A 116,557-nucleotide genomic window follows, 5' to 3' on the forward strand; every position below is an offset into this window, starting at 1 on the left:
AAGGGATTTCCTCCTCTTCTTCCGAAGAGGAGAGGCGAAAAGGATCAGAGGACCAATATGCGGCGTGGTAAGTGTCCATGGTTCTTTTAATACGATATAGTACACATGAACAACTGAATACAAAAACAATAAACGTGGAATGAACGAAACCCAAAACAGTACCGTGTGGTGAAAAACACAGACACGGAAACAAACACCCACAAACAAACAGTGAAACCCAGGCTACTTAAGTATGATTCTTAATCAGAGACAACTAATGACACCTGCCTCTGATTGAGAACCATACTAGGCCGAAACATAGAAATACCCAAATCATAGAAAAACAAACATAGACTGCCCACCCCAACTCACGCCCTGACCATACTAAATAATGACAAAACAAAGGAAATAAAGGTCAGAACGTGACAGTGGCATGACTGTAAACATCTTTAATATTAAGCATCTCAATCACATCGAGTGAAGGGGAAGGAGTTCCCAAAGGCCGTTTGGTGACCTATACTCCACTCAGAGAACCAAGGTTACATACGTTATACTGAAGGGCACTGATAAGTTTTGACGTAGTAGGAAGCCCACTGTGAGCAGTTCATCCTGCACTATCAGCTCAAATATAAACACCACTGTCATGTCTACCTCTGATAAGCCTCCAAGTAAATCAACAAAAACAATCAAGCAACCCATAAAAGCACAATAATAGCAGTGGGTCAGAAGTTTACACACACTAAATTGACTGTGCCTTTAAACAGCTTGGAAAATTCCAGAAAATGATGTCATGGCTTTAGAAGCTTCTGAAAGGCGAATTGACATCATTTGAGTCAATTGGAGGTATACCTGTGGATGTATTTCAAGGCCTACCTTCAAACTCAGTGCCACTTTGCTTGACATCATGAGAAAATCAAAAGAAATCAGCCAAGACCTCCACAAGTCTGGTTCAACATTGGGAGCAATTTTCCAAATGCCTGAAGGTACCACATTCATCTGTACAAACAATAGTACGCAGGTATAAACACCATGGGACCACGCAGCCGTCATACCGCTCAGGAAGGAGACGTATTGTGTATCCTAGAGAGGAATTTACATTGGTGAAAATCAATCCCAGAACAACAGCAAAGGACCTTGTGAAGATGCTGGAGGAAACAGGTACAAAAGTATCTATATCTACAGTAAAACGAGTCCTATATCGACATAACCTGAAAGGCCAGTCAGCAAGGAAGAAGCCACCATAAAAAAGCCAGACTACAGTTTGCAACTGCACATGGGGACAAAGAACATACTTTTGGAGAAATGCCCTCTGGTCTGATGAAACAAAAATATAACTGTTTGGCCATATTGACCATTGTTATGTTTGGAGGAAAAAGGTGGAGGCTTGCAAGCCGAAGAACACTATCCCAACCGTGAAGCATGGGGGTGGCAGCATCATTTTATGGGGGTGCTTTGCTGTAGGAGGGACTGGTGCACTTCACAAAATAGATGGCATCATGAGGAAAGAAAATTATGTGGATATATAGAAGCAATTTCTCAAGACATCAGTCAGGAAGTTAAAGCTTGGTCGCAAATGGGTCTTCCAAATGGACAATGACCCCAAGCATACTTCCAAAGTAAAGGTATTGGAGTGGCCATCACAAAGCCCTGACCTCAATCCCATAGAACATTTGTGGGCTGAACTGAAAAAGTGTGTGCAAGCAAGGTGGCCTACAAACCTGACTCAGTTACACCAGCTCTGTCAGGAGGAATGGTCCAAAATGCATCCAACTTATTGTGGGAAGCTTGTGGAAGGCTACCCAAAACGTTTGACCCAAGTTAATTAAACAATTTAAAGGCAATGCTACCAAATACTAATTGAGTGTATGTAGCAAGGTGGCCTCTGACCCACTGGGAATGTGATGAAAGAAATAAAAGCTGAAATAAATCATTCTCTCTACTATTATTCTGATATTTCACATTCTTAAAATAAAGTGGTGATCCTAACTGAACTAAGACAGGGAATGGATTAAATGTCAGGAATTGTGAAAAACTGAGTTTAAATGTATTTGGCTAAGGTGTATGTAAGCCTCCGACTTCAACTGTATGAAGCATAAAATCGATAACTTGCTAGCAACAGAAAGCATTCATATACCGGCTATCTCTGAAACTCACTTAGATAATTCCTTTGATGATACAGTGCTAGCAATATATGGTTATAACATCTACAGAAAACACAGGATTGCCAATGGAGGAGGTATTGCTGTTTATAATCAGAGTCATATTCCTGTAAGGCTTAGAGAGAAGCTCATGTCAAATGCTGCTGAAGTACTATGGCTACAGGTTCCCCTGACTCACCTAAAGCTTATTTTTGTGGGAAGTTGCTATATTCAGTATATGGATAATATGTGTGAAATGCTTGATAATGTATGTGATATCAACAGAGAGGTATATTTTCTGGTTGACCTAAATGTTGGCTTTCATCAAGCCACTCAAGAAAAAGCTTCAACTTGCAACCTGGTTCAGGTTGTCAGTCAACCAGGGTTTGATTTAGGAAAATGTGATGCCAAAACAACGTGACCCGGAAGATTTTAATTTAGGCCTACCCGGAAATTTCAGAAATTTACCGGACCCATATGCATTAGGGCATCCATCCACAGTGGTCAGAATGATAGAAATTGCATTTAGATTACGGTACTTAATCTTAACAGAACATGCAACTCCTATTACTGAAGCAGCTAATAAAATGTCACTCTCAAACATTTGCCAAAACGCAATTCGAGGGAAAACACCATTCTAAACAGTGCACCTGATGAGAGAGGTTCCATATGTGACAAAGATGAAAATCTCCATTAAAAACTTAGAAAGAGGGGGAATCTAAAGATACAACAACTAAGATGGGATGCTAATATGACTAGGATTGTGCCTTTGGCTTCTGGACAATGAAAGATAGTATGAACCAATAGAACATAAATTGCATCATGGTGGGTCCAATAGTAAATTGAAATACATTTTCCAAAATTATATAATTATTCTTGTCTATACAAAATACACCATAAAGCATGTCTTAGCCACATAGGAATCGAGGATCAATAGCTTCCAAAAAAAAGAGCTGTGGATTGTTTCAAATCACAAACTTGTTGGCCTATGCCTATTTTGGGAAGTACGCAATTTGGGGCAGCGCAAGTGGCAATAGGTCTAGCTGATTATTGACCTGCGGATGTCAGTGAAAAGCATCAAAATATGTATGAAGATAATGTGTCATGAGTATAATTTTAAATGTTGAGATAAGAAGGGGAGGGTGTGTGTCAAAGATATAGGCTAGTCTCTTTCCAGAATGGCTCAGCAGTCTTCAGTCAGTTATGCACATTCATTGTTTCATTGTGTGAATTGTTTCCCCTTTGATTATTTATATTGATTCCCCATTACATATGTCACCAGTAGTAAATGTACCTTTAATCTCCATCATTTAGTTACAGTAATTACTGTTACTGCATGTATTAAAGGTCGATGTCATTGACCCCACAGAAATCGAATTAGCATAATAAAAAATCCCCTTAAAAATCTGTCAGTTTAAGATAGAGATCTGTTTTTTAGCATTGGATGTGTCTCAATCGGCCACTTCCGCGTCTGCAGTGAAAGGTGACAGAGCTAGATCAGTGTTTGTCAGACCATGAGACATCCCAAAATGTCAGTCATCTCACAAAATCGTCTGTATCGTCCGAATGGTTTGGCCTACAAACTATTATTATACTGCTCTATGGAATGTTGTGACTCTCACGAACACAATGGTGTTCTCCGTTTTGCTCTACGACCCCCACAAGCATATTGGGACTTGTCTGAACTCGGTACAGCTGATCTGCCTGTAGCTTCTGAACAGTTTGGGCCTATTCTTTCCCTCTGTGGAAAGGTGAGAATCTCACGAACACGTGCATGTCGATTGCTTTCCTCTAGGACGCCCACATGCCTCACAAGACTCGTCTAAAGGTCCCCCTTACCAGTTTAAAAAATGAATGGAAGTATGTATGGAGACTGTTTAGTGCCAATAAGGGGTTATATACATGTAAAAAAAAAAATTTGAATTAAAAAAGATGTAGGTATAGGACAGACACTTCAGAACCAACTTTCTTTAGATTTTTTTTGGGGGGGACTTCCTGTTGTTCTATGTTGTGAATCTGTTATTCAATGCGTTTGTATTGGCTAATGGCAGTAAGGGCCCCCCAAAAAACATTTTTGTTTGTTAACTGTTTTAAATATTTTTTATATTTTAATACTTCAAGGGGTCTTAAAATTCCAAATCAAATAGCAAAATTATCCTTGGTATGGTCTTCTTAAATCAATTCCATATAGCTTAGTAGAATCCCCCAACCCGGGCTTAGACGGGGCTTAGAATCTTATAGATTAATTAGGCCTACAGTCATTCTCAATCACAACAACCTGCTACACTTGTGAGAAACACATTTTGGTTTATTTCATAACCATCATTTACAAGTGTTTTTATTTTCTTTGGTTAGAGTGCTCCATGTGAGCAATGAGGATGTGTCTGGTTTCTCTGTCCTGTTAATGTTAAGTGATTGCGCGTGCCGGAGCACGCATAGAAGGACCTGGCCTGCTGCAAGGAAATGTAGGGAAGTCAACAGTCAGTTTGTCGGTGATACAGCCTGACAGGATGATCTCGGTTGTGCATTTGTAACAGTTTGTGAGTGCTTTAGGTGACGAGCCAAATTTCTTCACCCTCATGAGGTTGAAGAAGCACTATTCCGATTGCGCCTTCTTCACCAGACTCTGTCTGTGTCGGTGGACCATTTCAGTTTGTCCGTGATGTGTACGCTGTACGCTTTCCACCTTCTCCACTACTGTTCTGTCGATGTGGATGGGGTGTGCTCCCTCTGCTGTTTCCTGAAGTCCACGATCATCTCCTTTGTTTTGTTGACGTTGAGTAAGAGGTTAATTTCCTGACACCACACTCCGAGGGCCCTCACCTCCTCCCTGTATGCCGTCTCGTCGTTGTTGGTAATCAAGCCTACCACTGTAGTGTCGTCTGCAAACTTGATGATTGAGTTGGAGGCGTGCATGGCCAGGCAGTCATGGACGATGCTCTGAGGACGCGGCTAGGGATGCTGTCTGGGCAGGACAGCCTTGCAAGGGTTAACACATTTAAATGTTTTACTCACGTTGGCCACGGAGAAGGAGAGCCCACAGGCTTTGGTAGCGGGTCATGTTAATGGCACTGTATTGTCCTCAAAGCAAGCAAAGAAGTTGTTTAATTTGTCTGGGAGCAAGACAAGTTTTATTTTTGTAATCTGTGATTGACTGAAGACCCTGCCACACACATCTCGTGTTTGAGCCATTGCATTGCGACTCTACTTTGTCTCTATACTGACGCTTTGCTTGTTTGTTTGCCTTACGGAGGGAATAGCTGCACTGTTTGTATTCTGTCATGTTTCCAGTCGCCTTGTCATGATTAAAAGCGGTGGTTCGCGCTTTCAGTGCAAGATGGCGCCGACAGAGATGGTCACCTCCTTCAGGTCCTTAGGAAACTATGCAGTTATTTGTTTTTTACGTATTATTTCTTACATTGTTAGCCCAGAAAATCTCAAGTGTTATTACAGAGAGCCAGGAAGAACTATTGGATAAAAAAGTGATGTCAACTTACCAACATTACGACCAGGAATACGTCTTTCCCGAAGCTGATCCTTTGTTCGGACCTCCACCCTGGACATGGGACCTTATCCCAGAGGCCGACCCAAAACAAAGCGGCCTACTGGTCAGACTCAAAAGGCGAGCACACCATCCACCGCTTCCGTGCATATTACTCGCCAATGTCCAATTTCTAGATAAGGTGTACGAAAATAGGGCACGAGTTGCGTTCCAGAGAAACATCAGATATTGTAACATTCTCTGTTTCACGGAAACATGGCTCACTCGGGATATGTTGTCAGAGGCGGTACAGCCACCCAGTTTCTTCATGCATCGCGCCGACAGAAATAAACATCTCTCTGGTAAGAAGAAGGCGGGGGTGTATGATTATGATTAACGGCTCATGGTGTAATCACAACAACATACAGAAACTCAAGTTCCACCCCCCAAGCAGATACTTCTGAAAGAACTTCACTGGACTCTATGTAAACTGGAAACCATACATCCTGAGGCTGCATTTATTGTAGCTGGGGATTTTAACAAAGCTAACCTGAGAACAAGACTTCCTAAATTCTATCAGCATATCGAATGCGCGACACAAGCTGGTAGCATTCTGGATCATTGCTCCTCTAACTTCCGTGATGCTGACAAAGCCCTCCCCCGCCCTGCCTTCGGCAAATCTGACCATGACTCCATTTTGTTGCTCCCAGCCTATAGACAGAAACTAAAACAGGAAACGCCCATGCTCCATCCAATGCTGGTCTGACCAATTGGATTCCATGCTTCAAGATTGCTTCGATCACGTGGACTGGGATATGTTCCGGATAGCCTCAGACAATAACATTGATGTATATGCTGACTCGTGAGTGAGTTTATTAGCAAGTGCATCGGAGATGTCGTACCCACTGTGACTAAAACCTTTCCTAACCAGAAATCGTGGATCGATGGTAGCATCCACGCAATTATGGGGTTTTCTCGCCTGGCTATCTAGAGATGAATGCACTAGCTATGGGTAGCTCTGGATGGGAGCATCTGCCAAATGACTAAATTGTAATGTAAATATAGTGCTATGTATATTTACTTTGTTTTCAAAAAGCAATCAAAACCCTTTGACTTCTTTCCCCCCAAAAACGTGTTACAGCCTGAATTCAAAATTTATTAAATTGATACTTTTCTCACCCATCTACACACAATACCCCATAATGGCAAAGTGAGAAAAAAAACACAGAAATATTTGCAAATATATTGAAAATTAAATACAGTAATACCTCATTGACAAGTACTCACTTCCAGGAGTCAATACTTTGTTGAAGTACCTTTGGCAGTGATTATGGCTGTTAGTCTTTCTGGGTAAGTCTCTGGATTGTGCAACATTTGCCCATAATTGTCAAAATTCTTCAAGCTCTGTCAAATTGGTTGATGATCATTGCTAAACAATCATTTTCATGTCTTGCCATCGATTTTCAAGTAGCCTCAAGTCAAAACTGTAACTAGGCCACTGTCTTCTTGGTATAAGCAATTCTAGTGTAGATTTGGCCTTGTGTTTTAGGTCATTGTCCCTGTCCCACTGAAAGGTGAATTAATCTCCCAGTGTCTGGTGGAAAGAAGACTGAACCAGGTTTTCCTGTAGGATTTTGCCTGTGCTTAGCTCCATTACGTTTATTTTTTATCCTGAAAAACTCCCCAGTCCTAAATGATGACAAGCATACCATAATATGATGCAGCCCCCACTTTGCTTGAAAATATGGAGTGGTACTCAGTGATGTATTTTACTGGATTTGCGTGTTTTGGAATATTTTTATTCAGTAGAGGATTAAAGTCATCATTGGCCTCATGATGAAATCCATGAGCGGTTTCCTTCCTCTCTGGCAACTGAGTTAGGAAGGGTGCCTGTAACTTTGTAGGGACTGAGTGCATTGATACACCATCAAAAGGGTAATTAATAACTTCACCATGCTCAAAGGGTTATTCAATGTCTGTTTTTTCTACCCATCTAACAACAGGTGACCTTATTTATGAGGCATTGGAAAACCTCTCTGGTCTTTGTGGTTGAATCTGTGTTTGAAATTCACAGCTTTTTATTTTTCCTTTATTTAACTAGGCAAGTCAGTTAAAGAACAAATTCTTATTTTCAATGACGGCCTAGGAACAGTGGGTTAACTGCCTTGTTCAGGGGTAGAACAACAGATTTTTACCTTGTCAGCTCAGGAATTTGATCTAGCAACCTTTCGATTAATAGTACAACGCTCTAACCACTAGGCTACCTGCCGCCCCAGGTAGCCTAGGTACCTTACAGATACTTGTATGCGTGGGGTACAGAGATGAGATAGTCATTCAAAAATCATGTTAAACACTATTATTGCACACAGAGTCCATGCAACCTATGTGACTCAAGCTCATTTTTACTTCTGAACTTATTTGGCTTGCCATAACAAAGGGGTTGAATACTTATTAACTAAAGACAATTCAGATTTAAATTTTTTATTAATTTGTAAAAATAATTCCACTTTGATATTATGTGGTATTGTGTGTAGGCCAGTGACAAAAACCTTTATTGTATTCTTTTTAAATTCAGGGTGTAACAAAAAAAGTGTAAAAAGTGAGAGGGTGTGAATACTTTCTGCAAGTATTGTGTATATATTATGCATTTTATTTGAGTTGTTTCCTGTTTGGACCCCAGGAAGAGCAGCCACTGCCTCAACAGCAGCTAAGTGGGGGTCCAAATAAATACTAAATAATTATGTTCTGGCACCCTGACAAAGGTTTCCTACCTTTGCCCTAAACTAAGCTGCATTTGGGGTTTTGACATCAAGGAAATAAGCCTTTCCAGAGGTAACACTACCCTCTATTGGCCTATCAGAGCTACTTCAAGCAGAAAGCAGTTCACCAAAGTGCTGCACTCTGACCATAGACTGTAGTCTTTGACCCTATATAATCAAAATGTAAGATGAACTTGTAAGAATAACTTGAAACAAAGGACCATTTCACAGAGGTTGACATCATTCTAATGATAGAAAGCTGATGACTAATGGATCTCATTAAGAGAGATTAGCTTTAAGATCCAGTTTTTATTAATAATATATATCCTTATTTGGCTGATGACAGTTGATAAAAACAATATACAAAGAAAAATATTGAATATCCATTTGACACATTTTCACACTCTTCATGCCCCCTAATAAATTAATGAATTCCTTTTAACTTAGAAAGTTCATAGTGTACAAATTAAGAATCAACACAGAAAGGAATCCATGCAAAATGTCTATTCTGGGAACTTCCACTCTAGAGTCCTCTTGGGTCCTCCTTGGCTTGGTCCCAGATCAGTTTGTGCTCTTGCCATACTCCATTACTGTCATTGTCAAGCCAAACATGACAAGTCCACAAGGAGTTAGCAGGACAGCAGAAACCGACTGGCACCTAGGCTAGGTCCTCTTATGATGCTGGTTCCTCTGATGGTGGCTATCCTATCTGTCCTATCTGTTGACCGAGGGAGGTCCTCTATCTGTCCCCTGTGGTGGAGTTGACGTAGTCAGGGGCATTGTCGTCCGTCGTGGGGAACACCCAGGTGTTGCCATTGGTGGGGTCGCAACAGGTGGAGCTGCATGTGGGATTACAAGTGGCTGTGAGTCGGCGCAGGTACTCTGCGTGGACAGGCTTGTGGCTCTGCAGCACCCGGATAGCCTCGTCGATATTGAACCACTTCCGTTTCCTACCTGAAAGAGGTACAGCAGAGAGAAAAGGTCAGAGGGCAGTATTAACCTCTTAAACTGCCGCCGTTTAAACTTTCTAAACGACACATTATTGTATACTACCCTCAAAGTACATGTCAGTATAAAAAACAACCTACAAATACATGCTTAGTGCTCTGTGTGTGTGTGTGTGTGTGTGTGTGTGTGTGTGGGGGGGGGGGGGGGGGGGGGGGGGGTAAGCAAACAAAAATGGCATTTTACCCATAAAGACAGCCATTTTAAAAGCGCCGGGCTTGTGCAATGTGCCATGCTTTAATTTTCCGTGAATGATTATCAGTGCCTTCAGAAAGTAATCACACCCCTACACTTTAAACACATTTTGTTGTGTGTTAGAAAGTGGGATTCAAATGTATGTCATTTTCTGTCAACAATCTACACAAAATGTGACATTTTATTTATGGAAAATAAAATACTAATATATCTTGTTTAGATAAGTATGCAACCCCGAGTCAATACATGATCGAATCACATTGGGCAGTGATTACAGCGGAGAGTCTTCCTTGGTAAGTCTAAGAGCTTTGCACATCTGGATTTTACAATATTTGACAAATATTATTTTAAAGAAACTCAAGTTCTGTCAAGTTGGTTGTTGATCATTGATAGACAGTCATTTTTAAGTCTTGCCATAGTTTATCCAGCCCATTTAAGCCAAAACTGTAACTTGGCCACTCAGGAACCCTAATGGTAGTCTTGGTAAGCAACTCCAGTGTATATTTGGCCTAGAGTTTTAGGTTATTGTTCTGCTGAAAGGTGAATTTGTCTCCCAGTGTCTGTGGGGAAGCAGATTGAACCAAGTTTTCCTCTAGGATTTTGCCTTTACTTAGCTCTGTTCCATTTATTTTCTTCCTAAAAAAACTCCCTAGTCCTTGAAGATGACAAGTATACCCATAACATCATGCTGCCACCACCATGCTTGAAAATATGAAGATGTGTTGTATTGGATTTGCACAGAGTGAGCAAATGTTAACTCATCACTTAAGCACATTTTTACTCCTGAGCTTAGACTTGCCATAACAAAAGGGTTGAATACTTATTGACTCAAGACATTTCCGCTTATAATTTATTCATTTGTAAACATTTCTAAAAACACAATTCCACATTATGTTTAGATCAGTGACGCAACATCTCAATTGAATCACTTTTATATTCAGGCTTTAGCACAACAAAATGTGGATAGTCAAGGGTTGTGAATACTTTCTGAAGGCATATGAGGAGAAAGCTCAAGTCTCTATCTATTGATGTAAATATATCCCCTGTCTGATTCCCAGTTCATCCACTAGATAGCAATAGGAGATCACATGGCATCTCTTGGCCACCAGTTGCGTCTGGTTTGGGTCGTGAGTCACTGTGCCAAAATGGCTGAACGGATTTTCAAGCCTGACATCTTAAAATTACCTTAGCAATCAGGGCTTTCAAGTTATGGAGTTTGCTTTTTAAATGTTTTATATAAGACCCAGACAGGTGAGGAAACTTCAAACTTCTTTTCCCATTCACTTTTCCTATTGTAAACTATGTGCTAGATCAATGACGCATGTGGAGGATGTATACAAGGATATTCTTATGACATTGCCAGCAGTAAGATTTGAGTTAAATTTCCAAAAAGGACTGCAGCATTCAAATGTCATCGCCGGACCCTGTACCGGGTCCAAAACAACCACGCAGAGTTTAGCAGGTTAACAGAGTAATAGGATCTAAAAACTGATTCTCATCAGATTTATACAACGATTCTCAGTTTTTGTAATAAGCCAACAATGATTACTGTTTGTTTTTCCCTGACTGCCTGAATGTACATTACAATGTATTAGGAACTAATCAAAACTTTCCTTAAAGTAGGTCTTTGTTACTTTAACGGATGCATGTGACATTCAGAAAGTGTTATTACTTTTCTGCTTTTGTTGGACTTCCCAATTAGCATATCAACATGAACACTGGCTAAACCTCTGTAAGCACAGCTACACATTTTCCCCACCCCTTCACACCAACCAGCGCTGAAATACTGAAAAATGTAACACCACTGAACGTTGAGAACTTTACCCATAGTACAACTGGACATTTCTGTATTTTATCCTGTGGTGTTGATGAAGCTTCCCACCTAAGCCTCAGTATAAAGATTTCCCATAAAAAAACATTGTCTGGTTAATTGTCAGTTAACATTATTTATACATCTCTTCAAAACCACTTTCTCCTGGCTTCCAAATGCTACCCATATTTTATCATTCAAGTATTTTGTAAAAGGCATTCAAAAGTGCCCTCTGACATTAAAATGGGTTACTGAGGGGGGTGTAGCGGTGTGTATGGGGGAGGGAAGGGGGGGTGGGGGGGTACTGAGGTACTCCACTTGTAAGACAAGCCCACAAATGTAGAGCCTGGCCAGGCACAGTCATGGGACTTGTAAAAGGCAAGAGAGGACAGAGGGAGGGAGGGGGAGACAGTGCGGGTAGTGACGAAGACTGGAAAACAACTGTGCACAGCAAACATGCATGCACCTTGTGAACAGGCCTGAATTCTATTTATATGGGTAAAGGAAACGAAAGATCAGCACTTTTTTTTTCAGACCGGCTACAAATAGTTCACGTTTTGAGTTACAGGGTCCCTTGTCAAACGTTATATTTTAAACACCTGCTACCACATCCTAAACCAATTATGGTGATAATTTCTGGGATCTAGTCCACGTCTTAACATGTAGAAAGTGTCTAGTTAGCTAAAACAGTTCGGTGTTTTCTACCGTACAATATTTACTTGACACTAATTTGCACAGATACCACATATTTTAGTTGCAGAACATGGAAAATGTCTTCATGTAAATATTAAACAAACAAATGTACAAGTAACTCATTCAAAACAGAATTTGGCCAGTTTCATCTCATAATTTGATACTTAGTTTGCATAAAGAAAAGTGTGGATCAAAACACAAGTGGACATTGAATACTGTTTTTCCAAACCATTCTTCAAATACAAGCATTTTATTTAGACATCCAGCAATATGCTGACATTACTGAAGATCAACAGGTGTTTGACAGAGGTGATGATGGTGTGAAAACAACTGACAGCATTTTTTCAGTCAATATATCCAGTAGGTCAGAGTTCAGGTGGCTAGGGATGTATTACTGTATACATGGACGTGTCCCTCGGTCAGTATCTCAAATGACAACAGAGACCATCTGTCAGTCTGTCTGCTGGTTCCTCTCTCAGTTTTTACAAGCTGTCTCCTGCCAACTAAACTGGGGTCAGCCTCTATACGAGTCATTTTAACCTCTTAAATGTAATGGCACAATGTAGATTTCTGCCTAAATAGACATACCCAAAAGTAACTGCTATTCATGTGTAATTACATGATTCTGACATGCCGAAACTTGGTATATTTGGAAAGACAACATCTGGGAGATTATGAGGAAATAATCAGAAGATAGGAGTTACATAGTTCAGAATATACAAGATCAAGCACACACACAACATTTTATTTGAAAGTAATCTTTTATTGACAAGCTACACGTGGATTACTGATGCCCAGAGCTGGAAACACTTTCAGATGGCTTCTAAAACATGTGAACAAGATCAGAAAAAAAGGATTGATAGACCTAACAAGTAGAAATAGGCAGACGTTTTAGTAAGTGGTCAGGTGTGGTCGCGGGATGTTTTCAAGTGTCTCTAAACCTCTCCAAAGTGACATATGTCTGTAAATTAGATAATTCCAGTGCTATTACACATTTGCAATCCCTAAATGCAATTTGTTGAGTATAAAAATAAAATTTCTACCATATTAACCTCACTCAAACATTGTGGTGGTGTTATGTGGTATCCAGGGTACATTCAAGTGTCCTTTGAACCTCTCCAAAGTGGTAATTGCAGTTTTTGCACACTGGATGTGCCTAAAAGTTATTGTTCACTATATAAAAACTAAGTTTCTACAACACCAACCTCTCTCAAACATTGTGGTGGTGTCGGGGGACATACAGTGGATATCCAAGTGTTTTTTCAACTTCTCCAAAGTGCCAGAATGTTTAGCCTAGGCATATCCATTGTATTAATCCCACGTACAAATGAACTGTTAACAAAAACAATATAGAAGCAACAGATATACATTAAAAAAATAACATTTCTTATCAAACACAAACTTGGTTACACGTGTCCTTCACTAAAAAAAGGTGCAAAAATAAAAAGAAGCTGAAATATTTACAAATGGCATTCGTATTCGTTTTAAATCCCAGGTGTAGATGATTAGATTTCGCTTTCCCCGTAGCTTGTGCATGTAGTGATAGTCTTTGAAGCAGTCCCTCTCTGCCTGGAAACAAAAAGCGAACTGGCATTTCCCCCTTTTTCCCCCCTGTGTTTTGTGCAATGCTTGCAGTTCTTCCTTTTTGTTTTTTTGGCATGTGTGTTGGATAGTGGTGGGGGGGGGGGTCTTGTGATGATTGTGAGGTTGCTTTGGGCCCCCAATTCAACCATTTCCAACACCAGCTGCTCTCAGAAGGCCAACTGGGAGACGGGGGGTTTGACCTTTTGATTTGGCCATCTGCTTGTGGAGAATGAAAGCATTTACTCTAGCAATATCCACAAAGTGGTAAATAAAAGTCTTATACCACTTCCTGGTCTTGTGGAGAACCTGGTAGTAGTTTATCAGAGCATCAGATAGGTTGACACCCCCATGCTGGCATTATAGTCCTTCACAGAAACAGGAATGGAGACTCTCCCCCCTCCCCCCCCCCCTTTTTTCGCTCTCCTTGTGACATTGTTGTTATTGAATGCCTTATGTTGTGTGGTGAGCATGGTTGTTTCCTTAGTGTCTTTCCATTTCACAAAAAGCTGCTTGTTTGTCCTGATCCAACGTATGGTTCCCCTCTCCGCTGTCTTTGTCATGTTGTTTACCTTGGTCTTAGGGAAACTGATTCTGTTAGGACGAATGGTTCCGAAAGCACCTATTTTCTTTTTAGAAGTCTATGAAAAGTGGATGTCGCATTGAAGACCTTGACTGGCGGGGGCGCTTGCTGTGGAGGGGTGGCTCTCAAACGTCATCAAAATCCTCTGCGGTAAATAAAATAAAGGGATATATTGTTGTATGACACAGAATTACAGTTGACTAAATTTACAAAATGACATTAGTGTAAAGTAAAAACACCAGGCCTAAACTTTATCTGTACAGTGACTCACATAGGTGTGAAGTACACACACAATGCTAACAGTAAGACTTTGGAGGCAAAGGCAGAGGTGAGAACCACAAATAAACAATGACCATGAGTGTAGTAGCCTCTCCAAAGTTACAAGGATGAAACTTAGAACAGCAAACAGTGAACCAATATGAAACATATTGGTATACAATAACTACTTTGGAATTATATAACATATAAATGACTTGTTACATAGGCCTATGTAAACTAAATCCAAAGCATAAAAAGCAGACAACTTACATATAGTAAATGTTCTATATAAAGTCATGAAAATAATTTACTTACAGATAGATCTAAAAGTGGATCCAATCCTTCTAGAAAGCAATATTTGTCGGCCGAGTCGAAATCCTCATTCCTCATCGTTCCTTATACTTTGCTTGAAAAAATGTAGAAATAAACAAATACACTACCATCTATTCTAACAAAATATAATAAAATAAAAAATACCACCCCTACTCCACTATTTAAATCTACTATCAGGCCATCAACCTGAAAGGATGTGACACCACCACTCAACACACCCTGTAACTCTTCTGATGTCAAGTCTCGCACACCCAAATACCTCTCTGCAGCTGCCACCACAACCTCAATTTTCTGCAACTTTACGTTCCATCCCTGCAGTACAGTTGATAACCATTGCTATAAAGGCCAAAAATGAAATCTTACTGAAACATGTGTCACTTGTTGGCCGATCCCCCTGTACTTCACTCACGCCACCAAACTTACCCTAGTAAAACTGACTATCCTACCGATCCTCGACTTCGGCGATGTCATCTACAAAATTGCTTCCAACACTCTACTCAGCAAACTGGATGCAGTTTATCACAGTGCCATCCGTTTTGTCACTAAAGCACCTTATACCACCCACCACTGCGACTTGTACGCTCTAGTCGGCTGGCCCTCGCTACATATTCGTCGCCAGACCCACTGGCTCCAGGTGATCTACAAGTCCATGCTAGGTAAAGCTCCGCCTTATCTCAGTTCACTGGTCACGATGGCAACACCCATCCGTAGCACGCGCTCCAGCAGGTGTATCTCACTGATCATCCCTAAAGCCAACACCTCATTTGGCCGCCTTTCATTCCAGTTCTCTGCTGCCTGTGACTGGAACGAATTGCAAAAATCGCTCAAGTTGGAGACTTTTATCTCCCTCACCAACTTCAAACATCTGCTATCTGAGCAGCTAACCGATCGCTGCAGCTGTACATAGTCTATCGGCAAATAGCCCACCCATTTTTACCTACCTCATCCCCATACTGTTTTTATTTATTTACTTTTCTGCTCTTTTGCACACCAATATCTCTACCTGTACATAACCATCTGATCATTTATCACTCCAGTGTTAATCTGCAAAATTGTAATTATTCGCCTACCTCCTCATGCCTTTTGCACACATTGTATATAGACTCTCTTTTTTTTCTTCCTATTGTGTTATTGACTTGTTAATTGTTTACTCCATGTGTAACTCTGTGTTGTCTGCTCACACTGCTATGCTTTATCTTGGCCAAGTCGCAGTTGCAAATGAGAACTTGTTCTCAACTAGCCTACCTGGTTAAATAAAGGTGAAATTAAAAATTTAAAAAATTCAAACTGGTACAGATCTACTACACGCACCACTCCTCTCAGGATCCCTCCCCCTTGACCCATCTTCCTCTACTTTCTTCACTGTCTCAGCATATGACAACTTCTGCATTACTCTAACCCTGGAAACCTCAACCTGCCTCTCTCGCACAGGACATTTCTGATCCCCAGCTCCATGGGCACCCCTACAGTTAACACATACCACTACTTTCCCCAATGCTACACATTCCTTTTTCTCATACCCTTCTGCACACTTTTCACACCTAGAAACCTCTCTCCTACACACTGCTACCACCTAGGAACCTCCCTCCTACACACTGCTACCACCTAGGAACCTCCCTCCTACACACTGCTACCACATGCCCATAAGCTTGACACCTGTAACATCTTAATGTATTCGGCACAAAAGTTTGTACACAAAGACTCAACATTAAAACAAAAAGAACCAGACAATGACTCTTCTGTTTCACCATTCACGCTACCCTGTCTGCGTCGCACCAAACAACAAGCATCACAAACACCGGGAATCTTCCCCTTTAGTTGGTCAACTTTTACTGCTACCCCAGAAATCACTTCTTTCAATGGCACCCTTTTCTTGAGAGCAAAACCATTCACATCTTGCCCCCATTCGTTTAACTCAGAGCGCCTGTTCCCTCTGACCAGCAGAAACACAAACAATTATCACAAGACCACTTCTGGTTACCCTCACCGATTCCACAGCATCCCAACTCGGTTTTCACCCACCCTGAAACCACAAATGGATCAGCCAAAAGGCAAGGGTCCACTTGTTCCAAAAAACTTCACTCCTACTGTCACAGACTCATCTTTATCCTGACTCTCGGTGCAAGCATAAGGCTCAGAGAACTTCACGACACCTACCACCTCCGATACTTCGACCTCATTCACTTCCATTTCTCCTCCTGTCTTCAGCTCACTCTGCTTAAACTTTCTAGCATTCTTCTCTAACAAACCATCTCAGCTTTTTTCCATAATTTTTAACAGACTCAATCGTAACCTCTTCCTCCCCCTCTCTTAGACCTCCTCTGCCTCTCTTTTCCCCTCCATTCCTCTTCCGTATTTCAAGTATGTCTCCTTATGATAATACTGCACTTCTCCTGCCATACATCTTGTTCTTGCCTTCTCAAGGGACGCCATTAACCGGCTGTTAAAATCTCCATACAATCACCACGAACACCTCGGGATCTTGAAATGAGGTAATCTGCTCAGCCTGCCCTTATACATTCATATGCCCATATATGGTAACAAATCACACCAAAGATTTTAAGGCACAGATAAATAGCCAAGATACTCAGATTTCCGTAGACACCCTGCTTTTGCAGATAGGGCTACCGTTCTCATACCAGACTGAATTGAATAAAAACATCTAATAGGGTCCCTAAATATGGGGACTTTACATTTAAGAGGTTCATTTTAACTCCTTTCAATGCTGAGATTTACAATTTAGACTTTTGATTGATTGGAACATCAGTCAATAGTACAGTCAGTAGATACAAAATCACTGATTATTTGGCACTGATAATTTTTTAAATACATTAAAAGATAACCAAGACACATACATAATTTGGTATGTACAGTAGCCATTTTAGGAACATGGCTCATCTGCTCCACTTTGATGTTCCACAGATCCACCCAGGAGAGAACAGTGATGTACATGTGACCTATGCAAAAAGCTCATAAAATAAATGTATCAAATTCATGATTCAGCAGCTTGAAATGAAAAAGAATAGTGATGACACTGTGAAATTCTTGCTCCCAAGAAGTTTGGTCCATGATGGACGACCAGCCTTGCGAGGGTCAACTGTCAATGAGGCATTGAGACACTGATCTTTGACAAACAGATATCCTGACCTGTATATTGACTTAGAACAACAGTCAGATTCACCGCCTGAAGGCACTGTACAGTTGTAATATAAAAGTGTTACATTTCTTTCCCCTATTAATAACATTGGACAAATTACATAAATGCATTATAACTTATCTAAAGAATTCATTTTTTGATACAACATGAGTACTATGCATGAACCCCCCAAAGAGCCACTTGAACTTACAAACTCCAAGCAGTATTCGTGCTTTTGTCTTTTCATGATACAAATTCTCTTCAAAGGGAATCTTACATGAACCTGACTTTGATACACTCTATGAATGGAATTAGAAAATATCATCTGATGATTTTCGTTAAGTACCCAGGAGTCAAACCAACAGTCCTCAAACCTCATTTCACGGCCCTGACTGCTTAGGAGATCAAAACCTTTTTGTTTTATGAGGCACAAATGTGTTTGTGTGTTCCAATGTTTTGATGTCACAGACTCGGAGAGTGAAAGGGGCCCGGGGTGTGAGAGAGACGTAGTTGCGTAGGTGTAGTAAGAAAAGGTTGTTTGTCTAAATTTCTCAGAAGTTCCCAGTTTCCCACCAATTGTGTCAGAGAGGAAATGCTTAGACAAAAGACATGCATAAAGGTCTAAAGACATGTGGGAAAATAGTGTTCCCTAACCAGATGTCTTCATGTACAGTAGAAGTTCCCTAACCAGATGTCTTCATGTACAGTAGAAGTTCCCTAACCAGATGTCTTCATGTACAGTAGAAGTTCCCTAACCAGATGTCTTTGTGTACAGTAGAAGTTCCCTAACCAGATGTCTTCATGTACAGTAGAAGTTCCCTAACCAGATGTCTTCGTGTACAGTAGAAGTTCCCTAACCAGATGTCTTCGTGTACAGTAGAAGTTCCCTAACCAGATGTCTTCGTGTACAGTAGAGGTTCCCTAACCAGATGTCTTCGTGTACAGTAGAAGTTCCCTAACCAGATGTCTTCATGTACAGTAGAAGTTCCCTAACCAGATGTCTTCATGTACAGTAGAAGTTCCCTAACCAGATGTCTTCATATACAGTAGAAGTTCCCTAACCAGATGTCTTCATGTACAGTAAATGTTCCCTAACCAGATGTCTTCATGTACAGTAGAAGTTCCCTAACCAGATGTCTTCATGTACAGTGGAAGCCTACCGATGTTGACAGAATCCTCCCAGTCCTCCAAGGTCTCTGTCACAGTCAGGACATAGACGTATGTCCTGTGTTTCCTGTCCTGGTTGTGCTACAGGGACAGACAAACAGACAGACAGCTTCATATCATAATAAACCCTTTATACAGTATTGCATGCAGGGCTTAAAAATGTTGTGGTGTGTTGTGTGGTATTTTCAGCTGGGACCCCATTTTTTGGGGTCCCAGCTGAAACCGACCCCACCCCAGTAAATGTTAATTTACATCAACAAATAACCTTGCATTCATTTCATTTGTCTTTCTTATCAAAAGTAACCAATAAATACATTTACTAAATCTGTACTCTTAATTGTTTGTTGCCTAAATATAATTTTTGATGTGGCAACCCCACTGCAGTTCCCACGTGGGGTCGCGACCATGACTTTGAATATCACTGGTCTGAGGTATGAGGAAGTAGGGCTTAATAATAATAATGTTGTAATGAGAGAAATGTTTTGACATGTGTTGCATGATATGTAATATACAGTGCTATGCTACAGTGTGCTATGACATGATGATTGACAGTTTGTGAGGCTTACCTCAAAAACCCCCAGTAGCCTGCCAAGTTTCCCCTTTACACCAGCCTGGACAGTGACACAGACAGGTTAGAACAAAGGACAGTCAAGCTACTGTATAAACACCAGTATAAAATCAATACATTCCCACATCCTACATTACAAGACAGAATCACTTTTAAAAGTTGTTGCAGCCAATATCATATAGAGTTCTACTCTTCTGTTAAATCAACATCAGCAAGACAATTATTTTCAGAAAACAGAATCAAATCTACTAAATGTAAATGTAGCAGATGGAGATCTGTGAAACTGATTCCTCAGCCTGAAGTGTCCCCACATGCGCTGCTTGATAGCTAGCTAGTACAACTTGGTAAGACACTTCAGGAGGGAAGTCACGTGTGTTTGCGAAGCAGAGGTCCTGAGTTCGAACCTTGGTATGAGCTGAATCAGGGGGAAGTGGTACTCGCTAAGCAAGGGGCGTGACATGTTTTACATAAACAAATAGCCTACATTTATTTAATTGATGGTAGGATTACTAACACATCACAGATTATAACAACTAAAAATGAATCCATGTATTGTGGTATTCACAAGCAAGGAATGTGCTCTTAAAGAACGTGCTTGTTTGGTAAGGCAGATATTTTTTACCTCAAACAATGCAACAGGTTTGACAGTACCCTACCCTCACCTGCTGCAAAAGCCAGATGGGAACATCGACTGACTGTGGGATATTTTCATGCCGAGACAGAATTCCAGCAGACTAGCCAAAGGGGCATACCATGTCTCTGCTCCCATAAAACTTAGTCTCAGCATTGACTATGATGAGGACTGCATGTACAGTGCATTCGGAATAGTGTTCAGACCCCTTGACTTTTTCCACATTTTGTTATGTTACAGCCTTATTCTAAAATTAATTAAATCGTTTTTTCTCCTCATCAATCTACACACAATACCCCATAATGACAAAGCATAAACAGTTTTTTAGAAATGTTTGCAAATGTATTAAAAATAAAAACTGAAATATTACATTTACACAAGTATTCAGACCCTTTACTCAGTACTTTGCTGAAGCACCTCTGGCAGCGATTACAGCCTCGAGTCTTCTTGGTTGGGATGCTAAACGCTTGGTAGACCTGTTTTTGGAGAATTTCTCCCCTTCTCCACAGATCCTCTCAAGCTCTGTCAGGTTGGATGGGGAGCGTCGCTGCACAGCTATTTTCAGGTCTCTCCAGATATGTTAGAACGGGTTCAAGTCCGGGCTCTGGCTGCGTTGTTTTGGCTGTGTGCTTAGGGTCATTGTCCTGTTGGAAGGTGAACCTTCACCCCAGTCTGAGGTCCTGAGCGCGCTCTGTACTTTGCTTCATTTATCTTTCCCTCGCTCCTGACTAGTCTCCCAGTCCCTGCCACTGAAAAACATCCCCACAGCATGATGCTGCCACCACATTGGGATGGTGTCAGGTTTCCTCCAGACGTGACGCTTGGCATTCAGGCCAAAGAGTTCAATCTTGGTTTCATCAGACCAGAGAATCTTGTTTCTCATGGTCTGAGAGTCCTTTCAGGTGCCTCTTGGCAAACTCCAAGTGGGCTGTCATGTGCCTTTTACTGAGGAGTGGCTTCTGTCTGGCCACTCTACCACAAAGGCCTGATTGGCGGAGTGCTGCAGAGAAGGTTGTCCTTCTGGAAGGTTCTCCCATCTCCACAGAGAAACTCTGGAGCTCTGTCAGAGTGACCATCGGGTTCTTGGTCACCTCCCTGACCAAGGCCCTTCTCCCCCGATTGCTGAGTTTGGCCGTGCGGCCAGCTCTAGGAAGAGTCTTAGTGGTTCCAAACTTCTTCAGTTTAAGAATGATGGAGGCCATGCACGGTCAACTGTGGGACCATATGTAGACAGGTGTGTGCCTTTCCAAATCATGTACAATCAATTGAATTTACCACAGATGGACTGCAATAAACTTGTAGAAACACCTCAAAGATGATCAATGGAAACAGGATGCACCTGAGCTCAATTTCGAGTCTCATATCAAAGGGTCTGAATACTTCTGTAAATATGTTGTTGTTTTTTTATATAAATTTGCAAACATTTCTGAAAACCTGTTTTCTCTTTGTCATTATGGGGTATTGTGTGTAGATTGATGAGGAAAATGTTTTATTTGATCAATTTTAGAATAAGGCTTAAAGTAACAAAATGTGGAAAAAGTCAAAAGGTCTGAATACTTTCCGAATGCACTGTATACCCACTGATTGGGGTTTGGCCCATCTCAAGAGAAGATCCCCAGGAGGACCTATGCCATCCTAGCATGCCTCATCGACTGAAGCGCTCAGCAGTTTAGTCAGCAATATAAAAACAAGGCCAAGAACTCCTGCTAATGATCATAGCTATAATGTTAGCCTGGTTCCAGATCAGTTTGTGCTGTCTTACCAAATACACTTCTGTCATTGTCATTTGTCACGCCAAACAATGACACACCAGGGATGGAATTGGCAAGCTAACACAAACAGATTGGTGACCAGGCTAATATATAAGCCTAATGTTGCTTGTCAAACCATTTGTGGTAAAAAGCAGGCAACATGAAATGGCTGCTGGGAAGCCGTGGAGCCATTTCACAACTCATCATACTGTTCATGTGGATATCATACTGTCCACTAGGACAGTGGTTCCCAAACTCTTTCACTCGGGGCCTCCCTTCCATTATTGGGAAACGAAATCAATGGGCAAAAAAACCGAACTAAAAAACATTAGCTGATCTAGACATTTCTGACAAGTTATAAATAATTATCTGAGGTCTGCAATGACAAGAGGAAAACTGATGATGCCCTACCCAATTTGTGCATTCACCTATTACAACTTCCAAGAGTAGGTTGAAAGCCTGATTGAGTTCCCCCTCCCCTCCCCCACAGTTTGAGAAGCACTGCACTAGGATATAAAGGTTTGTGATATATGCATGAGAAAAAATATTAAAAGATTATTGTACCCGCCGCTGACTGTATTGGGAGAGCCTGTTAACACCTTGCAACATTCCAGGACTGGAGCCCATGGCTCTGTTCACATGATCCTGGGAGAGAGACGTAATTCAGGTTTAAGTTCCTGCATCTCTCCTAGGTCTGCCTGGCTGGGGCCAGGTTACCAGGACCACATGGTCATGTGACAAACACAAGTCCCTACCAACACACTTCAGCTCTATGATGGGATAATCCCAATATGTTTTTTTTTTTGCATTATAAAACTGATTTATGTGATAAAATCTAAATAATCTGACACTCATGCACATATTAAACCTCAATTAAACTTCCATTACGTGGTTCTTTGGAGGGGATGTGTTGAACTTGACAGAAGGGTATTACAGTGGGAGGACCATTTGAGTTATGAGCTCCTAACAGCCTGTGTTGGGGAGCGACTCATTTAACCCTATTCAGGGAGGAGGAAGACGTGGGTAACTGGACACTGCCTCTAAATGTCACCGCTCAATTCCTCACAGCTGTCAACACGACTCCCTGTGGCAGAACACGGCAGAACATCCACTCCAGTCCAAACTAAAAGTGAACAAGTTGTCACTTCTTTCATTAAACCAGGGATCATCAACTAGATTCAGCCACAGGACAATTTTTTCTTGAGTGGATGGTCGGGGAGTCGGAACATAATAAACAAATATTTGTAGACTGCAAATTGATTGCAAGCCCAAACAGATAAAATTTGTGACAAAAAACATAATAATTTCAAACCTTGCTTACATTTGTATACAATCATGTGTCCCGATTACACATGAAAATACTTGGGAACAGTTGCAAAACTTTATAGTCTTATGTCCACATTTTTATGAAGATTTATATATATCCTCTTTTTCAGCGAGCCCCACAGATATGGATACTTTTTTGTCTGGTATATAATTACCTAGATTATCAGATAGCCAGGTAGAGGACCTGGACTGTACTATAACAGAAGAGGAGGTTAGAGACACCATCTCACTGTATCTATGAAAGCAGGGAAACCACTTGGTCTGAATGGAATTTTTGTAGAATACTATAAAAAGTATATTGACATTCTTGTACCTGTATTGACAGTGGTTTACCAAGAGGCATTTAAAAATGGCTCCCTTCCGGACACCTTTAATGAGGCTTTGATATCACTGATTCCTAAGAAGGATAGAGATACTACAGAACCAGGGAATTTTAGAGCTTTCAGCCTCCTTAATGTGGATTGCAAGATTCTTACTAAGACCCTTGCGATACGCTTAGAGAAGGCACTACCTAATATTATACATAGTGACCAAGTAGGATTTATTAAGAACAGGACCTGAACTGATAATATGAGGAAGCTCTTACATCTCATGTGGTTAAACCACTCAAATATAGTTCCTACCACTGCTGTCTCTTTAGATGCTGAGAAGGTATTTGATAGGGTAGAGTGGGCTTTTCTCTTTTCTCTCCCTGGTTTTGGACCTGACTTGTGTAAATGTATAGGAGTCCTCTATTCCAATCCTAAAGCAACAGTATTTACGAATGGATTTATGTCTCCTTTTTTCTGTCTTTCTAGAGGCACAAGGCAGGAGAGGCACGCACTCTAATTACTTAAAAATTATACAATATGATTTTCTGGATTTTTGTTTTAGATTCCGTCTCTCACAGTTGAACTGTACCTATGATAAAAATTACAGACCCCTAGATGCCTTGTAAGTAGGAAAACCTGCAAAATCGGCAGTGTATCAAATACTTGTTCTCTCCACTGTATATACACACAGTACCAGTCAAAAGACACACTTACTCATTCAAGGGTTTTTCTTTATTTTTAATATTTTCTACATTGTAGAATAATAGTGAAGATATCAACACTATGAAATAACACATATGGAATCATGTAGTAACCAAAAAATGTGTCAAAGAAATCAAAATATACTTTATATTTGAGATTCTTCAAAGTAGACAACCTTTGCCTTGATGACAGCTTTGCACACTCTTGACATTCTCTCAACCAGCTTCATGAGGAATGCTTTTCCAACAGTCTTGAAGGAGTTCCCACATATGCTGAGCACTTGTTGGCTGCTTTTCCGTCACTCTGCGGTCCAACTCATCCCAAACCATCTCAATTGGTTTGAGGTCGGGTGATTGTGGAGGCCAGGTCATCTGATGCAGCACTCCATCACTCTCCTTTTTAGTCAAATAGCCCTTACACAGCCTGGAGGTGTGTTTGGTCATTGTCATGTCAAAAATCACATGATAGTACCACTAAGCCCAAACCAGATGGGATGGCATATTGCTGCAGAATGCTGGTTAAGTGTGCCTTGAATTCTAAATAAATCACTGACAGTGTCAACAGCAAAGCACCCCCACACAGTCACACCTCCTCATCTACGCTTCACGGTGGGAACTACAAATGCAGCGATCATCTGTTCACCTACTTCTCGTCTCACAAAGACACGGTGGTTGGACTTTTTTATTTTTTATTTGGAGTCATCAGACAAAGGACAGATTTCCACCGGTCTAATGTCCATTGCTCGTGTTTCTTGGCTCAAGCAAGTCTCTTCTTATTATTGGTGTCCTTTAGTAGTGGTTTCTTTGCAGCAATTCGAGGCCTGATTCACACTGTCCCATCTAAACAGTTGATGTTGAGATGTGTCTGTTACTTGAACTCTATCAAGCATGTATTTGGGCTGCAATCTGAGGCTGGTAACTCTAATGAAATTATCCTCTGCAGCAGAGGTAACTCTGGGTCTTCCTTTTCTGAGGCGGTCCTCATGAGAGCCAGTTTCATCATAGAGCTTGATGGTTTTTGCGACGGCACTTGAAAAAACTGTCAAAGTTCTTGAAATGTTCTGGATTGACTGACCTTCACGTCTTAAAGTAATGATGGACTGTCATTGCGCTTTGCATATTTGAGCTGTTCTTGCCATAATATGGACTTGGTCTTTCACCAAATAGGGCTATATTCTGTATACCACCCCTACCTTGTCACAACACAACTGATTGGCTCAAATGCATGAATCTTTTGCGTGTAGGGGGCAGTATTTTCATTTTGGCTAAAAACCATACCCATTTGAAACTGCCTATTTCTCAGCCCCAGAAACTAGAATATGCATATAATTGTCAGATTGGAAAGAAAACACTCTAAAGTTTCCAAAACTGTAAAAATATTGTCTGTGAGTATAACAGAACTGATATTGCAGGCGAAAGCCTGAGGAAAATCCAATCAGGAAGTGCCTCTTATTTTGAAACCTTTCTGTTCCTATGCATGCCTATCCTCCATTTAAAGGGATATCAACCAGATTCCTTTTTCTATGGCTTCCCTAAGGTGTCAACAGTCTTTAGACATAGTTTCAGACTTTTATTTTGAAAAATGAGCGTGAAGGATCACATTGCGTAAGTTGATAGGTGGGGGCTCTCAGAGCGAGTTTTGCGCAACTGAGTAAAGCGGCCATTGTTTCTCCCGCTGTTATTGAAAAAGCTACACACTCGGTTGATATATTATCAAATTTATATTTTAAAAACAACTTGAGGATTGATTATGAAAAACATTTGACATGTTTCTGTGGACATTATGGATATTATTTGGAATATACGTCTGTGTTGTCGTGACCGCTCTTTCCTGTGGATTTCTGAACATAACGCGACAAACAAACGTCGGTATTTTGGGTATAAAAATAATCTTTATGGAACAAAAGGAACATTTGTTGTGTAACTGGGAGTCTCGTGAGTGAAAACATCTGAAGATCAAAGGTAAACCATTTTTTTGATTGCTTTTCTGATTTTCGTGACCTAGCTACTTAATGCTTAGTGTACATAATGTTATCTATAAACTTACACAAACGCTTGGATTGCTTTCGCTGTAAAGCATAATTTCAAAATCTGAAATGACAGGTGGATTAACAAAAGGCTAAACTGTGTTTTGCAATATTGCACTTGTGATTTCCTGAATATTAATATTTTTTAGTAATATTATTTGACTGTGGCGCTATGCTATTCAGCGGTTGCTGATGACAATTATCCCGGGACCGGGATGGGTAGCGTCAAGAAGTTTTGGAGGAAAGAAATTCCACAAATGAACTTTTGACAACAAGGCACACCTGTTAATTGAAATGTATTACAGGTGACTACCTCACGAAGCTGGTTGAGAGAATGCCAAGAGTGTGCAAAGCTGTAATTAAGGCAAAGGGTGGATTCTTTGAAGAATCTGAAATATATTTTGATTTGGTGTTTTTTTGGTTACTACATGATTCCATATGTGTTATTTCATAGTTTTGATGTCTTCACTAATATTCTTGTAAAGAATAAAGAAAAACCCTTGAATGAGGAGACGTGTGCAAACTTTTGACTGGTATTTAATAATATTTAATTTAAAAAATTGCTGAGAAAACTTGGAGGGGTAAATAAGAACAGTCGCCAGCTGTGGAACCCTGCACTAAACCATTAGCTAAACTGGATGTCTGTGCAGTGTACATCATGCTCAATCTAGAAAATTTTGAAACTATATCTCCACTTCAAATCTATAAGTGCTACTAATTTATCAAGGAAACTGTCTCTCTAACTTGGTGCATTACAGATAGATGATTAGGATAATAACATTTCTATGGGGGGGGTTCTCACCTCTTCGTACACCTCTCTGACTGCTGCTCCACACGGCTCCTCCTCAGGCTCCATCCCTCCTCCTGGTACAATCCACTGGTCCGGGTGCCGACTGCTGCTCACCAGCAACACCTGGAATGGGTCAAAATAAACCAATGATACTCAAATAGTGGTTTGTGGGAAGAATCCGGCTCGCAAGCCTCTAGTTTCTTGTCCAGGCAGATACTTAACTACACAACCTCTCAGTTCAACAAAAGATGCATGAATTGAGGCATACATTTGATGTGGGGGAGTTTAAACATATTCAGCAGGATATTCAATTGAGGAGTACAGTGAAATTTGGATAGAAAATGCTTCTTTATTATCCTATATTAACCTACACATTGATCAGCAGTACAGCCTTCATCTGGGTATCTGCCCATTGACATAAAGTATATTGTACGTCTGACACCAGCAGCCGCACCTGCCAGGGTGAGGTGGGTCTGTGACAGGAAAAGCTGCCATTGGAAGAACCCCCAGCTCAGCTCTGTGCCAATCACATGGTCACCCAGGTCAGGTTTATAAACATGGGGCAATTCCACGATAACGGAATTATTACTCCGATTTTTCACTTTAAAATGTATGCAAAACAAAAACCATTGATATCAAAGTTGAACAAACCAACTCTATTCACTAGGTCTACTTTGAATACATTTACTGGAATATATGCAGATGCAAAGTTTGGTTAGAGATTTATGTAAAATCTCCCTCCGTTTTTTATGCGACCACATTTTCAAAAACTCTTAAATATATGCTCCGAATTAGGATAAAAAAATGTCTGCAGAAATAATAGGGTGTCAGCTATGATATGACAACTTGAGTTTGAAAAATATACATTTGAGTTATTGAACAACAGTAAATTAAGTGGATTTACACCCCATAACATAATTACATCATGGGTCCCTGATCTGTACTACACAGAAATTACGAATTATGGATATGAATGTCCTTCTCTTCAGATGTATCGTGAATAGGTACACCAAGGTAGAAAAAAAAAATATATTATCCTTTGCATATGGGTATTATTCTACACAATAGCTATTATTCTAATGAGCTCGGCCCCCAAACTAGACTAAATCTGAACCAATCATAGATGTCTATGTTTCACAAGTTTGTAAAACCCCAAAAATGTCCTCTGTGGATGTTAAAATCAAGGCCAGGATGGACTGAAATTTTAACCAAATTTCATCTACTTTTTAAATGTCCATGGATGTCTGGTGTCGGTCAGTGCTCAGTGGTTGCGGATGCTGTTTACAGTAAATGGAAAAAGATGGGGCTCATGGGTAGGTGTTAGTAAGATATAGGTAACATTAACTAGAGAGAAAGAGACAGAGAAGACAGAAAGAGAAAGAAAACAGTTATGAGCTTAACATAACATGTATGCCAGTGGATTGGAGGACATTAGCAGGTGACCCAGCTGTGGTTTGTGACCACTATAATTGTCCATTGTAGCCTATTCAATTGCAGTAATTCCATTTCATTTTTGTATTTTATTTTTTACTAGAACACATTCTCAATTACAGCAACAAACTGGGGAATAGTTACAGGGGCGAGGAGGGGGGATGAATGAGCCAATTGGAAGCTGGGGATGATTAGGTGGCCATGATGGCGTAAGGGACAGATTGGAAATTTAGCCAGGACACCAGGGTTAACACCCCTACTCTTACTCGAGTGCCATGGGATCTTTAATGACCACAGAGAGTCAAGACACCCGTTTAACGTTCCATCCGAAAAACTGAAAAATGTCCCCAATCACTGCCTTGGTGCATTGGGATTCTATTATAATAAAAAATGTGTTACCGATTTGGTAACAGAATTGCGAATTTGAATCACTTAATAATTCATAAAAATAATTCATAGCCTGCGGCTATGGAACCCTGACCTGTTCACCGGACGTGCTACCTGTCCCAGACCTGCTGTTTTCAACTCTCTAGAGACAGCAGGAGCGGTAGAGAAATTCTGAATGATCGGCTATGAAAAGCCAACTGACATTTACTCCTGAGGTGCTGACCTGTTACACCCTCGACAACCAGTGTGATTATTATTATTTGACCATGCCGGTAAATTATGAACGTTTGAACATCTTGGCCATGTTCTGTTATAATCTCCACCCGCCACAGCCAGAAGAGGACTGGCCACCCCTCATAGCCTGGTTCCTCTCTAGGTTTCTTCCTAGGTTTGGCCTTTCTAGGGAGTTTTTCCTAGCCACCGTGCTTCTACACCTGCATTGCTTGCTGTTTGGGGTTTTAGGCTGGGTTTCTGTACAGCACTTTGAGATATCAGCTGATGTAAGATGGGCTATATAAATACAATTGATTTGATAAACAAAAATGTATATTAGTAAAAATACTAACTAATTGGTAGGTCTACCTTAGAAAATATCTTAAAGATGTGAGGTATTCGTAATGGAATTACAAGTACATTTTTCTAAAATTTAAAGAAGGCAAAAAAAAAAAACGAAATAATAATGTTGATATTAGTTGGTAGGGTTCTTTATTTCAACATTATTGTGTTGTGATGTATTCCTAATACCTTTTGAGACTTTTTTCTGGTAGATATTTTCCAAGATCTATTTTCCATTTGTTTGACCAGAAATCAAATCCATTACATATGCCTAATTTTTAAGATGGAAAATTGTTAAAAATGCATCTATGCCCTTCATATCCCCAAAATAAAGACTCTTAGCTTTAATTTGACACCGAATTTGATATGCTCCTATGAATTTCACATGTTGGTGCTCATGTGTCCTTTTACATGGAAATAGCCCAAGGCGTTTAACCAGATTTATTTATTTTACCTTTATTTAACCAGGTAGGCAAGTTGAGAACAAGTTCTCATTTACAATTGCGACCTGGCCAAGATAAAGCAAAGCAGTTCGACAGATAAAACGACACAGAGTTACACATGGAGTAAAAACAAACATACAGTCAATAATGCAGTATAAACAAGTCTATATACAATGTGAGGTGAGAAGGGAGGTAAAGGCAAAAAAGGCCATGATGGCAAAGTAAATACACTATAGCAAGTAAAATACTGGAATGGTAGTTTTGCAATGGAAGAATGTGCAAAGTAGAAATAAAAAATAATGGGGTGCAAAGGAGCAAAATAAATAAATAAATTAAAATTAAATACAGTTGGGAAAGAGGTAGTTGTTTGGGCTAAATTATAGGTGGGCTATGTACAGGTGCAGTAATCTGTGAGCTGCTCTGACAGTTGGTGCTTAAAGCTAGTGAGGGAGATAAGTGTTTCCAGTTTCAGAGATTTTTGTAGTTCGTTCCAGTCATTGGCAGCAGAGAACTGGAAGGAGAGGCGGCCAAAGAAAGAATTGGTTTTGGGGGTGACTAGAGAGATATACCTGCTGGAGCGTGTGCTACAGGTGGGAGATGCTATGGTGACCAGCGAGCTGAGATAAGGGGGGACTTTACCTAGCAGGGTCTTGTAGATGACATGGAGCCAGTGGGTTTGGCGACGAGTATGAAGCGAGGGCCAGCCAACGAGAGCGTACAGGTCGCAATGGTGGGTAGTATATGGGGCTTTGGTGATAAAACGGATTGCACTGTGATAGACTGCATCCAATTTGTTGAGTAGGGTATTGGAGGCTATTTTGTAAATGACATCGCCAAAGTCGAGGATTGGTAGGATGGTCAGTTTTACAAGGGTATGTTTGGCAGCATGAGTGAAGGATGCTTTGTTGCGAAATAGGAAGCCAATTCTTGATTTAACTTTGGATTGGAGATGTTTGATATGGGTCTGGAAGGAGAGTTTACAGTCTAACCAGACACCTAAGTATTTGTAGTTGTCCACGTATTCTAAGTCAGAGCCGTCCAGAGTAGTGATGTTGGACAGGCGGGTAGGTGCAGGTAGCGATCGGTTGAAGAGCATGCATTTAGTTTTACTTGTATTTAAGAGCAATTGGAGGCCACGGAAGGAGAGTTGTATGGCATTGAAGCTTGCCTGGAGGGTTGTTAACACAGTGTCCAAAGAAGGGCCGGAAGTATACAGAATGGTGTCGTCTGCGTAGAGGTGGATCAGGGACTCACCAGCAGCAAGAGCGACCTCATTGATGTATACAGAGAAGAGAGTCGGTCCAAGAATTGAACCCTGTGGCACCCCCATAGAGACTGCCAGAGGTCCGGACAGCAGACCCTCCGATTTGACACACTGAACTCTATCAGAGAAGTAGTTGGTGAACCAGGCGAGGTAATCATTTGAGAAACCAAGGCTGTCGAGTCTGCCGATGAGGATATGGTGATTGACAGAGTCGAAAGCCTTGGCCAGATCAATGAATACGGCTGCACAGTAATGTTTCTTATCGATGGCGGTTAAGATATCGTTTAGGACCTTGAGCGTGGCTGAGGTGCACCCATGACCAGCTCTGAAACCGGATTGCATAGCAGAGAAGGTATGGTGAGATTCGAAATGGTCGGTAATCTGTTTGTTGACTTGGCTTTCGAAGACCTTAGAAAGGCACGGTAGGATAGATATAGGTCTGTAGCAGTTTGGGTCAAGAGTGTCCCCCCCTTTGAAGAGGGGGATGACCGCAGCTGCTTTCCAATCTTTGGGAATCTCAGACGACACGAAAGAGAGGTTGAACAGGCTAGTAATAGGGGTGGCAACAATTTCGGCAGATAATTTTAGGAAGAAAGGGTCCAGATTGTCTAGCCCGGCTGATTTGTAGGGGTCCAGATTTTGCAGCTCTTTCAGAACATCAGCTGAATGGATTTGGGAGAAGGAGAAATGGGGAAGGCTTGGGCGAGTTGCTGTTGGGGGTGCAGTGCTGTTGTCCGGGGTAGGAGTAGCCAGGTGGAAAGCATGGCCAGCCGTAGAAAAATGCTTATTGAAATTCTCAATTATGGTGGATTTATCAGTGGTGACAGTGTTTCCTATCTTCAGTGCAGTGGGCAGCTGGGAGGAGGTGTTCTTATTCTCCATGGACTTTACAGTGTCCCAGAACTTTTTTGAGTTAGTGTTGCAGGAAGCAAATTTCTGCTTGAAAAAGCTAGCCTTGGCTTTTCTAACTGCCTGTGTATAATGATTTCTAGCTTCCCTGAACAGCTGCATATCACGGGGGCTGTTCGATGCTAATGCAGAACGCCATAGGATGTTTTTGTGTTGGTTAAGGGCAGTCAGGTCTGGGGAGAACCAAGGGCTATATCTGTTCCTGGTTCTAAATTTCTTAAATGGGGCATGTTTATTTAAGATGGTTAGGAAGGCATTTTTAAAAAATATCCAGGCATCCTCTACTGACGGGATGAGATCAATATCCTTCCAGGATACCCCGGCCAGGTCGATTAGAAAGGCCTGCTCGCAGAAGTGTTTCAGGGAGCGTTTTACAGTGATGAGTGGAGGTCGTTTGACCGCTGACCCATTACGGATGCAGGCAATGAGGCAGTGATCGCTGAGATCTTGGTTGAAGACAGCAGAGGTGTATTTAGAGGGGAAGTTGGTTAGGATGATATCTATGAGGGTGCCCGTGTTTAAGGTTTTGGGGAGGTACCTGGTAGGTTCATTGATTATTTGTGTGAGATTGAGGGCATCAAGTTTAGATTGTAGGATGGCTGGGGTGTTAAGCATGTTCCAGTTTAGGTCGCCTAGCAGCACGAACTCTGAAGATAGATGGGGGGCAATCAGTTCACATATGGTGTCCAGAGCACAGCTGGGGGCAGAGGGTGGCCTATAGCAGGCGGCAACGGTGAGAGACTTGTTTTTAGAGAGGTGGATTTTTAAAAGTAGAAGTTCGAATTGTTTGGGTACAGACCTGGATAGTAGGACAGAACTCTGCAGGCTATCTTTGCAGTAGATTGCAACACCGCCCCCTTTGGCAGTTCTATCTTGTCTGAAAATGTTGTAGTTTGGAATTAAAATGTCTGAGTTTTTGGTGGTCTTCCTAAGCCAGGATTCAGACACAGCTAGAACATCCGGGTTGGCAGAGTGTGCTAAAGCAGTGAATAGAACAAACTTAGGGAGGAGGCTTCTAATGTTAACATGCATGAAACCAAGGCTATTACGGTTACAGAAGTCGTCAAAAGAGAGCGCCTGGGGAATAGGAGTGGAGCTAGGCACTGCAGGGCCTGGATTCACCTCTACATCGCCAGAGGAACATAGGAGGAGTAGAATAAGGGTACGGCTAAAAGCTATGAGAATTGGTCGTCTAGAACGTCTGGAACATAGAGTAAAAGGAGGTTTCTGGGGGCGATAAAATAGCATCAAGGTATAATGTACAGACAAATGTATGGTAGGATGTGAATACAGTGGAGGTAAACCTAGGTATTGAGTGATGAAGAGAGAGATATTGTCTCTAGAAACATCGTTGAAACCAGGAGATGTCATTGCATGTGTGGGTGGTGGAACTAATAGGTTGGATAAGGTATAGTGAGCAGGACTAGAGGCTCTACAGTGAAATAAGCCAATAAACACTAACCAGAACAGAAATGGACAAGACATATTGACATTAAGGAGAGGCATGCTTAGTCGAGTGATCAAAAGGGTCCGGTGAGTGGAGAGGTTGGTTGGTGATTTAGACAGCTAGCCAGGGCATCGGTAGCAAGCTAGCATAGGATGGAGGTCTGTTGTTAGCCACCTCCTGCGCTCCGTCAGTAGATTAGTGGGGTTCCGTGTGGTAGAGGGGATCAATCCAAATCACACAACAACAACAAAAATAAAAACAATAGATATAGTTATAGAGGCCCAAGAAGAAAACATAATAATAATAATAAAAAAATTAAAAAAAATGTCCGATTGTCTATTCAGATAGCAGCCGGTAAGACAGCTAACGGTTAGCAGGCCGCAGATGGGCGTTCAGGTAACGTCGCGACGGAGGAGCCAGCCGAATAACCCCTTCGGGTAGATAACGTCGGCAGTCCAGTTGTGAAGGCCCGGTGGGGCTCCGCGAAGGCAGCAAAACGGGTCCGGATAGGCGACTGCAGCCCAGGTGCGATTGATGGAACTCAGGAGTGATTGACGGAGCTTGCTAGCTCCGGAACAATTGATGTTTGCTCCGGAATCGACGAAGGCCGATAGTCACACGGATAGCAGCTAGCTAGCTGTGAGATCCGGGCATGAATGTCCAGAGAGCAGTCGAAATCCAGGGACATGGAGAGAAAAATTGGTCCGGTATGCTCCGCTCCGAGCCGCGCTGCGCCGTACAGAACTGGCGATAGACTTTCGAGCCAAAGGATAGCCGATGACCACAAACCGTGGTTAGCTGAACACCAACGACTTACCAGTAAAGGAGCCAACTAGCTTCTGAACTAGCTTCTGGATTAGCTTCTGGCTAGTTTCAGGCTAGCTTCTTGGAGTTTCTGGCTAGCTTCTTGGAGGATTACAGATCTGAGGTAAATAATACTTTTTTATAAATATACATTGGTGAGGCGGGTTGCAGGAGAGTGTTTTGAAGATGAGTTGATGGAAAATAAAAATAAAATGTATGTGAAAAAGTTGTAAATATATATATATATATACAGGACACGACAAGACGAGGACAAAAGACGTCTGAACTGCTATGCCACCTTGGAGAAAAATGGCTGAGAGCCAGATGGCAGAAAGGTACAGGAGATGAGAATCTACCCACTGTCTTTTGCAAAGGGAGGGTATATTTCTGGACACTTTCAGTTTACCAGTAAACTACCAGAATGTTGGCATCTTTCAAGGATTTTATGTTATCACATTTAGTGGCACTTTTGGGTACTTCAGATTGTCACATGTAAAATATATGAAATAATAAAATAAAATGATTTTAAAATGAAAACTGAATGACAAAGCTGTAAAAGATTATCCTAAATATAAGCAATACATTTTGAGAATACCATTGGTGTTTAATTTGAGGGTTTCAGCATGGCGTCAAACTGGTGGAAGTTGTGTAAAAAAGTCAATAGTTGGAAGAGTTGCAGAGTTAATTGAAAATAATGCCACTGTTGATTAGATGCTTTTTTCATTCATTAAGCTATTTTCTCTTGAACCATTTGGTCTATCTACTAGAATCTACCATCTCAGATTGTTCTGAAATTGTTTCTGTAGTTAGTAACAGATACGATTAGCATTCCTTAAACGTTATTTTGTTGAAATATAATTTGATCTCTGAGAAATTAAGTTCATTGATTGCACCCAAATTGACCATTTTAATTGATAGGATTCAAATAATATTAAATAAATATAGTACTCAACATCTGATTTCTTCCTACCAGTAAGAGGAATCAAAAAACATGGGGATTCAAAGCCAACCACAGACAGCAACACTATTTTATCCATGTTGCTTGTCTCTTGTGTTTATTAAATAGATCACAACATTTCCTTTGCAACTTCGGGTAGAAAAACAATAGATTTGTCTCATTAAGAAAATACATTGTGTGGTCATCCTCACAGTTCAAGCCAGTCCTCCATGAAAGCAATTCAGTTTGTCCTTCTCTCTGCAAACTAATGCTTCAGCCCAACTCTCCTTGAATAGTCCAACAAGTGGCTGCTCTCTGCAATTCTCATATCAATACTTTTCCTACAAGCCCAAAACTTTGTTAGAGAAATGGGCTAGGGACAAAAATGTTGTGAAAATCCTAATAAATAATGAATTGCACAGCAGTCTTACCCAACATAACTCAATACTATTACAATTGCAAAACTGTAGTGTGTGTTTGGGACTTTTACCATTGAAGACCATTAGAGACAATAACATTGAAACCATTAGAGAACTGCTGTAGCCTAATAGTTTGGTAGTTCACCAGGAAGAGTGTAACAGTAACTACTAATCCAGACCTTTTTTAAAGGGAATAAACTACACACAAATGTGCCTTGTCCTAGACACAAATTAAGAGTAAAAGAAGGACAAACTGATTTGCTTTCATGGAGGACTGGCTTGAACTGTGAGGATGACCACACAATGTATTTTCATCTCAAGACAAATCTATTGGTTGTCGACCCAAAGCTGCAAAGGAAATGTTATGATCTATTTAATAAACACAAGAGACCAGAATAAATGATGAGTGTGACAGTATAGCTGGACCAGCAGCATCTAGTGGTAAACCAGATTCACAGGGAATACATGACATAGTATGGAGAAGTAAAAGTCCAAGTCACAGCTTCATACTACTTGTCAAACACAAAGAAATGATACTAGCGGTTAACAGTATTGGGCCAGTAAACAAAAGATTGCGGATTTGAATCCCCAAGCTGACCAGGTGAAAAATCTGTCGATGTGCCCTTAGCAGAGCGTCTGCTAAAATGTAAAAGTCAGTCTGTATACTGGTTGTTGGGGTGGGATGGCATGGGGTGTGGAGGGTCCGTGGATGGCTTTTGACCATGTCTTACTCATTAGTAAGAAGAAGTTTGGTCCAAATCTGACGATGGGTACTATATTTATTGAATATTATCTGAATCCTATAAATTAAAATGTCCAATTTGGGAGCAATAAATTAGCTTAATGTTTCAGAAATGCCAACATTACCTGTTTCTAACTACATAAACTATTTTATAACAATCTGAGATGGTGGGTGTCATGGCTTGCTGAAATGACATGGAATGACTCCACCATATGTGAGCTCACAGAGTACATGCATCCTCTGGCTCCTGCATCCCCCCAGCCCCTAGTCAGCTTCTGTCATCAAGAACCGATTTAACATCAGCTTTACTGACCATTGTCCAGAACTAATGAATTACCAACTAAACAATCAAATCAAGCACCCAGGACAGGAGCATTTGCTATAAGTATTGTACTACCTGCACGAATATTTTGCAAAAAGTGGGGCTGGGCATGGGAGATTCTGAAGAGAACTTGCTAATGATAATGCCGGACCTCTAAGATAATGTTGCTGAAAGTCACCCCAGAGTTGCACAAAATTGAGAATGAGTCATTTGGAAAATTACACCATTATCGTATGAAATGCTGTAGATTGGCTATTGATAACTTTACACAGTTTAACATGCCTCGTCATTTCTATCCCTAGATAACCTTAAAATAACCCTCAATTGGAATTACAAGAAGCTATCAGGTGACCAAAATAGACCCGGTGAATTTTGGACAGATGAAATTGTGAATTAGCAAACTATAAAATTACAACCTAAAGGATCATAATGAGTTGCTGTTTATAGGCCGGGATTATTGAAATAAATACTTATCGTGCAACAGGATGTGTGACACTACCTTTCAGAATTGGCCACAGAAACAGAGGTTTCACCCACACTAACTCTGTATAAACCCAGAGCCTAAGGTGTTTGCTGGAACATTGGCGGCAGCACCCTCTCTCACACTCACAAACACACTGCAAAAGTACTGGATCAGCAGTTGCCTTTCTGTATGAAAACCACAACAGCTTAGCAGAGCAGCTGAATGACCAGTCCTGATCCAATCCACACCAGTGTGAAGGCCTTGCTGTCATAAGGTTTCAGAGGTTACGTTTCACAGTTGTTTCACTTGAACTGAAACAATACTGAGTGCAGCATTCAGCCTGGCTTAACCAAGCTACCTACTTATGGTAAAAGAGCTCAATTAAGCGCAGTGATTTCATTGCTTTTCCTCCTGATAGTCAAATGGCATCTTTGATTACAGCAAAACTGTCTCCGTCTTTTAAAGAAGTGTAAAATCCATTCTGTGGGGGAGGCTACACATCTAATGTCCCCATCTCTGAATGAAAATGGCTCCTCAGATGCATGTTCTCAGAGAATAGAGATCTATGCCACTCAGGAGGAATTTCCTGTGTTCACACATCTTCATTGTATTAATGTGAGTAATACATGTATACACTCTGTTACCCTTACAGACACGTTGCAGCTAAGGTCTCCTATAGTTGAAGTGATACTTTGGGATTTTGGCAATGAGGCACTTTATCTACTTCCCCAGATGAACTAGTGGATAGCATTTTTATGTCTCTGTGTCCAGTATGAAGGAAGTTAGAGGTAGTTTCAAGAGCCAACACAAGTGTTAGCGTAATGACTGGGTGAGTTGTGTGTGTGTGTGTATCAGAGAGAGAGGAGGTGGGTAAGGGAATCTGACAGGGGACAGCTAGTGCCTCTGCCGCAGCGTTTCTATAAATTGCAGCTGACAGGTTACTGGGTATTTAGCACAGTGTAACACTCATCCCTTGGCCCCCCTGGCTCTCCCAATCAAATGCAGTCCTGAAAGACAGGGTCTTGTCCCCAGGCAGAGTAGTCATGGTCCAAGATGCTCCCTTTCTTACCACTTCAGTCCCATGTTAAGTCCTAAACAGTGTATGTATGTATGTATGTATGTATGTATGTATGTATGTATGTATGTATGTATGTATGTATGTATGTATGTATGTATGTATGTATGTATGTATGTATGTGTGTGTGTGTGTGTGTGTGTGTACTGCGTACATACAGTACAGTACAGGCTGCCTTTGTGTTTTGTGGTGCCTCAGCATAGAGATCACATTAAGTGGTGTCACTCACATGGTAGCGACCTGCACAATATAACCAAAACAGCTGAAGCCTAGAGGGACCAGTATTAAATAGCCAACACCACCCTGATTGACTGACTGACTGCAAATACATTATTTCATAATGGGCCAGTATTTATAGACAGAGGTAGGCTATCATTAAATATTTTGGAGGCAAGTGATTATAGCTTATTACCAATGCAATGAAACAGGACAAATTGCATACCAGCTTCCGAATGCAATTACAGTAGGTAGGCTTATTTGTTCCTCAATGGTCTAAAAATGTGGTAAAATATATGCCCAAATAACATAACCTAAGTCTGACCCAGTTTCCAAATGGGCACATTTGTTTTTGTTTATTAAAACCATGCCCTGAGTAAGCATAGCTTACACATGTCAATGAAACTTGTGTTTACAAAGAAATGTATAAGTCTAGATGGCATCAAAGCATGCATTACTCACTCTCTCTCCCTCTCTGTATCAATGGAAATAACATGACTCTGATACATGTGGTAAAGAGGCCAATGGAACGCAGACCATGGGGTACAGAAGGAGGAAGCCAGATTGGCGCACATTCAACAAATCTGATTTAACAAAGTGGATATTTGTCGAATCTGTCATGATTGTAACAGGCCCACAATGTGGTTACTAAAGTCCGATTTGGATATATTTGTCTGTTTTCACTGCATAACATTTAGAAGTTGTCCCTTTTCAGATTTAGAAGATGCGACTGCTAAATGCTAACTCCTGTTCATATAAGTTGGTAGCATAGCTAGCATACAGGGATCAGTGGTGGTAGCCAAAGTTGTTTTTAACTGTAATGCAGTGGATTGGCGATGATGATATTAACATGCATTTGGGTTGGCATCCATACAAGCATTATACTCTTTTTTTTTACCTCAACATAGTGTGAAATACACATACAGTGGGGCAAAAAAGTATTTAGTCAGCCACCAATTGTGAAAGTTCTCCCACTTAAAAAGATGAGAGGCCTGTAATTTAGATTCTAGAGCAGTGATGTTTTGGGGCTGTTGCTGGGCAACACGGACTAAATTGAGATTTTTTTTGTCACTTGTCTACACACAATACCCAATAATGTCAAAGTGGAATTATTTTTTTCAAAATGTCTTAGAAATGTATGAAAAATTAGTCAATAAGTATTCAACCCTTTTGTTATGGCAAGCCTAAATAAGTTCAGGAGTAAAAATGTGCTTAACAAGTCACATAATAAGTTGCATGGACTCGCTGTGTGTAATAGTGTTTAGCATGAGTTTTGAATGACTACCTCATCTCTATACCCTACACGTACAATTCTATGTATGGTCCCTCAGTTAAGCAGTGCATTTCAAACACAGATTCAAACACAAAGATCAAGGAGGTTTTCCAATGCCTTATAAAGAAGGGCACCTATTGGTAGATGGGTAAAAAATTTAAAAGCAGACATGGAATACTCCCAGGGGTGTGAATACTTATGTAAATGAGATATTTCTGTATTTCATTTTCAATAAATTTGCAAGAATTTCTAAAAACATGTTTTCACCTTGCCATTGTGGTATTGTGTGTAAATGGGTGTAGATTTTTTTTTTAATCAATTTTGAATTCAGGCTGTAACACAAAATGTGGAATAAATCAAGGGGTATGAATAATTTTTGAAGACACTATAAATGCCTTGCTTCGAGGCAAGCAACACTGAACAATGCATGAGAGCACCAGCTGTTCCTGACGACTGTGATCACTCTCTCTGTAGCCAATGTCAGTAAGGTTTTTAAACAGGTTTGTAAACGGATTTCCAGGATGCTTACTCAGAGCATGCGCTGACCTGACATTTTCAACCTCTCCCTGACCTAGTCTGTAAAACCTACAACAGTGAGACAGCCTATGGGTAGGTGGTCAGAGACCTGGTAGTGTGGTGCCAGGACAACCTCTCCCTCAACGTCAGCAAGACAGAGGAGCTGATCGCGGACTACTGGAAACGCATGGCTGAGCACGCCCCCATTCACATCGAAGGAGCAGGTCGAGAACTTCAAGTTCCTCAGTGTCCACATCACTAAGGACCTATCGTGGTCCAAACAATCCAACAGTCGTGAAAAGAGGGCACGAAAATACCTCTTCCCCCTTGGGAGGCTGCAAAAATTTGGCATGGGCCCACAGATCCTCAAAAAGGTATACAGCTGCACCATTGAGAGCATATTGACTGGCAGCATCACCACTTCGTAAGGCAACTGCTTAGCAGTAAGGTGCTACAGAGCGTACAACCTAGTACATCACTGGGGCCGAGCTCCCTGACATCCAGGACCTCTATACCAGGTGATGTCAAAAGGCCATAAAAAGTGTCAAAGATTCCAGCCACCCAAGCCATAGCTTGTTTTCTCTGCTATCATACGGCAAACGGTACCAGGGCGCCAAGTCTGGGAACAAAAGGCTCCTGTACAGCTTCTACCCCCAAGCCATAAGTCTGCTTAACAGTTAATCAAATGGCTACCCAGACTATTTGCATTGGACCCCCTTTTTTTTGTTGCACTGACTCTATGCACACTCACAGTACTCTACCCACACACACACTCTCCATATATACTGCTGCTACTGTTTATTATCTATCCTTATTGCCTAGTCACTTTTACCCCTATTATCTCAACACTAAACTATCACCTACTGCACATTGACTCGGTACCGGTACTCCTTGCATATAGCCTCGTTTTTTTATTGTGTTACTATTTCCTGCATTTTTGTTGGAAAACGGCTCGTAAGTAAGCATTTCACCGTAGTCTACACCTGTTGTATTCCGCGCATGTGACAAAATATTTGATTTGATTTAGGAATTTGTCACAGAGGTAGACAAAATCTTAAGGAACTTGTCATTTTAACTTGGTTAAATAAGCCGTGTTCTTGTGATGAGTCAGTAATGTGAATACCTAACCAATCATCTCGACTCTCAGCCTGGGACTCCCTAAAGCTACGCCACTTCGAAGTGACTTTTCGTAGCAGGTTTGGAGAGCATTTTCGCAAACTGTAATTTAATGTTCCTATCCTGCTACGTTAATTTTTCTAACCTGCCGCGTAGGTTCTAAAGTGATACGAAAAGTCGTAGCTGTCTCGAAGTGACGTGATTTTAGTGAGTCCCATCCATACCTCGTCCTCTTTTTCATTCTTGAAGCATAAACATGCCGCTCGTCTCTTGAAACCTTCACCATCATAAGTCCTCGTCTGGTTGGGTTTAAACTTCATCATATATTCTGCAATCTCCGTGCTCCAAGGAAATACGAAAGGTGGTGTGAATGGGGGATCTAACCAGATCAAGTCAAGTGCCTTTACTAGGCCAAGAGAGAAACAAGAAACCACGCACACAATATCTCCAAAGAAATCTTCAGGCTATCCAATTTAAACGTTATTCATCTATTCGCATACAAGCATCGCATATCCCGGAGTGTTGCCTGCCGAACATGCTGGTTGCCGTTGTCAACACACATATTCCCTACGCCAAACCACTGTGGTCCGCGAGCACCGCAACCTGCTGACCTCCGTACTGCGCCGTGTCCACCTATCAGCGCCATGCTACGATTAGATGTGGTTAATTCCATCTAACAATTTGATGACTCATATTTGTCCCTTTAAAATGTCAAACAAAAACCAAAGGTTGCAAAGCCGTTATTGTGCATAGAGTTGTATGGTTTGTTTAGCTTTGCAATATTTGGTTGTCTAGAATACATTTTAAAATTACATCTCAGCATCACTGTTACCATGGAATTGTACATTTCAATAACTAGGCATATCTCAATCTAAAATGAAACGCACTCAGTTGTCAGTCTACTTTTCAAGTTAACGGAACTACGGTTAACTGTAAGTCTACTTTAATATCTGGCATAACTGGTTATTCTTGGGCAAGTCAATTTCCCCATTTCGAGGTCCATAAGAAAACACTGCACTCTTGCCCTCGAAGCGCCGAGACTGAATGCAGTGTTCACCACCAATACATTTTACATTGTAGCCAGCTCAGTCAAATCTGCAACACTAACAAAAACTAGTATCAACCTTAACGTTACATTGCTGTCCTCTAGTGGTAAACCGAATAACGAGCCACCTTCTCTGCTACACAATCATTCTAAGTGTCCCTGCTGTTTTGGATGAGGGAATATGCACAGAAAAATATACATATATTTTGAAGGCGTGAGAAAATGTTATTTGTATCACCATGAGGTGGCTGACTTTGACAATATCAATTGAAGAATAGACTAATACATTCAGTAATTGTCAAAATCTAGGACCAGAGTTAAGATTAAGACCGTCTGGCAATAAGCAAGGGTTACTCTTCTTTCCGAATTCACCCAAGGGCAGTCATGATTCAACTTCAATGTTCAGCAGTCATGCTTCACTGTTGAATCTGACCTGTTGACTTCAATGTATTCAATTCAACAACAGAATTGAGGATATACCGTAAGTCCTAGCCTGCCATCCTTACTTCCTCAAAAAACAAAGGCACACATTTTCTTATTAAATCAACAGATTTTATTTACAGAAAAAAAAATGCAGGTGGACTGTTTTCCTACCATTTGGAGAACAGGAAAACGTGCCCCCCCCCCCGACCGCTCCAGTTCAATAGAAATAATGAATTTACAAACAGTGAATTGAATACAGACTTTTCAAACCAAATACCAATATTGACAGTTGAGACAAAAGCCTTCATTGATCTCTTGGAGTTAGTTCCTGCGATTCCCCCATTACCCCTAACCACCTACCCTTACCTCCCCCCACCCTCCTCGAGCAAAATTACCCCTAACACACACTGCAGAACTTACAACTCATTACACTTTTCGGAAATTAATGCCATGGGATTGTAGTAAACCGTTGTGTCTTGTAGCATTAGATTGTGACAAACAGGAAGAACAAGAAGCTAAAAGAGTCATGTAGCCCGATGTCAGGAAAACATCCATATCAAATAAAAAGGAGAGACGAGAAAAACAATATATTCCTAATACAGAAGTTATGGAATTCCTGTCCCGCCACCCCTATCCCACTCCATACTGCCCTCCCTCCGCCACAAGACTACCTTAGGGTCTCTACACGGACAGCGGTTGCAACAGTTAAACGTGATGGTGGCAGGCTCAGATTCATTGTTTAGTCGTTATATCATTACTTTGTATTTCATGTTAAAGTGGTTTAGCAGGCGCTATGTTGATTTTGTTTTGCGGCTTGGCCTTCAACAGGGTAATGAGTCCAACAATAGCCTGTCTCAAAGGGTGTGTCTACTACATGGGGCTAATCAGCGGATTTCAATAAACAACCAGCATCACAAGAGAAAACAAAGTTAAAAGAAAAGTTTTTAAAAGTTTGGCCATCTTGGACAAGAACCCAGACTGTCTCCCTCCAACCCACCCCCTCCGAATAAAACATGGGACAGACAAACCTCGTTTTTTAAATTTTCTATACGAAGCTAGTTAAAAGCAGAGGTTGGCAGTTTCCTCCCAAATCAATGGAAAATAAAGCCAGGTGGTGAGTTAGATCTCAACCCTGGCTGCCCATGCATCTGAACAGTAGTGAGTTAGATCTCAACCCTGGCTGCCCATGCATCTGAACAGTAGTGAGTTAGATCTCAACCCTGGCTGCCCATGCATCTGAACAGTAGTGAGTTAGGACAAAAACGACAAGTTACGTTTTTTTTCTTCTCGTATGTGCATTTAAAATCACCAATTTACTTGTCTTTTTCCTCTTTTTTAATATATTCCTTAAAATGTGTACTTTATTATAATAATACCTTTTTTTCCCTCCAAGACGGTGTCCTTAAAATGCAAATGAAGTAGGAAGAAGAAGAGGTCTTGGCAGAAATAAGGAGTGTGTTCTCACACTGACTTCCCGCTCAGTTTCTTTCCGCTTGTTTTACGTTTTCTACACTTCTATGTTGTTTTGAGCGTAAAGCCTGGTCCATGTCCGGGCTGCAACACAAAATAAGGAAGAGAGATGAGGTCAGAAAGCAAGACTAGGTCCATTATAGTCTGTTCTAAAAAACAACATGCTTTGGTGTCTGGTGAGAGTTAGTTCATTATTAGTCTTCCAATAGAATTGTTGAGGCTTCAAGTTAACTTTGTCACATTTGTACTTGCCCTAACATGATAGGCTACAGAGTGAAAAAGCTACATTATAACAGTTAAATGTTTATCAAAGGAAGTTATGACTTTATTAGAAGTAGCATCTATAGTTACCAGCAAGATAAAGCATCTTCAACAATATGATTCAGTGTTGGATTGGCTGAATGGTAGCCTACATTTATAGACTGAAGTACAATTTTAACAAGGTTGTGTTCATTAGGCACCACACAATAAAACGGACTGAAACAGGGAAGATTACCTGGACTTGTCTAAAAATAATAGTTCATTTTCCCTTTCTGTTGCGAAACATTTTAACGTTTCCATTGCATGCCATAACGAACACGACCCAGGCAAGTGGGGGTGGTGAGGGGGTAGGAGTGCACTGCTCAGAGCTGGAAAAGGCTATACGGATACTCCTGTAAAACTATATTTAATACACCTGGATACACCTGTAAAACTATGTTTAATTTCAGAACTGGTTAAAATTAGGTTATGGTAAGGGTCAGCTTTAGAATTTAGTTAGTCGTTTTACAGGTCATGAGTGTCCTTATAGACTCTCCCCTCAGAGCCGGGCTTCATCTAGACTTACCCGTCTCTATGGCTTGAGCTTCATTGGACTTCCACTGCTCCGCAACATCATTCGCTAGAGGATCATCAGGGTTGGGAGCACTTAGTAATGCCTGGATTGATAGCAGGACAGTACGGATCTGCAAGGCTGGAGACCATTTATCTGTAAAGAGATTTGAGGGATGAAGGAAGGAGGAAAAAGGGGGAGCGAGGGAGGCAGGAGAGAGGTTTGAGCAATGTTTCTATTTTGAGTGATGTGGCAGTGGATAGGCAGTTAGTGGCATGTCACAGCAATGGGGAGATGCAGCTTGAGTGAGAGGTCAAAAGTGTAATCGGAGAGGCTCTTGATCTTTTGAGCGAGATTAAAAAGGCAAATCCCTCATAGTGCTCGCTCTTGATTCTAACGCAGTGGGGATATGGCAGGAAACAATGCCCAGGCCTGTCCCACTAACAAGCCTGAACTTAATGCTGTGTATGACAGACAAACAGAGCAGTTGCAGCAATGTGACAGACAGTTAATGCGGTCTTATATCCCCAGTATCTGTTGTCGGTCACCTGGATGGGTAGGTGGACCTCAGGATACGATATTATCATGATACTTTGGAACTGATGTTCCATGTTTCAGATGTCTGCTGCAGAGGGAGCCATGAGAACACATTTTATCAGTCATAGAAATAAAAGTGCTGAAAACAAATTGGCTCCCTATTTCAAAAGAAGATGGAGAACAAGCTATGAAGGGAAATAATATTTCCAGAAAGGTAGACATCCCTAAATGTCAGACCTAGAATCAGATAACGTTGGTTGCCACTATTTTAAAAAAGGAGGCATTTTTATTTCTCAATCTCAACTCGTAAAGCACGCCTCCCATTCAGATGCATATGCTTTTGCCTGCCTACCATTTACTATCAGCGGATCACCCACCACTTTGCAATGTGAGCTTTAGGCATTAAAATTGTTTGGAACCTGAACGTTTTACTTCACTTCAAATAATGTCTTACCTTGCTTCAAAGTAGCCTTATCAAAATCCATCCATAGAAGATCATTATTTTAGAAAGACTGCCATTAACCAGCCCTTCTCTCCAGTTATATTGGTTTTCATATCAACTTTCTTTCATTGTCCAGAAGCCAAAGGAACAATCCTAGCCATATTTGCAACCCATCATAGTAGTTGCTATTAGAGTCCCCCTCTTTCTAAGTTTATAACAGAGCTGTTAATCTCTGTCACATATGGAACTGCTCACATTAGGTGCGCTGTTTAGAACTGTGTTTTCCGCAAATTACATTTAGCCAAATGTTTGAGAATCACATTTTATTAGCTGCTTCATTACAGGAGTTGTATGTTCAATAATAGGCTATAGCCTTTTGACTGTAAGACTATTGGCTTGCTAACATGCATGTTTCCATTAAACTCTTCTTGAAAAATGTCAGGTCCTTGTATGCATAAGTAACGTTAGTATCAGAGAGGAAGAGTCGAAGTGAGAGGTTTCACTCTCGCAAAATCTGTCTAAAATAAGTCCAATGCAATTCTATGGGATTATTTTGGGCCTAAATTTGTCGTCTGCTTTCCCCGCCTTGGGACGACTCCCATTGTTAGGGTGGAAACATAAGCATCTCGTCATTATATACAGATCTCTGATAGTATTTTCTGTTGGCCACCTCATTTTACTGTTATATATATATATATTTTTTTTTTTTACTGTTTGTTGACCGGTTAATGAGGGTCAGTTAGTCTGCAGCAAAATTGACAGAAATTTGCATCCCTAATCCCTTCCCAAACCTAACCAAAACTATTACGGGTATGAAAGGAATATCTGACCCTGTATCAGCTGCACCTGCAACATCTACCTACTCAACATTTTCAATACTGACATCATTTGCTCCATTATTGCTAACAATCTAGGCCAAAATCTTTGTTTTCAAGCAGCCACGTTGTACTGACAAATAAATCATTTTTTTCAAAACTTGCCATGTTGAAATGCTCCCCATTAACTAATTTAACATGAACTGAAACAACTGTGAAACGTAGAAAAATTACTTTGGATGCCGGGCTACCATGTTGCTGCAAAACAAAGAGTCAAGCGATTCTTACCTTTCAAGATGTCTAGACATATTCTTCCCAGCTTGTCTACGTTGGGGTGGTATATTTTGGTCATAAAGCGTACTTTTGGAGCTGCCATGGGGTATTCCTCGGGGAGAAAGAGTTCAAGTTTAAACGTGCCACCTTCGAAGGGTGAGTCCTGGGGCCCGGCGATGACCACATGGAAGTAGCGGGCGTTCCCTTCGTCAGGCTCCGCCTTAATGCCTGGGACAGGCTCAGCCATCAAGCGCTGAGTCTCCTGACAAACAAAAAACAGACATAGAAACAGGGTATACCTCGATGCAAGTACAGACACAAAATCACAGTGAGGAAAGGTACAGTGGCTGATTCTCCACCCTCCCAAAGTTTGTAATTGCATGCTCCCTTCTAATGAGGAAACTCCCCCCAGCCAATGTCCTCTGTAGCTCAGTTGGTAGAGCATGGCACTTGCAATGCCAGAATAGTGAGTTTGACATCCGGGACAACACGTATGCAAAATATATGCACGACTGTAAATCGCTTAGGATAAAAGCACCTGAGAAATGGCATATATTATTATTCTTATACCAGTCCAATGGTTGGAAATCCATGACAGGGAGAAGGGTAGGGACGGCGGTCCCAATATTCTTGGAACAAATGCCTTGTTTGCTAAGTTCACCTTTTGTACACTACTCTTCATTACTGTTTTGTTTATAAGCTCCAAGACTGCAGCAATTTCAAAAATGAAAAATTTAATTTACTGGCACATTGAACCATGTCGCGTGCCGTAGTTTAAGAACACTGTGGGCAGTGCTAAAAACAATGACCCCATATCTAAATTCTTCCATCTTCATGCACCTTTGCCATTGTGTGATTTTTGAGTATTTGTCTAGACTAGAACAGAGAACCTAAGTTAGACCTAGCCTATGTGAAAAGCAGCCTAAAGGCTCGGACACACCAATAGTGTTTGCCTGCCGAGAGTAATTAGCACCCCTGAAGAGTGCCGGCCGTATGAGAATGTCGGCAGCCAGACATCAACAGTGCGCTGAGCAATCAGTTGACGAACGGGACATCCACTGTCCTTTACACGTCCTCCAAGAGGACAGATTGTCCCATGTCATTCCTGACACATGGCCTAGATAGAGCCTGCCCTGATCCCTCTAGTAGCTCTTGAAAAGCATGCTGTTAACTGTGACAAATACCTCACTTTCACATAGCCTTTGCTTACTTTCAATATTTCAAAGGTTTCATTTTTCAGGAAGCGTACTGTAGTTGTCTTAGCATGTAGGCTACCTGCCACAATGTTCATTCTGTGCTTTCCCATTTGGAATCTATCAATCTAGTGGTGGTAATCATGGTTCAGCAGACAAGTTTATGTTCCCTTGCTAGCTCATCCCTAACAATAGAAGAAAAATGGCACATTTTAGATTGACCCTTTTTTTTATCAGCGTTAGTACTGATCAGTCTTTCAAAGACATCGCCGACAGCCGAAAATATCTAGCCTAACAATTCTCCATCAAATGTATGGGAAAAACACAAGCACCCTGTCCTGGGCCACACCTCCAACTTGGCAGCAACCAGTGACTCACTACGCTTAGCCTAGTTGCTTACAAAGGAGACCTGTTGCCAAGAGGTGCATTGTGGTCTTCTCCTTTCTCTCTCTCACACACACGGGTTGGGCAGTATCCAAATTGTCATACCGTTTCAGTACCATACCGGTATTACCGGTAGTGCACACAAGGGCCGCTATAAAAATATACAAAATAAACTTTTTTTTATTCTACACAAAACAACTTAGGCAACAGGGATCTTGATCCAGGAGGGGATTGAATGTCTCTGCTGTAACCAAGATCTAGAAATCTAGCCACTTAGCAAACCAAGTGCATGTAGCAGGAGCACAGAGCTGGATATAATTTATTTGACATCTTAGATTTCTTTTAGTCCTACTTAACTTATTCAGTGGCCTATCACACACCCAGGAAATACCCCGGTATATAGTATATCACTCAAGCACACACACACACACACACACACACACACACACACACACACACACACACACACACACACACACACACACACACACACACACACACACACACACACACACACACACACCTCTGTAGCTGGCTGCAATAGCACCTGAAGCAGAATATCAGGCAGCTGAGTCAGATTTCTCTCATTCTCTGCAATGTGCTAAGGGCTTTTGGAGGTGACACAGTCATATTTATTATTATTATTATTATTATTATTAAGCACCAATACGGAAGAAAACTGACTGAAACAGGGAATGACGAGCTGTATTTGTCCTAAGGAATACGACCCAGGTGACAACTAGGGTTAACTTTCCCATCAACCACTGCAGCAGCAAGAGTACGTCATCAGACTATAGGCTGACTAGCTCATCGTGGCAGCCAAGTGTCCCAGACTCAGAGCTGTGACCTGTAGAAACTCACACCCATCTCAATGTGATGGAGCAAAAGGAATCTGATACATCCTTATGGTATGCATGAGGCTGACTGGGTTACACACCTGAGCCAGAGAGGTGTACAACAAGGAGCCACTGAAGGAATACTGCAGGTGCAGCAATAACAATGGACTTTTACAGGTCTAGGCCTATTCCCCTTCACCTGCCTATATCTATTTTTCCAACAGCCTAAATGGAAGCCTAAAACATCAATACCAATCTTTAGACATGTTCATTTCATGAGTTTATACTTAATATAAGTGCATAATCCTAACAAGAACTCTTCAGACAATAAATAGCCTCTCTCTATGATGATGATTGATGATGCTACAGGTCAGGCTGAATGACATCCCAGGTCAACAGAGCAATGTAGCTTAATAAATCAACTGTGTTAGCCTAGATCTATACTACAGGCAGCTTTGACAGACATACAACTGATAGAGGGGGGGGGGGGGGGGGGAAAGAGAGAATAGTTGCCTAGCAGCAGCCACTGTTCCTGCTGCTGTTTTTTATTTCCCAAAATGCAACTCGGAGCGAGATTCCTGAAATGTTTCAGATAACCCACAGACAAAAACACACAGTCCAAACACAGACAAGTGAGTGGCTCCAGGACCAGTCGCACACTCATAGGGGCCAAGCTCACTGGGAACAGTTCCCAGAACTTCTCCTTTTCCCACCACATCCAACCAATGTAACCATCATGTGTGTTCCCTCCCTTACTCACACACCCCCCGCCACCACTGCGCGATTGTCCTTCTCTCTGTTAGCACAACAGCACTGATTCAATGACAACTTGCAATGGCACAGGACATGAACTTGGGAAAGGGAACAACAGCTCAACATTCCCTGTGTGGGGGGGACATTGTTTTTGTGGGAGGGGATCAAGATTGAAATGTTGAAAAGAACCGTAGGATATAGGCCAACTAGTAGCAACTTTTAGCCTGCAAATTTGACTAAGAAAGTCTATGTTTCATGGCTACTTTGAAGAATCTCAAATATATTTAGATTAGTTTAACACCTTTTTGGTTACTACATGATTACATGTGTTCTTTCATAGTTTTGATGTCACTCATTATTCTAGAATGTAGGAAATAGTCAAAAATAAAGAAAAACCCTGGAATGAGTAGGTGTCCAAACTTTCGACTGGTACGGCAGGTAGCCTAGTGGTTAGAGCGTTGGGTCAGTAATCGAAAGGTTGCTATATCGAATCCCCGAGCTAACAAGGTATAAATCTGTTGTTCTGCCCCTGAATAAGGCAGTTAACCCACTGTTCCTAGGCCGTCATTGTAAATAAGAACTTGTTCTTAACTGACTTGCCTAGTTAAATAAAGGTAAAATAAAAATAAATAAAACACTGTGTGTATGTATATATATTTCAAATATTTTACCAACATAAGATTTTTAGGCCATATCACCCAGCAATAGTGTAACGGAAACAAAAATGTATTTAATCCATTTTAAATTCAGACTGTAACAACAAAATGTGCAATAAGTCAAGGGATATGAATACTTTCTGAAGGCACTGTACTAGTATACTGGTGTATGTAGGCCTCATCACTTTCTTTAGCGTATTTTTAGTTATGTTTTACCTTTATTTAACTAGGCAAGTCAGTTAAGAACAAATTCTTATTTTCAATTACGGCCTAGGAACAGATTTGTACCTTGTCAGCTCGGGGATCTGAACTTGGAACCTTCCGGTTACTAGTCCAACAAAAATGTATGTCTGCATAGTCGATGTCTGAAATATAATTATAATCCTTGTGTAGCTAGCTAAACAAAAACATTTGTTGAGTCATGGACTATTGCCCTGACTGCTATCAAATGTGTGTCATGACTACCTAGCTTTCTAATCAGAGAAATTGTTGACTGGTAAGTGGAATCGAACTTTCAATGAAGCTCAGTTAAACTGAAATCCTGCTTATGCCCTGGCCCCCAAGTATGTACGCAGTTATCCGTGTCTCCTGCCCATTGCCTATAACTTCTTATGCTAGTTAGCTAACACGGGCCTTGCGGAAAATATCTGCCACAATGGTCATGTTTTGATTAGTAAATAGCCTGCTAAATTATTATATTATAAGTATATTTTTTATTCATGGGCAATTTAGCCCAAAATAAACATTTCAGCCGTTTATATTGTGGCACAATTAAGAGAATAGGCTGTTTAATTGATTGTTTGTTTATTCCTTGCAACACATTTACGGTTAGCTAGCCTATTTGGAATGGGTGGCTGGCTAACGTTTTAGCTAGCTAGTTATAGTGATTGCTAACGCTTTTTTGTCTATATGCTACATTCACGGTGTATTAACGAATAAACAAACACCACATTTATCCGCCATTTTTAACAAGCGTGGACGTATTTAACCCACCCTTAGATACTTATTCGGTTATGGAACAGGGACGAAACGGAAGTAGTTAACTTTGCAGCTAGTGCAAATGCAATCTAACTCATTTGCTAACAGTACAGAGCCTTTTCAGCATTAGCTCGTTTTATGAATTTGTCACACACAACAACAATATTCAGTCAAAATCACTGAATAATTACCTTAATAATCCTGCGGGGCAGTCCTGCCATCTTGTCTTTATTTCGGGGTTTAGCTGTAACCACAGATAGAACAATGAGATAGATATATTACCGGATGTATACATGTGAAGCATCCGCTTGGCGTTTCCACTCACTTCCACATATGGCAGTGAGAGGAAGTCCAGTGGGAAGTTGAACGAGATGGATTTTGGCCGATGAAACATTTGATCTCAATACAGTTTTCTGTTCTTAAAACTAAATTGTGTTATGAACAGAGTGAACTACATTTAGTAGATTTTACTCTTTGCCAAAGTTGTTTTTAAATCGCGTTGTTTAGAAGGACTGCAAAGGAAAATGTAGGTATTGCATAGTATGCGTTCCCTAACGGAAACACGCAAACGTTTACGAGAACGCGCCAATATGATCTCACTAGCTTGTCCTTGGCTCTGCCCACCACCCAGCTTGTTCTGTCAAATATGACTCATTGTTCCGATTGGAAAGGCTGTGGTCTATCTTGGGTTAGTTATAAAACATCTTTGCTGTAGTTCTCTTGCTTCTTTTCTTTCGTTTGCATTGACAGCGAAAGGCGCGCGCACACACTTCTTCTGGTGTTCTGCAGTTCTGCATCATGAAACCATCATTAAAGAAGATGGAAAATGTAGTTTTATTATGGTTAATGGGTATGATAAGTGACAGTGATTGATTGGACAGATCCCCATCTCATTCACATCCTTGTACTATATATAGTACAATCAGAATATTTTTTTCCCCACAAAAGGGCTATATTACAGATTGTAAACACATTTGTGCACAACATTTGAGAGAAATAAGCTTTTTGTGCGAATGGAACATTTCTGGGATCTTTTATTTCAGCTCATGAAACATGGGACCAACACTTTACATGTTGTGTTTATATATTTTTCTATTTAGTTACAAGTATCTAGACAAGCCACATTGAAATGTTAAGATTGCCATTATCTAATACACTTCCAGTGTCATAGTTGACAATGGAATATTTCAGAATTAAATTGTTTAAAAGCATAGTATTGTTATTTGACCTGTCCTAAGCCCCAATATGCCAAATACAGTGCATTCGGAAAGTATTCAGACCCCTTGACTTTTTCCACATTTTGTTACGTTACTGCCTTATTCTAAAATTGATTAAATATTTTTTTCCCTCATCAATATACACACAATACACCATAATGACATAGCAATAACAGGTTTATAGAATTTTAGAAAATGTATTAAAAAATAAATAAAGCATTTACATAAATATTCAGATCCTTTACTCAGTACTTTGTTGAAGCACCTCTGGTAGTGATTACATCCTCAAGTCTTCTTGGGTATGACACTACCCTGATTTTGGGGAGTTTCTCCAATTCTTCTCTGCAGATCCTCTCAAGCTTTGTCAGGTTTGATGGGAAGCGTCGCTGCACGGCTATTTTCAGGTCTCTCCAGAGATGTTCGATCAGGTTCAAGTCCGGGCTCTGGCTGGGCCACTCAAGGTCATTCAGAGACTTGTCCCGAAGCCACTCCTGTGTTGTCTTGGCTGTGTACTTTGGGTCATTGTCCTGCTGAAGATGAACCTTTACTCCAGTCTGAGGTGTGTGTAGATTTATGAGGAAAATTGCTTATTTAACCCTCCTGTTGTGTTCCGGTCAAATTGGACCAATTTACAAGTTCTCTCTGAAAAACGTAGTTCATTATATCTGATTGTAATAAGGATCCATGCCTTTGTCCACACAGGGCATCTGAACACACAAAATACATTTTGATGATTTATTACATTTGAGGTGTTTTAACTTTTGTACACCTGTTGTGTTCCTGGTATATAAAGCTTTTTTGAGGCCTTGCTCACAATTCATTCTGTGGCAGCACAATGACCAAACGATATACTGTATGTGAGGCTCTTGATTATATCTTTGATCATGACACTGGCGAGGAGGAGAGAGTCCTTGTTAAACTTTGACACAAAGTAGTCTGTGGTAAATAACACAATATGTTTCATCAGAGTATTTGTTATAGTCAAAATAATCCATATATGCTTTCTTTTTTTTACTCAAAAACAAGTTGTATGAGCTCAGGTCAATGAGGCCTACAGGCCATAAATAGCAAATAGAAGTTCAAAACTTGTAATGTTCACAAGAAATTAAGTTGATGAAAAGAAAGATCTAACACAATATTAGGGGATAATATATTATGGATTTATAAATCAGCTATAATGGGGCGGTAATTTTAGACCGGGAACACAGAATGAATTAACATAAAACAAACGCAACGGGAGGGTTAATCCATTTTAGACCAGGAACACAGAATGAATTAACATGAAACAAACACAATGGGAGGGTTAATCCATTTTAGACCGGGAACACAGAATGAATTAACATGAAACAAACACAATGGGAGGGTTAATCAATTTTAGACCGGGAACACAGAATGAATTAACATGAAACAAACACAACGGGAGGGTTAATCCATTTTAGACCGGGAACACAGAATGAATTAACATGAAACAAACACAATGGGAGGGTTAATCCATTTTAGACCGGGAACACAGAATGAATTAACATGAAACAAACACAACGGGAGGGTTAATCCATTTTAGACCAGGAACACAGAATGAATTAACATGAAACAAACACAATGGGAGGGTTAATCCATTTTAGACCGGGAACACAGAATGAATTAACATGAAACAAACACAATGGGAGGGTTAATCCATTTTAGAATAATGCTGTAATGTAACAATGTGGGAAAAGTCAAGGGTTCTGAAAACTTTCCAAATGCACTATATATTATGCAACTCTGTCATTTGTGAACTACAACAGTTTCTGTTTTGTACTATATTTAGTCTTTGGACACATGGGGTTACTGTTTTTTTTCCACATTTCATGAATCAAATCCTGTGAATACATGTTCAAATGATCAGATCTTAGTTTTTTTTAAATCGCTTTGGTACTCCATTCACAGGTATGTGGTACGTTTTGACAAATCTTAGTACTAAACTCCAAACTGGTCACACAGACAGTTTTTTCATGAACAACCTGTCATTGTGCATTCTTGAGGATTGTAAACATCTCTCACCACACAACCATTGATTCAAATTAGAAGTTTGTGAAATTTAATGAGAAGATTGTTTAATCACCAAAACATGATATATTTCAATTTAGTCGTTTTAACTACCAGTTAATGCAATAGAAAACAATGCAAGATACGTGTTTCAAATCACCATTAGAAGTGCTGGAAATAATATGCTACAGTACTGTAAATTACAGTTTTCACATTAGGCAATACACTTACATTATTGAACAAAATTTACAGAAAATATATTATTTACATAATATCTATCCAATGTGAAATCAAAGGTGTGCTCAATGAAAACATCCTCTACAATCACTCAATCACTACAATCACTCAAATAATTGCAACATAGCTGTACTGTCTGTAATCAAATGTAAGAAATTAAATGAAACGAATGAAAATAAAACCATTCATTTGGATCAAGCCTATCTTAAGCATTTGGCATAAATTCTCATCCACATCACAATGAATGTCCTCATTTGGGTGACAGGGTAGCCTAGTGGTTAGAGCGTTGGACTAGTAACCGGAAGGTTGCAAGTTCAAACCCTGAACAGGCAGTTAACCCACTGTTCCTAGGCCGTCATTGAAAATAAGAATTTGTTCTTAGCTGACTTGCCTGGATAAAGGTAAAATAAATAAATGTAAAAAATTGTTCATGCAATCATGGGAAAAAGCTTTTGGCATGGTGAATCCAAGCATGACATTGGTCTGCATTGATGTCGTCGCATGCCTCATCCATGGCCAGAAGGGTGGCTCATGGGGATGGGTGGAAGTGTGATCGTACACACTTCCACCTCCATGCTGAAACAAATTCCTCAATAGGGTTGAGGAAAGTAGAGTATGGGGTCACGAATCTGGGATCGGCCGAAACCATGCCTCAACCACCTCTACATGGTGGAACCTGACATTGTCACACACAATGACATACAGTAGGTGACCCCTTCAGCTTGACTGGCCTGCTCAATTTAATTGAGAAACACAATGCGGTGTGCAGCATTGTAGGATCCAAGTAATGGCCTACATCCTACCACACCATCTTCAGAGATAGCTGCGCACATAGAGATGTTTAACCGACATTGTCCAGGGACTAGGACGGTTGCCCGTTGACTGAGTTTTTGGCCAGGTTGAAGCCGCTTCATGAACAAAGATATACTTGTGATGGTTCGCAGCAGCATCAAGCACCATCATCCTCTAAAAATATATTTTGGTCAGTTATTTTTACAGTATAGTTCCAATATGATATTGTGAAGTAGCATATGCATCAAATAGTAACAGTAATACAGTATACAGTATAGTGCTGTATCTGAACACTCGGCCCGCAGTTGTTTTACCTGGTCATTGTTTCTCTTAAAAGGCAGCAGGTAAATGTGTTTCATAGATACCTGGTGCCTCTTCAAAAGGCGGGCGATTGTTGGTAGGCTGATGGATGCCACATTGTCGAAGGTGTCATCGTTCTCCTCAATGGCCTGCTGTATTTAAGACAGCCGTATGTCATTCCCGTCCCTTTACCATTTCCACCACCACAGGGTCTTCTGTCAATTCTGAGGGTAGAACAGTAAGAACGCTGTAACATGTTTTGTGAATTTACATGCATTACAAAATGTAATTTACTGTAAATGTAATGGTAAAGCATAATGCATATCCTGAAGGCCTGCTTGCTGACCTCATCCCATCAGTAGAGGATGCCTGGTTGCTCCTCAAAAGTGCTTTCCTCACCATATTAAATAAGCATGCCCCATTTAAAAAATGTAGAGACTAAGAACAGATATAGCCCTTGGTTCAACCCAGACTTGACTGACCAGCACAAAAATATTCCTGTTGCGTTCTGCATTAGCATCGAATAGCCCCCGCGATATGAAACTTTTCAGGGAAGTCAGGAACCAATATACTCAGTCAGTTAGGAAAGCTAAGGCTAGCTTTTTCAATCAGAAATTTGCTTCCTGTAGCACTAATTCCAGAAAGCTTTGGGATGCTAAAGTCCATAGAGAATAAGAGCACCTCCCCTCAGCTGCCCACTGCACTGAGGATAGGAAACACTGTCAAAACAACATCTTATTGTGTTTGAGCCGATCATTTGTTTTGTGACAAGGTAGTGGTGCTATACAGAAGATAGACCTATTTGGTAAAAGTCCATATTATGTCAAGAACAACTCACATAAGCAAAGAGAAACGACAATCCATCATTACTTACTTCAATACAGAAAATTTCAAGAACTTTGAAAGTTTCTTCTAATGCAGTCGCAAAAACCATCAAGCGCTATGATGAAACTGGCTCTCATGAGGACCGCCACAGGAAAGGAAGACCCATAGTTGTGTCGTGTCTTTGGCTATGCCGGATTAAGTGATATGACATGCTATTCTATAAAATCCTTTCTCCGTAATTAATATTTCCTGATTGAGCTAATCATGTAAATGTAATTAACTAGAGAGTCGGGGCACGACAAAATAATATTTATAGAGCTGTTATCTTCCGAATAAACTGTTAAAGACCTAGTAATATTTTACATCCATAGCAGTCAATATTAATCGTCACCTTAATTCAGTCTCATCTGAAAGTTGTAAATTCTTTGGTTATCTTCACGAACCCTGGCTAACAAGTTGAATCAGCAATACAAAATTGGGTTTCATTATTTATTTACTAAATACCTAACTAATCACACAGAATTACATATACACCGAATTAATCATACCTTGATTACAAATTACGTCATAAAATATATTTTAAAATAAAAAAAAAATATTTTAATTTGTTTGACACTTTTTTGGTTACTACATGATTCCATATGTGTTATTTCATAGTTTTGATGTCTTCACTACTTTTCTACTGTCACGTTTACTCCGCTTCCCCTCTCCTGCACTCAACGTCGCCAGTTGTCTCATCATTACACACACCTGCCACCATCGTTATGCACACCTGCGCGTCATGACACTCACCTGGACTCCATCACCTTCCTGATTACCTCCCCTATATCTGTCACTCCCTTTGTTTTTTTCCCCATGCATTATTGTTTCTGGTTATGTGTTTCATGTCTATACCTTACTCGTGTTTGTTATATTGTTAAAGGTTCCATTTATACGTAACACAGCCCAGTTAAGCTGCAATCCCGTTAACGGGATGATATGACAACCGCCAGTGAAAGTGCAGGGCGCCAAATTCAAAACAGAAATCTCATAATTAAAATTCCTCAAACATACATGTATCTTATACCGTTTTAAAGGTCGTTTTGTTGTTAATCCCACCACAGTGTCCGATTTCAAATAGGCTTTACGGCGAAAACAGCACAAACGATTATGTTAGGTCACCACCAAGCCACAGAAAAACAGTGTTCCCCAGCCAAAGAGAGGAGTCACAAAAAGCACAAAGAGATCAAATTAATCACTAACCTTTGATGATCTTCATCAAATGACACTCATAGAACTTCATGTTACACAATACATATATGTTTTGTTTGATAAAGTTCATAAATTACATTCACTAGTTCCAAAAACATCCAGTGATTTTGCATAGCCACATCGATTCAACAGAAATACTCATCATAAATGTAGATGATAATACAAGTTATACACATGGAATTATAGATATATCAGTCCTTAATGCAACCGCTGTGTCACATTTCAAAAAATCTTTACAGAAAAAGCAAACCATGCAATTATCTGAGACGGCGCTCACAACAATCAAGTCAAGATAGCCGCCATGTTGTAGTCAACATAAACCATAAATTACATGCTAAATAGTCCCTTACCTTTGATGATCTTCATCAGAATGCACTCCTAGGAATCCCAGGTCCACAATAAAAGCTTGATTTGTTCGATAATGTCCGTTATTTATGTCCAATTAACTACTTTTGTTAGCGCGTTTGGTATACATATCCAAACGCTCGTTCTGGTCAGCATTACCTCGGACAAAAACTTCAAAAAGTTATATTACAGGTCGAAGAAACATTTCAAACTAAGTACAGAAAAAATCATTAGGATGTTTTTATCATTAATCTTCAATAAAGTTCCAACCGGAGTATTCCTTTGTGTCTTGAGGAGCCATGGAACGCAGGTCACTATCATGTGAAATGCGCGTGACCAAGAAATGGCTGACTGCCAGACACCTGATTCCTTCTGCTGTCATTCAGTCCCACAACACAGTAGAAGCCTCATTCAAATTTCTATAGACGGTTGACATCTAGTGGAAGCCCTAGGAAGTGCAACTTCATTAATATCTCAAGGGGATTTCAATGGGAACTGTGTTGAATACATACCAACCTCAGAATTCTCACTTCTGGTTTCGATTTCTCCTCAGGGTTTTTCCTGCCATATGAGTTCTGTTATACTCACAGACATCATTCGAACAGTTTTAGAAACGTCAGAGTGTTTTCTATCCAATACTACTAATAATATGCATATATTAGCAACTGAGACTGAGGAGCAGGCCGTTTACTTTACGTTTACTCCAAGCTACTCAATACTGCCCCCCAGCCATAAGAACTTTAAATAAAGGTTAAATTAAATAAAACTTATTAAACTCACCAATTGTGCTTGCTTTTCGACTCCCAGCGTACACGTTACAGAATAACGCCTCACCAAAGGGAAGCAACAGGGATATTTTGTATTATTTTGGTTAAGTCGGGTCCAATTGCCGCTGCCGAAGCAACCGGGGATGCCTCAGCTGGCTCATCAGGCTTCCATGCCTCAACTGGCTCGACAGGTTCTCAAACCTCGGTTGGCTCGGCAGACTCCCCATGCCTCAGCCGGCTCGTCAGGCTACCATTCCTCAGCCGGCTCGTCAGGCTCCCATGCCTCAGCCGGCTCGTCAGGCTCCCATGCCTCAGCCGGCTCATCAGGCCCCCATGCACTTGCTTTTTGACTCCCAGCGTACACGTTACATCTACAATGTAGAAAATAGTAAAAATAAAGAAAAACCCTTGAATGAGTAGGTGTGTCCAAACTTTTGACTGGTACTGTATATTGGTCCAGACAATTATTAAGATCTGAGAAAGAGAGATTAAGCTGTAAAATGACTGTCTCCATTGAATATGCTTATACTGCATATGCTATAGGTGTGTGTGGATTTCTTTAGATATTGTTTTCATGTGTATATATATTGGTCTGGACAATCTACATAGCAAACATTTTTAAGATCTGACAATTTGAACATATATTCACATGAAAATAAAAAACAGTAACCCAATGTGTCCAAAGACTAAATATAGTACAATATCAAAACAAAAACTCCCATTGTAGACAAGTGCTTTGGCCGATTGAAAACATGTCTTCAGATTTGTCCATCAGTAAGCTCAGAGAACATGTGTGCCAACATTAATTATACATTTCCATTATGGACATGAATGAGATAAAGTCAATGATGCTTGTTAAAACATCTGTGATTAATTTTGTTTCATGTTAGTCCTACTGTTGTGAAATAGACATGGTAGGCGTTTGGCTCCATCACACAGGCACCCTGTCCCTTTTGGATCAATTTCAAAGTGTAAGTCATTTCTTGCTGAGGGGCCAATTGAAAGGACTATATGCTTTTATTTTTTATTTGTGGCCTATGACCACTTTATTGTGCTCTACAATTTAAAACCAGCATCATGGTTGTTTTTAAGGATTATAAACTCAACACAATGTGGACTAGATGTTCTGTTCCCGTATGAGACTAAACAAACCAATGTATTTCCTTCCTTCAATGATAAACTACCAGACCAGGATGCAGGGGTCAGCAGTGTAAAATGGCACCCATGGAGCTCCACCTCTTGACTCATCCCAATGGACATATACCATTGCTCAATGGGTTGACGGTGAGGCTTGGGGGGAAGACATTAGCTAAGCAGCACTGTGATAGGGACTTTGGGGAAAGGCTGACGAGAGAGAAGGTAACCAGCTGACTACAGACATGCAGACGTGGCTGACTACAGACATGCACACTCTGTACCAGCACATGAGAACAGGTAGGACCCACACTTGTATTGTTTGTATTTCTCTGTCATTAGCTATGATGTCAATTACATAGACTGTATATATTAAGGTTCCAATACAGAAGTTATGATTTTGTGAGATGGCTTGAGAGATGTAAGAGCTATGGGATTGTTGCTGCTGTATTTCTGTAAGAATCATAACTAAATCTGACCTCTTCAAATAATTTGTAAGAGTTTACTGTTTGATTGAATTGTAATGATATTTGATTTCGACACTGATTTCTTTGGAATTGCCATATCTTAAAATATGTTCTGGGGCGAAATGTTTCCACATCACTAAATAGAAGAACAAAGTTTGTCTTTTGAATATTCTCTTGAAGTAAAAATAAATATCTATATTTTCAGTTCTAGTTTTGGCAGTTGATAAAAATGGCCTCGCTTGTCAACTGTTCTGTTCTTTCAGTATAGGTTTCACAGAGTTCAACTTATTGAAACACACAGATTTCAGTGCCAATGTATATACTATATATACAAAAGTATGTGGACATCCCTTCAAATTAGTACATTTGACTATTTCAGCCACACCGGTTGCTGACAGGTGTATAAAATCGAGCATGCAGCCATGCAATCTCCATAGACAAACATTGGCAATAGAATGGCCTTACTGAAGAGCTCAGTGACTTTCAACGTGGCACCGTCATAGGATGACAACTTTCCAACAAGTCAGTCTGTCAAATTTCTGCCCTCCCAGAGCTGCCCCGGTCCACTGTATGTGCTGTTATTGTGGAAACGTGTTGAAGCAACAATGGTTCAGCCACAAAGTGGTAGGCCTCACAAGCTCACAGAATGGGACTGCCGAGTGCTGAAGCATGTCGGGCTGTTGCAACACTCACTACCGAGTTCCAAACTGCCTCTGGAAGCAACGTCAGCACAATAACTGTTCGTCGGGGGCTTCATGAAATGGGTTTCCATGGCCGGGCAGCCGCACAGAAGCCTAAGGTCACAATGCACAATGCTAACCATTGGCTGGAGTGGTGTAAAGCTCACTGCCATTGAACTCTGAAGCAGTGAAAAATTGTTCTCTGGAGTGATGAATCACACTTCACCATCTGGCAGTCCAACGGACAAATCTGGGTTTAGCGGATGCCAGGAGAATGCGACCTGCACCAATGCATAGTGCCAACTGTAAAGTTTGGTGAAGGATGAATAATGGTCTGGGCTGTTTTTCATGGTTCGGTCTTAGTTAGGCCCCTTAGTTCCAGTGAAGGGAATTCTTAACGCACACAATGACATTCTAGGTGATTCTGTGCTTCCAACTTTGTGGCAACAATTTGGGGGAGGCCCGTTCCTGTTTCAGCATGCCAATGCCTCAGTGCACAAAGCAAGGTCCATACAGCCCTGACCTCAACCCCATCGAACACCTTTGTGATGAATTGGAACGCCGACTGCGAGCCAGGCCTAATCACCCAACATCAGTGCTAGACCTCACTAATGCTCTTGTGGCTGAATGGAAGCAAGTCCCCACAGCAATGTTCCAACATCTAGTGGAAAGCCTTCCCAGAAGAGGGGAGGCTGTTATAGCAGCAAAGAGGGGGCCAACTACATATAAATGCCCATGATTTTGGAATGAGGTGTTCGACAAGCAGGTGACCACATACTTTTGGTAATGAATCTAATCAAGATTAAAAAATATATAAATGTAAAACATAATGATAAAATATTGAGGCTTGTTGTCCTGAAAGCAACCTCATTCCCACATTTGACCCACAACATATCCTTCCCATGGTATCACTGTGATCTTTCGTCCGCCAATTGTCCACCATGTCAAAAGGCTTTATACAACAAAAATATGGTCTCTAACCCACACTACCCTTGGTGCCCTGCCCCACGTTGTTCCCCATCCCAAATTTTCCATTGTCCAGACACACAGGAACAGATGAACCAGGGTCTAATCTAGTCCGTTTTCTCAGTGCACAGAGAGAACAGACAATACCAGCTGAATTAGAGGAGCTGTTGCTTCCACAGGGCATCTGATTTGATGAGCAGGATCTATCCTGACAGGGCTCAACCAGACTTCCTAACCCACTCATATAGTATTTCAGCCGGCCCATCACACATTGACACATTGCGCACTCTTAGCTTGTAATCTTGCCTTTTTTAACAGAATAATAAAATAAAAAAGGTTTACATTTTGAAATGCTGTGCAGGAATGAAACTATTTTTCCCAATTTGACTGTATAAGGTACAACATTTTACAATCCACAAAAAATCTATATTTTCAAAAACTTGAAAGTATGGAGTTAATAAGGTAGACTGCCAAAGAAGAAAACTGTGGCTTGATGTTTCCAAGCCATAACAAAAAAGCTACATTGTTACAATGAAACAGCTGGTTGAAGCAAAATTAGAATAGAATAGCCAGTATAACTGTTGTAAATTGTTTTTGAAGGAAAAGGAAGTATTTTTACTCATTGTTGTTTATCTCTCCAAGTTGAACGGACATCATGGAGCAGTCCTTGGCACCTGGCTTGTTTACTGGGCATACTCAGCTTCCTGGGGTCGGTCACACCCCTCCATGTAGCTCCTGTGACGATGGGCCTCCGCTCCTCCTTCTCGGCCACACGGACCAATAGCATCCTAGGAGGCACCCAGAAGGCTGTGACCTTCAACAGGCTCCTGGTCAATGCAGGAAGTGACTTCAACCCAGATACCGGCCACTTCCGCTGCAGAATCCCTGGGGCTTATTACTTCTCTTTCACAGTGGGGAAATATCCCGAGAAGATGCTATCTGTCATACTGGTGAAGAATGGGCAGGAGGTGCAGGCTATGGCCTACGATGACTACAAAAAGAAAGGGAGGAAGGTCCAGAGTCAAAGTGTCATGATCAGCCTGAGGGCCATGGACACAGTGTGGCTGATGCTGCAGGACAGTCCTCAGCATGCTCTCTACAGCACCGCTGGGCCTTACATTACCTTCACCGGTTACCTGGTGTACCCTGACATCCCCGCACCTGGCTATCTCAACAACCACCTATCCCTGCCAGGGCAGCTTTACCCCTACCCCAACCCCAACTGCCTTCCTCCTGGAGACCACAGGCATGGTTTGAGCGGTAGTGCTAAGGCCCCTGAAGAGCCTCGCTCTGCCTTTTCCGTGGCCAGGACATCCCCGGTCCTGGGGGAGAATGGTGGCGTGCACCAAGAGAAGGAGCCTCTGACCTTCGACGTGGAGTACGTCAACATCGGAGCACACTTCAACAAGACGTCGGGCCGCTTCACCTGCCGCTACCCTGGGGCCTACTACTTTGCCTTCACGGTGGGGAAGCATCCGCACAGGGCAGTGTCAGTCAAGCTGATGACGGGCCATGGCGAGGTGCAGGCCATGGTGTTCGACGAGGACATGTCCAGAAGGAGGGAGATGCAGAGCCAGAGTCTGCTGCTGCCACTGCGTAGAGGGGACACTGTGTGGCTCTACAGCCAGCAGGATGAGCGCTATGCCGTCTACAGCAACCAGGGACGCTACACCACCTTCTCAGGCTTCCTGGTCTACCCAGACGCTGAGCCCACCACCACAGCCAGCCAGGACTAGGACAGAACTCAAGTCTGAGGGCTCTGAGTTCTTCAAAACACACTGGACCCTCCTTCAAATGTACATGGTGCTATGGTTACAAAACCAAAGTTGAGAAAGTGTGAATGCTTTATAGGCTTTGTGTAGAACCGCTGCAGTCACTTTCTGGGTGTGGATTGAACAACAGCAGCAGCTATTGTTGAAAAATAGGGTAAAGATGTACATATCTTATACACAGATTCACATTTGTTTGCTCTTCTATTGATTAAATAGCTATTTTCTTTGAAGTATTATACCATTCCACAAGATGGTGTTGTGAGTCATTTTTTGTTGTTGATACATCGACAAGCTTATGACATTATCACACATAATCATGTAATGTTTCTTATTATAAGCACATTTTCTGTAAAACGATGGAAAATGTTATGTTTTGTGTTTGGCTGCATTAAACCAAAGTTATAGGCAATATGTTAGTATATGATGCTGGACCATCAGGATTCCTTGGATACCTCATGAATCTCATTGACTTTTTTTTTCTCATTCACCAAAGGCTGTGAGTTATAATAAGTAGAGCTTTCCTTTGTAATCTTTATATATACAGACTTTTTTAGTGACAGAATTCTATATCCTTACTGAGCAGATGTTTATGCAAGTCTCAGAACGACTCATAAAACCTTTTAATACTTTAACTTCTGTAGTGATTGCACTGAGTGGAGACTACTGTGTAAATATTGTATAGTTTGCCTGACTGACTGTATGGAATTAGATAACCTGAATGTGATGTAGTTATGAATGTTTGATGTATTCTGGATACATAGTGAAATAATATTGATTAAAGGTCAATTTACAAGATTATCAGGAACTCAACATTCTCTACCAGTGTTAGCGATTCTCAAGCCTTTCTCAAGTTTATCTGAGATTTCTTTCCTGAGCTCAAACAAAAACATTGTTCAGATTTGATGTAAGAATTCAGATGAGTTATCGCTATCCATTTTGTAAATAGCACATCTGCATGACATAAACAATTGTCAATACAGTAATTCAGAGATAAATGCAGTAAGTACCACAGGTAGTAGGTAGTTAACATAGCTTACTTCATATTCAGATATGTGTTCAAAAGAGCGTAACATTGCTGATCCTGTGCAGTTTGCTCAATTTGAACAGGCAGTCCTTGAAGCCTCATAGACTTTAGCAAAGCACTTTCTAACTTTGCTTGACATACAACATGCAGGCAATGTTTGTTCTGAATTCAACAAGCAGTATTTACTCTGTCCTCCTCATCTCAAGTGTGGACATGAGGCTGCAAAAATCTTCTGCCACTGGAGTCTATCTTTGGCTGCAGCTTGCATCCTATCCTATGAGAGGCCCAATGCTTCCAGCTCAGCCACCATTATCCATCACCAACTAGCAGTGGATTCTCCAATATCAGACACTCATTTAAACCTCACACAGTCACTGCTACTGAGCCATGCAACCGGATTCTGAATGCACAGAAACCTGACCCTGTTTGTACAGAAACCTGACCCTGTTTGTCTCTTCTATGAGCATAATCTGTGACGCGTTGAGAGTTCGAGGATAAAGACACACAACTACATATCAAGGATGATATTGCTATGATATGATTTATATAATGATTTTGATGACTTTTCAAAGTCAACAAGATGATCCGAAACAATATTTACTTACTTATTACATTTACCTGCTTCTCATCGACTGAATCCTGCTATGAATGTTTCACAAGTCTTCTCATTGTCTTGGATTCTGTGTCCACAAATGCCACAAAATGAATCCGAGGGTAGATAAAATAATAATTAAATAAAACAAATTGTACAACAATGTAATAGCTGTTTTAGAATGGAAAAATGGGACATACTGTACTGGGAATGGGATTAAAAGTTCATGCTATTAAAGCTAGAATCCTTTGAAACAACAAAAAAGGGGTCACCTTAACTGTGTTTGGGTAAAAAGCTGAGGGATAGACATGGAGAAATGGTATCACTCTCAAATTCATAGACAGAGCTATGGATGCAAACACTGACCATCCATGATATCCAAATTATATTTTTAACCATGTTTTGTTTACATTTACTTTGTTTACAAACATAAAACAAGCTTTTATTTTGGGCTCTGATGGGGTACGACAGTTGAACTATAAACTCATGAGGCATTTATAAGTTATTTTCCTCAAGAATCAGTCATTTATATGTCCAAAAATGGATGTAGCAACCAAGGATTTCAGATTTAAATCAGTGTTAAATTTAAATTAAATCACAGTGTACAATGGAGGGTATTTTGCATTTGAATTGGATGAAAACTAAAGACAGATTTAAAACAAAATGACCTGTGATACACAATGGCAAAGAACTATTGTATATAAAAAGAAAGAGTCAGTGGGATTATTTTTGATAATACATGTGAGTATTTACTCACATAATTGAGTCAAATTGTTAGATTCATGACACAGGTATACAGAAGGGACAATAACAGGAAGCAGATACCAGGAAGCAGGTGCCAGGAAGCAGATACCAGGAAGCAGATACCAGGAAGCAGGTGCCAGGAAGCAGATACCAGGAAGCAGGTGCCAGGAAGCAGATACCAGGAAGCACATACCAGGAAGCAGGTGCCAGAAAGTAGGTGCCATGAAGCAGATACCAGGAAGCAGGTACCAGGAAGCAGGTGCCAGGAAGCAGATACCAGGAAGCAGATACCAGGAAGCACATACCAGGAAGCAGGTGCCAGGAAGCAGATACCAGGAAGCAGATAGCAGGAAGCAGGTGCCAGGAAGCAGGTGCCAGGAAGCAGATACCAGGAAGCAGATACCAGGAAGCAGGTGCCAGGAAGCAGATACCAGGAAGCAGGTGCCAGGAAGCAGATACCAGGAAGCACATACCAGGAAGCAGGTGCCAGAAAGTAGGTGCCATGAAGCAGATACCAGGAAGCAGGTACCAGGAAGCAGGTGCCAGGAAGCAGATACCAGGAAGCAGATACCAGGAAGCACATACCAGGAAGCAGGTGCCAGGAAGCAGATACCAGGAAGCAGATAGCAGGAAGCAGGTGCCAGGAAGCAGGTGCCAGGAAGCAGATACCAGGAAGCAGGTGCCAGGAAGCAGATACCAGGAAGCATATGCCAGGAAGCAGGTGCCATTTGCATGTCAGTCTGATTGTAAACCATTAAAATAATTCCTTAATCTTTCTTAATATAAACGATATCCTGAACGTAAGAATATGTCATATGTGTGCTATCTGAACAATGAACAATCTGAGCAATGGCATTGTTCATGAACAATGGCTTCTCTTTAATGTATTGTATCTGAACATAAGGAGATATGATATCATGCTATCGACAAGCAATCATATTGGGAAAGTCTGAAATATGACCCCATAGGTTCCACATGAGGTTATAGGAGTATTCCAATGTAGTTATGTTGTGAGAAATATTTCAGCAAGTGTAAACATCTGTGGTTCATAACTATGTTATGAGGTGAGCTTAGTTTGACTCCCCAAACTGAAATATTATGGGGCGGTTTCCAAATTAAGCCTGGACTTAAAAGCAATGTCAATGAATATTCTCCACTCAGCGTGCTTATGGGAAACCTGTCCAATGATTATAAACACAATTGAAGGACAATAACATGACTACGGTAAACAAAGTCTATCAGTCAAAATATGTTTAATGAGTGATTAAAACATGAATTGTCAATGCTAGGGATGTTGTCACATTGCTTTCTCCAAAATCTAGCAAATGTGACAAAATAAGTCCATTATCCCGTTGGGAGATCTTTTCTTTAAATAATGTCTCCAAGTTTCTTTGGCAACAGGTGGTCACATTCAAGTAGCCCATCACAAAAGCTCACTGAACACCTGAGCATAGCCTACACAACATTCCTTCACAACATCTCAAAGCAGTGTTAAGTCCGAAGTCAGAACATCGGAAATGGTAAAAGGGTCAGCTTCTGAAAAGGTTGCAGCATCTGAAATGGTTAAAGGAGTCACTAAGGTGAAATGTTTAGTTTTTCCTCTCCTCACCCTCATCCACCCATCCATCCATCCTTCCATCCGTCCGTCCGTCCACACATCCGTCCGTCCACACATCCGTCCATTCGTCCGTCCATCCGTCCATCCATCCGTCCGTCCATCCGTCCACCCATCCGTCCACCCATCCGTCCACCCATCCATCCATCCTTCCATCCGTCCGTCCGTCCGTCCACACATCCGTCCGTCCACACATCCGTCCATTCGTCCGTCCATCCGTCCATCCATCCGTCCGTCCATCCGTCCACCCATCCGTCCACCCATCCGTCCACCCATCCGTCCGTCCATCCATCTGTCCATCTGTCCATCCGTCCACCCATCCGTCCGTCCATCCATCCATCCATCCATCCATGCAGCCTCTGTGTACCATTTACTGTACGTCCCAGATCTCGCAGAGGAGGGGTGTGAACTTGTGGTCGCTCATGCGCCAGGAGGTGAGCATTTCAGCATGGTGGTGGTTGAGTGTCCGCAGCTCAGTCAGACGGCCCAGGAGACGGGCAAAGTGCTGGGGCTCCAGCGGGTGCTGCATTGCACAGAACCTCCTGAGCACCTCCAACATGGGCTCCTGCAGCCTCTCCACCGCCTGCTGGCCCTTCACGTACGGCCGGTCTGTAGAGGAGATGAAAGGGAAGTTCAATATTTTTCAACTAAGCAATAGATCGTTTCTCACCCTGAAAGTAGTTTATGGAGAAGGAGAAACTGTATTTCATGGTTCGGTTTACAAACTTGAAATAACTTTAGCCATTGCTAGCTAAGAAGGAGTGATAGGGGGCATTTGACACATTTAAAAAAAGACCAATCACCTTTCATTAAGGTCAAACCAAATAATCAAGTTGATTTTTGTTGATTTGACCATGACTTTTTAACTTGTGCCACATGCCCAGGTGGCAGCTCACCTGGTGACAGGATGGTAATGGCGGTGAGGAGGGCGTGTTCTTCCTGCATCATCTGGAGTTCCCCAATGCTTTTATAGAAGGTGAACATGGGTGTAATAAACTCCTCTGATATGCCTGGAAAACATGTGGAGGTGCATGATCAATATACAACCACTGGATGGCAGTGTTGTCCATAGATGCAGTATAGATCACAGGGGAATTGGTTCAAACATTGTTCAATATATATATACTGATATCTAGTATAATTTCCATAACGTCCTACTGTAATGAACCAAAATATGTGATATAGAATTAGGGGTAGTATACCATTTGAGGATACCATTGGACTTTTCCCAGATTTCCATTTTAAAAATCCTGAGAGCAGGACAACCCCCACCTCCACCACTACTACCACCAAAACCATTTTAGAAATCCACCCAATCCAGTCAGTCAAATCACAGAGCCATAATCCTTCAGAAATGCCAGGAGCGCACAAAGAGGGAGAGAGGGGCACAATAGAGCTCTGGATGTTTAGATAAAGAACAATAGCCTCTTTAGACATCTCTCTCTTTTCCCTCAGACTGGCCTTTAGCTTGAATGTCTCTCAACTAATCCATTCACTCAGGACCTGCACCAAGGGATGTAATGACGCAGACATAGCAGCCATCTCTACCACTCTATATTCAACTGTCCAACCAGGGGTATCAAAGTGACAGCTCAGATATGACTGCATATTACAGCAATACAGTAGGCTTTAGATATCAAGGCAGCCAGACTGCTGCACTCTTTCAAAAATATATGAAAGTGAGTTTCATAAATAAAGATGCGGAAATACATTTACTTAGGGATTACTATGAAGATTTCCTAACAACAACAAAAGGTCCAATCATCGATTCACAAATACAGGCTTCTCTATTAAAAGTAATTATTATAATATCCCAGTTAGCAAATTGGTTTCAGTGAGAAAACTGGTTTCAATGATGTCATTTCAACCAGCTTTGCCCACTGGGGTAATGTGTTGTCTTGTGTAATGTACACACAAATCAGAATATCAAAGCCAGATCCTCTCGTTTGATGTGTTATGACCAGCACAATTAATTGGATGTTTAGTGAATTATTCATGCCACCTTACACCACACTGCCATCCGATACCCAACACTACCAGCATTTATGGACGATAAATCATGTGCATAGTTCTAACTGATCCAGTCTAGCTAGCACCTGAAGACAGCCCTACCTGGCACATTGCCCATACACGCTCACAATGGAATGAAATGCTATCCGGTAGGCAGGGGTCCGTTTACACGGGTAACCCACACCTGGCCAAGGATCAACAGGTCAGTACACTGCTAGGCTACCAGTCTCCTCGTCAACTAGATCGTCAGATAAAGCAGTCCTATCCATTATTCACACCAGACCTGTGTCTCTGTGTGTGTGTGTGTGTGTGTGTGTGTGTGTGTGTGTGTGTGTGTGTGTGTGTGTGTGTGTGTGTGTGTGTGTGTGTGTGTGTGTGTGTGTGTGTGTGTGTGTGTGTGTGTGTGTGTGTGTGTGTGTGTGTGTGTGTGTGTGTGTGTGTGTGTGTGTGTGTGGTGGATGAAAGGCCAGATGCCTATCAAGGTCATGAATGTTTCATGCAAACCATGAATTGTGGTAAAAGTTTGTTTGACATGTTAAGGTGATGTTCATGTTGATGAAAGAGCTGAAGATGGTTTCGAGGATCATGATACTGATGATAATGATGATAACCTCCATTTAGTTGTAATAGCAGTAGTAGACTTGTGGATGGATATTGAAGTATTATTGTAGCATTTTCACTTGTATGCGCCAGTTTCCCAGTATGAACGCACCACTCTTGCGTATCCTGTCCTCCAACACCTCTGTGTGTCCATGGGGTAGCTTCCTGGTAAACACCTGTGCTGAGCGCAGGAACATGGCCTCCACTGCCGAGCCCTTCAACAGTGCGATCTGATCCTCATGGTCCAGGGCTGAGAAACCTGCACACATGCACCCACCCACACACAAATGCACACAGACACACACATACACAGACACACACACACAGTCAGGGGAGGCTATTGCAGGGAGGAAGGTAAGAATGGACCTCCTCTATGGTTTGTGAGAAATTAAAAATAATGAAATGTAAAAAATCCTCTTTGTAAATAAAACTATGCTAAATAAACTCACTCAGTAGATGCCTCAACAACAGAAAGAGATTAGTTAAGGAAGACCTTCCCATTTCAATGTAATATAACAGAGGTGTTTTGGTGATGAGTTACATTGCCTGAGACCTTCCTTGTCTTGCTAAGATTATTGAGTCCTTGGTAAATGTCCAACTTTGTTATTTGTTTATCTGAGAAATGTATTTTGAATGTAAACTATTCAGGGTTTAGGCCTGGGTACAGCACTATTACAGGAACCACTGTAGTGGTTGCTGTAATGACAGCCTACCCCGACCAAACCCGGGGTAGGCTGCCATATGGGACTCCCAATCACAGCCGGAAGTGATACAGCCTGGAATGGAACAAGGGACTGTAGTGACGCCTCTTGCACTGAGATGCAGTGCCTTAGACCGCTGCTCGGTTGTTAACGCTTTAGACACTAAAACGAAATGCTGCTTTGTTTGTGGACCTGTCAAAAGCTTTTGATACTGTTGATCATGCTATTTTATTGAATAAGTTGTCCTCGATAGTCCTGAGTTCTGACTCCTGTTCATGGTTTCATGATTATCTTAGTGAAAGAACTCAAGCCATCATGATTGATGGGGTTAAGTCTGAATTTCTTGATGTAAGTAAAGGTGTACCACAGGGGTTGATTTTGGGACCATTGGTCTATCTGTTAAAAATGGTAAACTTCATCTATCTGCGGCTGATACTATTTTGTACACTATTGCCCCGGCTGTTGATCTGGCTGTGTCAAAACTACAGTCAGATTTTATAGCTATGCAGGAATCCCTTGCTGATTGAAAACTTAATACGGACAAAAGGAACTACATGTTGTTTTTAAACTCCCGTAAGAATGTTTCAGCTGAACTACATTAGATGGTTCTCCAATTGAACGTGTTCCCGCATATAAATACTTAGGCAATTGGATTGATATGAATTTGACCTTTAAAAAACATATAGATGAGCTCGTTAAGATGCTACCATTTAAAGTTGGCTTTTTCTACAGAAACAGATCGTGCCTTTCTCTAAGCAGTAGGAAGCAGATTATTCAGTCAATCTTTTTATCTGTTCTTGATGATGATGATATTATTTGTCAAAGTGCAGCTGCTGCTACTCTTAAACCTTTGGATGCTATCTACCATAGTGACCTTCGTTTTGTTACAGTTGACAGTTTTGATACTCATCACTGCATCCTGTGTCAGAAGGTTGGCTGGACTTCGCTAAAGACCCGTAGTAGATCTCTACATTACTCCCTTTTCATTGACAAGGCCCTACTTCATAAACTTCTGTCTTATCTAACTTTGCTGTTAAAGTATAGACACCTGAGTTGCCTAACCCGTTCACAGGATTGGTTAACTCTTCAGGTTCCCAGGGTCTCCACCGAGCTAGGTAACTCTGCTTTTATTTAATGCACTGTATTGATGGAACAGCATTCTAAATACATTTCAACTTAATGTTGTGGTGCCGTTCAGGCAGTTTAAAGTATTGATTGGGGACTTATTTGTGGAGGAATGTAACTGTGTTTCTGGTTTCTGGTTTCTGATGTTTTATTTGTGCTTCCCATGACTGTGTTTTGGTATTTTAATGTGTATATGTATATATATTATATATATATATATGTATATTTTGTGTAAAATGTGTATTTTTGTGTTGTATTGTGCAGGGCACATTTGAAAAAGAGAACTAGGTCTCATATGTCTTCCCTGATCAAATAAAGGTAAGTTAAAAATAAGAAAAAATACAGTCTGGAATTACAATGATGACCGATGTCAACACCCGCTCGGTCCTATTACGTTAAGTCATACAAGCTATTTGTTGCTATGATGATGCCAAGGAGCCGATTAGACTATAAGTCTGGAGTACCGAGGTACAAAAGGCCAGAGGTTGACTGATAATCCATGTTGACTGATAATCCATGTTGACTGATAATCCATGTTGACTGATAATCCATGTTGACTGATAATCCATGGGAGTAATCTATTTATATCAACCTCTGTATGTATTGAAAATATTGGCATGATCATCGTAGCCTAATAGATGTCCAGACCTGGAATGTTTTTGGTAAACTCCACCAGCACTTGAACATGACTGGTGGCCATCTCTGTCAAAAGAAGGAAGTTCTCTTCTGCATTGAACTGCTCTTGTAGCTGGAGAAACAACAAGGGCACACAAACGGGAGATGATTACAGAATGTGTGTGGAGTGACACTGCTGGCTGATAAGGAGTTTTATGTCACTTCATCGACGACTTGAGGGAAAAAAACTGTCTGACTTCTACTTGGATAGAGAGCATGTGGTGTAAGTCATATCTATTCTGGGATATGTTACAAGGGTATCTTACTGTCTTCCATGAACTATGAATATGTCTGAGTTGTAAAGCAAACACTATGTCTTGGTGAAAAACATACCCCATTGGGCACATGCTGGTTAAATCAACGTTGTTTCCACATCATTTCACTGATATTACGTTGAATCAACATGGAATAGACATTGGATTGACATCTGTGCCCAGCGGGACAGAATTTGCTAGAATTGTAGGAGATATCACGTACCAGTTTTTTGGCCATGTCTTGAGGAATTTGATGTTTCTGATAAGCTTCTACAATGAAGCTCAAGAGAGCCTGCTGCTCTTGACTGAGTTCAAGATTCTCCTGAAATAAAACCATTAGCTCTCCGTTTTGAATCTCTTCGGTGTAACACTGGGGCTATTTATGGGTCATACTTTGTAAAGTGGCAGTCTTAGCTGTGAGTAACACAATCCCTTGGTGGCAAGGACTTTAGACATGTTTAAATATTCATGGTTTACTTAAACACTGGGCTTTTGGGGATCACAGACAACTGCAGCTGAGGCACCTTTTTTCCCCCACATGTTCATGTAATTCCCATATGCAGTAATCAGTAATCAATCATTTATATTTAGATAACAAGAAGTAGACAATCAAAGAAAAACATGAATAATAACTTATTTTTTCTTACAATTTAAGGTACTCCTAAAGAGTAACAGGGGGAGAGTTTACCTTTGACAGTTTGGTGGTGGAGGTGACCTGTTTGGTGTCTCCGTTGTCTCCCCCCTCTGTCTCGTCCCCGGTGGACTGTCCTGGTGAGACCTTGGGGTTTTTCCTCAGCCTTTTAGATTTACACTGGATCTCTGTCAGCAGACCTGTGGGCGTTGATGACGGGTTCAAACACAAAGTGCTGAAAGAGAATTTCACCCTTACTTCTTCAATAATTATTATCTTTGTGAATGCACTGTAACCACTGTAGTTTGATATTTTATTCAAGTGTCTCCATAGTATAGCTATGGGTTTGAGAAGGTTACTGAGAATGTTTTGAACAATGATTTTCACCTAAGGTAAGCGGTTAGCACAGATGTAAAGTTCAGATAATTAGGGAATTATTTTCGATGACTGGGGATTTCTCCTTTATTACTAATTCTATCAGTGTGATATTATTATAAATGACACAACCCCTGTATTTAATGTAGGGAGTATGTCAATGTTACTCCTTTCAGCAAAGTTCTGACAAACCAGGGAAAAATCTATGATCAGTGTTTCCTTTGAATGAAGACCTTCAGAATTGGCTCTTTTAACATTGAGACCAAAGGAGACTGCGAGATCAGGCCATGATAGCCATCCAGGCCTGCCTAACAAAAAGCTTTGGGAGTCATCGGAGGGAGCACTGTAGCGCCAACAGACAGGGCTGTTGAATGCCTGCTCCCTGCAATATTCATCCCAACTTCCTACAACATTTATGAGCAACATGAGCCCAACTCCTTCCTCCTGCTCTCCTGACTCCCCCTACCTATCTCTCCCTCCCTCTCTCCCTCCCTCTCTCTCCCTCCCTCCCTCCTATCCTTCAACCTTTCAACCCGGGCGCCAAAGATGTGGATATCAATTAAGGCAGCCCCCCGCACCTCTCTGATTCAGAGGGGTTGGGTTAAATGCAGAAGACACATTTCAGTTGAAGAGATTCAGTTGTACAACTGACTAGGTATCCCCCTTTCCCTTTCCACAGTCTTTCCTTTAAGAGCAACAATGGTGAGACCTTTCAATTGTGAGAGGTATGATACACTTTCCCTTGGTGGGATTCAAAGCAGTCGTGTCAGAATCCACAAAGACAGTTCTCTGTCAGATCTGAGACTGCCTCCAGTGCATTGAAAGAACAGTATGATACTATCACACAGTCTTATGAAGAGATAGTCAGGGGGTCAGGCTCACAGCTAGACACGTCCATCAGAGCAAGACACATGTCAATCACAGCTAGACATGTCAATCAGAATCAAATACTGAGAGTGAGATAACTCTGTTTTAATCATGTTGATCCTAAACTGATAAAATGTAAATGGATATATGAATGGTAAAATGCAATAATATTGATGAAATCCAAGATAATTACAAATAATTACAAACAATTAGTAGACTGCAAATTGACTGCAAGAAGCCCAAAGAGATATAATATTTGACAAAAACATAATAATTTCAAACCTTAAATTTGCATATAGGATCACATATATCTCTCTATATTCTCTATAGGATCAGTGTCCCACCCGTGGGACAGTTGAGCTAACGTGCGCTAATGTGACATATATCTCTCTATATCTCTTAATTATGTGTGGGAATACTTTGGAACAGGTTCCCAAAATTATAATCACTTGGAGCTGATTTGCTGGTGTTTTTACAGTCTTTTATGTCCAATCCAATTCTTAGTAAATTCGGCCCGCGGTCTGCCAGTTGGGGAACCATGCTCTAGCGGGAAAGAGCAGGTGCACTTATTCTTAAAGGAGGTGCCCTTAGATATGTTCGTGCTTCAGTTGAATTAAAACAAAGGGTTTGAACATGAATTTTTGTACGCGCAGGTAATACCGTATAGTATGTGCATCAAGTAACGAGTACCATGAGTTAATAAAATCTACAATATAGTCTCTCAAGTAATAAATGCAGATAGTAGTATATCAAAGAGAGGGTGTTATCACCAAATTCATTTCCTGATGCTAGCAAGATATTCTGTTGCACTTAAGAAATCGCAATATGGTACACTCTTAAATCATTTTCTATCTACAACTTCAGTGAGTTATTCGGCTGTCCCCATAGGAGAACCTTTGAAGAGCACTTTTTGGTTCCAGGTAGAAGCCTTTTGGGTTCCATATCAAACCCTTTCCACAGAGGGTTCTACATAGAACCCCAAAAGGGTTCTACCTGGAACCAAAAAGGGTTATCCTATGGGGACAGCCGAAGAACCCTTCTGTTACCTTTTTTCCTAAGAGTGTAGGATATCCATGTATCTGCAACTCAGTGGCATGTATTCACAGATGCCAAGGGAAGCCCGGCTTTTAAATAATAATTTAACTTCCGTCTCTCTCTGTCTCTGTGTTTTTATAATTTTCCGTCAATTTGCAAGTAGCTGAATCCTACCGGAGAAATAATCTGAGCGAGGGAAACAGTGCCCCTCTATTTCAGTATGTGTAGCCCATGATGCTGTCTGCACCAAAACAGTATGATATGTTGCAGCTGGAGCATTTGATTGATTGATGCCAGCAAGCATTTGGCCTCACTTGATAATTTTTAATAAAATAATTAGCCAATCAGCGTTAAGCTCACTCACTACCCAGTTCCAAACTGCCTCTGGAAGCAATGTCAGCACAAGAACTGTTCATCGGGAGCTTCATGAAAAAGGTTTCCATGGCCGAGCAGCCGCACACATGCCAAAGATCACCATGCACAATGCCAAGCATCAGCCGGTGTGGTGTAAAGCTCGCCACAGTTGGACTCCGGAGTAGTGGAAATGGTTCTCTGGAGTGATTAATCACGCTTCACCATCTGGCAGTCAGACGGATGGATCTGGGTTTGGCGCATGCAAAGAGAACGCTATCTGCACCAATGCATAGTGCCAACTGTAAAGTTTGGTGGAATAATGGCCTGGGGCTGTTTTTTATGGTTCGGACTAGGCCCCTTTGTTCCAGTGAAGGTAAATCTTAATGCTACAGCATACAATGACATTCTAGACGATTCTGTGCTTCCAACTTTGTGGCAACAGTTTGGGGAAGGCCCTTTCCTGTTTTAGCATGACAATGCCCTCGTGCACAAAGCAAGGTCCATACAGAAATGGTTTGTCAAGATCAAAGGAAGAACTTGACTGGCCTGCACAGAGCCCTGACCTCAACCCCATCGAACACCTTGGGTTGAATTGGAACGCCGACTGCGAGCCAGGCCTAATCACCCCACATCAGTGCTAGACCTCAATAATGCTCTTGTGGCTCAATGGAAGCAAGTCCCCACAGCAATGTTCCAACATCTAGTCTGGGACTGTTAAATCAGCAAAGAGGGTGCCAACTACATATAAATGCCCATGATTTTGGAATGAGATGTTCGACAAGCAGGTGACCACATACTTTTGGTCATGTAGTGTAGCTAGCTAACTTAGCTGGTTCATTGTTGCCCATGTGAGGATCTTAGGCTAGCAAGAATTTTAGCTGGGTAGCCTATGACAACAAAAACTAAAAGTATACTGTATGACAGAGTCATAGACCGTTTTGCCAACATGAAAGAGAGGAGGGTGGCATTGGTGTTCATCTAGTCTATAAGTGTTTTACTTGCACGCCCACGCACACAGAAATCAGTACCATTGACAGCCACATGATATTTAGCAGCATTGATTGGACTAAATCGTTTTTGGTATCTTTAAGTTTGTTTTCAGTGTATTAATCTAAGCATATATAGCCTTGTTGATTTGATGATATTTAAATGTCTGTCATGCCTACTCCCGCTCCCCCTCTCCAGCGCTCGAAGTCGCCAGTCTACTAACCACTTGCTTCCCATCATTACGCACACCTGCTCCCCATCATTGCACACACCTGGACTTCATTAACTTCCTTTTATTTAGCCCTCAGTAGCCTCAGTCATCAGGCAGTATTGGTTTGTTTTCATTCACAGTCTGTATACTTCTCATGTTTTGTTTATCGGCATTCTTCATTATTATACTCACCTTCTGCACCTGCTTCCTGACTCCCAGCATTTACGTGACAATGTCTAAGAAGAAAAGGTGCTGAAATAGGCAGTGCTCCTGTTCTCTTTGTGCTGACTTGCGGTAACTCCTTGTTTCTAATTCAGTAGTTGTTTAATAAACTGTCGAAAACATTAACTTGCATGAAATATTTGCTTTGTGGACTTCACCATACAGATGTTGCTCTCCGGTTCTGTGATGAAACAAACGTATGTGTAGTTTAATTTATTCTGCCACTGTCACGCCCTGACCTTAGAGAACCTTTTTATGTCTCTATTTGGTTTGGTCAGGGTGTGATTTGGGAGGACATTCTATGTTCTTTATTTCTAGGTTTTGTGTTTCTATGTTTTGGTCGGGTATGGTTCTCAATCAGGGACAGCTGTCTATCGTTGTCTCTGATTGGGAATCATACTTAGGCAGCCTGTTTTGCCACCTTAGGTTGTCGGATGTTGTTTTTTGTTAGCTCTGCGTAGCCTACGGAACGTGACATTCGTTGTTCTTTTGTTGTTTTGTTTGGTGTTCGGATTTAATAAAGAATCATGAACACATACCACGCTGCACCTTGGTCCACTTCTTCTGACGAGCGTTACAGCCACTGTGTGACTTGTCTTTTTGTTGTCATGGCCTTAATATATCATGGTGGCGTATGAATGAATGGGTTATAGAGCAAACAACGCAATTATCACAACAGGTTGTAATATGGATTTTTTTTACTGGCTTGTCTTGGCTTCCTCAGTGATTTTACCCACACTCTGCTACTGCTGCATCTACATGGATTCTGGAGTAAAGACCATCAAGAGTGAATAAGCATGTTATTGACTTTCTTGTCAAATGTACTGTACCTTTTTCATGAATGGATGGTTTATGGTTTGTTTTGACTATTAGTCCCTTTCCTTATTCATTATACCAGTTCTTCACAGTCTGTCCATTAAGACTGGCATCATGGGAACAGTATTAAGGAGAACAGCTGTTGGCAGGGGCTGATACTCACACTCTGCCAGCATGCCCATCTCTTTGCACTTCCGGAGACGACACTCCTGGCACTTCCTCCGCATGTACATGTCCATCTCACAGGTCCCTCCATTCTTGCACTTGTACACAGCTTTCTTGGTCATGCTCCGTCTGAAGAAGCCTGAAGGCAGTGATCAACACAATTACCCATAGTGACCACAGTCTATGTTCATATGATGAAATACTATTGATATTATGTACTGTAAAGGTGGAGTGTCCTTGAAACTGATTAGCTCAATAGAAATATTGGAATAAACCTGATAGACTTGCCCTACAAATACTATGACACGATACAGGCACACGGTCACCCATAAATTACACCTTTAATGAAATGATGGCATTGGATTTTTGGTTGATCTATACAATCTGCCCTTTGCCTTGACATATGCCCAAGTGGTGCTTCAAACCATTAACATTAACCCATTTCAACAGTGTAACTCATAGTTCTAACAGGTAATTAGACATTCAAGCGCAGGGTGATGAGTACAATGAAATGCATTAACATTGCTTAGCTCTGGTTCCCTCCGCCATTATACAGATGAAAGCTGACATGGAACCCTATCCGGAGGGTGAACCAACGAGGGACAATCTAACCTCAAACCTACACTCAGACATGAGGCAGGACATCCCAGTGACCACAACCTTGGCATTGTCCACCCCAACAGGGTGGAATTCCACTTGCACCCATTCACCTGGGGTTTTACACGGAATAGAATAAAACAATGTTGTCATAAAACAGATAAAGATAGATTGTTAGTTGTGGTTTGTCACTTTGGGTGTGACTGAGCTCGTAATTTGTACATGGTGCTGTAAAGTAATGATTACTCTTGGCACTGTGTGAAGTCCAAAAACAATACATACATTTTTCCTTGTCATGAGGAAATATAATATTGATCACCTTCTGAGTGTTTGTCATACCAGTGGAGCAGTGGTGAAAGTAGAAACAAACAGTGGTGAAAGTAGAAACAACCAGTGGTGAAAGTAGAAACAACCAGTGGTGAAAGTAGAAACAACCAGTGGTGAAAGTAGAAACAACCAGTGGTGAAAGTAGAAACAACCAGTGGTGAAAGTACAAACAAACAGTGGTGAAAGTAGAAACAAACAGTGGTGAAAGTAGAAACAACCAGTGGTGAAAGTAGAAACAAACAGTGGTGAAAGTAGAAACAACCAGTTGTGAAAGTAGAAACAAACAGTGGTGAAAGTAGAAACAACCAGTGGTGAAAGTAGAAACAAACAGTGGTGAAAGTAGAAACAAACAGTGGTGAAAGTAGAAACAAACAGTGGTGAAAGTAGAAACAACCAGTGGTGAAAGTAGAAACAAACAGTGGTGAAAGTAGAAACAAACAGTGGTGAAAGTAGAAACAACCAGTGGTGAAAGTAGAAACAACCAGTGGTGAAAGTAGAAACAAACAGTGGTGAAAGTAGAAACAAACAGTGGTGAAAGTAGAAACAAACAGTGGTGAAAGGAAAGAGACCTCTGTTAAACAAAACACCATGTCTGTATTCTAGTCTAACCACATTACATTTTAGAGAATAGGCTATAGTTTACCACCCATTTTCAAGCCCATTCGCTGATTTTCCATAACTCTGACATTTGGTAATGATAGAAAGTGGTGTAATAACTGACAGGTTTCTTGACATTTTGTTTGAATTATTATGATGGGCTCATGTTTCCCGGTAAGGCATACCCCCACTATTTATTTTGCCGGGACACCAGTACCAGACCGTATCGCCTTACTTGACCCTGCAGTGGAGTAATCATCAAAAGAACTGAAGTTTAACAGAACATCATCACCACCAGGTCACCTAATGTCATCTATTTTCATTCTTGTCCTCTACGAGCCAGTCGAAAACAACATTCTTATCAACTACAAGTTCTTTTCAATAACACATTTCCTATGAGTCACTTGTGGGATCAACGTCTCTCCCTCCTCACAATTGAATTTCCCCTGTGGAACATCATTACTAAACCAACAAGCCGGAAGGCTTAATGAGCCAAATTAGGACTGGAAATGCAATTTAGTGCTTCAAGTGTTCAGCTGTTAACAAGACTTTATTTCACACATGTGCATGTAGAATCACCTCACCAGAAGTGACAGCCTTTTAGAAGATGTGAGCCGATCCATAGAGGGCTTTCTCAAATGTTGAAGATGCTATTCTTTGGTGCTATCTTTGCAGTCAATAGCACTTCAATGTCTACAGCTATGATCTAGCTGTAAGAACCACTGTTCTTACAAAAAATTATGGTGCTGGATAGCTGGATAGCTGCAGTTTTACAGGCTCCTGACCAATTCTGCTATTTTGTGTTTTTTTTGCACTTAATGTTTCTGCCATCATTTCCTATGACCGAAAAGAGCTTCTCGACATCAGAACAGCATTCACTAACCTCGATTTGGAGGAAGATTTCTACTTCAACGAGTCGGCAGCGCAGGACATACTGCTCATCCCGGACCAGGTCCTAATCCCCGAGACTTGGAAGAGAAAAAGATGGCGCAAACAAAAACATGCTCATCGAGTGAACGCACTCCTAGTGAACACACTCCTAGTGGACGCACTCCTAGTGAACACACTCCTAGTGAACACACTCCTAGTGAACGCACTCCTAGTGAACACACTCCTAGTGAACACACTCCTAGTGAACACACTCCTAGTGGACGCACTCCTAGTGAACACACTCTTAGTGAACACACTCCTAGTGGACGCACTCCTAGTGAACACACTCCTAGTGAACACACTCCTAGTGAACACACTCCTAGTGAACACACTCCTAGTGAACACACTCCTACCATCATGTCATCTGTGCAACTAGAGGCTAAAAACTCTAGATCACCTTCACTCCACACACAAAAATGCATAAAAAGCTCTCCCTCGCCCTCCATTTGGCAAATCTGACCATAACTCTATACCCCTGATTCCTGCTTACAAGCAAAAACTCAAACAGGAAGTACCAGTGACGAGCCCAAGACAGAAGTGGTCAGATGAAGCGGATGCTAAGCTACATGACTGTTTAGCTAGTACAAACTGGAATATGTTTCAGATTCATCCGATGGCATTGAGGAGTTTACCACATCAGTCACTGGCTTCATTAATAAGTACATTGACAACGTCTTCCCCACGGTGATTGTACATACATATCCCAAACAGAAGCAATGGATTACAGGCAACATCCACACTGAGCTAAATGCTAGAGCTGACACTTTCAAAGAGCGGAACACTAATCCGGACACTTATAAGAAATCCCACTACACCCTCAGACAAACCATAAAACAGGCAAAGCGTGACTACAGGACTAAGATCGAATCCTACTATGCCTGGGTCTGACGCTCGTTGAATGTGGCAGGGTTTACAAACTTTCACAGATTGCAAAGGAAAACCCAGCCTCGAGCTGCCCAGTGACAAAAGCCTACCAGACAAGCTAAATGCCTTCTATGCTCGCATCAAGGCAAGCAACACTGAACCATGCATGAGAACACTAGCTTTTCCAGATGACTGTGTGATCACGCTCTTCGTAGCTGATGTGAGTAAGACCTTTAAACAGGTTAACATTCACAAGACGGATTACCAGGACACAGTCTGTAATATCTACATGTTTCAAGCAGACCACCATAGTCCCTGTGCCCAAGAACGCCAAGGTAACCTATCTAAATGACAATCCCCGTAGCACTAACATCTTTAGTTATGAAATGCTTTGAAAGGCTGGTCATGGCTCACATCAACACCATAATCCTAAAGACCCTGGACCCACTCCAATTCGCATACCACCCCAACAGATCCACAGATGATGCAATCTCTATTGCACTCCACACTGCCCTCTCCCACCTGGACAAAAATAACACCTACACTACCGTTCAAAAGTTTGAGGTCACTCAGAAATGTCATTGTTTTTTTAAAGAAAAGCACAGTTTTTGTCCATTAAAATAACATCAAATTGATCTGAAATACAGTATAGTTAATGTTAATGTTGTAAATGATTATTGTAGCTGGAAACGTCAGATTTTTTATGGAATATTGACATAAGTGTACAGATGCTCATTATCAGCAACCATCACTCCTGTGTTCCAATGACACGTTGTGTTAGCTATTCCAAGTTTATAATTTTAAAGGGCTAATTGTTCATTAGAAAACCCTTTTGCAATTACTCTAGCACAGCTGAAAACTATTGTTCTGATTAAAGAAGCAATAAAACAGATCTTCTTTTGACTAGTTGAGTATCTGGAGCATCAGCATTTGTGAATTTGATTACAGGCTCAAAATGGCCAGAAACAAAGAACTTTCTTCTGAAACTCGTCAGTCTATTCTTGTTCTGAGAAATGAAGGCTATTCCATGCGAGAAATTGCCAAGAAACTGAAGATCTCGTACAACTATTCCCTTCACAGAATAGCGCAAACTGGCCCTAACCAGAATAGAAAGAGAAGTGGGAGGCCTCTGTGCACAACTGAGCAAGAGGATAAGTACATTCGAGTGTCTAGCTTGAGAAACAGACGCCTCACAAGTCCACAACTGGCAGCTTCATTAAATAGTACAGGAGGGGACTAAGCACACACCCCTGAGGGGCCCCCGTGTTGAGGCCAAGGATTCCAGGATCCAGTTACAGAGGGAGGTGTTCAGTCACAGGGTCCTTAGCTTAGTGATGAGCTTGGAGTGCACTATGGTGTTTAAAGCTGAGCTGTTATCAGGTATGAAGGTAAGAAGGCAGACCACGTCGAGTAAACAATAGTTTAATATTTCAACAGTGGCAGGTGATAGATAGGTCAAGGGAGACAGGGGTCAGTAAACCAGAGGTGGGGCAACAGTACCGGACGGCATGCAGGCTCAGGGGCAGGGGCAGGCAGAGTGGTCAGGCAAGGTGTCAGAGGAAGGCCCTAAAACTTGTCAAAGACTCCAGCCACCCAAGTCAAAGACTGTTGTGTCTCCTATCACACTGCAAGTGGTACCAATTCACCAAGTATGAAACCAACAGGACCCTGACCATCTTCTACCCTCAAGCCATAAGACTCCTAAATAGTTAGTTACATAGTTAAGCAAATAGCTACCCAGACTCTCTGCATTGACCCTTTTTGCACCATTTTTTTTATTCATCACATACTCTACTGATTCTGTTTATTATCTATCCTGTTGCCTAGTCACTTTATTCCTAGTTGTATGTACAGTACCAGTCAAAGGTTTGGACACACCTATACATTGAAGGGTTTTTCTTTATTTGGACTATTTTCTACATTGTAGAATAATAGTGAAGACATGTTCTAAAGCGAGTACTGTAACAATATATGTCGTTTGGTTGGTATTTTTTGACGTCATTAAATTTTTTATAAAAGTATGCACACTACATCTGTGAAGTGTCCATCCTCTATGTTTTGTATGAAATATGAAACATGATGAAAGCGGTTTTGTTAAGAGAGGGGTGTGATCTTAGAAAATATAAGAGGAAATTGTTTCTATAACTTTGTACAAGTAAGTAGTCACCGCCCCCTTGAACCCCCCTCAGAGAATGTGTCAGCCTCACGAACCACCCCTTTAGAAGAACTGTATAAAATGATGGGTTAAGAATGAACACATCAGACCAGAGAGACGTGTAGCTGCAGCTCACGTCCAAAGTGGTTTGAACTCAATCGCAACACAAGGTAGAGACGTTAATGTCACCTTCCGGACAATCACTGGTACGGCTGATTAGCTGTCCAAAGTAAAGTATCTCGAAAAGCAAATTTAAATGGGACTATTCCACTACTCTTCTCGAATTACCGTAGTACGCTACTCTCATCACCCCACTGAGAACCATCGACACACCATCGATCTTCAAAGAATCATCTTTCAGAGAGAGTGGAAGTAGAGTGAGCTCTGTATTTCTGTTCAGGACTACATGACGGGTCGCCGGATGCCAACGAGTGGCCGGTGCTTCTACACCTGCATTGCTTGCTGTTTGGGGGTTTAGGCTGGATTTCTGAACAGCACTTTGTGACATCAGCTGATGTAAGAAGGGCTTTATAAATACATTTGATTTATTGATTGATTGATGCTGGGAGACGGCAGAGGAGAGCAACAGTAGAAAACGGGTGGGGACCACATTTGGACAATCAGTGCCTTACAAGCGCACCGCAAAAAAGGCCCAACACCCTTTGTGTAGTACTGAATCAGTACGTAAGTAAGGCTGGGGTTTTTGCAGATGCAGGAGGTTACGACTGTTCAGAATGATGATATGATACGAGGTTATGATTAATACGTTGACTGTTTATGGAGATAATAGGTAAAGACCTTTAGAGTTTAATTTGGGAGATGGTAACTCTTTAAAGAACTGCTCTCGTGGTGCCCCAATTCATAATGAGTTAATTGTAACATGATTAACTTAATCGGGTAACAATTCAACATAGTTAGTTGAATAGATAAGAAAACAGTCATCAGATAAATGAAAGTTAACACAGCCAACAAGTGCTCAGCATATGTGGGAACTCCTTCAAGACTGTTGGAAAAGCATTCCTCATGAAGCTGGTTGACAGAATGCCAAAGCTGTCATCAAGGCAAAGGATGGCTACTTTGAAGAAAATAAAATAAAATGTATTTTAATTTGTTTTAACGCAATTTTTTGGTTACTACAGTTGAAGTCGGAAGTTTACATACACTTAGGTTGGAGTCATTAAAACTCGTTTTTCAACCACTCCACAAATTTCTTGTTAACAAACTATAGTTTTCGCAAGTCAGTTGGTACATCTACTTCATGCATGACACAAGTCATTTTTACAACAATTGTTTACAGATAGATTATTTCACTTATAATTCACTGTATCACAATTCCAGTGGGTCAGAAGTTAACACACACTAAGTTGACTGTGCCTTTAAACAGCATGGAAATTCCAGAAAAGGATGTCATGGCTTTAGAAGCTTCTGATAGGCTGATTGACATCATTTTGAGTAAATTGGAGGTGTACCTATGGATGTATTTCAAGGCCTACCTTCAAACTCAGTGCCTCTTTGCTTGACATCATGGGAAAATCAAAAGAAATTAGCCAAGACCTCAGAATTTTTTTTGTAGAACTCCACAAGTCTGGTTCATCCTTGGGAGCAATTTCCAAATGCCTGAAGGTACCACGTTCATCTGTACAAACAATAGAACACAAGTATATACACCATGGGACCACGCAGCCATCATACCGCTCAGGAAGGAGACACATTCTGTCTCCTAGAGATGAACATACTTTGGTGCGAAAAGTACAAATCAATCCCAGAACAGCAGCAAAGGACCTTGTGAGGATGCTGGAGGAAACAAGTACAAAAGTGTCTATATCCACAGTAAAAGTCCAATATCGACATAACATGAAAGGTCACTCAACAAGGAAGAAGCTACTGCTCCAAAACCATCATAAAAAGCCAGAATACGGTTTGCAAATGCACATTGTGAAAAAAATCATACTTTTTGGAGAAATGCCTTCTGGTCTGATGAAACAAAAATAGAACTGTTTGGCCATATTTACCATTGTTATGTTTGGAGGAAAAAGGGGGAGGCTTGCAAACCAAAGAACACCATCCCAACCGTGAAGCACAGGGATGGCAGCATCATGTTGTGGGGGTGCTTTGCTGCAGGAGGGACTGGTGCACTTCACAAAATAGATGGCTTCATGAGGCAGGAAAATGATGTGGATATATTGAAGCAACATCTCAAGACAATAGTCAGGAAGTTAAAGCTGGGTCGCAAATGGGTCTTCCAAATGGAGCATACTTCCAAAATCGTGGCAAAATGGCTGAAGGACAACAAAGTCAAGGTATTGGAGTGGCCATCACAAAGCCCTGACCTCAATCTCATAGAACATTTGTGAGCAGAACTGAAAAAGTGTGTGCGAGCAAGGAGGCCTAAAAACCTGACTCGGTTACACCAGCTCTGTCAGGAGGAATGGGCCAAAATTCACCCAATTTATTGTGGGAAGCTTGTGGAAGGCTACCCAAAACATTTGACAGAAGTTTAACAATTTAAAGGCAATGCTACCAAATACTAACTGAGTGTATGTAAACTTCTGACCCACTGGGAATGTGATGAAAGAAATAAAAGCTGAAATACATCATTCTCTTTACAATTATTCTGATATTTCACATTCTTAAAATAAAGTGGTGAACCTAACTGGACAGGGAATTTTTAAGACAGGGAATTTTTACTAGGATTAAATGTCAGGAATTGTGAAAAACAGAGTTTAAATGCATTTGGATAAGGTGTATGTAAACTTCCAACTTCAACTGTACATGATTCCATATGTGTTATTTCATAGTTTGGATGTCTTCACTGTTATTCTACAATGTAGATATAATTCAATATCTTCAAATCCCTACACATCGACTCGGTACTGGTACCCAGTGTACATAGCAAAATTAACATTACTCATTGTGTATTTAATATTACTTTTATTTTTTTGTGCTATTACTTTTCTATTATTTCTGTATTTTCTGTCTTTCTGCATTGTTGGGAAGTTCCCATAAGTAAGCATTTCACTGTTAGTCTACATCTGTTATTTACAAAGTGTGTGACAATTTTTGTATCATGTTTTGATACCTTTACACCCCTCACAGGTGAGAGCATTATAGTGATACCCGGATGCCTTGTCCCCACACACCACACACAGTTCCTCCCCTTTGACACTGCCTGCGTGGGATGTGTGCCGGGTCCTATTGCACACCGCAGGCACTATGGTGGACGCATCATCCATTTCAGCATTATAAGTGCCCTCTAGGGGTCCTTTCCTCAGTTCATACATCCCTGTGGGTGAGTACCACTCATCGGCGTTGTACTGGGTGTAGTAGTTCTGACTGGAGTAGTATGGTGGGGAGGGCTCCACCGAGGGGTATTGCATGCTGGGATAGCTGATGAAGGGTAAGACTTCCTGGTCTTGGAGCAGAGGGCTCCCTTGTTCTGACAGAATATCTGGATGGAGAAAAGAAAGAGGCATAGATTAAATGAGAGTATCACTGAATAGAAGTGTGCAATAAACTGATGATTTTAATGATGTAGAGTTTTTATAGCCAATAAAAAGTCAGCATTTTTTTCGCATGGTTCAGAAAAGCCACACTTTTTCCTGTATTTTCCCAAGCATAGTGAGTCACAACAAAACCGTTTATCTGATCAGACAAAAAACACTTCACAGCAGAAGCTAAAGTAGTATTAGATAGTGACTTAATTTGAGTTTTTAAACGTTAACATAACAGGGGATAGTAATCTACACATATAAACCCAGCAAAACTTAAAGGTAGACTCAGCGATATGACGTAGATGCAAAAAGTAAACAGCATAGTGGGTCAATATTTGCAACAACTAAGAGTGTTGAAGCGCGAGGCTCAACTTCTCCACTGTTTTGGTGTGCTGGCTACCACACTGTAACAGCATGAAGCTAACCCATGCACATGCGCAGATTCTGTGTGTGACTAAGAGCAAAGTATGCATGTAGCTCATCTCAATATCTGTGGCAACATCATTTCACTGAGTCTACCTTTAACCTCACGCTCTCACAGAACACTGCAATAAAAGACTGAAAGGACAGCTTGGGCTAACTAACTACCTCTAAAGAGATATAGTACTTTTTAACCTTTATTTACTGTAACTAGGCAAGTCATTTAAGAACAAATTATTATTTACAATGACAGCTTAGGAACAGTTGGTTAATTAACGGCCTTGTTCAAGCGCAGAAAGACAGATTTGATCTTGTCAGCTCAGGGATTCAATCAAGCAACCTTTTGGTTACTGGACCAATGCTCTAACCACTGGGCTACCTGCCAGCCCTGTACTTACTGCATATACAGTGGGGAGAACAAGTATTTGATACACTGCCGATTTTGCAGGTCTGTAATTTTGTATCATAGGTACACTTCAACTGTGAGAGACGGAATCTAAAACAAAAATCCAGAAAATCACATTGTATGATTTTTAAGTAATTCATTTGCATTTTATTGCATGACATAAGTATTTGATCACCTACCAACCAGTAAGAATTCCGGCTTTCACAGACGTGTTAGTTTGTCTTTAAGAAGCCCTCCTGTTTTCCACTCATTACCTGTATTAACTGCACCTGTTTGAACTTGATACCTGTATAAAAGACACCTGTCCACACACTCAATCAAACAGACTCCAACCTCTCCACAATGGCCAAGACCAGAGAGCTGTGTAAGGACATCAGGGATAAAATTGTAGACCTGCACAAGGCTGGGATGGGCAACAGGACAATAGGTAAGCAGCTTGGTGAGAAGGCAACAACTGTTGGCGCAATTATTAGAAAATGGAAAAAGTTCAAGATGACGGTCAGTCACCCTCGGTCTGGGGCTCCATGCAAGATCTCACCTCGTGGGGCATCAATGATCATGAGGAAGGTGAGGGATCAGCCCAGAACTACATGGCAGGACCTTGTCAATGACCTGAAGAGAGCTGGGACCACAGTCTCAAAGAAAACCATTAGTAACACACTACGCCGTCATGGATTAAAATCCTGCAGCGCATGTAAGGTTCCCCTGCTCAAGCCAGCGCATGTTCAGGCCCGTCTGAAGTTTGCCAATGACCTTCTGGATGATCCAGAGGAGGAATGGAAGAAGGTCATGTGGTCTGATAAGACAAAAATAGAGCTTTTTGGTTGTCCTGTCCCCTTTGCAGAAAAGCATCCCCAAAGAATGATGTTTCCACCTCCATGCTTCACGGTTAGGATCGTGTTCTTGGGGTTGTTCTCATCCTTCTTCTTCCTCCAAACTCGGCGAGTGGAGTTTAGGGGAGGATGGATGGGGCCATGTTTCGCGAGATCTTGGCCAACAACCTCCTTCCCCCACTCAGTAAGAGCATTGAAGATGGGTCACATGACAACGACCCAAAACACACAGCCAGGGCAACTAAGGAGTGGCTCCGTAAGAAGCATCTCAAGGTCCTGGAGTGGCCTAGCCAGTCTCAAGACCTGAACCCAATAGAAAATCTTTGGAGGGAGCTGAAAGTCCGTATTGCCCAGCGACAGCCCCGAAACCTGTAGGATCTGGAGAAGGTCTGTATGGAGGAGTGGGCCAAAATCCCTGCTGCAGTGTGTGCAAACCTGGTCAAGAACTTCAGGAAACGTATGACCTCTGTAATTGCAAACAAAGGTTTCTGTAGCAAAATATTAAGTTCTGCTTTTCTGATGTATCAAATACTTATGTCATGCAATAAAATGCAAATTAATTACTTAAAAATCATACAATGTGATTTTCTGGATTTTTGTTTTATATTCCGTCTCTCACAGTTGAAATGTACCTATGATAAAAATTACAGACCTCTACATGCTTTGTAAGTAGGAAAACCTGCAAAATCGACAGTGTATCAAATACTTGTTCTCCCCACTGTATCTAATACTTATATTTCTACTTATATTATACATATTTCTATATTTCAGAAATGCTTTATCATCAGGTTTATCTACTCTGTCATAAAATATACAGTAATAATTATATTCCTATTTTGTAAGCGTGAACCCTTGGTTAGACGTCAGCTAGCATTTGAACCATTTCGATACCTTAACTTTTATTCATTAAAATACATTAAGGTAAAAATACATACTGGGCAACAACAAAAAACAGCTGGAATGTAGCCGTACAGTTTTATAGTGTTGAGTTAATCCAAACTCATCTGATAACACACATAACCCAAACTGACGCAACACGATCGACAGGCGTGAGACACTGACCTCCTTAAGGTTTGATCTGGACCATGGCCATCTCAGGGTCTCTCAGAGCATCCATAATAAAAACCTCCCCTTTCTCTGTCATTCTCTCTCCGTCTCGTCTGTCTGTCTGTCTCTCTCCCTCCCTCTCTATCTCTTTCTTTCTCTGACCAACTGAAAAGTAATCCCCCTCTGCGGCTCTACTCTTACCGTTACTTCTTCTACTTCAGCATAACTCCCTCTATTTGTCTTCGGAAAAGGAAATTCTCAATTAAAATGCTGGTTCAATAGTCCTAAAACAGAACAGTTTTGTACTTGCTTGAGGACTGACTCAGGAATGACAAAGGGGAGCAAAGGTTTTCATGGTTACTTATTAACTTGACATTCACATTTCTGCCCATCAATAACGTAGTTGTTTTGGTATTGTGTAAAGTCACTTTCACATCTGGCCTGCGTGACTGGCTGCAACTGACTGAGAGGTAATGTGTGTCATAGGTGTCAACTCGATTGCCTGATCCCAGATCTGCATGTGCCAACTCCCATATCATTGGCATGCCATATGCATATACTGTTAAAAAAAATATGGTAAACTGCATATTATGTATTGCATGACAAAAATAGTCAGAGTTGGATGAAGCACATACAGTACTGATCTGGGACCAGGCTCGTCATTGGAGGTTGCTTACCAAAGAAGTGTGAGCTCTCAGACAGTGGGAATCCATCGTTGGGAGGGATCTGTAGTAGTCCCACCACATTGACGTTGTGCCCCACCCACTCATTCATTCACAAATCTGGTTGGACCTCAGCTCAGAACCTCAGCTCAGAGTAAAGATGGTGTGATTGGCCAAGACACAAGGAGGGAATTAAGAAAGTTCTTTCCAGTCCAATCCTGTAAGAAAACTAAGATACACCCAGACATAATGTTAGTGTTAGTTTTGACATTTTGTTAAGCTACTTGGTGTTAAATACCTCATGGACAACTCTTTAGCCTTCAGAAAGTATTCACAACCCTTGACTTTTTTCACGATTTGTTGTGTTACATACTGAATTTAAAATGGATTAAAATGAGATTTTTCTTTCACTCGCCTACATACAATACCCCATAATGTTTTTATGTTAATTACAAATGAAAACCTGAAATGTCTTCAGTCAATAAGTATTCAACCCCTTGGTTATGGCAAGCCTAAATACGTTTAAGAGTAGAAATGTAAGTAACATACTAAGTTGCTTGGACTCTCTCTCTGTGTAATAATAGTGTTTAACATGATTTTTGAATGACCACTTCATCTCTGTACCCCACACATACAATTATCTGTAAGGTCCTTCAGTCGAGCAGTGATTTTCAAACACAGATTCAACCACAAAGACCAGGGATGTTTTCCAATGCAGAAGGGCACCCATTCAAATCAAATCAAATCAAATTTTATTGGTCACATACACATGGTTAGCAGACGTTAATACGAGTGTAGCGAAATGCATGTGCTTCTAGTTCCAACAGTGCAGTAATATCTAACAAGTAATCGAACCATTCCAAACAACTACCTAATACACACAAATCTAGCAAGTAATCTAACAATTCCCCAACAACTACCTAATACACACAAATCTAAAGGGATGACTGAGAATATGTACATATAAGTATATGGATGAGCGATGTCCGAGCGGTATAGGCAAGGTGCAGTAGATGCTATAAAATACAGTATATACATGTGATATGAGTAATGTAAGATATGTAAACATTATTAAAGTGGCATTGTTTAAAGTGACTAGTGATCCATTTATTAAAGTGTTCAGTTATTGCGTCTCAATACAGTACATAAATGTGATATGTGTAACGGTCTGAGTGTAGTGGGTGAGGAGTCAGGCGCAGGAAGCAGAGAGTTCAGGGGAGTGCTATTTTAATGCACTGAGAAACGGTGAACATAAGCCAACCCTCACGAAAACACAGGGCGTAATGAACAAACAAATGCCCAAAACAGGGGGACTTAAACTGTCCAGAAATACCCACAACATGGGAAACCACAAAACCCATAGACGTGCACACAAGTACACCAAACAGATGGTCACAATAATTAATCGCGCACAAGGAACCCTGCGGGCTGGCTGACTAATAAAGCCTTACTACCTAACTCAAAACAGGTGCACACAATGAACACATAAGGAGGGGGAGGAAATAATCAGTGGCAGCTAGTAGGCCGGTGACAACAAGCGCCACCCGAACGGGAAGGGGAGTGTCCTTCGGTCGGAGTCATGACAATATGAGTAATGTAAGATATGTAGACACTATTAAAGAGGCATTATTTAGAGTGGCATTGTTTAAAGTGACTAGTGATCCATTTTTTTAAGTGTCCAGTGATTGGGTCTCAATGTCGACAGCAGCCTCTCTGAGTTAGTGATTGCTGTTTAGCAGTCTGATGGCCTTGAGATAGAAGCTGTTTCTCATTCTTTCAGTCCCAGCTTTGATGCACATTGGTAGATGGGTAAAAAAAAGCAGAGATTGAATATCCCTTTGAGCATGGGGCAATGATCGATTACACTTTGGAGGGTGTATCAGTACACCCAGTCACTACAAAGATAAAGATGTACTTCCTAACTCAGTTGCCAGAGAGGAAAGAAAACGTCAGGGATTTCACCACGAGGCCAATGATGACATTAAAACAGTCACAGAGTTTAGTGGCTGTGATAGGAGAAAACTGAGGATGGAACACAACATTATAGTTACTCCACAATACTAACCTGACAGAGTGAAAAGAAGGAAATTTATAAAGAATACAAATATTCCAAAACATGTATCCTGTTTGCAATAAGGCACTAAAGTCATAATTTACTTTTTGTCCTGAATACAAAGTGTTATGTTTGGGGAAATCCAATACAAGATATTACTGAGTACCACTCTCCATATTTTCAAGCATAGTGGTGTCTGCATCATGCTATGGGTATGCTTGTCATCAGCACAGACTACGGAGTTGTTTTCTGATAAAAATAAACAGAATAGAGCTAAGCACAGGCGAACTCCTAGAGGGAAACCTGGTTCAGTCTGCTTTCCACCAGACACTGGGAGATTAATTCATCTTTCAGCAGAACAATAATCTAAAACAGAAGGCCAAATCTACATTGGTGTTACTTACCAAGAAGACAGTGCATGTGGCCGAGTAACAGTTTTGACTTAAATTTACTTGAAAATCTATGGCAAGACCTACAAATGGTTATCTAGCAATGATATACAAACCAATTTGACAGAGCTTGATGAAATTTGAAAATAATATTGGGCCAACGTTGCACACACAATCCAGGTGTGGAAAGCTCTTAGAGACTTACCCAGAAAGACTCACAATCGAAATCACTGCCAAAGGTGCTTCTACAAAGTACTGACTCAAGGGTGTGAATACTTTTGTAAATAAGGTATTTCTGTATTTCATTTGCAAACATTTCTAAAAACAAATTTTTACTTTGTCATTATGGGGTATTTGTCACGCCTTGACTTTAGAGAGCCTTTTTATGTCTCTATTTGGTTTGGTCAGGGTGTGATTTGTGGTGGGCATTCTATGTTTTGTTATCTATGATTTTTGTATTTCTATGTTTTGGCTGGGTATGGTTCTCAATCAGGGACAGCTGTTTATCGTTGTCTCTGATTGGGAACCATACTTAGGTAGCCCATTTTCCCTTCTTTCTTTGTGGGAAGTTGACTTTGTTTAGGGCACATAGCCTTTAGCTTCACGGTTTGTTTGTCGTGTTTATTGCTTTTGCCGGCGTCATCTTAAATAATGAATATGTCCACTCACCGCGCTGCACCTTGGTCCTCCTCCTTCAACAGCCGTGATAGAACTCCCCACCACCAAAGGACCAAGCAGCATGGTAAGAAGGTGGACTGGACATGGGAGGACATTTTAAATGGCAAGGGATCCTGGACGTGGGAGGAGATCCTGGCCGGGAAGGATAGCCTGCCCTGGGAGCAGGTAGAAGCAGAGCGGAACGGCAACGTTATGAGGGAACACGGCTGGCAAGGAAGCCCGAGAGGCAGCCCCTCTCGGGCTTGGGGGGGGTAACACGGGGAGTGTGGCAGAGTCAGGTTGGAGACCTGAGCCAACTCCCCGTGCTTACCGTGGTGGGCGTCATACTGGTCAGGCACCATGTTATGCGATGGAGCGCACAGTGTCTCCAGTACGCGTTCTTAGCCCGGTGCGCTACATCCCAGCTCCCCGCATCTGCCGGGCTAGGGTGAGCATCCAGACAGGACGGTTTGTGCCAGCCCTGCTTTCCAGACCTCCAGTACGTCTCTATGGCCCAGGATATCCTGCGCTGGCTCTGCGCACTGTCTCCAGTGAGTCTGCACAGCCCAGTGCGTCCTTTGCCTGCCCCACGCACGTGCTGGGCCAAAGTCACCATCCAGCCAGGACGGGTTGTGCAGGCTCTTAGCTCGAGACCTCCAGTGCGCCTCCACGGCCCAGTGTATCCGGTGCCTTGGCCAAGGACAAGGCCTCCTGTACATCTCCCCAGCCTGGTGAGTCCTGTGCCTGCGCCAATGGCGCCATGGATCCATGGCACGAAGCCTCCAGTGATGATCCATGGCACGAAGCCTCCAGTGATGATCCATGGCACGAAGCCTCCAGTGATGATCCATGGTGGCCCAGTCCGGGGCCCGCAACGAGGGTGCCCAGTCCGGGGGCAGCGGTGAGGTTCCCCACACCAGAGGCGTCGCCAAAGCGGGGTGAGCCAGAGGTGGAGCGGGGTCTGCGTCCCGCACCTGAGCCGCCACCGCAGATAGATGCCCACCCAGACCCTCCCCTATAGGTTCAGGTTTTGCGGCCGGAGTCCGCACCTTTAGGGGCGAGGGTACTGTCACGCCCTGACCTTAGAGAGCCTTTTGATGTCTCTATTTGGTTTGGTCAGGGTGTGATTTGGGGTGGGCATTCTATGTTTTGTTATCTATGATTTTTGTATTTCTATGTTTTGGCCAGGTATGGTTCTCAATCGGGGACAGCTGTCTATCGTTGTTTCTGATTTGGAACCATACTTAGGTAGCCTGTTTTCCCTCCTTTCTTTGTGGGAAGTTGACTTTGTTTAGGGCACAGCCTTTAGCTTCACGGTTTGTTTGTAGTGTTTATTGTTTTTGTCGGCGTCATCTTAAATAAAGAATACCACGCTGTACCTTGGTCCTCCCCCTTCAACAGCCGTGACAGTATTGTGTGTTGATGGGTGAGATAATTTTTTATTTTTAATACATTTTGAATTCAGGTTGTAACAACAAAATGTTGAATAAGTCAGGGGTATGAATACTTTCTGAAGGCACTGTATACATTGGCAATGCATTATTCTACATTATGATATTTGCAGATTTATCCAAATTTAACAATGGCCATACCTCTACAATTCTTATGAAGTAATGTAAATGGCTTAATTCATCCTATTAAAAGAAAGAAACTCCTCACCTACTGCAAAAAAATGTAATGCATCCCTCTGTGTTTACAGTATATGGGACCTCCCTCGCAACTCTCCCCAGTGCTACAATAGCCGTTGACCAGGGTAAGACAGTATTACCCTCTGACTGCCCCCTATCAATGTACAGTAATTAAGTCTCAGGTACTAAGTCTTTATACCAACACACCTGACAGGTCCTCTTTCCATACAGGCCAAGGTGAGGTGACATCCTGGGTGTGCCCCGTAGGAGGTGAAGGAGAGGGGTAAGATAGGTGCTTATTGAAATTCTGGAAGGGACCATACAACACTAATGGGCTGGGCAAAGCTATCTTGGTTTATTAACAGTGAAGTAGCCTACTGTGGTGGAGTACACTTGCCATCCACTTAAAGTGTTTACTATACAGTAGTCTTGCGTTGACAGACTTCCAAGTCTCTTGGCTACTGGAACGAACGAAAGCCGCAAATTGAGGTTCCCAGTATTATAGCATTCTAATTCCTCAAAACACCTCATTGGATAATCCAATACTTATTGAATTACTGTGCTTGATAATGAATTGCTGAAAATAATGGTGCATAACAGTAGAGAAAGCAAACATTTACTTTCTATAACAGGCTGTGTATAATACAATAGCATGCATTGTCAAATAATTTAATTTCAGTTTGTGTTTCGCTGGTTACATTTGGTAAGATTGGCTGCATAAAGCCACTGAAAATTTAATTTCCTCAGGACCTTGTCTCGTGTCATGTCTTGTTTCCCTTTTGGTGTAACCATAACCACACTGAACACTACTCAATTATTGTCTTTAGGTTACATTCTGTATTGGGAAAGGTGGATACCTAGTCAATTGCACAACTGAATGCCTTCAACCGAAATGTGTCTTCCGCATTTAACCCAACCCCTCTGAATGAGGGCTGTTCCTGTGCAGAACACAGGTGCTATTCTATTCCTCTATTATCACAGTAAAATAAACAGTCCTTTCCCCAAACTTCTCCATGGACTCCCTGAATCTATTACTGACTAGCAGCACCCATGGTGGCGTTAACTGACATCAGGCTGCAGTGAACAGAGAGGATGTAAATCACCAAGTGCACCATGGGTTGGAACCGGTTCAGGGAACAGAACAGAAAATAAATACCTTTTATGAGGAACAGAATCAGAACTGGTAACAAAAGTGACCTATACTTTCCACCAAAAATGTCAACAAAGCACCTATGCAAAGCCATCACTCTATCACTCAAACTAATTCCAGTGTCTGCCTGCCAGCTGAAACTATTTGCCAGTGTGTGTGTGTGTGTGTGTGTGTGTGTGTGTAGGCTACCTGCTCATCCCCTTCCGAAGCATAGTCTAGTAAATAAAGTAAAATGTTATTTGTCACATGCTTCGTAAACAACAGGTGTAGACTAACAGTTAAATGTTACTTAAGGGCCCTTCCCAACAATGCAGAGAAGAAAAGATAAATACAGTGCGAGTTGAGTTGATGCCAAAGAGCTCCATTTTGGTCTCATCTGACCACAACACTTTCACCCAGTTGTCCTCTGAATCATTCAGATGTTCATTGGCAAACTTCAGATGGGCATGTACAGTGCCTTGCGAAAGTATTCAGCCCCCTTGAACTTTGCGACCTTTTGCCACATTTCAGACTTCAAACATAAAGATATACAACTGTATTTTTTTGTGAAGAATCAACAACAAGTGGGACACAATCATGAAGTGGAATGACATTTATTGGATATTTCAAACTTTTTTAACAAATCAAAAACTGAAAAATTGGGCGTGCAAAATTATTCAGCACCTTTACTTTCAGTGCAGCAAACTCTCTCCAGAAGTTCAGTGAGGATCTCTGAATGATCCAATGTTGACCTAAATGACTAATGATAAATACAATCCACCTGTGTGTAATCAAGTCTCCGTATAAATGCACCTGCACTGTGATAGTCTCAGAGGTCCGTTAAAAGCGCAGAGAGCATCATGAAGAACAAGGAACACACCAGGCAGGTCCGAGATACTGTTGTGAAGAAGTTTAAAGCCGGATTTGGATACAAAAAGATTTCCCAAGCTTTAAACATCCCAAGGAGCACTGTGCAAGCGATAATATTGAAATGGAAGGAGTATCAGACCACTGCAAATCTACCAAGACCTGGCCGTCCCTCTAAACTTTCAGCTCATACAAGGAGAAGACTGATCAGAGATGCAGCCAAGAGGCCCATGATCACTCTGGATGAACTGCAGAGATCTACAGCTGAGGTGGGAGACTCTGTCCATAGGACAACAATCAGTCGTATATTGCACAAATCTGGCCTTTATGGAAGAGTGGCAAGAAGAAAGCCATTTCTTAAAGATATCCATAAAAAGTGTTGTTTAAAGTTTGCCACAAGCCACCTGGGAGACACACCAAACATGTGGAAGAAGGTGCTCTGGTCAGATGAAACCAAAATTGAACTTTTTGGCAACAATGCAAAACATTATGTTTGGCGTAAAAGCAACACAGCTCATCACCCTGAACACCATCCCCACTGTCAAACATGGTGGTGGCAGCATCATGGTTTGGGCCTGCTTTTCTTCAGCAGGGACAGGGAAGATGGTTAAAATTGATGGGAAGATGGATGGAGCCAAATACAGGACCATTCTGGAAGAAAACCTGATGGAGTCTGCAAAAGACCTGAGACTGGGACGGAGATTTGTCTTCCAACAAGACAATGATCCAAAACATAAAGCAAAATCTACAATGGAATGGTTCAAAAATATCCAGGTGTTAGAATGGCCAAGTCAAAGTCCAGACCTGAATCCAATCGAGAATCTGTGGAAAGAACTGAAAACTGCTGTTCACAAATGCTCTCCATCCAACCTCACTGAGCTCGAGCTATTTTGCAAGGAGGAATGGGGAAAAAATTCAGTCTCTCGATGTGCAAAACTGATAGACATACCCCAAGCGACTTACAGCTGTAATCGCAGCAAAAGGTGGCGCTACAAAGTATTAACTTAAGGGGGCTGAATAATTTTGCACGCCCAATTTTTCAGTTTTTGATTTGTTAAAAAAGTTTGAAATATCCAATAAATGTCATTCCACTTCATGATTGTGTCCTACTTGTTGTTGATTCTTCATAAAAAAAATACAGTTTTATATCTTTATGTTTGAAGCCTGAAATGTGGCAAAAGGTCGCAAAGTTCAAGGGGGCTGAATACTTTCGCAAGGCACTGTAATTATACGAGCAATAAATACACAATGAGAGGTAATTGCAGTAGATCCACTATATATACCAAAGTATGTGGATACCTCTTCAAATTTGTGGATTCGGCTATTTCAGCCACACCCGTTGCTGACAGGTGTATAAAATCGAGCACAGAGCCATGTAATCTCCAGTGGTGTAAAGTACTTAAGTAAAAATATCTGAAAGTACTACTGAAGTAGATTTTTGGGGTATATGTACTTTACTTTACTATTGATATTTTTAACAACTTTTACTTTCACTTCACAATGTTAAAAAAAAAAATTTTTTTTACTCCATACATTTTCCCTGACACCCAAAAGTACTCGTTACATTTTGAATGCTTAGCAGGACAGGAAAATGGTCCAATTCACACCCATAGAGGTAGGGGCCATACGCCTACCCGTGGCTGAGCGATGCCGTCAGAGACAGTTAGGGCTCTGTCCCTATTGTGGACAGGAGGGGAACCAGCTCCAATGGTGTCCGGTACGTCTCAACCTGGAATACATGAGAGCAGAGGGACTGCCCTGTGATCATCCGTTTCCTGGGTTAGGCGTGAGTATCGATTTCACTAGCTGGCTGTCCCTCATCTATTGTTTCTACAGCTCTAGTGGATTCCGGTGATGCGGGGAATTTTATTGACCAGGCCCTTGCCTCCTCCCTGCACATCACCTCATACCCGTTCTCCTCTCCGTTTCCGGTCCAAGCATTGCGTCCATTGGGATCCGGTACTATTACTCACAGTCACAGCTTCTCACCGTGGGACCCAAGCACCACCTCCGCACCCTTGCACAAAGTCATTCTTGGTCTCCCGTAGCTCCAACTCCATAATCCCATCATCTCCTGGTGGATTACCGCCTGGAGACCAGGATGTCGGAGGACCTGCTTTCCCGCACCCTGTGTTTCCATATCAGTAGAGGGCCCTGTGAGTGTCTGCCAGCCCATCAACTGGTCCTCCCGTATCGTTGGCCTCATGTTCTGGGACGTAGATGTGGACATCCGCCAGGCTCTGGGGAGAGAACCCACTCCTGCCACCTGCCCCCCGGCACGCATCTATGTTCCCACGGGGGTCAGAGATTGGTTGCTGACCGGGGCACACACATCCCTCGCCACTGGACACCCAGTTATCACCTGCAACATTCAATCCCTTTCTGAGAAATACTGGTGGCCCACTTTGGCGCAGGATGTTGCACACTATGTCAACTCATGTTGAGTATGTACTCAATCTAAATCTCCCAGGCACTCTCCAGCAGGGAAACTCCTTCCCCTTCTTGTGCCTCAGCATCCCTGGTTTCATCTGGTCACCATAGCATCTCCCACCTGTAGCACACGCTCCAGCAGGTATATCTCTCTAGTCACCCCCAAAACCAATTCTTTCTTTGGCCGCCTCTCCTTCCAGTTCTCTGCTGCCAATGACTGGAACGAACTACAAAAATCCCTGAAACTGGAAACACTTATCTCCCTCACTAGCTTTAAGCACCAACTGTCAGAGCAGCTCACAGATTACTGCACCTGTACATAGCCCACCTATAATTTAGCCCAAACAACTACCTCTTTCCCAACTGTATTTAATTCTAATTTATTTATTTATTTTGCTCCTTTGCACCCCATTATTTTTATTTCTACTTTGCACATTCTTCCATTGCAAAACTACCATTCCAGTATTTTACTTGCTATATTGTATTTACTTTGCCATCTTGGCCTTTTTTGCCTTTACCTCCCTTCTCACCTCATTTGCTCACATTGTATATAGACTTGTTTATACTGCATTATTGACTGTATGTTTGTTTTTACTCCATGTGTAACTCTGTGTCGTTGTATCTGTCGAACTGCTTTGCTTTATCTTGGCCAGGTCGCAATTGTAAATGAGAACTTGTTCTCAACTTGCCTACCTGGTTAAATAAAGGTAAAATAAAATAAATAAATAAATAAAATCTGTCCATTGATTTCATCACTGATCTCCCCTCCTCTGATGGTTTCACCACCATTTTGGTGGTTGTGGACAGATTCTCAAACTCATACCGTTTCATCCCTCTCTCTGGTCTCCCAACTGCTCTCCAGGTCGCAGAGGCATCGTTCCAGCAGGTCTTCCGGGCACTATGGCCATCAGGAGGATATTGTCTCCGATCGTGGTCCCCAATTCACATCACGTGTATAGAAGTTTTTCAAGGAGAAGCTGGGGGTCACGGTCAGCCTCACTTCCGGGTACCAGCCTCAATCTAACGGTCAGGTGGAGAGGATGAACAAGGCGCTAGGGAGGGTCCAGAGGAGTCACTGCCAGGACCGGCAGGGTGAGTGGGCCCGATTCCTTCCTTGGGCTGAATATGCCCAGAATTCACTTCGTTACTCCTCTACCAGGCTGTCTCCCTTCCAGTGCGTCCTGGGGTACCCGCCGGCCCTGGCTCTGTGGACCCCGAGCCAGGCAGACGCTCTTGCGGCGGACGAGTGGTTCCGGCATGCAGAGGCGGTTTGGAAAGCTGTCCACGTCCGGCTCCAATGCGCCGTCCGCCAGAAGAAGAAGCAGGCGGACCGCCACCGCAGTGAGGCTCCCATAGTGAGGCTCCCGTGTTCCATCCTGGTGATCGCGTCTGGCTCTCCACCAGGAACCTCCCGCTCCGCCTGCCCTGCTGGAAACTGAGACCCCGGTTTGTGGGGCCATTCAAAGTCCTCTGGAGGGTCAATGAGGTAACTTACTGATTACAGCTCCCCACTAACTACCGGACCCTCTTTTCATGTTTCCCTCCTCAGGCTGGTGGTTCCTGGTCCCCTGGCTAATGCCGTCCCCCATGACACCCCTCCGCCTCCCCTGGACGTCATGGGGTCAGATCCAGTACCTGGTGGACCGGGAGGGGTATAGTCCAGAGGAGCCGTGCTGGGTTCTGGTGGATGCCATTTTTGATGAAAACATAATCAGAGAATTCCACCTTCGCCATCTGGACCAACCTGCTCCATGCCCTCGCGACCGTCCTCCTGGCCGTCGTCATCCTGTGGCTGGAGCAGCGTGTCGGCGGGGGTACTGTCACATCTGCTCCCCCTCTTCTGTGTCAACGTTGCTGGTCTACTAACCACTGGTCCTGGCAACCGATCATTACGCACACCTGGCAACCTTCATTACACACTCCTGCGCCTCATCATCAGACACACTTGGACTTCATCACTTCCCTGATTACTCCCACTTTATCTGGCACTTCATTGTATTCACCACTCAGGCAGTATTGGTTATGTTATCTTGTCTGCCATTTTGTATTGGTCTACGTTCGTTAATATTAAACTCACTAACTGCACTCGCTTCCTGACTCCTTAAGTCGACGTTACACTTATTGAAATAATGCATGTCATAACAAGATGCCAAGCTCCTCCTCAAACCTCTTTCGCTCTCTCCCCACAGGCAAAATTTCAGTGGCATCTTGCGCCCTACATTTATCTGTCCAATGCTTGTAAACAACTATAGCTTGCCTGCTTTATATCAAGCTGCTCTATCCGCACAGATTGGTGAAGTAATTTTATGTTGAGCTAAATGTATAAAATGTCAATTTCAGCGGTTTAAAAAGAAACAATATAAATTGGTACTTTTTGAGGGGTTCAAAACTGTTTTTTTCTGGTCAGAACAGTGGAACAGAACAAAGAAATGAATGGTTCTGTTTAGAATGACACGATTGGAAAATAATTTCAGTTCCAACCACTGATGTGAACCATTGGATTTATAAATCTTACCTGACATAGCTTTAATGAATTACTCAGGGCTAATTTCCCCAGAGATTAAACCGCAGCCCACATGAAGATCCCAACGAGGGCGTCAAGGCCAGTTTGTCAGCCTACACAACGAGTCAACCTATCCCTCTCACCAATTATGACAAGTATTTTTTTTTTTTACAGCTCGCTATACGTGATACATGTTTGAGTTATCATTCGTCCTTACCTTATTTCTCAGTGTGGATTTCCCCTGTGTAAATCCAGTCTAGTCCCAGCCTTCACCCTCTCTCTGATCTCCACGTAAAGTACAGAAACATCAATATTTGCTAATGAGCATCTGAATGTCTGGGGTTGTAGGAAGAGTATGTGTGACTGGCTGGGGTCATGGTGAAAGGGGACAGTGGTTATTAATTAAGCTGTCCATTCCTCTCCATGAACGCACTACCCCTCTTCCCCCTCACTACCCCTCTTCCCCCTCCTCCCCCGCCTCCTCCTATCCCCAAAAGCCCTCCTCATCCAACCAAGCGATGTGGTGGCCATGTCTGCTGCCTAACATAGAGACCAGACCAGCACACTCCCTCTGACACGTCACAGACACACACACAATTAGTCACAGGAAGTAAGACTTGGATGAGGCACAAGTGAATAAGTTGTAAGGCAAGGCATTCATTGGATACAGTAGTTAATGTTCACCATAAATCATAACGAACACAAAAATGCTATGATGCTGTGTTTAGAATGTAATTATTTACAGTAGTACCTATAAGGCCTATAGACAGACACACTGGAATTGCTCTCCTGGCTAGGCCACCTATTGTAAGGTTTGCTTATACAATATACTGTAGCGTAGCAAGAAAATATAAGGAAATAATCATTGTAGAGCTGAAGAAAAAAAATGTATTTTGCAGGTAGACATGTTGGCAGTCTCAATTCAGATAAGGGATCCTCTTCATAAAATATTGTTCAAGGGTGTCTTGATTTGGAGCCTGGTGTTAGTTTGTTTAGCCAATGCGTTACAGTAAGAAGTAATTCCCCTCACTGCTTTTTAAAAATGTTTATTTCACCTTTATTTAAGGTCCTGGAGTGGCCTAGCCAGTCTCCAGACCTTAATCCCATAGAAAATGTGTGGAGGGAGCTGAAGGTTCGAGTTGCCAAACGTCAGCCTTGAAACCTTAATGACTTGGAGAAGATCTGCAAAGAGGAGTGGGACAAAATCCCTCCTGAGATGTGTGCAAACCTGGTGGCCAACTATGAGAAACGTCTAACCTCTGTGATAGCCAACAAGGGTTTTGCCACCATCTTTGTAGTAACTGGGTGTACTGATACACCATCCAAAATGTAATTAATAACTTCACCATGCTCAAATGAATATACAATCTCTGCTCTATTCTTTTACCCATCTACCAATAGGTGCACTTCTTTGCGAGGCATTGGAAAACCTCCCTGGTCTTTGTGGTTGAATATGTGTTTGAAATTCTCTGCTCGACTGAGGGACCTTACAGATAATTGTACGTGTGGAGTACAGAGATGAAGTAGTCATTCAAAAATCTTGTTCAACACTATTATTGCACACAGAGTGAGTCAATGTAACTTATTATGTGACTTGTTAATCAAAGTTTTACTCCTGAATTCTTGTAGGCTTTCCATAACAAAGGGGTTGAATACTTATTGACTAAAGACATTTCAGCTTTTTATTAATTTGTAAAAATGTCAAAAACATTATTCCACATTGACATTATAGGGTATTGTGTTTAGTCCAGTGACACAAAGTCTCAATTTAATCTATTTTAAATTCAGTAACACAACAAAATATGGAAATGTCAACGGGTGTGAGTACTTCTGAAGGCACTGAATGTTGTGCCCAATAGAAATGAATGGTAAATAATGTGTTTCATTTTGGAGTCATTTTTATTGTAAATAAGAATAGAATATGTTTCTGAGCACATCAACATTAATGTGGATGCTACCATGATTATGGATAATCAGGAATGTATTGTGAATAATAATGAGTGAGCAAGTTACAGATGCACAAATATTATATTTCCCCAAAAATGCTAAACTCCCCTGTTATTGGTAATGGTGAGAAGTTAGCATGAACACACTGCAAATGCATCCAAAAAGTTTGTAGAGTCACAAGCTTTATGTGTTCATTGCGTGCTTGGAATATGGGACCAAATACTAAACTTTTGACCAAATGTAATACAATATAAATGAATTTGTCCAAATACTTATGACACCTTCAAATGGGGGGACTACAAATATAAAGTGCATTCATTTCTAAACGGTTAAACAGTACGCATGAAACTACCCTCCAATAAAAGGTGACTTTCTCTTCTGTTGCCTCATAAAACATTTGATCTCAAATCTAAAATACTGGAATACAGAGCCAAATTAAAAGTTGCAGCTTCACTGTCCAAATAAACACGTAGGCGAGTGTGTATTATGTAGAAGCTTATAGAGACACTGGGGCCAATTCCAGACTCTATTCTCGTCACAGCTTTCCTCATACTACATCCAGCTGTGGATGGTCAATCACCGACCATTTAGAATCCCACCGTACCTTCTCCACTATGCAATCTGGTTTCCGAGCTGGTCACAGGTGCACCTCAGCCACGCTCAAGGTCCTAAATGATATCATAACCGCCATCGATAAAAGACAGTACTGTGCAGCCGTCTTCATCGACCTGGCCAAGGCTTCAACTCTGTCAATCACCGCATTCTTATCAGCAGACTCAATAGCCTTGCTTTCTCAAATGACTGCCTCGCCTGGTTCACCAACTACTTCTCAGATACAGTTCAGTGTGTCAAATAGGAGGGCCTGTTGTCCGGACCTCTGGCAGTCTCTATGGGGGTGTCAGAGGGTTCAATTCTCGGGCCGACTCTTTTCTCTGTATATATCAATGATGTCGCTCTTGCTGATGGTGATTCTCTGATCCACCTCTACGCAGACGACACCATTCTGTATACATCTGGCCCTTCTTTGGACACTGTGCTAACAAACCTCCAAACAAGCTTCAATGCCATACAATAGTCCTTCCATGAGCTCCAACTGCTCTTAAATGCTAGTAAAACTAAATGCATACTCTTCAACCGATTGCTGCCTGCACCTGCCCGCTGGACTAGCATCACTACTCTGGACGGTTCTGACTTTGAATATGTGGACTACAAATACAACTACAAATACATAGGTGTCTGGTTAGACTGTAAACTCTCCTTCCAGACTCACATTAAGCAACTCCAATCCAAAATTAAATCTAGAATCAGCTTCCTATTTCGCAACAAAGCATCCTTCACTCATGCTGCCAAACATACCCTCGTAAAACTGACTATCCTAACGATCCTTGACTTCGACGTTGTCATTTACAAAATAGCCTCCAACACTCTACTCAGCAAATTGGATGCAGTCTATCACAGTGCCATCCATTTTGTCACCAAAGCCCCATATACTACCCACCACTGTGACCTGTATGCTCTCGTTGGCTGGCCCTCACTACATATTAGTCGTCAAACCCGCTGGCTCCAGGTCATCTATAAGTTTTGCTAGGTAAAGCACCACCTTATCTCAGCTCCCTAGTCACCATAGCAACACCCACCCGTAGCACGCGCTACAGCAGCTATATTTCACTGGTCATCCCCAAAGTCAACACCTGCTTTGACCGCTTTTCCTTCCAGTTCTCTGCTGCCAATGATTGGAACGAACTGCAAAAATCACTGAAGCTGGAGTCTTATATCTCCCTCACTAACTTTAAGTATCAGCTGTCAGAGCAGCTTACCGATCACTGTACCTGTACACAGCCCATCTGTAAATAGCACACCCTCAACTTCCTCATCCCCATATTGTTATTTATTTACTTGTTTGCTCTTTTGCACCCCAGTATCTCTGCACCCCAGTATGCTATGGCTGAGGGAAGGAGGTTCTCACCCAAGATTTTGACGTCCCTTTGATGCGGTGAAGTTGTCCTGTCCCCTTAGCAGAAAAACAACCCCAAAGCATAATGTTTCCACCTCCATGTTTGACGGTGGGGACGGTGATCTTGGGGTCATAGGCAGCATTCCTCCTCCTCCAAACACGGCGAGTTGAGTTGATGCCAAAGAGCTCCATTTTGGTCTCATCTGACCACAACACTTTCACCCAGTTGTCCTCTGAATCATTCAGATGTTCATTGGCAAACTTCAGATGGGCATATACAGTGCCTTGCGAAAGTATTCGGCCCCCTTGAACTTTGCAACCTTTTGCCACATTTCAGGCTTCAAACATAAAGATATAAAACTGTATTTTTTTGTGAAGAATCAACAACAAGTGGGACACAATCATGAAGTGGAACGACATTTATTGGATATTTCAAACTTTTTTAACAAATCAAAAACTGAAAAGTTGGGCGTGCAAAATTATTCAGCCCCCTTAAGTTAATACTTTGTAGTGCCACCTTTTGCTGCGATTACAGCTGTAAGTCGCTTGGGGTATGTCTCAGTTTTGCACATCGAGAGACTGACATTTTTTCCCATTCCTCCTTGCAAAACAGCTCGAGCTCAGTGAGGTTGGATGGAGAGCATTTGTGAACAGCAGTTTTCAGTTCTTTCCACAGATTCTCGATTGGATTCAGGTCTGGACTTTGACTTGGCCATTCTAACACCTGGATATGTTTATTTTTGAACCATTCCATTGTAGATTTTGCTTTATGTTTTGGATCATTGTCTTGTTGGAAGACAAATCTCCGTCCCAGTCTCAGGTCTTTTGCAGACTCCATCAGGTTTTCTTCCAGAATGATCCTGTATTTGGCTCCATCCATCTTCCCATCAATTTTAACCATCTTCCCTGTCCCTGCTGAAGAAAAGCAGGCCCAAACCATGATGCTGCCACCACCATGTTTGACAGTGGGGATGATGTGTTCAGGGTGATGAGCTGTGTTGCTTTTACGCCAAACATAACGTTTTGCATTGTTGCCAAAAAGTTCAATTTTGGTTTCATCTGACCAGAGCACCTTCTTCCACATGTTTGGTGTGTTTCCCAGGTGGCTTGTGGCAAACTTTAAACGACACTTTTTATGGATATCTTTAAGAAATGGCTTTCTTCTTGCCACTCTTCCATAAAGGCCAGATTTGTGCAATATACGACTGATTGTTGTCCTATGGACAGAGTCTCCCACCTCAGCTGTAGATCTCTGCAGTTCATCCAGAGTGATCATGGGCCTCTTGGCTGCATCTCTGATCAGTCTTCTCCTTGTATGAGCTGAAAGTTTAGAGGGACGGCCAGGTCTTGGTAGATTTGCAGTGGTCTGATACTCCTTCCATTTCAATATTATCGCTTGCACAGTGCTCCTTGGGATGTTTAAAGCTTGGGAAATCTTTTTGTATCCAAATCCGGCTTTAAACTTCTTCACAACAGTATCTCGGACCTGCCTGGTGTGTTCCTTGTTCTTCGTGATGCTCTCTGCGCTTTTAACGGACCTCTGAGACAATCACAGTGCAGGTGCATTTATACAGAGACTTGATTACACACAGGTGGATTGTATTTATCATCATTAGTCATTTAGGTCAACATTGGATCATTCAGAGATCCTCACTGAACTTCTGGAGAGAGTTTGCTGCACTGAAAGTAAAGGGGCTGAATAATTTTGCACGCCCAATTTTTAAGTTTTTGATTTGTTAAAAAAGTTTGAAATCTCCAATAAATGTCGTTCCACTTCATGAGTGGTTCCACTTCATCCCACTTGTTGTTGATTCTTCACAAAAAATACAGTTTTATATCTTTATGTTTGAAGCCTGAAATGTGGCAAAAGGTCGCAAAGTTCAAGGGGGCCGAATACTTTCGTAAGGCACTGTATTTCCCTCATTAAAATGCAAATCAATTTATAACATTTTTGACATGCGTTTTTCTGGATTTTTTTGTTATTATTCTGTCTCTCACTGTTCAAATAAACCTACCATTAAAATTATATACCGATAATTTCTTTGTCAGTGGGCAAACGTACAAAATCAGCAGGCGATCAAATACTTTTTTCCCTCACTGTACAGAATAAAAAATATTCCAAAGCATGAATCCTGTTTGTAATAAGGCACTAAAGTAAAACTGCTAAAAATGTGGCAAAGAAATTAACTTTATGTCCTGAATACAAAGCGTTATGTTTGGAGCAAATCCAGCACAACACATCACTGAGTACCACTCTTCATATTTTCAAGCATGGTGGTGGCTACATCATGTTATGTGTTTGCTTGTCATCTGCAAGGGAGTTTTTTAAATAAAAAGGAAAAAATCCTAGTCTGCTTTCCGACACACACTGGAAGACAAATTCACCTTTCAGCCGGGCATTTACCTAAAACTAAAGGCCAAATATACACTGGAGTTGCTTACCAAGACTACATTCAATGTTCATGAGTGGCCTAGTTACAGTTTTTTGTGAAATCGGCATGAAAATCTAAGGTAAGACTTAAAAATGTCTGTCTCGCAATGATCAAAAATCATCTTGACAGAGCTTAAATAACTTTTTAAAGAATAATGTGCAAATATTGTACAATCTAAGTGAGGTAAGCTCTTAGAGACTTACCCAGAAAGCAGTAATCGCTGGCAAAGGTGATTCTAACATGTATTGACTCAGGGGTGTGAATACTTATGTAAATGAGATATATCATTTTAATGTTGAATACATTTGCAAAAAAATATTTAAAACATGTTTTCACTTTGTCATTATGGGCTATTGTGTGAAAAGTTTGTAGTCATAAGCTTGATGTAAACTCAGCAAAAAAATAAACATCCCTTTTTCAGGATCCTGTCTTTCAAAGATAATTAATAAAAATCCAAATATCTTCACAGATCTTCATTGTAAAGGGTTTAAACACTATTTCCCATGCTTGTTCAATGAACCATCAACAATTAATGGACATGCATCTGTGGAACGGTCGTTAAGACACTAACAGCTTACAGACGGTAGGCAATTTAGGTCACAGTTATGAAAACTTAGGACACTAAAGAGGCCTTTCTACTGACTCTGAAAAACAACAAAAGAAAGATGCCCAGGGTATTTACACATTTTAAGTTTGCTGAAAATAAACGCAGTTGACAATGAGAGGACGATTATTTTTTTGCTGAGTTTAGTCATTGCTTGCTAGGAATATGTGTCCAAAAAATAAACTTTTAACTAAATGTAATACACTATAAGTTAATTTGTCCAAATACTTATGACACCTTCAAATGGGAGGACTAGCTACATAAAGTGCATTAATTTCTAAACGGTAAAACAAATATGTATGAATATGCCCTCAATATAAAAGATGACATTCTGTACTGTCACTTCATATAAAACATTTGATCTCAAATCCAAAATGCTGGAGTATAGAGACAAATTAAAAGTTGTAGCTTCATTGTCCAAATAAATACGTAGGGGAATATATATATATGTTTTAAAAAAACAAGCGTTTAATCATTAATGGGTCTGTTGCTCCATCCAAAGAGGCCCTTCTGAGTCAATAGAACAGACAGTCGATCTGAAATAAACAGGACCTTTGCGTTTGACTGCTGCCTGTTTGTGGACTAAATAGCTGCTCTGTGTCCAAGGGCTTTGGAGGTGACTGGTTTGTGATAGCCTGATGAGAAGGACACGTAGTGGGTCTGAGAACCATGTAACGTGTACAGTAGGCTACTGTATTTTCTCCACTATTACATAGATTGTATTGCTTTCCAGTGGTGTTTTTGAGAGAGGGTATGGTTACCGATAAGGGTGCAATTTCCATTGGTTTATCGTGGTGGACATGTTGTAGTGTGGCCATAACCAATACACACTGCTACAGATGCAGCATTTGTTGGGGTGTCACAGCAAAGCACAGACAAGTGTTGAATGGCTTGCTTCATATACGGTATAGTATGGCCCTCAAAAAATAAATCACCCTTATTTTTGTAGTGTACAATATGCTATCTCTTTTCACTCCTCATGCACGTTCACCCTTTCTCCTTTAACCTCATGTTTAGTTATTGATTGTGAATGTAAAAGCTGACTGTTTACTATTTTGAACCTCCTCCTAGGACTGTCGCAGAAATACCAGTGAATATGAACCGATAACAAGGTCTGTAACCTTGAACCCTTCTCAGGTCTATCCGTCAGAACAACTTGTTAACATACTGTACAATAGCAGATAACAAGAATATAGCAAGCTGACACAGCATTCCCCTCTGAAAATCTCTGCAACTAGTCTTATACAGGATAGAAAGAACAAGTAATAGCCTATGTTGAAATTACACGCTTCAATTCATTATTTTTCATTCCTTATATTCATCCTGAGTTACTGCTTGAGCATTCCACTTATAGTAGCCCATTTTAAATCAGGAATTACAATTATTAACAGTGTTTGCCTACACAAATTACTGTAACCTCGGGGCGGCAGGGTAGCCTAGGGGTTAGAGCGTTGGACTAGTAACCGAAAGGTTGCAAGTTCGAATCCTCGAGCTGACAAGGTACAAATCTGTCTTTCTGCCCCTGAACATGCAGTTAACCCACCCAAATAAGAATTTGTTCTTCACTGACTTGCCTAGTAAAATAAAGGCAAAAAATAAAGTGTCCCACTAATTTGCTAGTTATCAATCAATGTGAGAATGAAGCAGCTTACTGATGGATGTAAGTGTTCAGGAGCAGATAAGGTGAAGGATGTTTACTGAGAGATGGGAAACAGAGCGGTCTGTGGAGTTGTCACATTGATTCAGAGAGCTAATTTGAGCCACCAATGTAAACACACAGCTTAGTGTTGATTGTAGAGTGGCCATTTTGTGTCATAGTGACAGATAAAGACAGTCCAACTTCCATGGGAAGAAACCAGTGTGAATGTGGTTTTTATTAATGCGTTCAATTACTCATGGAAAAGAGTGTTACCTTCAAACCACACATGGAATTTACCGTAAGGCCTTGTGGTTTCTTTGACCTTGTGTGTGAGGTCAGATTGAGGTGTACAAGTTGGAGTGTAAATAATTAAGTTCACACAAGTCTGAAAGCAGCTTTGCCCCCATTTACAATGGGACAAATTGTGTTTCAAACTGTACGATTTATTTTGAAATAAAACAATTGACGAATTGCACTTGATGGTGGATTTACCACAAAGAACTTTGAAATGAACAATCAGTGGTGGAATGAAAAACAACTTGGTTTACATTACTCAATGATCCATAGTTAAGACTTGTTCAGTGTGGTTACTTTTTTAAACAATAAACCTCGAATAGATCATATTAGGTTAAAAGCTGGCAAATCTGAAAATAGTCAAGTCCATATATTAAATAAACTATTCCGCAAACAATAGGATAAATAATTATATACTGTTCCAAAAAACTAAACAATCCAAGTATCACTGATTTTATAGTCCAAAAAATAGCAATAATATTTATCCCATATAATGTTGACTAAAATGTAATTGCATCAATAGATTGCAGTAGTTTGAGGAGTAGTCAATCTACCTCTTATTTACATTCAGAAAATGTTTAAACATTTTTGGGAATAAACATGAATATCAAATAGATCAACAGTAGATGATTGCATGATGATATGTGACATCAACCCACTCCATGAGATATTGAATTGGAGAATATGTGCAGTTTTACCTTCCACAGTACATTTGTCTTACTGAGAGCTTACAGCACCAACATTACATATAGCAATGCTGAAAATAGTGCATTAAAGGGGAACAGTGGGACTAGGGCCTGCTAAGGCATGGACAGCAGGCTGAATGCTGTGGTAGAGTGTCATCACTGAACAGTAGCAAATCGGTACAAGCAACAAAAAAGGCAGATCATTTTAACATTGTGGTCTTCTTATTGGAAAGCAAACCAGTCACATTCATGATATGCACATACCCATTAGTTGCATAGCTGACACCAAACAAAGCTATTTACATTAAATTAAAAGGTAAGCCACACTACAGTAGGTTTCATCTGCACTTACTGTGCAAAGGAAGTTGTTCAGCAGTTGTAAGGAAGAGAGAGAGCGGTATGACAGAAGTGTTCTGTTTCTTTAGATTCCGATAAATTGAGTTAAAAACATGTTAGTGTATCAAAACCATGTGTCGTAGAAATTCTGATGTGGTATCCATTTATGAATATTTGTATGTTTGATTGATCTTGCATTTGATCAATCGGTTTTTATGTACAGACCAATACTGTATAAATGAGTGCTTGATCAATAAAAATTTGATGTTGATTTGATTTATAATGACATAAAATATGAATGTATTAATTTGTCATGTCTGATGCTGCCTTCAAGTGCTGTCGGAAATGTGGAATTACAAGGTTCCGAGTTGGAAATAACTACTTGAACAATCCTCAAAGTGGGAAAGTGGGGATAATTGGGAAAGTGGGGATCATTTTGATTCGCAAGTATATGAGTTGTGACATTTAATCACTGGCCTTTCCCATGATAAATCAAAGCCATTTTTCACATAGTTAAACTTTGACAATGTGGATAATGTAGCTAGTTTAACATTATTGTTGAAAATGTTAGTAAGCTAGCTTACTTTATTATTATCAATGTTAGTTAGCTCATCTAGCTAGCTAAAATCTTATTGGTCTGATAATTGTTCTGACTTCAAAACTTGAACACAATTATGTCGTTTTTTACGACTTTACAAATGGGAAATATGAGATTATATATTATACCCAAGTTGAATACATTGAATACATTCAAGTAGCTGAATATATATATTTTTACATCAAATATTGTAATGAGTTCCTATCAGACAAATGTGTCTAATTTGTCTCTGATACGACAATACTTACTCAGCCTCCGGCTCAATACTTTGTAACTGAAAATGTGACCTCATCATCAGGGACCACATAATAATGAAAAGATTTCTTTGTATGAGGTAAAACTGTCAAATGGACAAAATGTGACCCGTTTCAGGAAGCTAGGCGTAAGTCACACGTCACTACTTCACAGGAGAGGCATTTTAACGGAATTATTACATCAGTTTTTTTGGACAGAAATGCTTTCTGGAACATGTGAAATTTCACATGAAATTTCCTTAATAACAAACTTGTATGCCATCTGTAAATACGAATAAAATTGTTAAATTACGAGCCGAGTCAGTTTAGCCACGGAAAAAGCCAGGAACCTTCCCGCTAGCCATGATTGGCTGAGATAATGGATGGGCTGGACATGCTAAGAGATGAGTTCAGATTGGTCTGCCATGTAGCACGTTTCTGTCTTTAGCTAACTTGAGCTGCTCAGTATGTGTAGATAGTCCTTGCTACCACAACTTTTTTGAAATATATAACATTAGTCATGGAGAACTGCACAAGTTGTGCTACTGCTCTCAACAGCATTGCTGCCCAGAATGTAGCTGGTCCTATTGACAAAGATCAGTGGAAAAAAGTTGTGATGGACTACTTTCTGTACACAGTCAGTGTAAACCGGAGGGACTTGACACAGCAGGCCAAACAAGCTGTACAAACAAAACAGAAACGACACAGTACGTCTTATTAAAAGGGTTCCAGTCTGCCGTGAAGCATTCATCCATGTATACAGGTAAGAGTCTAGCTACATATTATAGGTTTCTAATTTTGTCAAAGCTGTTTTCATTGCAAGTTAAAGCCTACTGTTAGCTAGCTAGCGAATGTTAGCTCGCTGGCTCGCTAGCTAACATTACAGTATGATGATCTGTGTAGTAATATTATTCATATTTCAGAAACCATTTGCATTGCTAGTTATAGCCTAATGTTAGCTAGTTAGCTAACATTTAACCAAGTTGGTTAGCTTTGGCTACTTGCAGATTCATACTACAGCATTTCATGCATGGTAGGTAGGTAGCTATGATAATCCGTTTGTATTACTAGTACTATGGGTTTAGTTTATGGTTCACATGTCTAAACAAAATACTCCAATTTGCCAGATGATTACATGAACCATCAAGTTAGCCAGGTGTGACTGGGGGTGATTACAGCCATCTATTGGATTTCATGAACATGTGTACCTGTCTAGACAAAAGTGACTGGACAATTTTTGATATTGCTACTATGCAAATACGCAAGTAACCATTTACATCTTCTGTATCCTGTGCATGTGACAAATAAACTTAGATTTGATTTGATATAGTGTGTGTTTACAATAGACAGTAATGTGAAGAACAGCATGACCTGTACCAAAGTCAGATTAGGATATAGGCCAAGGACTAGATAAAGTGTATTTTTACCTGGTGTTTTTCCTTATTGTAGGCTACTACTTTCACCACTTTTAGTCTTGAAATCTTTGGTTGTTTACTACACTACCTTACTCACTCTGTTTAGCACATGGCCTCACATGTGAATCATTAAAGAGATGGGTGGGGCTTAAGAGGGTGTAAACAATGCTGAATAGGTGTAGACAAAGGGCCATTTTCTCAAAAGTGGGGTTAGAAGTTGTTCGACTTTCAAAGCAGAATGACTTTCCCATTGTTCCTCAACGGCAGAGTATGATGTGCCATTTTGTAGCTCTGACGCTCTACTTTTATCCTATGTAAAAAACACATTTTCAAATTTTGCAACATAAGTCCGAATAGAGGTGGTCGTCACAAATGACCAAACAACAACAAAAGGTCAGTTTGTGGTAAATGATAGATGCTGTAAATTCTTTTGTAACTTCTCAGAAGAATGACCACTGATAGTTCTGCCGGGCTGTGTGAATTTCTTCCTTCACT

The 116,557-nt window shown here is 41.3% G+C and overlaps 4 protein-coding genes across 8 annotated transcripts; 1 reads left to right on the forward strand and 3 right to left on the reverse strand.

Annotated features, from left to right (window-relative positions):
- Positions 1-7,375: 7,375 nt before the first annotated feature.
- Positions 7,376-42,472, reverse strand: LOC109867620 (diphosphoinositol polyphosphate phosphohydrolase 3-beta-like). Its single transcript, XM_020456874.2, has 5 exons — positions 41,767-42,472; positions 27,236-27,346; positions 19,685-19,729; positions 19,112-19,199; positions 7,376-9,311 (listed from the first exon to the last, which is right to left on the reverse strand). Exons 1-5 carry the CDS (start codon positions 41,863-41,865, stop codon positions 9,097-9,099), a joined length of 558 nt encoding a protein of 185 aa, XP_020312463.1. The 5' UTR covers positions 41,866-42,472; the 3' UTR covers positions 7,376-9,096.
- Positions 42,473-43,125: 653 nt separating this feature from the next.
- Positions 43,126-52,472, reverse strand: LOC109867149 (ubiquitin-conjugating enzyme E2 N). Its single transcript, XM_020456115.2, has 4 exons — positions 52,350-52,472; positions 47,374-47,620; positions 45,307-45,447; positions 43,126-44,564 (listed from the first exon to the last, which is right to left on the reverse strand). The coding sequence occupies exons 1-4, from the start codon at positions 52,377-52,379 to the stop codon at positions 44,518-44,520; spliced, it is 465 nt and encodes a 154-aa protein (XP_020311704.1). The 5' UTR covers positions 52,380-52,472; the 3' UTR covers positions 43,126-44,517.
- An 8,637-nt stretch (positions 52,473-61,109) lies between these two features.
- LOC109867520 (complement C1q tumor necrosis factor-related protein 4-like) lies at positions 61,110-65,734 on the forward strand. Its single transcript, XM_020456713.2, has 2 exons — positions 61,110-61,351; positions 63,807-65,734. The coding sequence occupies exons 1-2, from the start codon at positions 61,297-61,299 to the stop codon at positions 64,898-64,900; spliced, it is 1,149 nt and encodes a 382-aa protein (XP_020312302.1). The 5' UTR covers positions 61,110-61,296; the 3' UTR covers positions 64,901-65,734.
- Positions 65,735-68,532: 2,798 nt separating this feature from the next.
- nr1h4 (nuclear receptor subfamily 1, group H, member 4) lies at positions 68,533-104,269 on the reverse strand. Of its 5 annotated transcripts, XM_020456866.2 has the most exons (11): positions 104,142-104,269; positions 92,284-92,497; positions 88,489-88,857; positions 79,938-80,078; positions 74,965-75,107; positions 74,500-74,598; positions 73,996-74,095; positions 71,634-71,780; positions 69,808-69,921; positions 69,279-69,520; positions 68,533-68,850 (listed from the first exon to the last, which is right to left on the reverse strand). In XM_020456866.2, exons 2-10 carry the CDS (start codon positions 92,378-92,380, stop codon positions 69,282-69,284), a joined length of 1,449 nt encoding a protein of 482 aa, XP_020312455.1. In that variant the 5' UTR covers positions 92,381-92,497; positions 104,142-104,269; the 3' UTR covers positions 68,533-68,850; positions 69,279-69,281. The 5 variants fall into 5 exon arrangements, with proteins under 5 accessions (XP_020312455.1, XP_020312453.1, XP_020312458.1 ...); XM_020456864.2 differs by having other exon boundaries at positions 68,533-69,520; XM_020456869.2 differs by lacking the exon at positions 74,500-74,598 and having other exon boundaries at positions 68,533-69,520.
- Positions 104,270-116,557: the final 12,288 nt, after the last annotated feature.

This window comes from Oncorhynchus kisutch, linkage group LG22, assembly GCF_002021735.2.
Source record: "Oncorhynchus kisutch isolate 150728-3 linkage group LG22, Okis_V2, whole genome shotgun sequence".
In the NCBI taxonomy this organism is placed as follows: domain Eukaryota; kingdom Metazoa; phylum Chordata; class Actinopteri; order Salmoniformes; family Salmonidae; genus Oncorhynchus; species Oncorhynchus kisutch.

Bases quoted from the DNA above. Each gene is read 5' to 3' on its own strand.
- nr1h4 (XM_020456866.2), bottom strand. From the start codon at position 92,380: ATGAATGAGTGGGTGGGGCACAACGTCAATGTGGTGGGACTACTACAG. The intron at 75,108-79,937 runs GTGAGTATCAGC...CAACGCCCACAG, and splicing joins GATGGGCATGCTGGCAGAGT to GTCTGCTGACAGAGATCCAG. The intron at 74,096-74,499 runs GTACGTGATATC...TTGTTTCTCCAG, and splicing joins AAGACATGGCCAAAAAACTG to CTACAAGAGCAGTTCAATGC.
- LOC109867149 (XM_020456115.2), bottom strand. From the start codon at position 52,379: ATGGCAGGACTGCCCCGCAGGATTATTAAG. The intron at 47,621-52,349 runs GTAATTATTCAG...TTTGTTTGTCAG, and splicing joins TGCCCCGCAGGATTATTAAG to GAGACTCAGCGCTTGATGGC. The intron at 44,565-45,306 runs GTAAGTCTAGAT...TTTGTGTTGCAG, and splicing joins AGCTCAAGCCATAGAGACGG to CCCGGACATGGACCAGGCTT.
- LOC109867520 (XM_020456713.2), top strand. From the start codon at position 61,297: ATGCAGACGTGGCTGACTACAGACATGCACACTCTGTACCAGCACATG. The intron at 61,352-63,806 runs GTAGGACCCACA...TATCTCTCCAAG, and splicing joins GTACCAGCACATGAGAACAG to TTGAACGGACATCATGGAGC.
- LOC109867620 (XM_020456874.2), bottom strand. From the start codon at position 41,865: ATGATGAAGTTTAAACCCAACCAGACGAGGACTTATGATGGTGAAGGT. The intron at 19,730-27,235 runs GTGAGAACCCCC...GTCACTGTCCAG, and splicing joins TCAGAGAGGTGTACGAAGAG to GCTGGTGTAAAGGGGAAACT. The intron at 19,200-19,684 runs GTAAGCCTCACA...CTGTCCCTGTAG, and splicing joins GGCTACTGGGGGTTTTTGAG to CACAACCAGGACAGGAAACA.